This window comes from Notechis scutatus, chromosome 5 (assembly GCF_049901735.1).
Source record: "Notechis scutatus isolate UNSWTSFEM ecotype Mainland chromosome 5, rNotScu1.2, whole genome shotgun sequence".
Classification (NCBI taxonomy): Eukaryota; Metazoa; Chordata; class Lepidosauria; order Squamata; family Elapidae; genus Notechis; species Notechis scutatus.
In genome coordinates this window covers 45,632,000-45,757,286 of record NC_142013.1, presented here as the reverse complement: position 1 = coordinate 45,757,286, position 125,287 = coordinate 45,632,000, and the positions used below count along the sequence as shown (strand labels likewise).

Here is a 125,287-nt window from a genome sequence, read left to right as displayed (position 1 = left end):
TTCCATCTGTTACTTCTTGTCTTGCTCTCAGGTGCTTTGGAGAATAATTGCCTCCCTCTTCTCTCAAATATTGGCAGACTGCTACTATGTCACTCCCTAGTCCTTCTTGTTAAGGCTAGATACATCTAATTGTGCAAAAGTTCACTGTACATTTTAGCCTCCTGATCCTTAAACATATTGTGCTTTTCACTATACTTTCAAGAATCTCAACATTTTGTGTATGTTATGGTGACTAGAACTGGATGCAGTATTCCAAGTGTGGTCTCATCAGCGCAGCATATGGCAATACTAATGCTTCATGTGATCCTGATGCTATTCCTCTATTGATGCAATTTAGGATTGCATTAGCTTTTTTGGCAGCTGCAGCACACTGCTGGCTCATACTTAAGTGGTCGTTCACTAGGACTACCAGATTCTTTTAATAGTTACTGGTATTGAACCAGGTGCCGCCTATACATGTGCATTTGGTTTGCCTTGCCTAAATGTAAAGCCTTACTCTTCTCCCCACTAAATTGCATTTTGTTTTACAGGGACCAGTGTTGAAAAATATCAAGATCCTTCTGAATTTTGAGCCTATCTTCTAAAATGTTGGGTATTTCCCCTAGCTTGGGGTCATCTGCAAATCTGATGAGTTCCCCTTCTAACTCTTCATCTAAATTGTTTATGAAGATGTTGAAGAATACTGGGCCTATGACAGAATCTTTGGATACTCTTCCCCATTGAGAACTACACTTTTGAGTGTGAGTTGTCAGCCAGTTACAAATCCATCTGATGGTGATGCTGCCTATCCTACATTTTTCTATCTTACCAATAAATAGATCGTGGTCTACTTTGTCAAATGCCCTACTGATGTCCAAATATACTATGTATAATATATACATATGTATAGATGTTTTCTGAGGTTCTCGCGGGTATTTGTATGTGGATCTTTGGTTGTCTGGGTTTTCTCCCGCGTAAGATTGGAAGTATCTAGGCAACGTTTCGATGAAGTCTCATTCATACGTTGCCTAGATACTTCCAATCTTACGCGGGAGAAAACCCGAATAACCAAAGATCCATATGTATAGATATACATATATATATGTATATTATAAGTCCAATCATACTACATCTACAACATTTTGTTGGTCCACTGTAGATAAAAAAGTAGGACTAACTTGGTTTCTCAGCTCAGTCTATATATCTGGATTATGCACTAGTGAAACAAAATGGGCATGTGCAACCATATAAATCCTCTAAACAAATAAATGACTTAAATTTCATAAAGATTGGTGAAAAATGTAATTGGCCAAAAAATGACAAACTTACCTCCTGTGCAATTGGAGATGAAAAGGATCTCAGACTGTACATTGTAGACGGACATAGAATGTTTCTTTCAGACTATTAATCTAATCAATGTTTAAAAATCAGTAAGAATAATGGAAAGATTTTAGTCGAAGAAATACTAGGAGAAATTCCTTGATTTTAAGGAAAAATAAAGTACAGGGAAAGTAAAGTTCAATGTATTTCAAATTTCAAGAAAAATATTTATTAAATTATAATTTTATTAATTAAAGAAAATGAATTAAAATAAATTATTTTAAAATAATGACAGGTCGGATTGCATGGAATGACTAGCTAACAGGAAATATGATTCCAGATGAGTAGGAACTAGTATAAATAATTGCAAACAATTCCAGCAAGAAGAAAATAGATGAAGGACATTAAAGACAACAATTTGCAGGAAAGGATTAGTAAATATCTGAAAACAAAAATGGCACATGTAGAAGATGGAAGGAGGAAGAGATCAAAAGTATGTATATAAATTTGGAAATTGGAGTAAGATATGTTAAATGGTATTACAAAAATTAAGCTGAGCATGGCAAAGGATGATAAGTTTCTTCAGGTACAATAAAGCCTCAATTCCATTCAGTTTACTCATGAATACTGAAAATTTATGTTTGGAGAACTTCAAACTGACAAACCCCCATTACTTATTAAACAGTCTGGACAACTGATGTAATTTAATCATTTCTGTCTGTTTAAAATATTTAATTTATTAAATAAATTGAAACATGGGATATAAAACATCAATTATATAATTATAAATTATAACATAAATTGATACAAATGATGTAATTTATAATTAGCAGATATTTGGAGTTAACAAATATCATTTTCTCTAAATGGCTTGTTACATTGACATCTTTCTTGTTTTACTTAAAATAAAAGAGAAGGAAACCAATGAATGCATTACCTGCTCAATAAGCTATTAACTCAGAAAAGGCAGAACTGCTCATCTATCATTTGGTTTAATGTCCTGCAATAAGAGTATTTTTCCAAGAAACAATTATGAAGAGCAAATGAAGGAGCAGAACTGAAGTGTGATCTTGATAAAAAGATGTCCCAGGAAAGCTTATTTGTGTCTGTAGGAATATTCAGAGCAGAACATTTTACCCCAAGGTACTAAAATAACTTAATTGTTGATAATACTGTTATGTATTATCTTTGAAGACTTCTGGATAATGGGTGAAATTAAAAAAATGGATGGAGAATGCATGCTATCCCCGCTTTTTAAAAATGGGGGTGGGGAGAAAAAAATGCAAGGGATTAGACTAGTCAACCTGGTATAAATACCATGGAAGATTCTAAACCAAATAATGAAGAAATATGATATTTTAAACAATGTAGGGATTATCCAAAATCAGTAGTTTCTTCAAGATCAAACATATTCCTCCATTAAAGATATTACTAATCAAAAAATGAGGTAACATAAGCAGTGGTGTTATGGCTCTTCTGATGTGGAGGAGGTAAAGCTATAATTGTTTTAGAGGAGACAATTCTAGCATAGTCAAAGCCAGTAACCCCAACCTGACTGAAACCTATCGAATAAATACTTAAAACCACTCACTGCCTGCCTGCTAGATTTTGAGATTCACTCACCCTACAAGTAAGAGGGATGATTTAAAGATAAAACAAAAGCAGGTGGGCAGTAATGAGCAATAAATATATCTCAGCTGGGCATCTAGGTAGCTAGATAAGTGTGGATTACTTATTGGGCTCACACACACCCCAGGACTATTTGTCAAGCCTCAGTTGTGCCATGTTTGCCTTCTTGTGCTGTGCTTTGCATTCCATTTCCACCTCATTTTGTCTGTCATCTTTTTCTTGGATTTGTCATTTGTTTCTAAATTGCTGGTCTAAAGCCCTATCAAGCCTTAAATATGTAACAGTTGCTGTGTTTAGCTTGAGCCGTGGTGGCGCAGTGGTTAGAATGCAGTACTGAATTCAGCTGACTGCAATTTGCCTGCAATTTGGCAGTTCAAATCTCACCAGGCTCAAGGTTGACTCAACCTTCTGTGCTTCCAAGGTAGGTAAAATGAGGACCCAGATCCTTGGAGGCAATATGCTGATTCTGAAAACCACTTAGAGGGCTGTAAAGCACTGTGAAGCAGTATGTAAGTCTAAGTGCCACTGCTATAGGTAAGCAGGATTCTTCGCTTCTAAAAGTTCTGCCTGGATTTGGACTCTGGCAGGTATCCAGATTGCTAGCACCGTGACTTCCATGAATTTGTCCAACCTGTTTTTGAAGCCATGTAAGCTGGTAGTCAGCATCACATCTCCTAATAGATTGCAAAAGCTGTATTTAATTTATGAAGATATATTATTGTAGGAAAAGTATATCTTGCTTTCAGCAAAGCACGTGTTAACATCCCATGGCATTCTGATTATCATACTAAGTTTGGCCTTGATGGCAAAACAAGTGGCTTAAGAGGATATTTATCACTATTCATGCAACTAAGGCTGTTGATTAGGGAAAGACACATTTCAGTTCTGAGTCCTATATTCTTCAACATTTCTATTAGACTTATGCAATTTAATGAAGAGCAAAAGAAAATGCTTGACACACCAAACTGCGAAATTATCTCGTTTGATTAGTACTTCAATGGGACAAACAAAATACAAAATATAATTCTTTAAAAAAATATTAGCAGACATAAGATATTCACGTAACTACTTCTCACGGTTGGAACTATCTTACATCCAGATTTCCAAAGTCCAGCCCTGAACACTTTCCGGAGACGATACACATTTATGCAAACTGTTAGTGGAAACACAATGTAATTTTGATATCGCAAAGCTTTAATACGTACGCTATTGTCTAAGAAATGGATGGCTACAACCATTTATCCATTAGAAAAAACAGCAATTACAAAGATTTAACCAAATCCCGAAAACCTCAGCGCAAAGAAACAAACAGGAAAAGCATTACAAACACCTGCCCATTTCACATTACATCACCGGGAAACTTCCTTCCCGTCCCATCAGACCCTTCGTGGAGAATGGTGACGTGTCTTGGAGAGTGCCTTTCACGCAAGAAGCGCCATTGTAATCTGCGTGTTGCTGCTTGGGTATAGTAGTTTTCTTGTAATAAACTCTGTTGGAGTCTTAGGCGAATGAGACTACATTTCCCAGCATGCCTCGCAAAACGCGAGGGTTTTTCTAAGCAGTTCACGACAAACTAAGGTACAGTCAGCAAAGCGGTAAATGATTCCGGAAGCCCGGTAGCGGAGTAGCAGCCGGTCCTTGTAGGACGCGCCAGGGCAAGATTGTTAGAAATGGCCGGGGAAATGACGGTGTTGGGTAAGTATAGGGGAGCTTTTATCTAGTACGTCGTTCCTTTCGGGGAATATAATAATTTTCTCCCTTCCTTCCTAGGGAGATAGCCGAAATATGGTATTTGAATTGAAACCCACTGTTCAGGATCGTAATATGCCAAACAAACTGGTCCTGCGACCATTAGTCATGGTTGCTGATTAGATATGTCAATGATACAAATAGCTTTCAGGTGACAGCGGAATGATCATCATCATGTTCTGCTTGTGATCTCGAAGGAAATGGAAGAACAAGTTGGGAAAACGGGTACTTGCAATGTGTTCTGAGGCTTAAACTAAATGCAGGCAGAGATTGTCAAAATTGATTATTTGCGGATTTTTCTCTACATTTGTCTTAATGGGAATCAACAAAGCCACAGGAAAAAAGAACATTTGTTAATCTGGGAATAGAGGAAGCAAAACACCTTGTGGTTTCTCCCCCCCTCATGTTTAGGAATTTGTGTGTGTGTCCTGTCTTCTGATACAGACAGATCTGATTCAATAAATTACAAAAATGCTTAATTCATATGGCTTAAATATGTAAAACCGTTTCTAAAATCCCTAGCATAGTTTCAAAATGTTTGTGTTCAAATGTGTACTTTCTAATAGTAGAAATCCTATGTATACTTCAGGAAGCATATTGTGAAATGCTCATTATAAATGCAAAAGAAATGTTTCCAAACAAGAAGTGCTGTACTTTGGATAAGGGAGAAAAGATGTTAATTTAAAAAATGCAATAATACATTTACAGGACTCTGTGTTATATTGAAGAAACAGATGGTACATTTATTTACATTGGAATGAATTAGCTGATTCTCGTCATTCTCTCCTCACCCACCCCATCCTCTTTTTTTTTTTTAGGTTCTGCTATTTTGACCCTTTTACTAGCTGGATATCTAGCCCAACAGTATTTACCTATGCCCACACCAAAAGTAATAGGGATTGACCTTGGTACTACATATTGTTCAGTTGGAGTATTCCTTCCTGGTAAAGGACAGGTGAAAGTGATTCCAGATGAAAATGGACACAATAGCATTCCAAGCATAGTGTCATTTACTGAGAATGATGTGTATGTGGGATATGATGCACTGGAATTAGCAGATGCAAATCCACAGAATACTGTGTATGATGCCAAGAGATTTATAGGAAAGATCTTCACCATAAAGGAACTTTTAAGTGAAAGCAGCAGATATCCATTTAAGGTAAAGTTAACATTTTATTTACTATCCATTTCAAATAATCACTTTCTTCTTGGGGAAAAAACTGAAAATGCTTAAGATCTTGTGAAGATTTTCATGTTCAGCTACTTTACTGAAACATGTTACTATTGCTTGAAGCTTAATGTTTTTGTCAAATTTTAATTCAATTATCAATTGTATTGACTCCAGATGCACAAAGCCCTTATGCCATGTTCAACCAGATCCTTATTTGTTTTTCCTCCCCTTTCTCTACCAGTGTCAGTTAATAACTTGGGTATCTTAACAATTATAAGTGATGGTTTTATTTTTGAGTTTGTAATTATATTTTCTTTACTTATATGTTTAGGAATATTTGGGGAAGAGGTTTTATTTGTGTATGAATATTTTTCAGGGGAAAATAGATTATGTGTGACAGTTTAATTCTTTTTAATGAAATGTTCTGCTCTTCTGTGTTCTGTGGGGGTTTTCATTTTGACGTGGGGTGTTAAGATATTTTCCTGTGTAACTGTGAAATTCTTGGTTTGTGGTAGGTAGTTTATTTAGTTAATAGATTATATGTTTTTATTATGCATTTCTTACAGTATACCATTAGCTTTGCACTTATGAAATGTTCATTTTCTTATACTTCTTGGAAGGCAATTATTTGCAGTTGAATTTCTCACATATCTTCTGCTCAGAGGATCCTAGAATGTGCATGCAGAAGTCCTGCCTTTCTTAACTGCTCTTGACTTTTGCTCTGGAGAATTGTAAGAAAGAGACATTAATACAAGAAAGATACAAACAATAAATTAAATAGAATTTAGATTTGGTAGATACCATTGTATGCAAAAGTTTAGGTAATCTGGTCAGAATAATCCCTAAGAAAACAGAGATGGCTTGGTGTAGTAGTTAAGGCACTTGGCTAAAAACTGAGAGACCATGAATTCTAATCAAGCCTTAGGCACAAAGCCAGTTGGGACACCTGGGGCCAATCCTAGAAACAAGGCAATGGCAAACTGCTTCCTAAAATTTTGCCAAGAACCTCAGGAACTAGTCGGCAGACACCAATGAATCAAGACTGACTCAAAGGCACACAGATACACATAAAAAAGCTGACACAACTCTACATAGTAGTATTTCTGCAAATTTGAACATGTTTCTATTAATATGCAGTTTAAGATTTTAATAAATATTGAAAGTACAGATATTTAGAGAACCATTAAGTTAATACTTTTAACAGTAAAGGAGAATATTTGTAGTTCAGTGTTGAAATGAGGGGTCTTTTGTGTTCTCTGTTTTCTTGTAGACATTTCATTACCCAAGCTAAGTAATATTAAGAATTAAGAGGCTTTTTATTTATTTCTGCAATGATTGTAAGTGTGAAAAATGGTTGTAAGTCACTTATTTTCAGTGCTGTTACAACTTTAGTCACTAAGCAAATGGTTGTAAATTGAGTACTCACCTGTAAATTGCCTAATCATCTACACTTGTCAAAATCATTGTTTTTTTATCTTGAATCTGTAAGCAACTGGTCATAACTGGCAATCATTCAAATTTAGAAGTTGTGTTTATACCCAGACAGCAAAGGTTGTGTTAGTTTCATTTTACTTGGGAATTTGTTGAAACATGCAGTTTGATCAAGAGTAGCTGAACTTTGGAGAACAAAGATAATGTAAGCAAGTGCTGGACATTGTATTAACCTAAGTACAATTTTTGCAAGAATTAAACCATAGTTTATTTTCCACATGCAAACTGGGCCTATGTTAAATAATACGCTTTGGGTTTTTTGCTCCTTTTCCCTCTCTCAGATTCTTAACAACAAAGGAACTGCTGAATTTTCTGTTGTAACCAATGAGACCATTAGGGTAACACCAGAATATATTAGTTCTCAGCTTCTTTTGAAATTGAAGAGGATGTCCGAGGATTTTCTCGGAGTGCCGGTTTCCAAAGCAGTTATTTCAGTGCCAGCAGAGTTTGATGAAAGACAGCGCAACTACACAATTAAGGCAGCTAGCCTTGCAGGTGATGTATATACTTTTCACATTTTTCTTAAAGTCAGTTTTCAAAGGGACCTAAACTGGAGCAGCAATGGAACAACAGGTTTTATTTGCAGAATTTGAAGCCACAGTGAAATCCCTAAATGATTAAAATGAATAGCTGTAAATGCAAAATAGAATATTCTCTATTTTAAATACACATTAATTTGTTGAAAGAGTTCCAAAACTAGGCATATCAAGTTTTCACTTAAATTCTCATAGTATCATATTTGTCAGTGTGCAAATATATAGTTTATGTTTGAACATATATTTTGTTGACAATATGAAATATATTGGAAAATGAAAATACATTTTTATCTTTGTAGGTCTGGAAATTTTGCGGGTAATTAATGAGCCCACTGCTGCAGCATTGGCATATGGCCTTCACAAGGCTGATGTATCCAATGTTCTGGTAGTAGATCTGGGTGGAGGAACCTTAGATGTTTCCCTGCTAAATAAACAAGGAGGAATGTTCCTGACTCGAGCTATGGCAGGTAAAGAAATGCATTTATTATTTAATTATGCACAACAATTGTTTTAAATTAGCACTTACATCTGTCTAAATTACAGTTCAAGTATGAATAATGACTGAATTCAGAGAGCATGCTTCTTCCATCTAGCATTTCTTGTCATGTGAAAAGACATAAAACACATGGAAACATTGCATTAATTATGCTAGCTTTTTAATTTGTTTTATGTATTGTGTGAATCCAGTTTCTCTGGTGTTTTAAACCATGATTTAGCAAGATATGTGAACTTAACCACAGAAATTCTGTCAGTGGTATTACAGCTACCATAATTTATTCACACAAGGCTAACAGTGTATAGTTAAATATACATTATAGCTTATATATCATTTTGATGTAACATATTTGCACTTTGCCACTGCATTTTATTAAATATGGACTGCTAGCTATGATTGATGGCCTATTACAGGTTGAACTAAATTGTTTATTTTCACACTAGATTAGCAAGAATAATGTTATTTAACCCATGGCACATGTAACACATGCTCTACTATACTGAGACATCTTACTTATGTCCAAATGTTAAATGCTATTTAAGCTATATCTATTGTCCTATCAGTTATCTGATATATATAGATTTTGTCTTTTAGGGAACAACAAACTTGGAGGGCAAGACTTCAATCAACGATTGATGCAATACCTCTATAATGAAATCCATCACATGTATGGCTCTCTGCCCTCCAGAAAAGAAGAAATACATCGACTCAGGCAGGCTGTAGAATCTGTCAAATTAAATTTGACTGTTCACACTTCATCAACAATTCAAATTTCTCTTACTATGCCGGAGAAGAAAGACCAGCATGAAAATTTGCAAAAGGATAACAGACATGAAAATAATTATTTGGAAACTGAAATGAAAGAGCACAGGAAAGATAGCTTTTCAAAATCTCTTGATGGCACATGGAAATTAATTAGCTTTGAAACAGAAATTTCTCGAAAACTCTTTGAGACATTAAACGATGACCTTTTTGAGAAAATCCTTGTGCCCATTGCACAGGTACTGAAAGAAGGACATCTATACAAGGCAGAAGTAGATGAGATTGTATTAGTTGGAGGTTCCACTCGAATTCCAAAAATACGTAAAATTATTACAGAATTCTTTGGAAAGAAACCTAACATCTCTGTTGATCCAGACTTAGCTGTTGTAACAGGGGTGGCAATCCAAGCAGGAATTGTTGGGGGATCTTGGCCTCTTCAAGTTAGTGCTGTGGAAATCCCAAACAGGCATTTACGGAAGACAAATTTCAATTGAACTTCAGTGTTCTTGCATTATTTTTTAATACTATCTACAAAGCAGGATTCTATTTGTTCAACTAAATTCTATTTGCATGATGCTGGACTTTTAGTGTACATTAGTTCTTCCCCATCATTGAAGAGATTCAAAAATTGGATTTAAAAAATATTTAATTTCTGCTTGAGTTAGGAGAACTGTGAGCTCATTATTTAAAGAAAGCCAATGATCAGAAGCTTCATTTCTGAAACTTTATCTTATTGCCCTGCTTTAATAATGAGCAGAACCTCAAGACTTCATTACTTGAATAAGGAACAAAATAATTTGAGAGTAATGATGACAATCGTGTTGGTATTGTATCCTGATATTTCTCAGGAGTTTGTATTGATTGGGCCTGGCCTGTTATGAAGCAGTATTAATATATATCCGTGAAGTTCCTTTTAAATGGCATTTAAAAGCACTTTTCTTAACATTGTGTTCAAGCCTGACTATGTTTTAGGTACTGTCAATTCTCTGTGTTCATTAACACCATAAATATTGGGAAGCTACAAATCTTAATATCTGATTTAATAAGAGGTGATAATTGTACACGATGACTTCCCATATAGAAGTGGGCACTAGTTAACCGTTGCTGATTAAATGACAGAATGACCCTTTTTGATATAATACAAAACTATTGAGTAGTGTTATAAACATGAGCCTTGGGTTCATACACTCCCCTTTTCTCCAGCAAGGCCATAAGAAGGTTAAAGTTAATTACTTCCGTTTTCAATTTATTGCAGTTTAGTGTTACGCCTTAACCCTAAATTATGGTTAATCCTAATTATGGCATACTGAAACATGCCTTCTTCATAACCACTGTTTGAAATTGGCTTGCTCCAATAATTCACAATTCAAGTTGACCACAGTTACTGGTAGTTTGTGGTTTAGCAATGTATGAATGTCTTATGGATTCATATAAAACTTTCATACAAGTCTATGTGAAAATGTTGTGTTACATCGCAATGAAGTAAATACATGAATTTTCCCTATTAGTCAATTCAGTTTCAAGTGAGTTAAAAATATACCTGTGCAAAATACTTTAAACTGAAGCAATTTAAACTGGAGACAAATTATCTTGACTTGTCTGAGTGTTCTAATACTGTTCCAATCATACTGAAAATTTGACCTCAAAGCAGCCTATTATTAACCTTTAAAAATATGGTGGAGTTTAGAATTTAGAATAACTCCACTATGGTTAAAATGGCAATCAAAACACTTAGGGAAAATAGGAAAAGTTGTTTCAAAAAATTTAAATGGGGCATTTAAAGCTGAAGGTGTTTTGAAGTTGGAACATTTTTCATATTACTGCATAATATATATAATACACATTAACTTCTGTCCACACATTAAGGTTTTACTGCTAATCCAATTCAGGGTGAAGCTTTTTAACCATTCCGTAGAACACATTTTGAAGGACCAATGCTAATCAATGCTGTTACAGAAAATAGCAAAGACAAAAAAAAAGTTAATAACACTTCATTCTTTCCAATAAAATGCTGGTATTTTCAGGCTGTGATATTGTCATAAGTATACATCTTGTTTTGATGTCCAGGTTCATAAATTAAAAGACATGGAACTATTTTCAAATACTTAAATGTCAAAAAATAAAGAACTGTTGCATTGTAAATGTGACTGAAGCGGTCTATAAATTCATAAATAAAAAAACAAAATATTTTTGTGTACTCTATATTATTAAATAAGTGTGACTATCTGATGCATGACCCAAACAATTATTTTGATCATGATGGTCAGTAAACGTATCAATGTAACTGAGGAAGTTATTTTTTTCATTTATAATTCCCTTCAATCGAACGACTTTCGGTTGGCAGCATTTGAGTATTCTGAATAGCAAAATTTGTTACAGTTCAGAGGATTTTACTGGTGTTGATTGATTTTCTGATTATTGGGGAAAAAATATGGCATAGTCTTCAAGGATAATGGAGATCTATCCTGTCTGGATAAAGGTATTTTGGGAACTATTTCACAGTCTGTATGCAGGTATTGCCAATTATATTGATATCAAGACCAGCACATATTTTACTAGTACTGGTGGTTTAGGTAGTTGGTTTTAGAGTGCTTTAAACTCATTGATTTTTTACTTGGTAAAACATTCTTTTTCAAATGGAACAGTCCTTCAAAGGCAGTTTGTGATTTAAATCTTGAGTTCTAGCTTTATGGATATCATCAGTTTCATAAAAAAATACTCCTCTTGATTCAAAAGTATCTTCCAGAATGTGCAATATTTAGCATATTAGCTCAGTTATTTCAGAGGGAATTTAAGAACTGAGCAATAGGAAGGAAAGTCAAATTAAGCAAGCTATGTTCGACATTCTTTGAGGGTATTGGAGAAAATTGTAATTTCTTAGAGTGGAGATTTAAATATGTATCAATAGTAAAGTTCTGAATTGCTCCCCACCCCATCCCACAATGAGAAGAAAACATATACAGTACTATCCTTTCATAGTCCTGTCAACACAAGACCACATCTTGTTTCTAAACCAATAGCAATGCTTCTATATATTACTTGGTCAGGACAACACTTTTTACTAAAAAATAACAATTGCCAAGGCAGCATCCTTTTTTAAAATTTGAATGTGTGCTAAGAACAATAAGTAATGATTACATGGATTAAAATAAAAACTATAGAATAAAAGTGTATGAAATTTAGTTGTGAAAAATATATTTAAAAGAATAAATATACCTGAATTAAACTAAAACTTTTGCCTTATAATAACAATATTTCAAAGTCACATTAGGGAGGAAAAACCCCTATTTCTTCAGCAAATAGGTATAAACTCTTTCTGGTTTGCCTAAATTAGAATTGCATCTGGGCAATCTGATAGAGATAGCATTGCACAGATGCAATTATACCTACTTGTATATAATACCAAAGAATGCAAAATTTTTCTATCACTATTACATTGCTGGAGCAGGTGTTCACAATCTGAGCTATGAACTATATTGCTGTAGTAATGCATGAGCTACAAAAGAGAGAGATTCATTTAAGAGAAGAGTTTTTATGCAAAAATATAAATGTAGTTTGGGCATTGTTTGGAATATTACACAACTCATGAATTTTCTTTTTATAACAAACGCTTTATAACAGTATTAGTAATTTTCTTTTTGAAGTCATTTGGCTTTCTGTTAAAAATAATATTTATATACTGAAATCGCTCTCACTACTTTCTCTACAATTAATTAATATATGTGTTAATACAACACTGCTATTCATTTTCATGTTTCCCTTTGAAGCCTAACTCTTGTACTATATTTCCTTCTGGATTGTGACACACAAAAATGAATGGCTGGTTTGCAGACTAACGTGAGAATAATTTTTCTGCATGGCAAATTATACCTTTTTCTAAGAGAGATTGCATTTATAAAATGGTCTTTTTGTATTACCACAATAAAATATTTTAGAGTATTTATGGCATTTTGCATAACATGGCCTAACCTCTTGGAGACATGTACCTTGGGGAAAGGAACAGGATCCGATTTGGCTAATAAAGCATCATAATGTAGATTTCACAACACGTATTTTATATTTTACTTGTAATTTCCTTGGTTATTGAATAAAGGAATTATTTATCATAGTATTTCCTGAAAGAGCTTTTGGTATGTTGTTAATATTTGTTGAGGCTTGTCTTTGCTCAAGGCTATCTTAAGGGATCTGAAGTTGATTGTATCTTGGAATCTTGACTGGTCTCGAAAGCATGCCTACAATGCAGTTTGGCAAGTGTGGCTTAATGTTCAGGTGACAAAACAAAAAACAAATGAGACAGCTTGGGGAAAAATCAGAGAAATCTAACTACTTTCTCATCTTAAATAGAATAATTATGCTTTTATATTTAATTAGAACTTTACTAGTTCCAAGGTAGCTAAGAAGCCATTCAGTTATCTCTAGGTCAATTTCAGAGACGAGGATGTAAAATAATTGCCATGTAGAAAGAATAATTATCATATGAGACACCCATCCTTGTTGATAAGGTATTTCTGATGACAAACATAATTGGGTTGTTTGTAACACATAAGAAAGTCAGCAGGTCTGAGGAAATACATTGAATTTCTTGCTTAGAGTCAGATATTTTAAATGACAATAAATTTTTTTCAGTCTAGTTGAAAAGGGCTGCCTAGTAAACACCCAGATGAAGCATGATTTAGAACAGTGATGGCGAACTTTTTTGTTGTAATGTGCCGAAAGAGCGCATGCGTGCCGGCACCCACAATGCAATGCACCCCACCCACCCTGCGCATGCACACCCAACACACCCGCCCAGTGACGGGATTCAAATTATTTTACTACTGGTTCTGTGGGCGTGGCTTGGTGGGCATGTCAGGAGAAGGATACTGTAAAATCTCCAGTCAGAGGTGGTATTTTCCAGTTCTCCAAACTACTCAAAATTTCTGCTACCGGTTGTCCAGAACTGGTCAGAACCTGCTGAATACCACCTCTGCCCCTGCCCCGCCCTCTTACCTGCACTGCAGGTAATACTGGAAGTGCCCGTTTTCAGCCTTCGGAGGGCCTTAAGCACGTGGGAGGCCATTTTTGTCCTCCCAGAGGCTAGAGGGAAACCTCTGGAGCCTCAGGAGGCTGAAAACAGGCCTGTTTCGGCACTTCTGGTATTTCCGGAAGGCCTGTTTTTCAGCCTCCCGAGGTTGCAGAGGCTTCCTTCGAGCCTCCGGGAGGGCAAAAACAGCCTCAAACGGGCTGAAAATCAGCTGGGAAGTGTGCACATGCGCGGTGCAGGTAAGTTTGGCTGGGGCTTGCGTGCCGGCACCACTGGCTCTGCGTGCCACCTGTGGCACGTGTGCCATAGGTTCACCATCATGGATTTAGATGATGAAATGGATTAAGCTGCCTTTAATGAAGGAAAGGCACATATACATATACATATATGATATACAGTATTATACACACACACACACAACTTCATTGCAGTATCTATTTGACAATACTCACCTTATGGAGCACCTCAAATCTTACGATTTACTAACGAAGAAAGCAAAAGAAATTAGCAAAAAAAGAACTGTTGAAGTATTCTGTAATATTTTAGTTAGTACTGAGATATTAAAAACAGTATTTTAGTAGTTTATGTGCATATACACACCGTTATTACAATCAGCTATACATAAAAATAAATACTAAATACTGTACTTGCCATATATAAATGATTTAAATAAATGTGCATTTGTACTGCTTTCTGTACTAAGCTACACTCCAATAGAATAATCAAAAAAGATTGGAAATCATGGCCTAACCTGTGATGCATATATGCATAATCAATTTTGTTCAATGACTATTTGTTGGCAATTTGTAAACCAACCCAGTTAAAAAAACAACTCCTAAGTGATAATTTTTTTTAGCTTTGACTAATTATTACCAATTCATGAAAGCACATTTGTTTATGACTCCTACCCAAGATGGCTGATGGGACCCCTACCCAAGAAGGCTGCTGAATGGTAAGATAATTTTTCTCTCTTGCTGATAATCTGCTGATTTTGCAGCCTAAGTGAGTTTTCTGGCAGTGCTGCTCCCTAGATTTGAATGGGAACACTTAGGAATGACCCAAGATGACTTTTGGACGGCTGTGGATCCATTGGGAAGGGGACCCTGGAAGATTCCAGTTCTTTACAATCAGTCAGAAAGTCATGGGCATCCCATCTTCCTTTCAGTATTTTGTTGTTTTTAAGCATGCATGGGTCTTAACTTCACTTCTTGAACTTTTACTTTGCTTTGTATTTTTAAAAATAGACTGGCTGACTAAATGCATTTATTTCAACCTCCTGCTGGACTCCCCCCCCCCCCCTTTTCTCATTGATTTATGCTGTGGTTCTAAATAACTTTCACTTTTCTATATGGAAACAGGGCATGCTTTCGTATGGTGAAGTGCTTTTGTTTGATTTACACTAATATTGGACTCTCATGATATGGGTTTTGAATTTTTTAATTTGCAAAATACTTGGGAGTTTATTTTCTCTTTCACTCTTGGGTCAAAATATCCAGAAAATGTATTGTTTCCTTCTATTCCAGTGTTCTTTATTCCCTGGCTAAACTTCACAGAAGCAATATTTCAGATTACACACAGCTAGCTGAAATTAAAGAAGACATTTTACTAACATGAGATCTTTAGTTGAAAATTTAGTAGTAATGTCTTAATCGGTATTCAACTAGTGAGTACAATATGTGTATATGTGTTGTTTTTTTCTTTTAATGCACTTTCTTATATCTTGCTTGTGTTTTTTTCTTTGTTCTTTTCATTTTTAACTTTTTTCAAATAAAATAATAAATTGATAAAAAAAGAATTGTGTTTGTTTAGTATTAAATTTATTTGCTGCCCATCTTGCTGTTCTGTGTAACTTACAACAGTACAAATATAAAATTATTACAAATGTAAATATAACAATAATCAAACAATGAAATAATCAAAGTAGAGTAATTAAAAGATAGGCGGAGGGGTAGGGTTTACATATGAATTATCCTTTAAATTATGACCACTGATTATGTAAAATATTCAATACCTGTTGAGAACAAACAATTTGTATGAATGCAAAGAAACAAAAGGCAAACCGCTTCCCTCCTGAGTTTCCAGAGATGTTTCCATTAACTTTAGAAGAGAGCAAAATATAATTCACAAATATGTACTGTTGACATTTATATTGCTTTAAATTTGGTTTGCAACATATCTAGTCCATGCTTGACATGTTCAAAAAGAAATATAAAGCAAATCAGCAATCTTCCAGTCTTGGTTTTAGTACTTTTTTCTAGGTAAATGACTTTTCATCAATTTAGCATTGACAATGACAACATATGAATCTTATATTTTCCCACAAAAATGGACTTTTAACCACAAACTCTATGCATCACATTCTGAATAGTATAACAATTCAATATTTTAACTATGTTTGTAATTCAGAAATCTTTCTGCTTAAAGTTTGAACATAGTTGTCAGAACAAGACACAATTTCTTTCAAGAAAAATTAGATGTTTTTCAATAAACTTTAATTTTCATGACTTTTTAAAAGAACATAATTAGATTCCATTTGTGGGTAATATGTATGTGCCTGTGTGTGTGTTTGGCATTTCTTTCATAAATATTAGGATCATATAATTTTATTGAATAATATATTTATTTATAAATAAATACAATTATATATATAGTGTTTAAGAACTTATCCCTTACATTTTTACTCATTTTTTCCTGTATTTTTTCCTACTATTTTCATTGCTACTATCATTGTCCCCAACTTCCAGAGTTCTTTTTCGTTTGGGAGTATTTTTTGTAATAAGATATTGACTGTGGGTTTTTGCTTCTAAGGAGACACTTTCAGAAGAATCTTGCCCAGTATTCATGTAGGATGATACTGGAATACTTGGAAATTGTGGTGATGTCATCTGGGGGTAAAGAAATGGCTGTCCCATTGGACTGTATGGAACATACTGTTGTGTCAAACATGTCATCTAGAAAAAAAGAAGATAATTTTAAAATATTTGAAAACAAATCATCCCTACCTTCATTATTTATTGCATGAAAAAAGACCATGGGTTGTTTAAACATCATTTCAAATTATATACTTGATAACATAATGATGACATATAAAAGATTTTTAAAATGGTAACATGCAATACCATCAAAAATTAAGCATGATGAGAGACACACTCGCAAACCGTAAAGTTGCATAAGCTGTTTGTGCAACTCTGCCTTTTTGTTTACATCATTGATGTAAAATTATCAATTGGAAGTTCAATGAGGTATGACATATTATTAGTTATCTATATGATTCGCAGAGCTGTCCATTTCACAACAATGGCCATCATAACAGTGCATCTCCACAAAGCTCGTCTAACTGCCTGGTTCAAAAGTCTGGAGGAGCCTCCTAGTTTTCAGAAACACTAATGGGGTCAAGGCCACAGGGCAGGTGCAGACACAGAGAAGACATAATTCAGGGTAAGAGGTCTAGAGCAGTGGTCCCCAACCTTTTTGTGCCAGGGACCAGTTTCAAGCACAAACACTTTTTCAAGGACCGGGGGAGAATCCGAGTTTGGTGGTTTGCTTGCAGACGTTTCATTACCTGACTAGGTAACATCCGATGTTGTTACCTAGTCGGGTAATAAAACGTCTGCCAGCAAACCACCAAGTTCAGGGAGCGCCTCGGCCCTGCCTCCCTCAGCCCCATCCCTCAGGTGTCTCCCTCCCTCCCTCAGGTGTCTGCCTCGTTCCTCTCTGTCACTCTCTCGCTGCTCCACCAGCCCTGGAAGAAACTGCTTCAAAGAAGCCGGGGGGGGTGGCTTTTCCTGTCGCCGCAGCTCCTCCGAAGCGCCCGTTTACGCCCATCCCGCCCGCCTGTGGTTCAATCCACAGTGCTCCGTTCTGTCTGCCTGCCTGCCTTCTTCGTTTCGGAGCAGCTTCGGCTGATAAAAAGAGGCGAATAGTTATTATTCTCAGCCAAAGCTGCTCCGAAACGAAGAAGGTAGGCAGGCAGGCAGAACGGAGCACTGATTTGAAGCGCGCACGGGCGGGCGGGGTGGGGGTAAAAACGGGCGCTTTGGAAGAGCTGCGGCGACAGGAAAAGCCACCCCCCCCCCCGGCTTCTTTGAAGCAGTTTCTTCCTGGGCTGGTGGAGGAGCGAGAGAGCGACTGAGAGAGGAACGAGGCGGGAGGAAACCGAAGCTGCTGAGCCAGAGAGCAGGACAGGCTTCGGTTGCTTCCTCCCTCCCCTTCTTTCATTTGTGTCCTTGATCCTAGCAGCATTCACCGAAGGCGAAGAAAGCCGCCATTTTTTTTAAAAAAAAATTCTTTGCGGCCCGGTACAGAGTGCTCCACGGACCGGTCCCGGTCCGCGGCCCGGTGGTTGAGGACCCCTGGTCTAGAGCATGTCTTCTCTACTAGACCTGGTGGTATAAGCAGAAATAATGGGGAACAAGTGGTTCTGAAAATAGTCTGGTCCTATGCCATGTAGTACTCTATAGATTAGGGTTAGGGGGTAATCAGGACCTTGAATTTGATTTGGAAGCCTACTGGAAATCAGCACAACTCAGAACAGTGATATTATATGAACGTATCGAGAGATGACAAAAATTGCCTTGCACCACTGTCTTCTAGACTAGCTATAGCTTCCAAATATTCTAACACATTTCATATTATTTCATGTAATTGTGAGGTCACACGGCATCTCTCTAAAACAAGGCATGTTAGTAATAATAAAACTACACACAACAAGCACTGCTGAAGGATCCAGTCCATTTTTCCCTTTATATCTACAGTATAGATAGATAAAACGGGTAATAAGACCAACTGCTCATTTTAAAGTACATTTCACCTAAAAGATGGTAATAAAATTAGACAATACTAGGTGTAGCCGGAAGCTGAAAAACAACTACAACTTGGCTTTCTTAATACTTGTTTCTTGCATTATATAATAAAGGAATCGGCATATATGACATATTATTGGGATAGTTTTACTATCATTATGCTAAACTTACCATGCTCTGAATGGCAGAATAAATCTGGTGTGGATTATTGTTCACCTGATAAGGACTGACAGGTAATGGAATATCACAATAAGATTCTGCATACCTATTAAAAACAAGGATGGCTAAAGTCTCAAAAATCATTTATCTATTAACAATATACAAAGAATCTATTTCAATTCTTTACCAATAGATTCCTATACACTAAGCAGAAACTCTGACTCAATTTAACGTGACTGAACTCTAGACAAGTATGTATGAAATAGTAACAAACAGCTAAATGTGCACAAACTGGAATACTAATTTTGGTGGAAGTTATACAGTTAAATTAACTATAAGCCACGCAGAGTCGTTGAGATGGGTGGCTATAGAAATTAAGCAAACAAACAAACAAATACCCTAAGCCTATAAAGCTATATCTCCATAGCATTGGATAGAGTTTATGGTTTTACAAATATTTTGAAAGTGGTGTATAGTGATGTATATACAGCTTCTGAGCAATACAGTGGTCTACAAGATCTTGCTGCTTTACTCAAGATAATCAAAGTAGTATTACAGTATTGCATTACAGGGTTTCTTATGTGCAGTGTCACGACCTTGTGAGCTTGTGCTTTGGTGAGGTTTATTTTTTTTCTTTCCCAGTTTCTGTCCACACCCCTATTCCACAATAGAGACAACCATTACCTGTAGGTTGATGCCTGCATATCCTCATCCATATTCTGGGAAGGACTGCTTAACTCTAGGCAGTGAGTACTTCCTATAAATGAAACACTAAATATTTAGGACTAAAAATATCACTGCACTTGTATATGTCTAAAAATGCATAGAAACAAATCTCAGAATTATACAAAAATTGTTAGTTTCTTTTCATGCTCACTAAAAGAACATAAAAAGTCCAAAATATATATTTTTTCATAACTGGTATAATTACACTTAAATTGCAACCTTTTAATTAAGTGTGTATTAATGGGTAAGGTAGGGATATTCAAAGGTTAGTGAAAAAACATCTATTTTGGTATGCCTCTGAACATTTTTAAAAAATCACAATGCAATGAATGGAAAATCCATTTCTTAAATGATAGGAGGTTCTATATTTGTTTTTCTTAATTCAACATTCCACATCTAAGACAAGCTGTTGGACATTTATAATTTACAGTAACTTCAATGCAGCTTGTCTTTCAATGGTCATATATCCAGAATCAAAACACTGTAAATCCTAGCCAAGGTAAATTTTACTTGTATCCTGTCTTTATTGTTTTACAAATAACTGAAGCCAGCAAAAATTTCCAACACACCTTCCTCTTCCTATTTTCCCCACAACAACAATCCTGTGAGATAGGTAGGACTGAACTCACAAATTCCCAATTTCTAGCTTGGTACCTTCACCATTAAACCAAACTGGCTCATTATTGATGCATTTCAGTTTGTGTGTATAAGTGACATTGATTTATTATAGTATAAAAAACAGAAGCACAAAATATGCATGTGGGAGCATAATGCTTTTTTGTGGAAACAAAGTTATAAATAGGAAACAGTGAATATTTCAGTTTATCTTTCAGGGATTACTCAAGTGTAATTTTAGGATGATTCCTGAATACTGCTATTGTCTGATCTGCTAAAGAAAAAAACCAGTTGGGGCAGATTTGGACAAAACCTCTATGGGGTAAAAATTCTTCTTTAAGACTAGGATAAAGGCAATCTGACAAATCATTTATTAAGAATGGCCAAAAGCACTGATTTAGAAATAAGGGTTAATAATTGATCATTACAGAAATAAAAATGCATCTTATATCCAATCACTCTTTTTACTTCAGTAAAAATTAAATTTCTTGTTACTTTCTTGAAAGGGAATGACTATTAAAGACCAGAAATGTAATATATCAATTTTATTATTTTTTTTAAAAAATGTTAATTCAATAAATGGACCCCAAATTACAGAAAAATATATTTTGTCATAGCAAAATTTTGTTTGACACATTATTTCATGTGTCAGGATTTTGATATTTACATTCCAGAGATCTCTGAGTTTTGATGAAATATTATTGGCAGGTAATTAAACCTACCAAACCGATATTGAACTTTAATTGGTCTTCCATATAAACGAATCCCATTCAGCAAAGCCATAGCATAAGGCACTGACTCTGTGTGTTTAAAGCAGACAAATCCAAAACTCTTGGGGTTTCCATCTTTGTCCTTGCATATGGTGACTTTGGATAATGGTCCAGCCTGCAAGAAACTTAAAATTTATTTTCTTATCATTCTGTTATATGAAACAAAATTGTTACTTACTCATTCAAAATCTTGATGGACCCTATTCTACCAATGTATCCATTTTTCTTTTGTGCAGAGAGGGAGTGCATTGTAATTTTCCTTGTATGTTCACAGCTTACTTACATATGTCTTGTTTTATTCTGTTATGGGCATAATTTACATGGACCTGATGAAGTATCAAAGCAGTTAAATATTTTTTTAAAATGCACAACAGCAAACACTGCTATTCAAACAAAAGCAAACATATACTGTCATCAAATATAAGATATAACCAAAATAAACCTAAAGTAATTATAGATTAATATATATTTTCCATGTTGAATTGGCAATCAATAGAAAGTTTCCACATTATGACAATCTTGTAAGTTTAAATTCTGTATACAAATAGATCGTCCAATAAGAGTTACTATTTTCATAATCTAATTAATATATTACCTTCAGATACAAATGCTGTTATCTAATCCATAGAATGAGAACCATTTCTCATACTCCAGTAGAACGAGAAACGATGGCAACAAGCATTGTGGAGAATACAACTCAGACTTACAATTAGTATTGGTGCATTTAGAGCTGAGAAACATTTGATCGTTATTTTTTATTGCTAAAAATATTTCCAATGACACATTCTTATAAGCAAATATTTATGAGAGGATTTACTGCTGTGCCAGCCATGTATATTTCATAGTATTTACCAGTCTGTTCTTAGGAAATTCTTAGGAAGTTGCAGAAACAATTGAAAACATGTAAACTGGCATGATATATGAAGAAGGAAGAAGAAAACAAGAGCATTTACCTGGAATCACTTGTACTCCTATATAATATATTAATATATTGTTGTTGTTAAACTAAATTTTCCCTTTTCTTGGAAACTTAAATTTAACACTAGGTAAATCTTATGGGATAAATTAACTAAAATTTATTCAATAGTAGCTACTGAGCTGTCAAAAGCTAAATGCATACGAAGTGCCTACTTTGTGGAATTAATTCCAAATCTGATTCTTATTGATATTACAATGAAAGTAGAAATAGCTTGTGACTGGAAAAAGAGAAATATTATTTTATAGTAATTGGTGCTGACAAAATAATGTTTATGCTCAATGTTATAGCTATATTTTTATTTTTCATAATTTATATGCAGAAAGAAAAAAGTAAAACATTGCAAGAATGTTTAACTCTAATGTTCAACTGTAAATAAAGGAATAAAATTAAATTATGAACATTTCAAATTAAATGAGGCCTATCTATCCAAATATTGCATGTTATTTAATCACAGAGATAGATATTCAATTATTTTCAGCCAAAGTTAAATGATTGCCTTTAGGCACTATGAACAATTTGTTCACTTCCAGTTAAATTTATATATCTTTCAATTATATTTTTTTGAAAATCGATGTTATTTCAAAAAACTTAGTACTTGCTAAAGAGATAATTCAGATTTATATCTGACAATAGAACACCCATTATTAATCAATTAATATTATAAATTATTCAAAATTATTCACCAGAACTGAGTATTTATTAGTAAGTAGTATTGAGTGTGCATCTGGGAAATAAATATAAATAAATATCAACAAATATAAATTTCACTAGTTTAGCTAATACCACATGTGAAATAAATAGCATATGGTAAATCAATAAAGGTGAGAATAATTCTGTCTCTCTAATTTTTCCAGTAAAAAGCACTTATTCCAGTAAAAGGCTAAAATCCCATTTGTACTCATTTGAGTTTTTGGGGAAGAATAAGGAACTATAGTTCATTCTTAATTCCATTGTCTAATTGTTAAAACATTAAAAAAAGGCATTGGCTACAATGTTATTTGTTTTTATAAATAACTGAAGGTGGCGAATGTAACTACTATTCCCTCATCCTCCTATTTTTCCCACCACTCCTCTGTGAGGTAAGCTGGGCTGGGAGAGTGTGATTGGCCCAAAATCACTCAGACTGCTTTCATGATAAAGGTGGGCTAGAACTCAGTCTCCTGGTTTCTGATCTGGTATCTGAGCTACTAGACCAGGGATGTCAAACTAGCAGCCTGTGGGCCGGATGCATCATGCGCAGGCCACACCCACCCCAGCTCTGCCAAGAGAAAAACATTGCGAAATGTCATGTGATAGCAATCTGACGACGTAAGTTTGACACCTGTGTACTAGACTATCTGGCTCTCAGGATTTGTTGACTAAGATTAGATTTGAACTCACACATGCAGAATGGATTAGCAGTCTACTGCTTTAACCTCTGGGCCAGGTTGTTATTTTCTGAAAGTATGAAGTTATTACAGCAAGATTCATCTCAGTGTTATTTAGATTTATAGGTTCTACATTTGAGGTCTATTAATTTCTTAAATTTAAGATTTTTTTTTAAAAAAATAATATTTGCACACAATCAACATTTTCAAGCAAAATTCAGCTTGTTTAATTCCTACTTTTAGGAGAGAGAAATCCTTAAAGGAAAAAAAAACACATTTCCACTCTTCTACTTTGGACTGCCTACTGAAGATGATGAACTTCTTCAAAGATAGGAAGTAGACAATCAAACATTTTGAGGCTTTTTCTTTTAAACATGTAGATTCTTCCTGTTTATAAAAAAAATAAAAATAAAAATCTGCTGAAGCAAGCTACACACATTTTAAAATTATTTTGCTTCACCCAACAATAAAATATAAAAAGTGTATTGGGAAGATTAAGTCAAGAATGAAATATTTAAATTGTCAGAAAAACTACTCTATGTGGAAAAATGAATATTTTTATACTATACCTATTTAAGAAACTTTTTATCAATTTAAATTGCAGAAATAAAATTTAAATGTCCGTCTAATTAATATGCCCAATTCAATTTCAGTGTATCACTTACAAAGGAATTGAACTCACAACTCCACTGCTTAATATTTCTTATTTGCACTTTGCTACTAAAGTTCTTAATATTTCTATATTTATAAGAGAGTAGCCAAATTAAATAAGGATTACAGAGGACATTACATGCTTAAGATCTTTCTGGTAACAGCACAGAGACTAATAAGACATAGCCTTACAGGGACTCAAATAAAATTCATAAAGCTAAACACAAACAAGTATAGTTATAAAAGTAATATCCTCCCACTCCCCCAACCATTTAATTCTGAATATATTAAGGATGGCATAAATATGAGTAAATATGAGGCTTATAAATTTATATTCCTCCTAACAGGTCAGCGTATTCAATTTAAGGCTGGAGACAGTATCAGATTATCTGATAATAATAATAATAAAAAAGGTCCTTTCAGTTTCACTTGATTTTCTAAACAATTCTGTTGCTAGGAATTACCTGACATTCTGTATTTTAAGATTAACTTCTATGTCATGTGCATTAATTTCTATCCCTTATTAAATGTTATTACAAATTGTCTTTTTTTTCTATTTAAAAACACTGAAGTTGCAGGTTAGGTGCAACGTTTTCCATACTCAAAAGAAAACCAGGCTCCTTCCAAAATGTTTCACTTGTCTAATATGCTATTATTTAATAAACCAAAAACCAAAATCCTACAAATCTACCTATCAAAGTTTCTGTTGGTTTCCTAATCTAATGCCCCACCCTACATAACTTGTCTTCATTATACGTCATCATAAATGTTCAGCATAGAATGGGTAGATAAAATAAACTTTGTTTGAAGCATATGCACGAAAAAAAAATAGTTTTTTTTTCAGTACTGTTTCACAAATGGAGCTTAAAATAAATATAGATTTCACTTGCGCGGCGATCCCGTCAACTACTTCAAAAGATATGCCTCGGTATCTTCTGACAACATTCAACTGCAGTAAAAACAGAGCCCTGTGACACCTTCAAGTTTACTAACTGTACAGTGACGTACGATTTTGTAAAATTATTTATGTCGTACGTTTTTTTAAAGTATTTTGCTATTAAATTAAAGGGAGCTGGGGATCGTGAGACGGTAACTTCCCACTCCAACATCCCGTCGCACGGGCGGACCCTGAAAGCCCACCCCTTGACACCACCGCGTACAGGACTCGCAACACGAACACGTGCTTCCCGGCCTCAGCAGTATCGCCAGCCACGCCCACCTCCCACCTGACACACCCACCTCCCACAGGACCCGCCTCATCTGCTCTTGCACCTGCAAGAAAAGCTCATAGAGAATCTCCTCCTTCACGCGACTGTCTAGATTGCCCACGAAAAGGGTCCGATCGGGTTCGGCCGCCCTATTTTGGGTTGTCATGCTCGTGAAGAAGACCAGCTCCGGCAGCCGAGAGGTCTGGCTTCGGAACTGAAAGCCGGCGAAAGGGGAGGGGCCCCGGGGAGAGCGAACACGAGGCCGTAAAGCGCAGGGGTCGCGCGACTCTGGGGTAAAAAAACAAAAAACAAAACCTTTCTGGACTGCTACTGCGCTTTGCGGCGGTTGCCGGTGCGGTGCTTGTTAGTTGTGGGAAGCCGGAAGAGTATTGATTAAAATGACTTTCTCCGATTTTAAGAAGAAAATGTATGTATCTTTCTCATATGTAAAAGCCAGTTACTTACACACACACACACGCACACAGTGTATAAATGGAGAGTAGTACATTCCCAAACATGGACTGCCATCATGTGGAAGATCTTGATAACGCAGTGTCCACATTTGATTTTTATTTTACATTTATTAAATTTGTATTCCAGCATTATCTTGAAAAATTCAAAGCAGCATACATAATGTTCTCACATCATCTTTCCCCCATAAAATAACTGAAATGGAACTATCTTGTGTTATTTACTACATATTTTTTTTAAATACTTGGATAAGTACTTTAAGAGAAATTTACTTTTGTTATTTCAAGTCAGTTTCATCACTGTTTCTTGGTGTACGTTGATGCTACATTGTTATTAGATATTTATTCTGCCTTTTTATGTATAATTCAAAGTGGCAAATATATCCAAAACTCTGCTTCCTATTTTCCACACAAGTCTGCAAGATGGTTTGTGTAGAGAGGGCCTTATCATTTCCTTTTGCTATGAAACAAGTTATCTAAGGATACTGCATTCCAGAGGTGGTATTCAGCAGGTTCTGACCAGTTCTGGAGAACTGGTAGCAGAAATTTTGAGTAGTTCAGAGAACCAGGAAATACCACCTCTGACTAGAGATTTTACAGTACCCTTCCCCTGCCATGCCTACCAAGCCAGGCCCACAGAACTGGTAGTAAAAAAATATGAATCCCACCACTGCTGCATTCATATTGCATTCATATGTCATTGAAAATATAGGCAATTGTCATTGAAAATATAGACAATAAGAGGCCCCTCTTATTACTGAAATTTAAAGGCAGAGTTTTCATTTTGAAAAAAACAAAAACCAGTATTATGTGTGTGTATCCCAAACCTTGTCATCAAATCCAGGCAAATTCTTGGTTTTTCTGCCCTTGATTAAATAAATGCAACATTTATTAAGACATTTTTAGGGTGCCATTCACAAAAAAAGCACAATGGTAAGCCAGCAGAATTATCTGTTGCAGTTCCTTTGAACTTAACTGTTTAATTGGAAAAATGCTTCTCACTTCTGTTTATGACCAACTGCTGAAAAAGTTCAGGTCTTTCTAGGAACTGTCAGAACAGCAATCGACTGACAAAATACAAAGTTGTTGTGAAATTGACAACCAGTTGTGCTATCTTTATCTGTTAATTTATTTTATTGTAATATTGTACTTTCTCTGCAATTTGGAACTTGATCATTCTCAAAATAAAAGGTTGGTCTTCTCTGTTTTAAGCTCCATGTTTCTCCATTATTTGAGGGGCTGTCACCTATTTTCCAAAGCACCAGAAGTCCAGACAAGGAACAATGGATGGAAACTGATCAAAGAGATTCAACCTAGAAAGAAGGAGACATTTTCTGACAGTGAGAACAATCAACCAATATAGCAGCTTGCCTTCAGAAGTTGTGGGTGCTTCATCACTGGAGGCTTTTAAGAAGAGACTGGACAGCCACTTGTCAGAAATGGTACAGGATCTCCTACTTGAGCAGGAGGTTGGACTAGGTGATATATAAGGTCCCTTCCAACTCTGTTATTCTTTATTCTCCGTCTGTGGCAGTTTAACGTTGTGCTTCCTTTTAGTTTTCTTTCTCTCCAGATTGAACATCCCAAGACTTCAATCTGAATTCATATGGCATGGCCTCCGATCTTTGCCATTTCCTCTTTATTCCTTTCTCTGAATTTGTTCTAACCAATCAGCCTTTTGGAAATATGGTGCTTAGAACTGCACACGGTATTGAGGTATCACCGGGAGTGCTCTTGGCAGAAAAGAGACAAGAGTAAAAAAATGATAGCATCATCTGAGACCACCTTGTCATGCCAGAGCTGGAGTTGGTTATGTCAGGAGAAAAAGAAAACTAAACAAATTGGTGGAAGTGTGATATTTAAGAATTGTGTATGCTAAACAAAAATAAGTTAAAATGTATTAGGATTGAAGGGATAGATTGAAAAACAATCCCAAATCCAAGTATGTTGAGGAGGGGGTATTGGGTAATGTAGAGAGAATGAATGATTGGATTACAGAACAAAGAAGGCTGAATAATGGAAAGATTGATCTGAAGGTGTAGATTAAGAAAGTTGTGACTGAATGGAGCTGCTGAGGTTCTCAAACAGAAAGGTAAGAAGTTTAAAGAATAAAAGGCAATGTACAGATTGATGTATGATCCTGGTGGAAGGATGGTTTTTAACATTTGAATGATGTGGAAAGATATTTCCTTTTATTATATTGCTTTTGATTCCAAATGATAAAAGATAGTGTCTGTGTCAGAGGTGGTATTCAGCAGGTTCTGACCAGTTCTGGAGAACCGGTAGCGGAAATTTTGAGTAGTTCGGAGAACCGGCAAATATCACCTCTGATTGGCCCCACCCCCATCCATTCTCTACCTCCTGAGTCCCAGCTGATCGACTGGGTCTTCTTTTGTTGCCCTGCACAGGAGAATGGAGCTGGAAAGCAAGTTAGTGGGGTGGGGAGGGAATGGGATTTTGCAGTATCCTTCCTTGCCACCCCCATCAAGCCACGCCCACAGAACCGGTATTAAAAATTTTGAATCCCGCCACTGGTCTGTGTCTAAGAACGGCAAAGAATTGATGAAGTTATATCTGAAAAGCCATATGAAAAACAGCTCTTATTTTTGATATTATATAGATAGTCTTTGGCTTACAGCAGATCATTTAGGGACCGTTCAAAGTTACAATGACACTGAAAAAAATGACTTATGACCAATTTTCATACTTACTACCATTGTAGCAACCCGATAGTCAAATGCTTTTTTTTTTTGAACAAATTTTATTAATTTTTAAAGACATACAAAACATAAATACACAAAAACACAAAACATAAAAGCATAAGAAATCTCTTTTCTGAAAGTTGCTTAGTCCCGGGTTAAAACTCTTGGTACAGACACAAATTCAAATTCATATTCATTTTACATACCATTCCATATCTTATTAGCATTTTCAATTTTCTATATAACTCCATAGTCAAATGCTTGATGGTTGCAGTGTCCTGGGGTAATGTGATCCCCTTTTACAACCTACTGACAAGCAAAGTCAATGGGTAAGCCAGATTCACTTAACCATAGTTTAACAACTACAGTGATTCTCTTAACAATTGTTGCAAGAAAAGTTGTACAGTGGGTCAAATTCACTTAAGAAATGTTTAACTTAGCAACAGAAAGTTTGGGCTGAATTGTGATTGTAAGTAGAGGGCTAGCTGTATTTCAATACTTCCTACTTTTGAGCTGGTCATTGGTACAATTGTAAAGGAAATTACTTCAGTATGTAACTCTATCAAAATTAAGCTGTGAAAAAAATTAGTTTGATCCTTCAGGAGCTGGCTTTCAGATTTTATTTTTATTAAAACTTGCACTGTGGTTCAAGCAATAAAAATATCAGAGACTTAGAAACTTTTTCTTTGCAATGTGATCTTATATAATGCTTTGTAATAAGAGTTTTGCTTACCTTGCAGTTAATTAACCTGATCTTACTGTTGTCCTTTCTGTTAGCAGTATTCTAATAACTAGATCCTAAAACAAACACTTTGGCTAAAATTTAAAAGTCTGAAATTTATTAATTTTGAATAATGGAATGGATGAAAAATTAAAATTCTAGAGCCACTAAATTCAAGGAAGCCAATGAGTCATCTTCAGACATTCAAGGAAGTCAATGTGTCATCTTCACATCGGCAATATTTGAATATCAAACAGCTGGTTTAATAGAAGATGGTTTGGTTTATAAGAAGGACATTTGTATTAATTTATTTGATTTCTCAGAGTAAGCATCATTTGAGAGGTTTGCAAACCATAGCTGAAAGGAGAGTCCAGCAACTGGGTGGTTGAAGGAATACTCTATATTAATTGGTTGTTGGGTTACAGTTTCTACAGCTGCCTTAGATTTAGAACCCTTCTTAGCTAATGTCCTAGTCACCTTGCTTTTTAACAAAGGAACAATTTGGAGCCTGATGAAGCTTATCAAGCCTTTCATTAGTGCCAAATGTTTTTTTTAAGATTAAAAATGCTGTGTTTGTAAAGGAAAGTCACTAGCTTGACAGAAAATCATCCCAAAGATACTCAGATACAGATAAATTACCTAAAATTTCCTCAGTCTTGGTTGAAAAATAAATTACCTAAAATTTCCTCAGTCTTGGTTGAGACAAAATTTGCTTTCTTTTGTTACTACTTAACATAAAATTTTATTATTTGTTGGAATGTGTTAGTTGAAAGCGAATACTTCAGCTGATTTAAACATTTCCAAGGATTAATCTGTCTGGAATTTAATTTTGGTCTTTCTTTTTCATTTGCTACTATAGGATAAGATATGATAATGTTTGGCCAAAATGTACTCTTCGTTTGAAAGTAATAAAAGAACAAAAAAAGTCTTCACCCCAGATAATTACACACACACTCTCTTACACACGCATACACACACACACACACACACATATACATAAACATATTACAAAGAAGAGCTACAATCAGATCTGTAAACAGACACATTAAAAAGGCAAAAAAAAGAAGAAGATCACAGACATCTGTAAATACTTTGTCCTTTACTAAAGGTATTTTCTGAAATCAGTAGATACTTGTCAGTTGTCTTGATAGCCTTAGAACCGAGTTCCCCAACGTTTCTGGCTTTGCAGATCAGCGGGGAGGGAGAGGAGATGGTTCTGCGTGAGTGGCTCACGCAAATGGAACATACTTGCACGCGCTTGCCTGCTGCTCACACAAGTGAGGATGCATGTATGCACACTCTAGCTGGCCATCTCCATGGTCTAACTGCAAACCTCTCACAGCTACAGGTTGGGGGCCCCTGCCTTGGAAGACATCTGATCGACATTGATATAACAATTCTCTAGCAAGGAAACCTCTGTTTCCTGCCATATCAGGGTAATGTCTGGAAAAATGATATACAATAGCACATATTCAACGTATGTAATGTGTTTGTGTGATTAAATACTTACGTTCATCTACTGTATAACAGTTTTTCCTTGTTTAAATAGCCTGTTACCGAATGTTTGACACTAATCAGACTGATCTCATAACAGATGACTCGTCGTTTTACAGCAGAAAGGATGACTTTTGACACACTGATCTCAGCCAGGCCTAGCCATGCAACTTTTCTGGAATGAGCAAAACTGCACTCCTCCCTCCTGTCATATCAACAAAAACATTACATGTATTAGCAACTGCTATAACTGAAATTATCAAACTGTTTCCTCTGAAGTTAGTGTCTATATTGCTGTTTTCTCCCAAGAGGAAGATTGATACCAACATCTGTCTTTCCCCATTCCTTATAGTTCAGAAAAAGTAACACTCCGCTGCCTGGTTTTGCTGATAAATGCTTCTCTTCTGACAGGATAGCATTGCCTCTTTGATGATGTACATTGATGATAGTCTAATTTGCTAACACATTTTCTGAGTCCTTTGTGTATTAACACATATTCTGAATCCTTTGCTTTGTGTATTAAGCAATTTTCTTTTGACTAGTTTTCTATAAGCTATTAAGCATACTGTAGCTGGCCTTCCAAGTATAATTATTCTGAAAATCACACATTTAAATTTAGAAACATATCTTTTGATTTTTCTCTATTCTTTTCTGGAAGTACATTGCTACTTTCTTTTGACAAGTTCTAGGGATTTTCCAAAAGAATGTCTTCCAGTCATCATAACTGACAAATATATGGTCAAGAATCATCACAAATAGATTAGTGAGACAATATAAAAATAAATACATTTAATAAACTCAATATATTTAAATGAAATAGCATAAAGAGAATACAAAATAAAACAATGATACTCATATCAAAACAAGAAGATTAAAAAAATAAAGCATCAAGACTTGCTATAATTACTGTGAGTTGTAAGGAGGAAAGCTACATAATTATCTGTTCTATCATTTTTGGTTTTAATACTTATGTCATGTTAATTGGAATACTTAAATTCTTTAGTAAGCTTATATTATTCATTGTCAGACTTAAATAATATTAAAAGAGAAAACCACAAGCTTTTTTGAAAATACAGAACCATTGTATTATTCAAGGAAAAAAAGCTATATTGCCAAATTGCTAATGTTACAAATATCTATATTTTTTATTTTTTGAGTTTTAAAATGTGTAGATGTTCAAAAAACATTCAAATAAATGAAATCAATTATTTTTGTAAATGGAAATTATTGTATCTTCCTATACTCTTTATATGCCACAAAATATTGCCTGTTCATAGCAGATCAAGTACTGTAAAAAGGCTGTATAAAATCTGGTTTTGAGAATCTGGAGGAAAGAACTTTTAGTGATTTAAAAGATATACAACTCCTCAGGAAAAGAAACTGCCTCGCCTATTTAAATTGGGAGGAGGAACTAGGTTGTAAAAACTGGACTTTAATCTGCCAAGTACTTCCTTCAATGTACCACGCCTATGGTGACGTTTAATTTAAACAAAAATCAACATGTTTCAAGGAAATAGCAGTATCATCCTTCTGTTACATGCTGCTTTCCGAATACTTCCAATGTTGAGGTTGTGTTTTTTCATTTGTTTTGTGACACACTCTGCAAGAGCAGGTAAGAAAGCCATTAGAATATTATCTCTGAACATTTTATCATAAACATAAGATACTCATATTTTAAAAAGGAATAATCATCTTAAATACTAGTATGAAACTTGAATTGAAAACATTTCTGAATAGAGTTAAAAGATATTTAATGTAAAACAATTCAATACATGTGAATTTCTATATAAAGATTTGTGGTTAGATTAATTCTATGTGGTTTCATGAATTCATTATTTCAGTTTAATGCAATAGGTTTTACAGCATTAGATCAGAAGTATGGAGAAGGTGTTACATTTTCTAATATCTTGAGTTAAAGGGACATACTGTAAGCTTGAAAAATTATTCACTAGATTCACAATGTACTAAACCATATCATTGGTTTGGACTTAACATGTTGAGCATTGTGTTATATACTTGTGAGTACTGCTGTCACTATTCATTAATTTGAACTGACATCCTACCACAAGGTAAGGACAGTTATGTGAACTTAACTATCCTTTTGATTTGTTAACTCATAATTTACTGCTTATTTTTCTGAATCTAAACATGGTTTATTCATTAAACTATGTTACATGTGACTGAAGACACTATTAGAGAAGGTGTAACATGTTCATTTGTTTATATTATTTAAAAGACTTAGGAATTTAGTCAAAACTAGATTACACTGAATATATTGGCACTTGTTTTTAGGGTAGGTATGCATTATTATGAAGGGATTGGAGCATAAACAGTGCATATACAGTGTGTGTCTGACCCAATCTTTGGTTTCCTTGCTGAACTCCACTGAAACTTGTACTGAGGTGGGAGATGAGCCAACTGCAGAGATAAAAATTTCTAGGCGAACTGCCAACCTTATCCTAGCAAAGTAACTACTTGAGATCTGCTTGCTGTAACTAACTTAGAATGTGTTCTTCCCAGTAACTTAAAATGTGAGAAACGAAGCTTTGAGCTAAACTGTATTTCTTTCCAATCCATCTAAGTAAGATTCCTTTGTTTGTAGAAGCGCTGAGAAAATTTCATGAGCTTTGCTTGATATGAAATAATGTTTCCATAGCAATGACTGTCTTTGCTAGCTATATAATCTATAAAAGTTCAAGAAAAAGTTTTTGTGCACCCCTGCTTTTCTCTCTCTGCCTTGCTGTTTAAGGTGAGAGACTGAAAAGTTGCCCAGTTTTTGCTTTCTGATCAGAAAATAAAGCTGATTATCAGTAGCCTCATGTTCAAGAGTTTCATTGGATTTATTAGATTCTGAGCTGCACTCGAAAAACCTTACAATTATAATACATTAGAAATAAAATAAAATATCCCCTTTTACGAACCTGTAATCCCTATTCAGGGTAGAGTCAGGCTTGATTCACAGAATTAACTGAAAAGTATTGTGAAATTTTATATTGATATTGATTTATATTAGCATAATAGCATAGGTTAAGCTAGGAGAATAATTTATGTCCAAATGCAGCCTTTAACTGTCAAGTTGTCTTGTATTCATTTAGCCTCAAGGTATTATTTGAACAGAAATGGCAAAGGGAAAGGCTGAAGTAAAAGTAAAAATGACCTTTGACTTTAAACACCTACTCCTCCTATAAACACTAGCACAGTTTAAGTTTATAAAAGTTAGGTTTCCACAATGGTACTGTGTTATAGAGTTAACTTGTCTAAATGGCAGTGTAACAAACCAGTGGTCAGCCATGCTTTGATGTTAACTGCACATGGATCTCTGAAGCTATGTGAATTTTGGAGCGGGTGTTGGGAAGAATAAAAATAACCCATATTGAACATTAAGCACGGGAAATGTTTTATATCATTTTGCATTATGTTGCATTATTGTTTTATGATAATTTTTAAATCATTAAATGTTTTATAAAATTTGAGGTACCCATTTGAAGTACCTTGATTCAAAATTATTGCCCTATGATGCACTGTTTTGTCCAATTGAAGGTTACAGGAACAAAAGTTGTAGTAGTATATAGAGAAGATTGGTTGGTTAAATTGTCTGAGCAATTATGCTAACTAAAATTTTAAAAATACTGGTGATAATGGGTCAAAGCTCACCAAATGTTCAAAGGCATCCTGAGTAGAAGAGTGCTAAAGAAAAGCTGCATTATAGTATGCTTCACGAGATGATCTGGGACTAGAGTTGAAAATGATGGAAGATGTTTGCCTGTTAAAGGGCTAGCAGATTGTCAATGAATTGTTGATCCTGAGAATTCTGAGTATCAGCCAATAGCAAAAGCTCTTTTTTCTTAAACCTATAGTATTAAATAAGAGTAATTCTAGTAATTAGGCCCTGCAGGCCAAACACGCTAGGCATACATCTTACCACATTTTTCAAAAAACTTGCTTAGTACTTTTACATTAGTTGAGAAATGGGAAACTGCTTAAAGAATGCCAAAAAATTGACAAAGTTGTAGCTGGTGAAACATATCTGCTTTGACAAACTATATTTTTTGTTGTTTTTGAATGAACTATGAAAAAATCTGGAAACTGGTTTTTAATCTGTTCCCATGTTTTAGTTAACTCATATTTGTATATCCTCAATAACAGGCAATAAGTATAAACCTAATTATAGCCATAGAAGAGAAAAAGAAAAAAAAGCTTTTAAAATATTTTGTAAAATATAACCAGTGTTTAGTAAAGTTCTGCCTAAGATTCAGATGTTCTTCAAATCTCAAGAGAGCACATCACCTTTCTATTGCCTTAATAAATTAAGACAACCATGGTTTTCCCAAGAGAAGTTAAACCATCTGTTAAAGCAGCTACATCATTTTTCAAGTTTGCATAGTTACCTGAAAAAGATGTTTTAGGTAACAAGAAAGAGGTACTCCGCTTGTGATAGTCTTGGTTGTCTTGGAACTTGTTCAATGGTGCTTGTAAAGTTATTGTATTGTTGTTATTCTATAGTATTTTATAAGTTTTTGAAATTATTAATTTTTTTAAAAAGGATAAACAAAGAATAACTGGATGAAATCAGTCCAATTATGTCAGATGTATCTCTTTTCAGCATAAAATTTATACTTCTTAGACTTGGTATTTTATAAACCAGGAATTCTGATCTGAATGTATTGTGTTTGGGAAGTTAAATAAAATATTCTTGACATTCCATAGATATATTGCAGAAAAATGCAATGCAATGTACTCTTTAAAAATCATATTGATCAAATGTTTCTTTTATTTATATTTTACAAATTTAGGTCAAGAATGTCCTAAATTCACAGATCTTAATTTTGGCAATGCTGTGATTGGCACAGATCTGAAGGTGCAACTGCTTTTGTACACACGGAAAAATAAAGACTGTGCTGAACTTCTTGATGAGCATAATATAACAACTTCTACACATTTTAATGTAACCAAGAATATTGTTGTTATCATCCATGGGTACAGATTTACAGGTTCACCCCCAATATGGATTGATACAATTAAAAATCTTCTGCTTGAAAAACAAGACTTCAACATCATTATAGTAGATTGGAATCGGGGTGCAACAACAGTGAATTATTTTAGTGCTGTTTCTAGTGCGAAGAAAGTGGTACCCATCTTAACACATCTTATTGATCAAATGTTGGTAAGAGGCTCAACTGTATCAAGTTGATTATACATTGTTGTTTCTTGTAAAAATAGAGAGCTCTGGGCTACAATAGGGGATCATTATCTACTTTATATACAATGCTTTTGTATTCTTGTGGGAAATGCATGAGCATATATTCAGATTATTATGAGCAATGCTTATACAACTACAGTATAAAGTATATTTGGTCTAGTGGTTAAAGTACTAGACTAGAACCCAGAAGGTTGTGAGTTCTAGTCCCACATTAGCCATGAAAGCCAGCTGGGTGATCTTAGGCCAATCAGTCCAATTCACCTCACAAGGGCATTGTTGTGGGGACGATAGGAGGAGAAAGGTGTGTTGGATATGTGCACCAACTTGGGTTATTTGTAAAAATATTAAAAGTGGGGTATAAATAAATAAATCTGTTCTGTTACATGCTATTTCTAAACGGTTGTCCAAACTGTAGATGTGTGATGTGATCATTGCAAGAGTAACGTGGACATTCATTATTTTCACTTATTTGTAAATAAAATGTCTTTTAAAATAAAACACATAAAATAAAAAATTGTCTCAATAGCTTATTCACCCAAACTGCAAACATTATTGTGGCTGCTTTATGTTTGTGAAATTCTGAAATGACTATCATAGAATTTACTATGATAGCAAAATAATGTGAATAGACAGAGCACAGCTAAGTGGAATTGGGTGTTAAAAAGTCCTAGCTTTAGCCCCTTTTATGGCTGGGAAACTGGAAAACTCCAGCCATGAAAAAAAATTATAAATGATGTGTCTGTATATATAGCACTTACTACCATACTGTAGTTGTTCCTAGGAATAATTTAATTTCAGATGGCAGCCTTGTTGGCAATGCCATACAAGGCTAACTCCACATTGTCGTATCAGAATTACTTTACTGAAATACATAGATACAAATTTCTTTGTGTATACTGCTTCATTTCACTGCATTAGAAATCAAGCTCTACTTTTCTGAAAACATTTTTTCCACTGTACAATACAAAATAACTTATTGTACATACACAATCATTAATCATGGAATTAGATTACAACAGTAGCATTTAATTTTTATTTTTCCACAAAACAATTCATTTGTGTTTAACTACGTAAAGTGAAATATGCAGCATCCTTATGTCACTTACAAACGTATTAGTTGTTCTCTGTGAGCTGACGATGATTTTGGAGTGCTTCTGGATAGGATGTGATCTATGTGGCACTATCACAAAATTTATCCCATATCCATTGTAGTATATAAAGGGGAAAAATGAGGTCATACTGATGTGTTATAATTTTATTTATAAACTAACACAGCACATTTTTAGATGAAATAGGCAATAGCCTTGGCCTTACTGCTGCAATTTGATATTTTTATTCTGAAGTTATTTAATTATTCTTGAAAATCTTTGGATATATGGTATAACATATTGGCAGATGTCAATGTGATGAACTAGAATAAATTATGTTTGAATTTCCTAATTATATCAAATATCTACGATTTACACTTCTATAACCCTCTTCCCATAACTTTTCCCCCATAGGAGAATGATGTTGCTGTTGATTCTATTTATATGATTGGTGTAAGCCTTGGAGCTCATATAGCTGGATTTGTTGGGAAGACATATAATGGCAAAATTGGAAGAATTACCGGTGAGGCTTACAAGCTGAATAAACTTCAAATAATCCTGCCAGTTTGAATTTTAGAAGCTGGTTAGTTTTAGCAGATTTGAAGCATATTTTATAGCACAATTCCGTCATATAAAGTATTGCAATTGGAATCTATTTTCACACTTTTTTACAAATGAAAAACAAAAACAAAGATTCTGCAACTCAGCAGTGTGTCACCATACATTTCTATAAACAAGAAAAGCACAGGAACATAGATTGAGAAATGTATGATCTGCTCTAGACATTGCTATGCCTGCTTGCCAGTTTAGGGATTTTCATAATGGTGATATATATCACAAGTTCGCAAGCTGAACTTGACCAATGGTTCAGAGAAATGGCCAAGAAAATCCTCCAAGTATCTGGTATCTAATACATTACTATAGTTTGATATAGAGACATCAGTGCATTGGTTTAAATGAAAATATTCTTCAAATCAGGCTGCATCTCAGGTGAAAGTAGTGTAACGTGAAACCAATGGAGGTAACTTCGACCTAAGTTCTTGATCACTGAACAAACTTTTAATCTCTTTATAAAATGATGTTACGTCATGTTTTCTAACATGTTTCTATCAGTTGTGCACATTGTAGAAATTTTCCACGTAGAATTGCAACTTGTCTTTTTCTTTAGTGTTTCCGTAGTAATATCTCCATACATATACATTAATTAGATTGCTGCCATTACATTTAAGATTTAGAATGTTAGGAAGGGGATTGCTAATGAGAAGTTTATTTGTTCTCTAAATGACTCTGTTTTGTTGTTAATTTTGTGTTACTTATAGTAATTACATTTAAACAATGCTTGCATATTTTTCTTATGAGCTCTGCTTTGAGTCTACTCTTCAGGTCTTGACCCAGCAGGTCCATTGTTTACCAAAAAGCTGGCTAATGAGAGACTAGATCATACTGATGCCCAGTTTGTGGATGTCATTCATAGTGATACTGATGGTAATTATTACACATTTGAATTTTGAACATTCTGTGTTTGAATGATTCCCTCACCCCACTTCCACTTCTTTGTATGATTCCCCTAGAATACGTACATATCTATGAGAGAATAAGTTCCATCTCAAAAGACATACTTTTGGCCAGGATGTATGCAATTATTATGACTGGAATCCAAATAGGTACTTAGGATATGCTGAAAGACTTGTGCTTAAAAAATTGGCAAAAACGTAGCCAGAACTTTTTCATTTGTGTCTGAATTGCAGACTTTCCTTTAAAATATTTTTTTTAATTTTTTATGTAATAACCTATAAAAATTTCAATGTCAATTGAACAGAGTGTTGTCTGGGTATATGTTATTTTAGAAAATAATAATCAAAATATTTACAGCAATAGTCATTATATTGATATTAATTCTATAGTAATAATAATGTCTGTTTATCCATTTTAACATATCTCTCTTATGACATTAGTTCTTTTCTTACATTTCCATATTTTCAACTTTTGTTTTTATTAGACAACCATTGATAAAACAAGTCCCATGTCAATTGCAGACTTTCCTGATACAGAAAAAGTTATTTTTTAAACTACAGTACCATATTGGAGCAGCTATTTTTTAAAATAACAATTCAAAATATGTTTCTTACAGCAGGTATAAATTGTTTAAGTTCATTAGAAACTTTAACCCAGCTAATACCAGTGGGTTTAGTAATAATCCTAATTATGAACAGAGGAAAAACCCCAACATTTTAATATTTGTTTAAAAATCCTGTTTTTCAGTTCAAAAGTATTAACTGTTTAAATTCATGATGATATTGTCTACAGTACGGTATTAAATTTCTTTTAGAAATACTAACAACAAAGGAACAAATCAATTTAGCATTGGCATTTTGCACATATCTCTACAAAGGAAATTCCCTTTTATATAAGATTTCAGCTAAGATATAAAATTATGAATTTGAAAGCAAATTCATAATTTGAGCAAATATTAGAGCAAATATTAAGACATAACTTAAAGGTTGTTTGTTGTTATTATTATTACTTTGATGCTTGTAAATTCCATTTCATCTCCTGATGTAGCTCCTTGAAGAGATCAGTCCCTTATTTTATAACTAATTTCAATGAAACATTTAGAATTCCTGTGATGTAGATTAGTGATATTTATAAATTTCAGTATTTTGGTAATACACATCCCTAGCTCTTTGATATCTTAATGCTATTATTTTTCTTTTTCGTACTTTTAATGCTTTCATAAATATGCGAGAGATTAAGCTCTAATTTTTTTGTGGGCAGGAGTATTGTGGTTAAGATGGTTTATTTATTTTTTCTTCACGGTGTATTTCATTGTTAGGTTTTGGTCTTAAGGAGTCTTTGGGAAACATTGATTTCTATCCAAATGGAGGAATAGATCAGCCTGGATGTCCAAAGACAATACTTAGTGGTAAATATAGATAAATTAATTACTATAGGAATTTGTTGAGTGGTTTAATTGTAGTAAAGTTATTCATTCATTCATGATGGCAACTATGTTAGTGTACTTTAAAAAATTATTACAATTTTGTATAGAATAAGATTTACTCATTCAGTAATTTTTAGTATGTTTAAACTGTTCATTGAATCTTGCTCCTGAGTGCTATATATTAACAAGCCTCAATCTAGATTGTTCAGGCTTATACTAGGGTTTAAATTTTAAAATATGAGTATGCTTCAGATTTTAAGGAGGAATAGGGGACTGAACTGCAGAAGATAGCTTTCCTGTTTTGAAGTAAAAGGCAGAGTCACTCTCTACTCTTGTGCTTTAAGGGAAGATCTCTCCTGGATTTTTTGGTAGCTGTATAGACATGGTTTTTCCAGAATGTAATTTAATTTATACCCTTTTATCCTTCTTGGTGATTTCAATCTACCTCATATTAACTGGACCCTAAATGATTGTACAACTGAAATCATACACACAACCTTCTACAATGCTATTACAAATCTGGGACTGGAACAACTAGTAACCAACAACACTAGACTAAACAACTGCCTCGATCTCATCTTCTGCAACAGTTTGAACCTAATCTACGGAATACAATCTAAAGAACCCTTTTCCAGTAGTGACCACAATATGATCGACTTTTGTCTCAACATACATCCACACAAAAATCACCACAATGATGTAATCCCTATTGTAACTTCAAAAAGGCAACTATGATCTTATAGACAACGATCTCTCATCCCTTGATTGGCAATCTCTATTCACTGGATGCAATACCGTTGAAGACCATTATAACATATTTTTACTTGAAGTCAAAAGAGTCACCAAACTATATGTACCAACAACAACTCCCAAAACAAAACAAAAAGCAGATTACCCATATCAATAAGGAAACTTCAATCCAAAAAGAGATCACTCTGGCGGAAAAACAAATCTGGTCACGTTGCCAATTTCAAAAACCGATACAAAAATCTATGCCACCAGATAAAGACCGAATGCACCAATTATCACATTAAACAAGAGGAAAACCTTCTAAGCACCAATTCCACCGCGCTTTTTACAATTTTGTAAACAACAAACTAAAAGACTCAAGGTCCATCCCTCCTTGATAGGACCTGATGGTAAAGACTGCAACGACGACACCATTAAAGCCAACATCTTTAACACATTCTTGGCTCAGTATTTGTAAACAGCAATGGATCATGCCCAATATTTCCTAGCCATACCACAGATAACAACAATGATCTAATACATATCGATTTCACAGAAGACAATGTTGAAAAAGCAATACGCAACCTAAAACCATCTCTATCTATTGGACCGGATGGAATATGTGCCTACTTCTTAAGAAAGCTATCCACTGCCATAGCCAAACCTCTAAGCATAATCTTTGAAAAATCTTTCAGAACCAGCTCCTTGCCTAACCTATGGTCACAAGCCACAGTCATCCCCATCTTCAAAAGGGAGACCCAAGCCTAGTTGAAAACTACAGGCCAATCTCCTTATGCTGCGTCACCTGTAAAGTCATGGAATCAATTATTAACCAATCCATCATCCTTCACTTAGAGACAAATAACCTACTCTCCAATAAACAATTTGGTTTCAGGAAAAACTATCCTGTAATCTGCAACTCTTACACTGCAAAAACATATGGACGACACAACTCGACCAGGGCAAAACAATAGACGCAATCTACATAGACTTCTGTAAAGCCTTTGATTCAGTGGTACACGACAAACTACTCCTAAAAATAAAATCCTATGGTATCTCTGGACAACTGAATAACTGGATAGAAGCATTCCTGTCAAACAGACAACAAATGGTCAAAATCGGGAGCGTCCTATCAAATCCAGTACCTGTCAATAGTGGTGTTCCCCAAGGCAGTGTTCTAGGACCAACTCTCTTCATACTCTACATAAACGACCTCTGTGATCATATTAAGAGCAATTGCGTTCTCTTCGCTGATGATGTAAAGTTGTTCAATACCACAGACAATACTGCTACCCTACAAAAAGATCTTGACTATGTATCCGAATGGTCAAACAAATGGCAACTTCAAATCTCAACAAATAAATGCTCTGTCTTACATATTGGCAAAAAAATCAGAAAATAAAATACAAGCTGAATAGTCAAGATCTTGTTGATGACCCAAGCTCTGTAAAGGACCTTGGAATACTCACCTCTAATGATCTAAGTGCTAGAGCACACTGCAACTACATAGCCAAAAAGGCATTAAGAGTTGTTAACCTAATCCTACGTAGCTTTTTCTCTGGTAATATCACACTACTAACCAGAGAATACAAAACATTTGCTAGACCAATACTCGAATACAGTTCATCAGTCTGGAACCCACACTACGTATCTGATATTAGCACAATTGAGAAAGTCCAGAAATATTTCACAAGAAGAGTTCTCCACTCCTCTACTCGCTGTAGAATACCTTATGCCACCAGACTTGAAATTCTAGAACTAGAAAACCTTGAATTACACCGTCTTCGGTCTGACTTAAGCATGGTATACAAAATCATACATTGCAATGTCCTACCTGTCAATGAATACTTCAGCTTCAACCATAACAACACAAGAGCACACAATAGATACAAACTCAAAGTAAACCGCACCAAACTTGATTGCAGGAAATACGACTTCAGCAATAGAGTGGTCAATGTCTGGAATACTCTACCCGACTCTGTAGTTTCTTCCCCAAACCCCAAAAACTTTAACCTTAGACTGTCTACTATTGACCTCACCCCTTTCCTAAGAGGTCTGTAGGGGGCGTGCATAAGCGCACCAATGTGCCTACCGTCCCTGTCCTATTGTTTCTCTTATTCTTTTATTTTTCTTATATGTAACCATTTCATGTATTCACAACTATGTATACATTTATACTTATTATCTTGTAAACAATTGGCAAATCAAATAAATAAAATAAATAAATTTAATGTAATTCCAGTTTAAACTATAGTTAGGAGTTTCTGGGCAGTCTCCCATTCAAGTATTAACTAGCAACTACTGCTAATTTTGAAATGCTGTTGCTATTCTATTTTGTGAAAAACAGAACATAGTTACATAGTCTTGATTTTACTTTTTGATTCTTCTAGGATCATCTTATTTCAAATGTGATCATCAGAGATCTGTTTTTTTGTATATATCATCTTTACAACATGATTGTGATATAACTGCATATCCTTGTGAATCGTATAAGGATTACAGGAATGGAAAATGTGTGAGCTGTAATTTTAAATCACTTCCATGCCCAATAGTAGGTAAGAGTATTCTGTTTTAGATAATATGTTTTGGAGAATTTCTTAGCTGGCATTCTACAGTATACAGAACATTCTGTTGTGTAAAGCTTTTTAAATCTGATACAGTGAAAAATTCTAGGAGTAAAACTATCCAGTTTATTTGGCAGAAAGAAAACTGGAGTCATGTAAGTTTTTGTCTGTTTTAAACTATAGAACAAATATTATACACTGCTCAAAAAAATAAAGGGAACACAAAATAAGACATCCTAGATCTGAATGAATGAAATATTTTTATTAAATACTTTGTTCATTACATAGTTGAATGTGCTGACAACAAAATCACACAAAAATTATCAATGGAAATTAAATTTAGCAACCCATGGAGGTCTGGATTTGGAGTTACACTCAAAATTAAAGTGGAAAAAAGCACTACAGGCTGATCCAACTTTGATGTAATGTCCTTAAAACAAGTCAGAATGAGGCTCAGTAGTGTGTGTGGCCTCCACGTGCCTGTATGACCTCCCTACAACGCCTGGGCATGCTCCTGATGAGGTGGTGGGTGTCTCCTGAGGGATCTCCTCCCACACCTGGACTAAAGCATTCCCCAACTCCTGGACAGTCTGTGGTGCAACGTGGCATTGGTGGATGGAGCAAGACATGATATCCCAGATGTGCTCAATAGGATTCAGGTCTGGGGAACGGGCGGGCCAGTCCATAGCATCAATGCCTTCATCTTGTGGGAACTGCTGACACATTCCAGCCACATGAGGTCTAGCATTGTCGTGCATTAGGAGGAACCCAGGGCCAACCGCACCAGCATATGGTCTCACAAGTGGTCTGAGGATCTCATCTCGGTACCAAATGGCAGTCAGGCTACCTCTGGTGAGCACACGGAGGGCTGTGCAGCCCCCTAAAGAAATGCCACCCCACACCATTACTGACCCACTGCCAAACCAGTCATGCTGGAGGATGTTGCAGGCAGCAGAACGTTCTCCACGGTGTCTCCAGCCCCTGTCACATCTGTCACGTGTGCTCAGTGTGAACCTGCTTTCATCTGTGAAGAGCACAGGGCACCAGTGGCGAATTTGCCAATCTTGGTGTTCTCTGGCGAATGCCAAATGTCCTACACGGTGCTGGGCTGTAAGCACAACCCCCACCTGTGGACGTCGGGCCCTCATACCACCCTCATGGAGTCTGTTTCTGACTGTTTGAGCAGCCACATGCACATTTGTGGCCCGCTGGAAGTCATTTTGCAGAATATTCTGACAGTATTCCTCCTGTTCCTCCTTGCACAAAGGCAGAGGTAGTAGTCCTGATGCTGGGTTGTTGCCCTCCTACGGCCTCCTCCACGTCTCCTGATGTACTGGCCTGTCTCCTGGTGGCACCTCCATGCACTGGACACTACGCTGACAGACACAGCTTCTTGCCACAGCTCGCATTGATGTGCCATCCTGGATGAGCTGCACTACCTGAGCCACTTGTGTGGGTTGTAGACTCCGTCTCATGCTACCACTAGAGTGAAAGCACCGCCAGCATTCAAAAGTGACCAATCCATCAGCCAGAAAGCATAGGAACAGAGAAGTGGTATGTGGTCACCACCTGCAGAACCACTCCTTTATTGGGGATGTCTTGCTAACTGCCTATGCTTTCCACCTGTTGTCTATTCCATTTGCACAACAGCATGTGAAATTAATTGTCAATCAGTGTTGCTACCTAAGTGGACAGTTTGATTTCACAGAAGTGTGATTGACTTGGAGTTACATTGTGTTGTTTAAGTGTTCCCTTTATTATTTTGAGCAGTGTATTAAAGATGAATATAGTACCAAAGTCACTGCATTGCACAAGATATCTTCACTTAACTCTCATCTCTAGTTTGTAGTAGAGCCAGTTTGGTCTAATGGTTAAAGCATCAGGCTATAGAAACCAGGAGATTGTGAGTTCATGCCACCTTAGCTGGGTCAGTCATCCTCTCTCAGCATAAATCACCTCACAGTTGTTGTTCCTGGGGGGGGGGGGGAATAGAAGGAGAAAGGAATATTGGATATGTTTGCTACCTTGAGTTATTTGTAAAAATAAAGACAGGATACAAATAAAGAAATAAAATAAAATATTTCCCAATAAATCATTAGGCTGTCTGGGTCTTAAACTGTATTAGCCCTTCTTAGATGGGAGTAAAAGATAAGCAGATATCTTAATTTTCAAACTCAACTTTCTGAATCATTTATCAAATGTTCCCAACTATTTTTTAGCTGTTAACTTCATTTTAAAAATAGTCATTTAAGAGCAATTACCAAGGAAGTTTTTCCATTAACTACAATTATTTTCAGGGTTCTATACATTTATTTTTAAGTTAGTATTTGAATGTATTGTAGGTGATACCTGGTGCATGTGATGAGGGAATAACAATGATACAGAGAATGGAGATTCCAAAACATCAAGTTATCATTACTAACTGTTGTGAAACTTGACATTATCTTTCCAAATTATATAAGATTTTAGGCAAAAATTGTTAGGAATCTGTCCACCAATTAGTTGGGTTGGCAATATATAAACCAACAATGTATGTTTGTAGCTTTAAGACAAAGTTACTGTATTGATTTGTACTATGTTCCGATTTGTTGATTGTATTGTGAAGAGGGAGCTAGAGATCATGGCTTGCTCTCTCTGACATGCTCTGTCTCTGACATTCTGTATCTCTGACATTCTGTTGCTATCTAAAGTTCTCTGCTGTGCTTATACTTCGATAGCTTTATTTACTGTAAATGACAAAGGCAACCGGTAAGAAGATTTTGTAATTGGATATTCTTTGGACTGTTAAACGTATATGACCTGGACCGTTTATTGGACTGTGCAATTTCTTAAAGTAAACTTTAACTCAATTTAGTGTAGCTTTGTGTGGCTGAATTATTCATAACTACTCTCATAAATGTTTCCATGTGTATATCCTTGCTACTCAAGGGTTATTCTGTACATATCATAACAAAAATGTTGTAATATCTCACAATAGCAATAACATTTAGACTTACATACTGCTTCACAGTAAAAGTACTGAGTTATTTTGGTGTCTTATAGATGCCATCATATTCTGTTGTTCCTACAGGTAACATGATGTAGGAATTACCTGAGGAAAAAGTTGAGAATTATTTTCTTCGTTGAAGAAAATGTATATGTTCTGTATTTCCTCCATTTCAACTAATGTACAATAAGGTTTCAACCATATATTGCTGATACTGCATAGAATCAATTTGGTTATTGTGGAAACTGAATTTTTCATGGTTAATTTTATTAACTATATTTATTAAATTTTATTAACTATAATTATTAACTCTCCAAAGGAAGAGTCAGAAATTTTATTTTTTTAGCTGAAAGACTTGATGAAATCTTAAAATTTATTTCCAAAACTGGAAATCTCCATATTACACCACCATAAGAGTGAAGGATAGCTTAAGAGAACTGGATATCTCTAAAGTTTCCTGTTGTGAATGAATTTTAAAAAATATATGTAGGGGCCTGAAATATATCCTAAAAGAAATTAAAATGAAACAGGTGCACTATTTTTAAATCATTGTGCAAAGAAATATGTTTTTCTTTTAAAAAAACTCTATCATTCTGCTTTAAAATAAGTAAGTATTAATTATTAAATATACAAATAAACACATTGATTTTGTGTGTTGGTCATATTTTACTTGCAGCATGTATGAGTACTTGAAGTCCTACCAATACATGACCAAGTTACATCCAACATTGTCTTCAGCTATAATAGGCAGATTCCCCTCCTGAAGACATTCTGCATCATGTGAATAGAAGCTAGTATCCATTAAATAAATTTACACTATTTACATATTCTAGATATATTTTATATAAGGAATGGCTGATAAAACTTATATTATTAAATATTCTGTCATCCTGATCAAAGGCTGTTTTGGCTCTCTGTTGGTTATAGAAACCCATAGGGACTTGCTGCACGTTGGTCATATTTTACTATATATTAAACCAGAAATCCTAATATAATAAATCACAGTTGAATGAACGGTTTACTAACACAGATTACTTCTGATTTTCTGAAAAGGAAATTAGAAAAACAGATTAGGTATAATAATACTTTAAACTGGCCTAGGACCATACCTTGTTTGAATGCTGTTGTTTTTGTACATTTGTTTAGATGCTCAAATGAAGAGACAAATAATAAAACATGTTAATTATCTATGTGCACTGACAGTATGCTTGATCTACTTGTCATTTCATTACCACTATCTCTGATATTGTAATATGAACTTGATCAGTCAGTTTGCTTGCTGAATGAGTCATTAAAAAAGCACCCACACTTCCAGATGAATTGCTATACTTTCTTTTCCTTATTCAAACTTCCAATTCTTCATAGCTTCATAGTATTATGTGCGATCTTTCTAAAACAAGATAAGTGAGATTGTGAGCAGGTTTGTTAGAATCAAACTGACAAAACAGAGCAAACAATCCAATACATTTATTTACTTTATTTATTTGTAACATTTCTAAAATGGAAAAGGTTTAGCTTCTCTTTCAGCCATGCAGTACTAATCAATCACTTGCCCTCCCACCATCTTCTAACATATGAAAAGAGTAGAATGTGGCAAATTGATTTATGGTCTAATTGCTTTACCAATCAAAAATCAATTGCCTGCCTGTCTGCCTGCAATAGCAGTGCTTTTGCTGCTATGTCAGTGTGCTGTCTGAAGCCATTGCTTAATATAACATTATTACAAAATTTGCAAAAGAGTTAATCAAGAGCTTCACTTAAAATCTAGCTGATAACTTCTCATCGCTAACAGAACTTCTGACTTCTGGGTTTTTTGGACCCACTTCCTTCTATCAGCATCTGTGCTCAGCATTGCAATTTTACATCTTACTGTTCTGTCACGGTATAGTGATCTCAGGTCTGATTTGTCTTCATTGAATCTGAAACATCCAGGAATTTTCATTTCTTTAGCAGATTTCTTTAGCAGATACACAGTGCTATTTTCTTTACTAGGCATTTTTTCTTCCCATTTCTATCCCACCTCTTTTGAGATACTTTCTCTGATTGAAGAAACCCTATATTATTTATTCCAGATTTTTCCTGTCCTCAGCTTATCAACTACAAGTACAGTTGTGTCTGCAAGATCGCATGTGTGGATGACAGAAAGTATTTTAACTTTTTCATTGTACCACCGAGTTGACTGATAATGGTTTTTTAAAAAGAAAATAATATGCATTTTAGCCTCAGCAGTAGAAATTGTTGCATTCCACCTTGAATCATTTGTTTTGTGAGATGGGTGGCTATATATATATACATATATAATATGTATTAGTATTTTTTGCATATTTATTTATTTATATTGAATATATTTCCCTTTCAGGATATTATGCTGATAAATGGAAGGATCATTTACTTGAAAAGAATCCTCCCATGACAACAGCTTATTTTGATACTTCAGACAAAGACCCATTTTGCAGTAAGTCATTAACTATTTTCTATGCATCTACTTCAGTTTTTTTTCTTCCTTTTTCCCCCTGTTATGGAGAAAAATAGGAGGAAAAAACCAAGATAAAAGTTAAAAACAGGAAATTGTTGGGCAACCTAGAAAAGGATGACAAATGAGCTGATAAAAAATGAGAAAGAGATGGATTTATATTAGAGAATAGCAAAATGAATTTCAAGAAAAGACGTATAATGAAACAGAGATGTGAGTAAATATTTACTACCATGAATTGAAAAGGTCCATATGAGATCTGTACAATCTCTTACAAATACGACTGTGTGTGTTTCTGTATGTGTCTGTATTGATGTTTTCAACTGATAATTAGATAGGGGGGGGGGGGGGGGGGTTTTTTTTTTTTTTTTTTTGTTGTTGGTGGGGGGGGGGGGGTTTGGGGGGGGGGGGGGGGGGGTTTTTGGTTTTTATACTGCATTTAAGGTCTTTGCAAGCTAAACAGAACTTGAAACAGAAATAATAGTTCACTATTAGGAAAATCATTAATTTTGGCTGGCTGAATCTGCTTTAGAATGATTTATGTATGGTAACTTATTAGAGCTTCATGTTTAAGTTAAATACAATAACATTATATTCATAGCAATATTTCATACTGCAAACCAGACTTCCATATTCAGTGGTGGGATTCAAATTTTTTTTTCTACTGGTTCTGTGGTTGCGGCTTGTTTGGTGGGTGTTGAGGTAATTCCCCATTAGGAGAATGAGCGCATACAGGGTGACGTAGTGAGAGAAGTGTTTGAATAATACACAGCACACAGATACACTGTACAGTAAATGTAGGTTTTTACTGTCGATAAAGGTTTTAGCAAAGTTCAAAATAGGCAGTCCAAAGTCATTTACAGGTAAGTCAGTCAGGTTTCAATCCAGGGATAATCCAATAACAAAGTCCAGTGTCAAAAACAGTTCAGTATCAGACTTACATCAAATCCAAGAATATCAGTCAATACAGGAAAGAATGGAGGAACGGCAAAACTCTCCAACAGAAGGAAACAGAGACTCACTCAGACACATTCTCTTCTGAGACAAAGACTAAACAACCCAGGTTTCTGGCTCCATCTTATGGCCATTTGATAAACCACACCCAATTACACTTTTAGGATTCTCTTAAAGAGACAGTATTAAAATGTCTATCCTGGTTTATATATTTCCAACCCAAATAGCTGTTAGGTGACTCATATTCCTAAAAGTGGGTGTGGCTTGGTGGTCATGTGACTTGGTGGGCATGGCCAACTGGGAAGGTGGTGCAGCACCCTGCTGTGAGTGACGTTGAGTCGGCCATGCCCACTCAGTCAAATGATTGATGCTGCAGAGACAGGGTGATTTCCTACGTACCCCCCCCCCTCCTCTGCCCTTGGGCTGACGAAAAAAAAGCCCAACTAAAGATCACGACTGACTTCCAAATCTGACTGCCGAATGGGTTTTGTTTTGGGGTGGTTTTTGTTTTGTTTTTTTGCCAGAAGCCCCTTGGAGATAAATTTGCACCGCCAAATCTTGCTATACCTCATTGTTGCAGAACTGCCTGTTGCTGCTGCAGGCACTGCTGTGGCCATCTGTCTGCCCAAGTCAAGAAATGCACCAGCTCAGGGCAACTGTGAGGAGCAAGAGGGGAAGCCAAGGCACTCACCTCATAGCAGTCAACTTTGCTCTCTCTCGCTCCAGTTAGGGGCTCCCAGTGTGCACAAGGAGCATGAAGGAAGACTTCTCATTAATTCAGGGGCTACACCTCACCCAATGATGAGTTGGTGGCAATCTAACAAAAGGTCTTCCAGCTCTTAAAGATCAACTTTAAAAGCACCCCCATGGAAGAAGCCGAGAATGAGAGCAAAAGTAGCGGTGGCGGTGGCGACGGGCGTGTGATAGATCCCTCTGCGGTCCCCTCCTGGGTGACAGCCAGGGCTTTGGCACCTCTTTTCCTCAGAGGAGCAGTGTCTGCCTCCCTTTATACTCCTTGTGGATGGACATACACATCCATCACCCCCACCCCCACTACTTTTGCAGTCGGTTCTTGGCTTCTTCAATGGGGTCACTTAAAGTTGACCTTTAAGTTGTACTGGGACATCTGCCCACCTGGCCGGTGCCCGCCCTCCTGGAGCAGGCTTTCTTCTCCTGGCGGATGCACCTCTTCCAGCTCGGCCCGGTCAGCCAGCAAGTGACCACATGTCCCAGGGCTTCTCACCTCCCTTGTCGCAAGATGCCTGCAGCTGCAGCATGCCCTGTGGGTCCAGCAAGTCCGAGCAGCCGGCGCATAGAACAGGGTTGCGCTGGACCATTGGAGAAGTGGAGCAAAGCTGGAGATCAGTAGCCGCCTCTTTCGCAATGCAGAAATCCTCCCCAAATTGGCCAGTTGGTCTTCTCTTTCTCCACCTGTTTGTTTTGTATGGCCAAGGGGGAGGAGATCAGCCAGCCAAAGGGGAGGCTGCTGGAGGTGACTCTCTTTTGGTCTCAGCCATCACTTTCGGGCTGAAATCCTCCCCGAATCAGCCGGCTGGTCTTCTCTTTCTCCACTTGTTTGTTTTGTATAGCCAAGGGCGAGAAGATCAGCCATACAAAGGGGTGGCTGCTGGAGGCAACTCTTTTTTGGTCTCCAGCCATCTCTTTCAGGCAGAAATCCTCCCCGAATTGACTAGCTGGTCTCCTCCCCCTCAGCCATACAGAACAAACAGGCAGAGAAGGAGGAGACCACCTGGCCGATTTGGGGAGGATTCTTGCACTGCGATAGAGGCAGCTACTGATCTCCGGCTCCGCTCCGCTTCTCCAATGGTCCTGCGCCACCCTGTTCTATGCACTGGACTTGCCGGGCCCAGCACATAGAACAGGGCGTGCTTTTTTCGGTGTAGCTGCTGGACTGCAGCCGTACTGAAAAAAGCACACAGCAGCTGCAGGCATCTTGCGACAAGGGGGGCGAGAAGTCCCAGGACATCTGCCCACCCACCTGCTGGCTGGCCAGGCTGGGCCAGGCTGAAAGAAGTGCATCCGCCAGGAGAAGGAAGAAATCGTGCTCCAGGAGGGTGGGCAGGCGGGCAAATATCCCAGGGTTGATGCACATGCGCACTGCATGTGTAGCAGCTGCACACATAGTGCACATGTGCAACAGCCCTGGGACATCCGAGCTGCGCCATGGCCGCCACATGGTAGGGGAAGCTAGGAGAGCGACTGAGGCAAGTGCAACCGGGTGACCAGGTCAGGGGCGTGGCCAGCCAGGGGTTGCTCCCAGTTCAGCGACAATAAAATGTTTTCCAGGATTCTTTTCCATTCTGAAAAAGAGGAAAATAAATCAAAATAAAATTACAATTTTTTTCTATCTCCCACAGTGTACCATTATTCTTTGGATATTATTACCTGGAATAAAAGCACTAGGAGAGGTTTCATAAATATCAAAATAACAGATAATTCAGGAAATACAATAGAATCCAGAATTAATAGGTGAGATATATTTATTCATTTTTGGTACCTTATTTATGCAAAATAGTGTCAGCTATAATTAGAACTAGTTTGAACAAAGATTAATAAAATGAGTAATTGATAAATGACTTTTGAATTAGAGTGGAAGTTTGAAAGTTAATATGCAAAGGAAAAACACAATAGAGGTAGTCCTTGGTTAGCAACCATAGTTGGAACCAGCAGGTCCATCATTAAGTGAAGCGGATGCAAAATGGGAAATTACATGAGTGCAACTATTTATTCTTTATCCCTACTCTCCCAACCTTTGAAATTCCCTACCTTTTCAAATGTGGTTATTAATCACGAAATTATTTTTGGAGCACAGTTGTAACTTCAAATGACGCTAAATGAGGCAGTCAGTAAGCAAGGACTATCTATTGAAAAATGTTATTTATTAGTTATATATATATACATACATACATATATATCTTTATATACACATACATACATATACACACACACACACATACATATACATACACACACACACACACACACACACATATATAGATATAGATATATATAGATATATAGATATATAGATATATAGATACATACATACATACACATATATATTTGTTTTCTTAAGTTTTCGCAGGTATTTATATGTATGGTATTCAGCTTTGTTCGGGTATTTTCCCATGTCATTATAGTTGTGCTTTTAAAGCTGTAGCAACGTTTCGGCAGAATCTCATCTGCCATCATCAGGCTTCTGTATTGTGTTCGTCTGTGAGTCAGACTTTCACAGCCGTTTCTATTTTAAATTTGGTACTAGCCTATGCTGTGCCAGAATGGTTTTTTCTTCATCCTGATTGGTTGGGAGTCTTGGTCTGTGTTTATTGGTCTTGGAGTTTGCTGTGTTCTGCTTGATTGGTGTTTCTAATATCTTCTGTCTGTTTTGTAGCTTTTTTTGTCTTGATTGGCTGGCAACATTGTGTTTCCTGTATTGGAGGCTTTTAGTGCGGCTTGGCTCCGAGTATATAGATGGCTATCATTTATTAGGAAGCTAGGTTTCATCTGGGTGCCTGGTTGGGGTGTGTTTGAGCTGGAGGTATCAGGGGGAGTCTGTTTGTGCCCAGGTGTTTGGCTGGCTTGTGGTGTGGATATTTTGTTTGAGATTGCAGGCTTCCAGATAATTGACAGTGTGGTGGAGTTATCTCTTCTATTCATGCTTTCAGGTCTTTTTTCAATCTCTATGGCTTCTCTGATAATTCTGTGGCTGGGGTTTTCTATAGTGGCTAGGGTTTGGGTGCCATTGAAGTCGATGCTATGACCTGTGGCTTTCATGTGTTGGACTAGTGAGGAAGTGTGTTCCAGCTTTTTTACTGCATTTTTGTGTTCATCTAGGCAGGTACTTATTCTTCTATTGGTCTGCCCAATGTATGTGGCAGGGCATGATGCACAGGGGACTTCATATATGCCTTGGTTTTCCAGGTCAGTTTTATCTTTGGGGTTTCTTAGGATGGCTGCTATTTTTCTGTCTATTTTGAAGGCAGTCTTGATGTGATGCCTGTGTAGTATCTTACTGATTTTGTCTGTAGTACCTCTTATGTAGGGGAGGACAGCTGATCCATAGGTCTGTTCATCTTCTAGGTCTCCATTCTGTCTCAGTGTGTTTTTGTGGATCAAGCCAGTGATTTTGCTTTTGTGGAAGCTGTTGGCTGTCAGTACTTTAGTCAGGGTGCATAGTTCAGTCTTTATGTGTGTCTTGTCTGCCAGGTGTTTGGTTCTGGCAATTAGTGTTTTGGCCACGGAGTTTATCTGTGCTGGGTGGTGGTGGGATTGGGCATTGAGGTAGCAGTTGGTGTGTGTTTTTTTCTGGTATATGGTATGTCCTGGTGTGCCATCTGTTTTTTGTTTTTTGTAGATTAGTACATCTAGGAATGGTAGTTCTTTGTTTGTTTCCATTTCAATGGTGAATTTGATTTTGGGGTGTGTGCTGTTTAGGTGTGTTAGGAAATTGTTTAGGTTTTCTTTTCCATGGGGCCAAATCACAAATGTGTCATCGATGTATCTTAGCCATAGTTTGAGTTTGTGGGTGGCATTGGCTAGGGCTCTGGATTCAAATTCTTCCATGAACAGGTTTGCAATCACGGGAGACAGTGGTGATCCCATAGGGGCTCCTTCAATTTGCTTGTATCTTTGTCCTTTGTATATGAAATATGTGTTGGTTAAGCAGTGTTCTGTTAGTTCCATGAGGTGTTTGGGTGGTTGGTATTTATTTTTTATGATTTTGAGAGTTTCTTTTATCGGGACTTGAGTGAATAGTGAAACCACGTTGAAACTTACAAGCAGATCTTCTTGTTCCACGTGTAGATCTTTGATCATTTCCAAGAGGTGGTATGAGTTTTGTACATGTGAAGCTGCTGCTTCAGCATGGGGCTGTAGCTGTTTTGCTAGGTATTTGGCTAGGTTTTGTAGCGGTGCTCCTCTGGAGCCGACTGTGGGTCTGAGAGGTATGCCTTTTTTGTGTATTTTTGGGAGGCCGTATAGTTTGGGACATCTGGAAGATTTTTCTCTTGGAATGATCATCTGTTGGATCTCTTTGCTTATGTGGCTGGTTATAATTTTCTTCTTGGTTATTTTTTCCAGATATGTGGTTGGGTCCATGTTTATGGGTTTGTATGTGGAGTCTTGGAGTAGGTCTGTCAATTTTGTTTCGTAGTCTTTTCTATCCATTACTACTGTGGCATTACCTTTATCTGCTGGAAGTATGATTATGCTGCTGTCGTTCCTTAAGGCTTGCAGGGCTTTTAGTTCCTCTTTGTGCAAGTTGCTTTTGGGTGGTTTGCTTGTGGATAGGATGTTAGTGGCGGTGTCTTATTCTATCAGCTTCATCTGTATTTAATTTAGTTAGGCTGGATTCCACTCCACATATGATGGATTCTGTGGGGATTTTTTGGGGTGCTATAGCATAATTGAATTCTTTGGTTAGGACATCTGTTTCTGTTTTGGTGAGTTCTCTGTTGGAATTGTTGTATACTAATTGTTTCAGGTGTTGTTGTGAGTTGTTGGGGGCTTTCTTGTCATGTTCTAATTTCTTTAGTTTCTTCAGGAGTTTTTCATTTTTGTAAGTGGTTTCAGTTTCAGCTCTCCAAGTTGTCAGTTGTTTTATCTTGTCCCAAAGTAGAGGGTGGATTTTGTTGCTCAATTCCAGGTGTAGAATTAGGAAATCTTTGTTTAACTGATCGAGTTGGAATCTCTTTCTGTGGAGCTCGTTCCTGAGTAGAGCCATTTCAGTTCTTTTCAGGATACGTTTAGTAGCTGCTGTGCTGTGATGAAATGTTAATTTGAAGCAGGTCGGTGTTGCATCGTTGTCTCTGCAGCTGCGTAGGAATTTAAGGTCACATAGTATTCCTGCTCTTTTAACTTCCAGCTTCTCGTAAAGCTACAACTTTAAAAGCACAACTATAATGACGTGGGAAAATACCTGAACAAAGCTGAATACCATACATACATACATACATACACACACACACACATACCTATCTCACAATCAAGTGACTCTGGGTGGGATACAAAATTATACAACAAAGTTGGGATAGATAGATGAAATCTGAGAAAGGCAGTCCATCAAATAATCCAGTCTTATACCATGTAGAGCTTTAAAATTTCCACCTTGTACTAGACTTAAAAACAGACTGGTTAACAATGCTGCTTGCCAACAAAGGTATAAACTTGTGTTTGTACAGAAGCACATAACTACCTGCTCTGTTGCATTCTGCAGTAGCTGACACTTCCAGATGCTCTTCATGGACAGCCTCATGTAGAGCACATTGCAATAGTCCAGCCATGAGGGCATGAGGGACTGCGAGTAGAGCCCCCTGATCTTGGAATACAAAATGCAGAATAGGAAGTTGAGCAAATACTATTTCAGTCAGATTTTCTTTCTCTTTTCTAATTATGCTGTTTATTTTTGCTACCTGCCTAAGATATATCAGGAGAGGGAGGAGGAGAAGGGAAGGGGGGGAAGATGAGAGGAGGGAGAAAAAGAGGCAATTTACATTCGATTACATAAGTTAGTTTATATCAGTACATGCAAATTCAGAAATTGCTATTGTGTAAATAGAAGGTATTTATAGTAATTGTAAAACTCTTTATAAAGGTGGGTGCATCCAAAGACTGAATTAAATTTAAAAAACCACTTATTTCAGTGCTCAATGGAAATATAAATGTAGCAGTACCAAAGGACGAATAAGAAAGTAGGTGGTGTAGGAGGCTGGAAGTGGCAATTGCAAGTGACTTCCTTCACTTCATGATTGTTTTTCAACAGACAATCTCAGGTGCACTGATACCAAAAGCCAGTGCCGATAGCCATAACTGTCTGCCTACCTTACAGTATATGTACTAAATAATTCAAAAGGAGGAGGAGTTTTCAATAGGCACAATCCTGCTGCAGCAAAGATGGTGGTGCATGTCTTTTCTTGTCTTCTGAACATTCATGGACAAATACCATAGCTGGCTAATTTTGCTTATTCAGCCTTCAGCTGAGCAGGCTTAAGGTATAATAAGACCTTTCGTAGGTACATCCACACAGTGCTGTTACAATCTGTACTGGATATATTTGAGAATCCAGTTGTCAAAATATATTTTCTGCTGTTTCTGTCTGGACCAAGGTTTGTAATTGGTTCTATATTCTATTCTGGTTGTTTTTTTTAAAGATGTTTAGAACCCGTTGCAGGACACCATGAGTCTTATTTTATAAAGGGGCATACATTGTATAATTCTTTTTTTCCCCTTTCTTTAGTGATGTAGCTGTATTTCAACAATATAGGCAAACAAAGATACTTGCTGGATTTTATCTGGATTTTGGAAACATTTCAACAATTGCTTTGACATTTTCTACAAGGAGTACAGTGGGCCCCAAGTACAAGCTTAGGGTTCTTGAAATGAGGTTAAAACCTCTTTCACATCCAGAAAGGTAACAGAGATTGTCATTTTATAGTAGCTTCATGATCTGGAAAAAGAATTTAGGAAAAGATAGCTGAACCATAAATCCTGTTGCTTAATTATAGCACTTACAGATAACATAAAAGTTTTGATTGAAGACATTGCTTCTTAAACTAAGGCAGCAAATAAGTACAGAATTTACTAAAACTGCATCTAAGGCAGTGGTGGGATTCAATTTTTTTTTTTTACTACCGGTTCTGTGGGTGTGGCTTGGTGGGCATGGCAGGGAAAGGATACTGTAAAATCTATAGTCAGTTTTTTATTTTTATTTGCCAGTTCTCTGAACTACTCAATTTCCACTACCGGTTCTCCAGAACTGGTCAGAACCTACTGAATACCACTTCTGAATATTACTTATGTACAACAAAAATAAAACATACTTTTTCTTGATTGTATATCTTCTTCTCTCCGTACAGGATCCAGCTATGTAGATATGATTTAATACTTGTGGAAAATATTGAAACATCTTTTATACCTATTCCATGCTATGAGATAAATATGCAAGACAATTGAATATTTCAGGATATTGTATGCAAGAAATTAAAGAGAACAATGTGAACTGGTAATGCTTAATTGGCTTCCTTCAAGAAAGCTAATTTGTCAATTTTATGACTACCTCTGAAGATCACAGAATGAACTTTTAAAAGAAATTCAGATATTTTTCATGTGCCTAGTTGGATATGCTAACAATCCATTTCTAGTTAATGAGCATTCAGAGCTGTGAATTATTTTTTTAGATGATTTCAATTTCACTTATGCACAATCATGCTCACATACCATTGAAATTAACAGTAATAACTTAATCACCAAATGCAGGATCATACTACATTAAAATATATGTGTCAATACATTTATATTCAGTAGATCTACTATTTTATTACATGAATATGAAATGCTACAGTTTAGAGAAATAGGCTCAAACCAGCATTTGAGCACATGAACAAAGATTCTCATTAATGGAGCATCTCTGTTCATAATGACATCCACAGATTGGTAATAACTTGTTAAATAGAAACTGAAATTGAATCAATATAATAATATGCTTTATGAAACAGATACAGCATAATGCAGATATAATTTGTAAATATCCAGAATACAGAAGCTACAGTTTAGCTCATCTTATTGATCCTAAAACACAAACAAACCATTTATTACAGCCAGTCTCTTGGTAGCATCAATGAAGCCTCTAAGCAACAGAATTATTAAATATCTTCTGAAAACCACCTTTGCATGTTCAATAGTTGTAGCTGCTAACTATTTGCAAAATTTTTGCATATTGTTCATATGGATAAGAAAGTACCTCTTAACTGGTGAATAACTTGGTTGTATAATGATCAATATTGTTTAGCTTGTGAACATTATTGTTAATTTAAATAAAATATTTATTAAATCATAGAGCAAATAATTACAAATACCTTTATAAGTAACAAGAATGTTATATATATATTATGGATGTTTCTTTCAAAGATCTCCATAGCAGTTTTAAGAGATAAATCCATTGGTTTGGGACAATCACTCACTGATAATACAAAGCAAAAAATTGAACCATTTTTTATTTTTGTTTTCTCTCCATTATTGTATGTATTATATGGCCCTATATATTGCACTATTCTCTAAAACTTTTATTTGGTGGTGTACTTGTTGTGCTGTGCAAATCTTACCACTGTTATTTGTTTTTTGTTTAGTGTTTGTAAATCCGACCATTGTCAGTGTTATTGCCTGATAAATATAGATATTTATTTATTTATTATTTTATTTGTCAATTGCTTACAAGATAATAGGTCTAAGTAAAAACATAGTTATGAATACATGGATACATATAAGAAAAATAAAAAAAATAAAAGAAACAATAGGACAGGGACAGTAGGCATGTTGGTGCACTTATGCATGCCCCCTACATATGATATACTCATATGAACATATAGATAATACACACACAAACACACACACACAGAGAAATTTGGATATATATTTTTGATACATGCCTAGATAGATATGGTGCACTAATATCTATTGTTGAAATTAGCTTTGGGTTTTGAGGATAGATGAAGCAACTTTTCCATTAGAGTTAATAGCAAAAAAACTAAATACAACAATAAATAGATGCTATTATGATGAAACTGAACAATGTCCTCACAGATTTACATTTGTGTGAAAGGACATGTACAGACTTGTGAAGATGAAAAACAAGGATGTAATAATTTTCTTAATGAATGTACTAGAGACAAAAGTAATCAAGAATAAATGTATTCAAGCCTCTAACATAATTGTTGATAAAGATGGGAATTCATGGGGCTTTCCATTTAAACATAATTTTAAAATTGTAAGCAATGTCTACTACTCAGGATATTGATAAAATTCTAGGAAATTTGAAAAAGACTCCCCTGTTGCTAGCATAAGGAATAACCTTTGAGATTAGAGCAAGCAGACACAGCTACAAAAAGAAAATTATGGATGGAAGATTTTACCAGAAGCAAGAGCAAACAGAGAATATATTTATTTATTTTTTATTTATTTATTTATTTATTTTGTCAAATGCTTACAATATAATAGAAATAAGAATAAACATAAATTTCAATATAAGAAATAGGAACTAATAATTGGGGACAATAGGACAGGGACTGTAGGCACAATTGTACACTTATGCACATACCTTACAGACCTTTTAGGAACGGGGTGAGGTCAATAGAAGTTAGCTTAAGGGTAAAGGAGTGGGGGTTTGAGCAGGTGACAAAAGAATCAGATAGTGAGTTCCAGACATTGACCACTTTGTTGCTGAAACCGTACTTCCTGCAATCAACTTTGGAGTGGTTTACATTAAGTTTATATCTGTTGTGTGCTCTTGTGTTGTTATGGTTAAAGCTGAAATATTCATTAACTGGTAAGACATTGTAACATATGATTTTATGTACTATGCTTAAGTTCAATCTTAGCCGGCGTAGTTCAAGGTTGTCTAAGCCTAGAATCTCAAGTCTGGTGGTGTAGGGTATTCTGTTGCAAACAGAGGAATGTAGTACTCTTCTGGTAAAATACTTCTGGACTCCCTCAATTGTATTTATGTCTGATATACAGTGCGGATTCCAGACAGCAGAGCTGTGTTCAAATATTGGTCTAGCAAAGGTTTTGAATGCCCTAGTTTACAAATCAGTATTACCTGAGGAGAAGCTTTGTAAAATTAGATTTACAACTCTTAAAGCCTTTTTCTCAATACCGTTGCAGTGAGCTTTGGCACTTAGGTCATTCGATATGAGAACTCCAAGGTCCTTGACAGAGTGAGGGTCATCAACAAGGTCATATCCACCTAGCTTGTATTTGGTGTATTGATTTATAAGTGAAATCTTTAAGCTGTCCAGTTGAAGATCTGGAACAGTTTGAAAATATATATGAGTACATGAGAAAAGTAACTGTAATGGGAAATGGGCAGTGAAGATTCACAATGGATCACTCTGGATCATTTCTTGGGGAACATAGGCCTAACGGGAAAAATGCAAATCAAACAGCTGCTTCTCATGGTAGATATTAAGAATTGCAGTCTGCTTATGAGTAGGGTGGTTGAGAGTCCCCCTTGATTGCTGTTGACCCTTATCTAACTTTTACCAGGTGCTGACCATTAATTGAGAAAATTCCTCTTCACAGGCTTTCAGTCAATTTGAATTATTTCATTGGACCTAGTTTTTCCACACTGGACATATAGCTTTTTAAGGACAAAAAGCTTAATGATCCTAATTTCTTAATCACTTTTTGGATTATTTTCCTTCATTACTTTGGATAGATTATACTCTTCACACTGGCAAATTTTTACTGTATTTGCAGGCAAGTGACCTTCTTGAAGAAAGAATTTGTTGAATATTATTTTAAAATTTCTGGATACATATTGTTTATTTGTATTTAACAGCAAAAGGATGCTTAGAATATGAATTTTTGAAAGTTAACAGAGAATTAAGGATCAGACTTTGAAGTATGATTTTTATTAATTAGAATAATTCTTCTCATGGGAAAATGGTGATTGGGGATTTTTTAAAAAAAGGAAACATGACAGTGGTACCTTGAATGTTTGACACTTGTGGGAGCTACAAGATAATAAATTTTTCTTGTTAATTAGCAATGTGTTAGCAAAATGTTTTGATGGGTATTTTTTAATATTGGTCTTCAAAATGGCTTGATATGATACGGAGTGTATTAATGAAGTTACAGAAGAAGTAGTACACCAGATAATTTGTATGTAGATTTAAATGTGTCAAATGTGGGGGTGCCGCCTGAGTCAGGAAGGGTGCACAGAGATATGCAAGTGGTGCTGCACTGACTGGGAGGCATATGGGGATGCAACATGGGTCAGAAAGATGCAAGGTAAATGTGCAGGTGAGGTTGTGTGGAGGTGAAAGACTCACCCAAGCAACTTGTAATCTTTGCTGCCAACTTTCCCACTTCTGATGCTCCCTGTTATCTTGCTTGTGAGAAGCTGTCAGGAAGCATCAGCAATCACAACTGAGTTTCCACTTTCTCCAGCATCTTATTGACTTCTGGAAAGCCAGCATGGAGCATTAAAAATGTGGCTCACCACTGTGGTGCAGCAATGCTGAAATAGCAGCAGTATGGCAGTCCTGAAGTGGTTATAACTTTCCCAAATTTCATTCCCATGGGAATCATGGATCCTGGCATTCTATAAGTTAGCCTATTTGAAGCACATTGGTTCAAAACATGCACCCCTATGATGCACTGTTTTGGCCAGTTGAAGGTTAGAAGCAGAAGAGGTTTAATAATATATAGATAGTAACTTAAAATTTAGAGTATGTTGAATAACAATTAGAACAAAAATTGCTATAATTTTGTTGTACCAGGTTAATTCAATATTGCAAAACTTAAAAAAATGATAAAGATTGCAAATAAAAATCTTTTTCTGAAATATATAAATATAATTAAAAAATGCACTATGTTTTATGTGAAATACATTATGGTGTATCAACCATAAGGCTAAAAGCAGCTTGGGACTATAAAAATAGATCAGAATAATTGGCAGTATTTATGGTAGCAGGAGGATTTCTTACCAACATCTACACAGAAAATATGCTTTTAAATTGGTGGCATCAAACTTCAGTAAGAATCTCACACATATCTTTAAAATGTTGTGTGTTCTTGTGATGCTTTAAACTGAATGAAATATTCTTTTACCTCTGATAGGAATATAATATTTTAGATTTTTAGAAGAAAATGTTTAATGAAATGTCATGTATAACTAAAAGGAAAGTTTTTAATTTTATTTACTTAGTTACTTACTTTTTTCAACTTGTGTGGTTGCTCATTTGACTCTGGGTGGCAAACAACAGTAAAAGGAATAGCACTATAATAATATATAAACAGCAGCTGAAACAAACCACAAGCATCTATTAGCATAACCTGACATAACCATTTCAAAGTATTTCCAGTATGTTTCAAGCTCCATGCCAATTGAGAAATTTTGAAGGCTTTACACTAGACCAACGGGGTCCAGGCAGTCTCTTGAGGATGATGGATGATATTCCAAAGAACAGGTACCACAACATAAAGAGTTTGCTGTTTAGGTCCTGCCAAGTGACACACTTTGATAGGACTCATAGCATGCCCCTTATGTTAGATCTGACACAACCGATAAACACAATTGGAGAAGTAGTTCCACAAATAACCCAGTCCACCCTATGAAGGACCATATAGATATTGTAACTACCATACTAACATTAGCAAGCAGTGCAGCTTATGGAACAGATGTGTAACATATGCAAATTGATAAATGTGCATACCTGCCAACACTACAGCATTTGAAATCATTTGCAGGATCCAGAGGTTTAACCATCATCAGCTCCAAATAAAATGCATTGCAATAGTAAATTTGAGAAATGACCAAGGCAGGAACATTGATCTAGTACAAGGATCTTCCAACTTGGCAAGTTTAAGACTTGTGGACTTCAACTCTCAGAATTCCTGAGCTGACATGACTGGAGGAAGAATTCTGGGAGTTGAAATCCACAAAGCTGTCAAGTTTGAAGACCCCTGATCTAATATATTGTGACTGAGCTGATATTCCTAAGGACCTTGTCTATTTCATCAGGACTCAGACTGAAACATCTAGATAATCAAAGTAAAGTAAGTTTCAGTTACCTCTACAGTATCTGCTTTCATTATCTTCAAAGTTAGGCTTTTTATGCATTTTACAAAGTAAAAAAAAGTTTCTACTTCTGACAGTCAAGTTAATTATTGCTAAATAATGGAAATAATTAGATAATATATCAGTGAATGGATGTTTCTATAAAGTCTGAACTATACTTTTGCCTGAGAGAATCTCTGAAAAGTTCCATTGTATGACAAAAAAAGTAAGTGGTATACAAGACTATAAATATAAAATAAGCATCCTGCCAACAACTTGTATCAAAAATTATGGGCAAGTTAAAATGTGCCAGCACTATATAAATTTTAGGATTTAAAAATAAAAATAATAATGAAAACAATATTGCTCTGGCATTAGGCTTTTCAGCAATAATTTCTTGGATGAAACTTGCATTTATCTTTCAACTTACCAATTGTCAAGATGTTCATTTTACTTTTGTTGAAGGTTTGGCTTTAGTAGCTCTTTAGAGGCTGGAACATTAGATGGGATTATTAGTGCAGAACTCATGAGCAAAACCAAATTGAAGCATGACAAAATCTGGAAAGCATTCTCATCTACATCCCAATGAATTTAGAACAAATTAGAATTTGGCAGCAGTCCTTAGATTTAATTAATTTTTTGTTTGTTTATATTAGTCTGATTTTAACAGTATTAGAAGGTGCCTGTTCATCCAACAAAAATTTATCCCAGGAGTAAATTAAGAATATGCAGCTAGTTTATTGCAGCAATGACAAAGAGAGCTCATTAACACATACTTGTAATGAGAAGTGTAAGCTGATTTGCATTTTTATGATAGAAGGCTTAGAAAGATTTGGAAACATTTATTTTTGTCATTTATGAAATTTGCAGAGTGATATAGAGATTGACAGCATTATGACAAATAAATTTATGATGTCAATATCCTTAGTGAATACAAATATAGTTTTAAATCTATTTGGATATAAAATGTTTCATAAGAGAGGTAGGAAGAAATATTGTATTATATTAGCTAGTTTAGAAGGAAACTATAATTGTATTGTGTTCTTCATGTGAAGAACATTTATATAGGCTAAGGCAATTTCTCAAGTTTAGCAATTTTGTGATGAATGAACTTCACCTCCTGGAATTAGAAAGTTGCATGGGTAGTACTGTTACCACTATCTTAATCCAGTTGCACAATGCAGTTTTATTCAAAAGCCTGCATTTTCATATAAGTTGCATACATTTTAAGGTAAGCTCACTTTCTGTATTAGAAAATAGGAGCTGGGTATTCACTTAGATCAGCTGAAACTGAATATTCTTACTTACTGCAGCTCAATTCAGTCCTATTGATTTATGTAAATGTGATGAAGTTTGGATCTAAAGCAAGGTAAACATTTGGTTTTGAGTAAATATAAACTAACTTTTGGTGGGTAGTTTTCATTTCATTTGATATTTTTCCTGTTAAGGTAGCACTTTTCTCCAGATGAAACTCCATTGCAATATCTTGACTATATATATGGACAGTTTTCAGCAATGATTCTATTTCAGATGGTAATTGTCCAGATGATCCATGTAAAGGCGGTGGGATAACCTCTTATTTTCTTCTATAACAACAACCTTGTGAAGTAGGTTGGGCTTAGAGAGAATGACTGCCCTAAAGTCACCCAATTGGTTTTCATGCTGAAAACAGACCTAGAATTCATGATTTTATAATTTCTAGACAGCACCTTCAGCACTACACCAAACTGGCTCTTATACCATGCTTTCCAAGAATGTTATTAGAATGCGTTTTAAGTATTTTCCTTCATATAAAACCTATTTAGAATATTAAACGTATAAACTTTAAGAATTAAAATTTATCAGAAGAGGGCAGCCTTTACTCATGTATTATAAATTAATTGGAAAATTCTAAAGTTGGAGTTGGATATTCATGTAGCAAAATGTGTGAATTTTAAAACTCTGGCAAGCCATTACTATTATCAACATTTATTGTTTATGTATTACATTGCTCTTTATTTAATATAATGGTGAAATATTTTAATACATTGATTTTCATTAACATTTTAGATTAGATTCCAAGCTATTTATTTATTGTAATTACATATTCCCTTAGTACACTGAGTTTGTTCTTCTTTATTGACTTTATCGACACAAGATAGTACCGACAGACAAAAGGGAAAATTAGGCTTGATATAACCCCAAAATTTGCAAATTATTATAAGGGCAAAAATTATAAGAAATATTAAAAAACAAAGTAGGCAAGTAAGCAATGAAAGCTGAACATGATCAGTAGCTACAAAACAGTAAGCTTCTTAACTATAGTCAACCAGTGAGTAATGTTCTGGTTTGGAGATGTCTTTGCTCCCACTCAATGGCCATCTCAATTTTTACAGTACAGATCTGAGTCTGTGGCTGCACTATGTTTTGGTGGCCTGTTTAAAGGATGGACGGTGATGTGATATTACTGCAGTGGCAGGCTTTAAATTTCCAGACCTGTTTGTCTTTGTGTGTGTGCCTTTGGGTATGAAGATTTTTAGGGATAAAATTGTTGCCCTAAGATTGCAGAAAGTGTGACTTTTCTCTCAGTTCCTTCTGCAAGCTACCTAGTTCCAGAAACACACAAGGTCCATTTCAGTTCTGCCTTTTAGGAACTACTAGTAGGATGATTTCATCCATGAGGTACAGAATATCAACTTGTGCAAAAATCATGGTTTTAAAGCTGCAAGTCACAGTTGAGATTGCCCACATCATTCTAAACCAAGAGTAAACCCCAGGGCATCAAAGATTATAGCTTCTCAAATGCTCAGACGGCTTTTAATAATTGTTGTTATCCCTGGATTTGCAAGCTTAGCATGGATATTTTACTCAGTATACCCTGTGAGATATGCAGAGACAAGAGAAGGAAGGATGTGAATTCAGAGTATCCCACTTAATGAAGTCACTTCATAACCATGAGAACAGAAACATACAGATGCTGAAGCATACACAGCTTCAGAATAGAGATAAGAAAGAAATATTGTGATAATAAGGGATGGAGGTAAGAAAGATGGTACTTAGAATGGGTGTTGATTACATTGAACCTCTGGCACTAAATACACTTTCATAACATTTTGTGCTAGCATAAAAATATGGAATAATTTGACCCTGACCAGCAGGTGTAATTCAGAGATGAGACATTTGTAAAATATTCCTAATTAAAAAAACATTTATTCTTTGATTTTTTCCAATATTACAATATTCTGGAAATCCCATATGTATAATGAGAAGGCATTAAAAGATTAGTTTATTTAAAATTTGGCAGTTGGAGTGGAGCCTGCTAATTTACCAAATGTCAGGTGCAAGTTTTTGAATAAGTACCCTGTATCTGAATATAATAATAATATATTGTGAATGATCATATAATTAGTCTATCTTGGAAAATGAAAAACAGCTTTGTGATAGGAATTACTATTATGATTGTCTGAAATGAGACCATGATGGTATTCAAGTTGCATTATTCAGCCAATAGGCAGCTACTAGAGTTCACAGGGAGATTATGTTAACATCAAATTCAAATCTGAAACCAAAGAAGGGAAAAATCCATAATCACTTCCAAGTCTATACTACTATACATGTAGAACTTAGAAAACTCAATTTATTCCAATATATAAATAAATTATTGAAATAAAGTTCCATCAGTAGCTGTTCTCATTATCTACTAAGCCAGGGATGTCAAACTCAATTTCATTGAGAGCTGCATCAGGGTTGTGTTTGACCTTGGGGTGCTGGGGTGGGTATGGGCAACATGAAGTCGCTTGTGTCGGGGGGCACCTTTGGTGGCCCAAGTGTTCTGCCAGAGAAAACGGAGCTCAGGAGGGCTGCGCGCAGCTTTCTCAAGCTCCTTTTTCACTGACAGAGGCACCACAGGCCAGATCTAAGCACCCCTCGGGCCGGATCTGGCCCCCGGGCCTTGAATTTGACATCCCTGTACTAAGCCATAAACATTACATAGATTCAAAGATTTTTTTAAATAAGTTGGTTATTTCAAAAAGGGACATAAGACTGAAAACAAAAAGCTCAGAGTATCTCTCTAAATGAAGCCTACAATTCTAAAATGTTTCACTTCAACTTAAATATAGCTGTGAAGAATCTTACAAATTCATTAATTAGGTCTTTTACATATGACATTTCATTAATGTTCATTTTCTGACTTGCATGTCTGATTCATCATATTCTATAATTAAATGCTGTAATTCATGATTTTTTTTACAGCAAGAACCTATCCTATGTAGGCATTTAAAATGCATATTCATAGTGTACACTGGTGCAATTGTTTAGTTGATAAAATTCATATTATTTGTGCTGTGAATTATACTGTAATACACCAACAAAGACAAACGCCTCAGGGAAATTAAATCATCCAGGATAAAAAAATAGTTAGAAATGAATAGATTGATAAATTGTTGCATGATTTTTCATAAATAAAATATTTCTAATTTGAGCAATAAGCCTTTTCTCCCTCTTAATTTAGGCTGTCAGAATTTTGTGATTTATATGCTGATTTGTACTTGCACATACAAATTACAATATTATTTCACAGACTTCACAGATTACAGATTTCACAACCTTAAGATGTTTTCTATATTGCATGACAAACTCATGATGACCTGAGAAGCATACAAATGTATGTAGCCAAGATTAGCACGCATGCATGCGTACACACACACACACAGAGAGAGTCCTACTCCTATTTTTCTCACAACAACCATGTAAGATAAGTTGGGCTGAGAGTGAGTGACTGGCTCAAAGTCACCTAGCTGATTTTTCATGCCTAAGGTAGGACTAGAACTCACAAATCTCTGAGTTCTAGTCTGGTTGCATATGAGTGTGGTTTGTTATTGGTCTATTTTTGTTTTTATCCATAACTGAGCTTCTGAATCTTATCTGCAATAGTATTGCATGATTCTAGGTTAATAGGGCTAGAAAATTTCAATTTCATACTGCTGTAAGAGTGGAATCTGTCATGAAGATGATAGGGGTTGTCATTACTGATATCTGGTGCAGTCCATGAAGGTAACCATATACTGTACCTACTTTCATGTTAGAACTGTGATCTGAAGATGATAGGAGGTTGTGATCAATTATAAGATATGATCTTCTGATCTGCATGAATACCATTGGTCTCTGAAGATGGATGACTGATTAATCTAGTTTATCTCGGACATCATATGGAATTGTAGGTTTTGTTTGAGCAATCAAGGATTTTCCCAACAATATTGTGGGCAATAATTTAAGCTTTCACCAATTAAATGATTCCATCATTGTCTTCAAAATATACTCCATTATGCTTGCCTGCAGTGCCCCCTTGCCCCTACATTACAACATCCATGTATCCACTGGCCTCTTTGCCTCTTTCCATTTGATGGCCCACAAAGTTCTTGGGTTACAATTGTAACTGGATCTGCCAGGATTGCTGTTGCTAAGCAATGTGGTCATGTGATGCCATACTTTATGACTGCATCACTTAGCGATGTAAATTTCAGTCCCAATTGCTGTTATAACTGGAGAACTATTTGTAAGCATTAATTGTAATTGAAATTATATAGGAAATTTATAAAATTAGATAGGAAAAGACAATCATCTACACTTAGAAAGTTTCATGAATTCTGATCTGTGTAAGTTCAAACTTTAAGATAAAGCAGAAAGAAATAAAGGTTTGATGATGCTAAACAATCATTGTGAAAGTAATTCTTCAGGTGAAATCAGTAAACTGTCTTAACACATTAAAATAAACCATACTTTTATTATAGTTTGTTAAATAAACTATAATTGGTTTAGCACATCACATTAAATCATAATTCATGGCTATAAAGGTTCCATGTCAACTCAAAGCTGAAACCAACTTCTTAGTCATTAAAATAAATTTTAAAAAGCCAAAACAATTTGAACACTTTATATCATACTATGGTGCTTCCATCAATATTCTAAATAATGTTTTTCCTGCCATATATGCAAACATGTACACTAATTGCCAATTGACCAGATTGGTCAACATTATAAATTAGTGACAGAATCAAGAACTCTGTAACAGAAGATTTCTGGGTTTAGTTACTTTTGCATTTTCCACAAAGCAATATATTTATTGGGGAAAAAATACATCAATCTATCTTTTAAGTAAATTGCATTCTGCTTATAATATTTCACAGCAGTTCTAGTTATGAGTCAGCATATTTCTCAGCACTATTATATATATTTTAGAAATCATCTCTGAAATTTGCCTCTTTGTAGCACTGAAGTGTCATTTTCTATTACAACTTCCTAAACTCAGTGGCGGGAATAGTGGTAGAAAGTTGGGGAGGTGATTATGGAGTTTCAGTAACTATTGATACAGTACCCAATACTGGACAAGAAATCATAGAAAGTCGCAAATAATGAGGTTATTACTGGCATTATCTGTTGTGGACATTGCTATGGTGACATTTCTGAGTCCCTGCTATCTGCATCTTGCCACAGACCAGAGAAGCCTTTATCTGTAGCTACAACTGGTTATTGCTAATACACTGCATCTACTCCTTTTCTTTTTGCTTTAAGGTAACATCTTTGCTCCTGTGATTTCTGTTTCATCCAGTCACATGAGTCTCTCCTCATATAACATTATAATTTTTTTCTTTTAAAATATAGTAATTCCATAACATTTATATTTATTTATTTACCTACTTACTTACTTACTTATCACATTTATGCACAACCATCTTCATCAAAGATGGTAGTGGGCAGTAAAACATTAAAACATAAAAAGGTATATAAAAATGTTAGAATTAAATTTTGGATTACAATTTTTAAAGGGGGCAAAAATAATTAAACTGCTAAACATTAATTAAGGCAAGGGAGATCTCAGAGGACACCAACCAGCCCATGATTGCCAGTTCCTTTGGGTTTCCCGGATAAGCCTAAGAACCACACTTTAACTCCTTTTTGGAAGGCCAGGAAACTGTGGGCCTGCCTCATCTCTGGGGAGGGGGAGAATATTTCAAAGGATATGGAGCAATGGCAAAGAGGTGTTTCTTCCTAGATCCTGCTAATTGAATTTTTTTTATCTGATGCATAAAACCATAGCATGCCCTCTTCAAGCAGTATGCACTCAGGTGATGCTGAACATCCCCTCCCCAGCCCATATAACACACAAAACAGCAACAACCCATTTTACTCTATAGTACTTACCTGACCTCTAGCCTGTTTGTGAGTTGTCTGGAAAGTGTAGTTTCCTGGTAGCTTCTCCATTGGATTTGTTTGTGGGAAGCCAACAGGAAGTTGCAAGTTGTGGTTGAACCAATATCTTCAATTATATCAACAATGGGCACTACCAAGATTGCCATCACTAAGCAATGTGGTCATGTGATGTCATGCTTTATGACCTCATCATTTAGCAATAAAATTGCAGTCTCAATTACAAGCAAGAAGTACTGTACAACAAAGGGAAGGGGAGGAAAGAAAAATAGATTTAATAAGTCATAAGATTAATCAAGGTGACATTAAATCTGAATGACATTAAATCGCCTTCTGGTTGGGTTAACTCTGTGAAGGAAGCAGGACTCCTAGATCTTCACAAATATTTTGAACTAATGCACAAATATAAATAGACAGTTTATGAGATATAATGCAATAATATGTAGCATATGAAAAGTCTGGGATGAATATAGAGTTAGATTTATGGCCTCTCGCTTTGCTATTAAACATTTATTTTCAAGAAGAGGAAAGCAGAAAGAAATTAGTTCAGTGGAGAAATAGCAAATTTTATAGCCTGCAAAATTTAATTATTAAAATGAAGATGAAATCTTTCTATCTGTTTTGAATGGCCAGAATCTCTCAACTACTTTAAATATCTAAATAAAAACCCAGCATGTTAAACCTTTGCAGTTTAAGGAAACTGCAAAAAAAAGGGAGATTTGGGTAAATTCAGAGAATTTGCTGAGCCTTATTTATGAACTATTGGTGAAATATGAGTCCGAAACCAAATGTTAAAGATTAAATAAATTCACAATTCAGATAGAATAATTGATATACTATAATGCATTGCAGCAAGGAATTGCAGTGGAAGAATAACCTTAAATTCACTTTGAATATTAGAATACTATATTAGGGAAAACTGGAATAAGTTGGTTTGCTATTGGAATATTATTTAGCAATAAAGATTGTTAAAATAGATAGGTTGTTCCCTAAAAATTATTAGAAATATAATGACCAGTTGGAATATTTTTCCATTTTGAGGCCATTGTTGCAAAGTTCAACAACTTTGGAAAATAATGTATAATCGAATGAAACAAAATTAAATACCTTGCTTTGTTGTAATTCATGCTTGTCCAGTTGGTCTGGACAAGAAAATGGATGAACAAATGGGCTGAACTTTAGTGGTTCTCTAGAGATATGAAAAGCTGGGCAGGAGAACATTTTATAACATTCCAGTATTTTTCTATACATTAAGAATACATTAACAATATGCTACAATTGATTTGCCAGGATGTGTGTCAAGTGGTTGGCTATTTCTGACATGAGTGACTTTGCCTGGAAAATACTATTTCTATTTGTGAGAATGTACAATTGGTTGTAAGCAGAACACTATTTATAAAAAATAATGTGTATTTTTTATTTAGCTTGAATGTCACTGACTTAACAAATCTGAGCATTTTGACTGCATAGGATTCTTTTTTTTACACAGCAATGAGATTCATTCACACGCCCAAATTTTCTATGAAAACTGCTCACATTTCTGGTAAATAAAATATGACTGGAATAATCATATAGCAGGCTTGGAATAGTAAACCATAAAGGAATGGTTTGATCATGCATATTTTAATGGTATTTCCTTAGGCTTTACAAATGGATTTAGGCAATTACAAGCATCATTGTGAAATAATATTATAAACCTCAGGAACTGCACTGTATCCATAAATTATGAAAAACTGTTAACATAATGAATTAACAAGTGCTGTCCAAGCAGTTTCCTATATGTTTAACTGCTAAAAAGCAGCACCCTGCCATTGAGAGTTGACAAATATATAAATTATCTGGTTGAATTTAGGCCAGGGAGAATGCTATTTGTACTATCTTTTTTTGAAGTAATCCTTGTCACTTGGAGTGTTCTTAATCAAAATGTATTCCCTTGCTGGTCCTCTAATTGTGGAATCAAACATGATGTCTTTCCCCCCGACAAGAATATGAAAATTAATAATAAAGACTGCTGATGGCCATTTTGAATTAACCTCATATTTCCATTTATTTGGCAAAACTATCTGCCATGATGGCAGGTGGGGAGGGTTGGCAAATGCGTAGGACTTTTCCTGTTATATAATTTGGGACAAATAAATAATGGTTGGGTATGAATTGAAACATAATTTCTTGCTATGTGTGTAAACAAATCCACACATGAGTGATGCAATGGGAAAGAAAAGAAAGCAGAATATGATGCTTTGAACTTTGCTATTAGAGAAGACATGCAGAGGACACCATGGCTTACAAAGAAAACAAATGCATGATATAACAAATCCACTCAGAGTTTGATCATTGAAAGACAGACAATTTTTATGTTCCTTAGATATATTCAGTAGATCAGAGCTTAAATACTATGTGTGTCTAGTTTCTTTAATGGAACAAGATAGCTAGAAAATACCAGATAAGATCAAAGACAGATAGAGGTAAAGAGAAATTGTCAAATAATAATAATTACTGAGTAGTAAGGCAGCAGGAGAGTTGGTACTACTGGTAGGTAGGTAACAAGGTAGTTGTAGACATAATCATCTGCAAATCCAAGCTGCATATTAGTGATCTGCCCCTTACATACTGGAATTTTACAGTTGCAAACACTGTACAAATTGGCTGTAAAAGTTGTTCTGATCAAACTGATTATATTCTACAGGATTAAACAAATGCAAGCTTGCTAGTTTCCCAGTTTAAATTTGTAGATGAAGACTTTCTTGTTTTAATAACTAAAAAGCCGTTGGGGTTTTAGGGAAATCATATTAACTTTCTTGCAGTTGCACAACTCCTAAATTATTTATAGCAAGTCTTTGAAGTGTAAATTGTATATTTCCCTCTAAACAATTAGACCAAAAGATAAAAAAAAAACACAATTTGCACTATAGGCAAAGAAACAGAGAAAAGACAGCTATTTGTCACGAGAAGGAAGATTTAATTTGCATGTTTCATCTACATGGTGAGGTGTAAATGAATTTTATTTTTATCTAGATTAATATGTAAATAAATTCCCTGAAGCTCTGCTACAATACAACTGTTCTATGGTATTAAATAATAACAACTAAATCCAGTGTATTTGAAGGTTAAATGTCTATAGAGATTCTCAATCATCCAGGTCAGTGGTGTCAAACTCGTGTCATAGCAGTGTCACGTGATGTATCATGGTTTTTCCCCCCTTCACTAAACCGGGCATGGGCAGCGCATGATGCATCTGGCCTGCAGACTGCTAGTTTGACAGCCCTGATCCAGGTCATGGTTTTTCCAAAGGTGCTTTTCAAAGGCAACTGAACTTTTTTTTTCTGGAGAAGTTTCTTGGATGAGAAGCGAATTGTTTTCAAGGAAAAAAAACCTAAAATCCAATTGCCTTTGAAAAGCACCTTTGGGACATTTGGGACATTTGAAAGTTATTTTATGATCTTATTTGAGTGTTTAAATTATTTCAATTTAATGATCATAATTCCTAGAATTTCGAGAAACTATGTCTCAATCCTACCTTTATACTTCTAAAACACTCACGTTGTTTGATCCAGAATATCATTCAATTGGGCAAAATATTGCATCATAGAGCAATTTGGGGAATAATTATGCAATGTGTTGCTTAGTGAGTCGAGGATCCAGTTTGGGACTACTTATGTAAAATAAGTCATGTTTGGTGGGAGGGGATACATGTCATTGTTTTAAGATAGAAAAAGGGTAATTGGGTCAAACAAACTGCCATAACTGTTGGATTGACAGTAATACATATTTTAAAATGATCTGCTGGTATATATGCAACATGGGATTTTCTTCAATCCAATTATCATCTGGTCTTCAAGTCATTAATATTATCAGATAAGGATATTTCATTATTTTTATTTATTTAATTTATTAATCAAATTTATTAAAGCTGCCCATCTCATGATCAGTGACTCTGCAGAAGTGATTATATAATCAAATAAAAACTATACATATAAAACAAGCATTTAAAATATATTTTAAAATTCAACATTAAAAACTAGAAGTTAATTAAAATTAAAATATATACAAGCCACAGGCAGAGAGTGAATGAGTATATCAACCTCAATGGTGGAACATTCTCAAAATTCTGTCTCATTTTGGGGGGGCTCCAGGTCTGGTTGACATAATTGCTCTGACAGGAAGACCAGATCTGCAGTGTGACCACTGTCCTATCTCAGGCTCTAGATGACTTGTAGGCTTATGGCTGTCATAGTAGCTATGAACTTCAGAACCCATTTGTAAGAAGGCAGATTGAAGTCCCCAAGTACACCAGTATATTATAACATCTTAAGTTCTTGTGAAGAATTTTATGCAAATGAAAACCAATAGTAAATAACTGACAGCTGCTATATCATGTTGCTGTATATATGACATAATAAAACAGTGAGAAAAGAAGTCCAAGAAATCAGGCATGAAGTCTGAAAATTAAAAACTGAACTACTAGAATATAAACACAAAACACAAGGATAGTGCTGGTTTGTTTGTATAAAATTATTTATAAATATTAGCTGATTCATTAACTAAAAGAACTCTAGATGGCATTCAATGATAGCATTTTAAAATTAGTATAAACATAGCCAATTATAATGACAAAATATAATTCATCCATCAATGGGAAACAACTGCATAAAGCAACAATAACCAAATAAGGTCACAAATGACCCCATTTAAAAGCCTGCTGAACAGTCAGATCTTCAGGGTTTTTCTGGAGGACAACAGGATTGGGCCCATGTAGATTTCCAAAGTTATTGAAGTAGCATTGTTTCTTGGGAATAACTCAGTGTGTATGAAGACCAACATCAGCCAAAGAAATGGCAGCTGTGATTTCTCATTTTTTTAGTATATAACAACAGTAATCCTCCAGTGAGGCTCTACCTTGACATGGATGTGGGGCTTGCATGCATAAAGAAGATGATGAGGTTCCACCATACTGGATGGATCTCATTAGATGACTAAGACAGAGAGTACATCTCCCGTAAATAATATGGCGAGAAGCAATTTACAGAAGCCTACACTGGAACAGTCAATCATCATTCAGTTGAAAACAAGCTGTTTCCACCTGTAAAGAAAGCAAACTGCCCAAACAGTAAATGAACAATTGATCGACTTGATTGACAAGATGATTTTGTAAAATCTCATGAGAAGGAAGACCGACTTGAATATAGTTTGGATTGATTACAAGGCATTTGATTTCCTGCCACATGATTGGATAATCAAGTTCCTAGAAAGAGCAAGAGTCAGTACAAACATTAGAAGCTTTGTGTAAAGATCATTGGTGCAACGGAAGAAACACTTGCTGATCAATTGGAAGAGGTTAATATCAAGAGAGAAATCTTTCAAGAAGACAATAGAGGTAATATAAAGTGTAATAATATAAATTTCATAATATAAACTTCATTAAATTCTCTGAGAATTTAACATTCAAACTGACAAGCACGTGCCATAACACTCCAGTCTTAACAATTATTGACAAGAAAGACCAAAAAAAATCAGGGTAGTAGAAATTGCAGTACTGAGAAAGCACCAAAGAAGAGAAAGAACTAGAAAACATCACAAAATTCAAAGGCCTAACAATTGAAATAGAATAACTATGGCAAAAAAAGCAAGGATAGTACCAGTAGTAGGCACTTTGGGTACAATCCCAAAACTATTGGAACACTGTTTGAATACCTTTGGCACTGAAAAAATCACCATCAGATTTTGCTAAAGGTAATTTTTCTTGGAACAGCTTATTTCCTGTGATAATCCATTTAGCACATCAAACAACATCTTCCTTTCCCAAGTCCTTGGGAAGGATTTGATAGGTAGATAAAAATGCCAAATCCAGTCTTAACATTTGGCTGACTGTGTGATCAACTAAAATATACCATAATAGTTAATCTAACAGACAACATTACATACATTGAGTTACATCAATTCTTAAAATGCTATATTCTTACTGTATTGAGGTTGCCCTAGCCTAATATGAATTATGCTTCATCTTAAATATTAGCTACCAAGCCAAGATATTTGAAACTGCAACATTCTATAAGGAAAAACTTTGAAAATTAGAAAGCAACCTTTGTTTCAGATTATAGGAGTACATGTTCTATTCTCTAACAAATCTTCCTTTTGCATGATGATATGGATAGACATAGACTGAATGCACAAAGGACATAATTAAGGCAATTAAAGTAGATCTTATTCCCAATTGTCTTCAGGTGTTAAGTGCACAGTCTATACACTGTATATATAAAAGCCTATAGAGAAATCTTTGCCCATCTGATGCACAGCATAAACATTGCATAATAATCTCAGTGAACTATAAAGCTTTATATTTGAAGGATATTGAGTTGGGGAAGGCTGGCATAAAGTGGCATAAGAGCTTTGGCTGGGTTCTATTGTTCTTGTCCAGTTTGCTGAATAATTCATAGTAGCCTATTCTCACAAAATTGAATCATAAATCATGGTTTTCAAAACATAATTGTTGACTTAAGATATTTATTAGGTTAATTTCCCATGAAAATGTTATGATTTAATATGATGAATGAATTCAGTCAAAATCTGTAGATAGACTACTTACTACCAAGATTTTGATGCATGCTATTTTATGTTATTGGTCTACAAATATTGATAGCGTAAAAGGCCTATAGTATTGGCTCAAATAAACAAAAACAAACACAATAAAACCAAGTCTAGCTTTTAATGCAGTATAAACTTGGAGCCAAGTATATCAAATTCACTCTTAACTAGTGAACTATAATAATATGTTATACTAGAAATTGGTGAAATTGATGAGCTTTCCTTTAATTGTTCATATGCTGACTTTCAGAGAAAAATGAAATCGTGGTTTTGGATATATTTTTTCTTTGTATGTGTTCCAAATAAGATTATATAATTACATTAGACAATTAAAATTACTTCAACATCAAAAATAAAATAAATGCATGCATGCTTTTTACTCAAGTATTTTAAACCATACTGCAAACTTACTTAGCTAAGAGTCATATGGTCATGTCTAATCTAATTGAAACACTTCAGCAATACAGAAAGGTCAAGGAGGAAAAAGTAGGATCAGGAAAGAGAAAGAAAGCATCCATTAACTAATTGCAAAAGAAAGGTACCCATCTTATGGTTGAAAGAAATTCAGTCTTAACTGTCAATTGTAAGAAGCTGATGAAAGCTTGAAAGAAAATCTGTTTTAATTATTGGGAATATCCTGCACTAATTCTCTATATTTCTTGACAATTATCCAATGAATGCATATTACCTAAATGAAAATAACATTAACATAGATTAAAACTTTTTTTCCTATAGGCTATAATCTAAGCAATGTAGATGTCACAGAAGTAGTAAGCATAAATCCAGTCTAAACGATCAACCAAAAAGTCACATAAATTGAAGGAAGAAAGCTTTGCTATTCATTCAACCATATGAGACAACCTCCCTGTTCAGAAAAGATAGCTCTCTCTCAGCATTGTAAAATACTTGGGCCATCAGAGAACAGCTATGTTTGTCATAGTTACTTATGCCTTCATGTGATACAGCATATAAGGTACAGGGTCCAAACATTAAAGTTAAATATTGAATAAAGTGCACTGTATCTCATAGTGCTCAATCATAAAAGAAAATAAACTTTACTTTTTAAATTTGACTATATAAAAATGTGATGTTCTTAACAAAGTGTTCACATTCAGGGTCTTGCCTTGGCTTTTTAAAAAAAGTCAGATGATTGTTTTTGACATCTGGATTATGTTTGTAGAAAGATGATTACCTCTATGTTTTTCTATGTCTCTGATAAATTAAGTTGCCCCAAATTCTTCGTGGCTTAATCTTACATAGTATGAAATAGAAATGTAATGTTGGTATTAGTTCCATTTCATAATATGATTATCAAAATACAAAACTGTTTAAATTAACAGACAATGACTCATCAGTCAGTATAACTAAATACCATTCCTGGTTCTTTAATTTAAAAATAAATGTCTAATATGAATAATTTTATGGTTTGTACATGTTTAGAAGATACATTTATTGATCTAGAAGGTATGAGGCCTCTCACCTTGGCTGATGGTCAAGGCAGGGTGATAAAGAGTTTTGTAGATGTTCAAAATCTGAAGTTGTAGTACATTTTATATATGTATATCACTTGTTTGCGTCAATGTGATTTTAATAATTTTCTTTAGCTGTTCTAGCAAAATTTTATATAATAATCAAGACTGATATAAAACCATGAATACCTGGTTCAAACAGCACAAACATTGCTTATATACCTGAACCTTACCAAATAAAATGCACTGGAATTAAATCGATTGTGTCCTACGCAACCAACAATTGACCAGTGTAGTCCTCAATGTCAAAACATATTTAGATACTGAAGCACTTCAGATCATGCATGAATTGTTGGTAGTTAATAAGAGTTAAATTATGAAAGATCAAATGACAGCATTACCAAAAATGTTTGTCATTACCAAAATCCCTTCCATATATGCAATTCAGGTGAAAAATAGGTTTGTGCACACAACCATCCCATCCCCACCCCCAAAAGAGGAATAGTATTTTCTTGATGGCTTACGTTTTGGACATTTACAAAAGTTACATTTGTTATATCTATTATTTTTAATTATAGAACACTAAAGAGGAGCTATAAATGTTTGCTTCTTTTATTAAGTTCATCAAGCTGATTACACTAACCATTTGGGTAAATACTGATTTAACTGTTTGCCATTCAAATTATTTTAAAGGCCATATGTTTTCTTGCAATATGAGAAATAGTATCATGTTATTGTAAAACAAAATCTTCCTTTTGATCTTTAGTCATATTGTAGTAAGTTCAGGGATCAAAATAAGAAGCTACAAGACAACTCATGATCTCCTGGGTCATTGTTTCAGCAATACCAGATTCCTCAATGCTTTCAACAATTTTCTTGAAAATTTAAAGAGATTATTCAGCAAGTATCTTCACTGAATGTAACCTATGTTGAACTATAAAGCACAGTTAAACTTCAGGAGTTATTACAAAAAATGTTTTGTGACATTTTGTATTTTGTCACAAAATGCTTTATAATAATTTAATGTCATAAAAAATTTGCTAAATTTCAGTTCCGTGGGAGCGATGGGTCCCAGATTTCGTGTACATTCTGTTAGTCCATTTGAAGCACCTTGGTTGAAAAAAAACCATTTGGCACCCATGGTTAAATATTACAAACATGAGTTTTAGTAACACAAAAAAGCGTGAATATCATAGCTTATGTTTATTTTTAACTTTTCCATTATGAAGAGTGATTTTACATACCTGCCCAATTCAAATGGCACCTATTTCTATTGTATCTGTTTATTATCATAATGGTGGCATTGACTCAATAAACTCTATACAATATAAGTGTCAAAAAGATCTATGTTCAAATGTCTAGGCTATCTAACTATTGAAGCACAACATTGTTTCTATTAAAAATACCAGATACTGGACTGGGATATGCTTTCAACTGTTTGCAATGTGATCCACAGTTGATGAGGACACTATGCCCCATTTATTCAGAGAGTCCCAACAGACACCATGTGAGGTGCAAATCCTATTCAGGATTGTCCATTGCTGACATGGTAGTTTAAAGCCTGGCACCATTTTTGTGGGGGTCATTTATATATCTGCTAAGCCATATAGGGGCACAGTATTCTGCTGCAGACTAGACAAACCCCAGGGTAAATTATCTGAGGGTGGCAGTTGATACTCCCCATTTAATTCTACGTAATATCTGGAGTACGTTATTCCTAGTATTGATTTTTGCCTCCATGTTCTCTAGGTGTTTCTTGTAGGAGAGGGTATTATGCATATATAATGGCTACATGCATAATAGTGGTGCAAATGTTTCAACTGTTTTAAAATTATATATAAAAAATAAGAAAAAAGATACACAAATATATTTAAAATAATGTAAGCCAACCAATTTTTTTTGGAGTTGGGCAACTTTAAAAATCCAATCAATCAATCAGCTTAAAATACATATCTTAGTCTTTTGCTTTCAAATACAGGGGGAAGAAACCCACAGATTTGTTTGCTATATAAATAAATGTAGATATAAGTTATGATTCATATTAAGGTACTATACAGTGTATTAATATTTGGAATGCTATAGAAGAACCAGAGAGATCTGGATTCAGAGCTCTTGAGTAATCAATAATTTGCTCTTTCTCCAATTATTTTACTATATATGTTTGTTGTGAAGATAAAATGGTATAAAGGGAAGAAAACCATGGGTGTTGTGTTGGTGGTAGGGGCAATAAAAATAAAATAAAATGACTGTTTTGTGGTAAATGGAGTCTACTTCTAGTCAAATATATTTATAGCTGTTGCTTGTATGTGGAAAATGAACTTTGATATCTCAAGTCCAGATGCACAATTTTATAGCTTCTGTTAACAACAAACAATTCTTCTGTTTTGATGCATCCACATATGATTATATTTCAAGAACTGAAATGCTTTGTTTCTCACTGCTCTGATGATTTACCTTGCCTTTCCTTCCCAACTGAATTATTGCTGTCCATGGTACTGAAATGTTTTCAACTTTTCCTATATGATTAAAAACAAAAACAACTCATATTGTTAATGGTATTTGCATATATTGAATATACATTGAAAGATATCACCAAAGAACATTTGTTGCAGTTTTTGAAATTCATATGCATTGGAAAGGGCAACTTTCTATTAAATATACAACCATCACCTTCATTTAATGACTCCATTATCTCTTATGGGGTGGAGTCTAGGCAACTGAATGGAGCAAGCAGACTGTTGTAATGGCCGGATGCCCTTTCTGTTGCCACTATTAAATATACAATATCTAAAACTAAAATAAATGGATATATTAAAATATTGTACATTGTTCTAAGTAGATGCATATTTTCTCTATCAGTTGCTAAAGAAAGCAACACATTTTGACAATAAACTACTATAGATATACTTCTCTGTTGAAATAACTTCCTTCAAATTTCTTTCTGTTACTTCTTAGTAAGTCCCAATTAGTGTCTTAAGTCTCTTAATATGGAATAAAGTTGATTGAAACATTCCATTAAGATTTCTTAAGAAATGATCTTGCTTTAATGAGTTTTGCAGAGGTTTTTTCCCTGTAGATTATTAGAATTTTGTTACTGTGTATTCTTTCTTTGTATTATATTTACAAAGTACAATGGTGTTGTTAGCTGAAAAGGTGTCATGCTTCAGGCCTGAACAAACATTGACAATTCAATAAAATCTAACCCATAAACACTGTAGCTCCCATGCTCAACTCTTTCAGAAGGTTTTGCAAGGCCACCTTATTCCAGTTGTGTCTAGAGATAGCAAATTCCAGTTTTTCCTGAGTCAATTATCCAAAGATGAAACATTTCTTTAAATTATGTATTTAACAGACAAATCACTTATCAAGAGAATCTTCAAGACATTAGTTGAATCAGTTTTCATAGTTCTTAGCTCTGATTCTTTCTCAAAAGCAGCTGCATATGAATTTTTCAAAGCTCATGAAATTAACTGATCTCTTGCTTATTCCAAAGCACTGGAATAAAATTTAGAAAAAGAAAGAAAACATCTAAGAACAAAAAAAATCCTTAGGTTTGCAGAAATTATAATCAATTCCATGCAATTACAGTGATTGAAACATAGATGACACAGCTCACAAATAGTATAATTCGTAAACATTGCTGCATCCACCCACCACCTGTTACTATTCTACTGTTCAGCTCTATGGTGAGCAATGTTGTAGTTCTGTGAATTGAAATAACATGACCTGATTGGCATCTTATTGGCTATCAAGGAAGTTGAGAAGTATTCAGATCCTGCTACCCAAAAAAGTTCAGGAAGGATGATTCCAGAAAATTAGGTGAAGGGGTAGAAAAGTCCATTGTGAGGATGCTGAGACAATATAATAGTGCATTTTAACATAACATACCCAGTTTAACTTACCCTCCAGATATTTTGGACATTTCCCATAATTTAAGATGGTTATTGATTATACTGTATATTGATCAATATCCAACATACCTGAGAACAACAGTTTGAGGAAAGCTATAGTCCAAAAGACCAGGAAGGAGGAGAAATGGCTATCAGGAAATAAATCAGGGGAGAAGTGCTTGGACTTCCCTCCCCACCTCTTAAAAAATACAATAACTCCAAAAAATTATGAAGTCTCCATGTATTGCAAGATTCAAAGAGGCGCAAGCTCCAAATGCCATGATAGCAGCTTGGAATAAACTCTCCCACTGTTTTATTAGTATTATAGGTAAACATGATCAGACTCAGTCTTTTCTGGGGAGGAGGGTTTTTTTTTGGGGGGGGGGGATTACATAGGGATCCCTATACTTGGAGAAGCTGAACAGTCAAACTTCTGCCCTGCCCTCTTTCTCTGAAAAGCTACCTCTTATGCCAGTAAGTTCTCCTTGGAGTTTTTGGAAAAAGCCTTTGAGAGACACTGACCAATTTCAGTCTTCGTCGGAGGTGACGGAAAGGTGGAAAGGAAACTTCAATTCAAAGCATTCTGGTGGGTCGGATAGGCTGCGTGAGTGAAGTCAGGCTGGGCTTGGTGCGGCTGCGACGGCAGCTTCTCTGCAGCTCCTCCCCGCAGGTGGAGGCTGAGTTAGACAACCAGAGACGGCTGCTGCTGTTTTTTCGCCGACTGCTGGACTGCACTTTTCTCAGCAACCGTGGCCAATTCTGATCGGGAAGGGAACTGGCAGGCGAGAAACAACTGAAGTAAACTCCAGAACTGAGAACTTGGGATGGAAGGTCAGTTTGTCGGAAGGAGGTAGGGCTGACTGGCATCTGGCTCCCCTTTGCAGCGTGAAAGAAAAGTGTGGGGCTGCGGGAAAGTATTTTAATGCAGGGATACGTTCAAGCAGTCCAAGGCACGATTTAAAGGAAAGATAGTAAAATGGCATTTAGAATAACTTAACTCTACCAGCTAGGAAGATGAAAGAAAAGTCTTTTGTTCGTTTGTTAATCCGTTGCTTTTCCTTTCTTGGTGAAGGCAAAGAACTTTTTCCTGTGGGTAGAAGTGGGGGGAAGACTTTCTTGCCTTATCAGTTTTTGAATTAATTTCTTTCCGCAGGCACTGATAATAAAGCCCTACAGGGTTGTTGTGGTACGAGAAAGCAGAAGAGGCATGGCTGTGCTTAAAAACACAGAGAGGACAGCTGGCATTATTAATGGGGGAATGAGTCACTGGAAAGTGAATTACCAATTGGTGGTGCAATGAGATACATTTTATGCTTTTATATGTGTTTCCTAGCTTTCTAAAACTTTCACATGACAGTCCTTCCCAAAGATAAGAGTGAACATATAAAAGTATAATTCAATGCAGAAAGCAAAAGGGAAGGTTTTGTTTGTATTGGATTTGTTTAACTTCAAAAAGCTTACAAAATGGTTATGCTGAAGGTTTGTAGCCTAACACATTTGAAGGAGTCAGTAGTGAAGAAAACTGGCTTAGATGTTTTTTCATAACTGATTTAAGAATTCAAGTTACTGTGTTAATAAGTAAAAATGTATAATAAAATTAAAACATTCAATATGTTTTAAGTCCTTGCTGCAAAAATGAACTGTATTGCTCAGTTAAAAAACATTTTTTGAGCATGAATGGCATAAAATTTTTGGAACAAGCTTTTGTGATAAGTACTGTTAATAGGTTTATTTCATATATTGGACTACAGTCCAGTATCTTTTACCTCACTGAAACTAATAGGCTTAAGTCTCTGTTGAGCTGTGTTTTTCATGGTTGTAGATAAAGCCAAGCAATGTTATTGCACAGATTTACTACAAATAGAAGGAGGGGAAAAATACCAATTACAACAGTAGATTGTCTCTGTTAAATATATGCCAACTGTATATTCAGAGGAGGTTATAAATATTTTCTCCATGAACATAATTCTTTAAAGCTTATTGTACTCATAACACATACTCTTTTGTTTGATGGGGTTGTTTTGTAATGACGAGGCAGTCGAGTTGTTTGATCATGAACAACTGAATCATGATGATCTTTATTGGAGTGTAGTCTTGCATTTATATACATTTTTAATTATCCTCCATCATTGGTTAACTTTGGTTACTGCTTAACTTTCGTTACTGTTTAGTACAGTAACATATGTCTACTTCCCCTCTCTAATCCTCCTTTATCCATAGATTGGTGACTTTGTTTGCCTGAGTTGTATTTGCTTGGAAACATTCTTTATCTGAGGTTTGCCATCTGAGATTGGAACATTCCTGCAATTACAACTCTATAGGGTTGCAATGGCTCTTTAGCTCCAATCTTAGCTGACTTCTTCATGCATAAGATCAAATTACAGTCATCTGATCATATATCCAGGTTGTCATATTATAGGCACTATGTAGATGATACACTGATTTTTTGCCCACCAAGACAGACTATTGATGACTTTGTGCATCATCTGAATAGCTGTCATCCCAACCTGAAAGTCACCATCAAGTATGAAGTAGATCAGCAGTTACCCTTTCTGGATATACCAATCATCCAAAGGAATGGAAGGGCTCCATGAAAAGAATAGTATATAGGAAATCAACATTGTCTGGTCAATATCTGGATTTCTCAAGCTTTACACCAATTAAGTATAAATGTGCACCTGTACAGACACTATATGAGCACACTGAAATTGCACTGAGGACTGTTTAAAAGAAGAACTTAATTTTTTAACCCAAACACTCTGCTCAAATGGTCCCAGGTGCTTTATTGACAGGCATAGTAAAATAAGAGAACTGAGAGTTCCAACTGCCAGTAAAAAGAAGGTATTTATTGAGCTGCCCTTTAAGGAGGATCAATTAGCACACCTGAAGAATCCATCCTTGAACACCTTAATTGAAGAAACATTCAGTATGGCTGAGCTTCACATATTACATCAAATCCAGAGGCTACAGCTGCCCCTAATTAAGAAAGCACGAACTATCAGCACCAAAACTCATTGTGTTTACTGATTTGTTTGTAATTGTGGAGATAATTACATCAGCATAACTGATAGGTGTTTGCCTTTCAGAATAAGGAGCATCTTCCAAAATGGGTGCAAACAGCCTTGAGTAATCCAACAAAAGCAGCAAATCATGGCCAGAAAATTTTGACTTTGAATAATCAAGATTCATTATGGTTTTGGGCAAATGGCTAGACTCTGGTAATGGAAGAGTAGATTTTGGGCCTTCTCTCTGTTACTGCCGCAATTAATCTATAGCACTGATTTTATCATGGATATATTTATACAATTGCATGAATGAAGTATCTGTTCCCTATATAAAATATGTTGATTCTGAAGATTCTCCTAATCACCTGGTTTGGTTATAATTCTAATCAGAAATGCTAATTTGGTTATAATTCTAATCAGAAATGCTAATTAAAGAATAATTGACCAAATTGCAATTAATTAGTGACATTTTGGTTTTCACTTTGGAATATATACCTTCCTTTAGATATTTAGTTATTCAATTTAGTACCAACAGGCTAAATATTTTATTTCTGTAGAGTCTACTTGGGATTTTATTGCTGAAAAGTAGAATGAACAAAAGAAGTACAAAAGCCTTAGCCATACTGAAAAGAAAAGAGAAATTACAAAATGAGCAATGATATAAAGTAGGGCAAATAGTTAAGGTAGTAGAAATCAAGTGACCCCGAGTTCTACTTCTTAGGCACAAAGTCACCCTTGGCCCCAGGCTGTTACTCTATCTCAGCTCTGGGAAGAAGGCAATGGTAAACTATTTCTGAAAGTCCTTGCAAGAAAACTGCTAGAACTATTTTAAGCAGTTTCCAAGAGTCAAAAACTGAGTTGAAATCAAATTAAAGAATGTTTATTTTATTTTATTTTATTTATTTGATTTGTCAATCGCTTACAAGATACAGGTATAAGAATAAACATAGTTTTGAATACATGAGATGGATACTTATAAGAAAAATAAAAGAAACAATAGGACAGGGACAGTAGGCACGATTGGTGTGATTATGCATGCCCCCTATGTTTGCTATGTTTGCTTGATACAGAGGAAATTATGACATGTATGTGAAAGATGTGAATCCTCAGTATACCACACAAGTGTATAAAGTACTGTGGGTGAGTTAAAGATCTGTAAATTCCTTTAATATAGTGTGAAAAGATCACTGATTACATCAATATCCAATAAAAATTGCTTAAGTCAGTCCTTATCAATCATGAAACATGCTGTATTTTATGTAATGTTATTCTATGACATTCTTTATATATTTCTGTACTGTCAAGTCACAAAAATTCCTGTCACTTTACAAAGAGTCAATATGAAATCTATAAAGCCATAAAATAACTCCCACATCAAAACCCTAGTGTTGAATAAACAACTTCATTCTTCAACAAGTATAAGCTTTGTTCAAATGTTCTCTAAGATAATATAAGGGAGATTCCATCTGGTCTTTCAAGATAATTCTGTAATGCAGAGGTATATCCCTTTAAAAATGTACTCTGTTTTCCATCCTCTGATCTCACATAATGGATTTGAAACAAAGCAGACAGGTCAGTTCTACCTGAAATGAATGCATTCTGCGTCTTGAGTGCCAAGACAAAAAGTAATTGTGATTTTAATTTTTTCAGAAAATTTCTAGCAAGCATTCTTATCACAGATTTACATGTCTGTATTTAAATTTTGCTTTTGTATACAGAAAACAGAGGAATAAAAGAAAAGTGCATTATTTTTCATACAAAAATATACGCCTATTCTTAAACCATTACATGTAAACCAATATAAAACAATACACATCAGTTCTTCATTTACAATAATAAAGATGCAGTTCCGTAACCAAATCTAAGCATATATCTTTGATATATTTTCATCTAGAATAAGTCTGCCTGTCCAATAGTGAAGAGTAACATTTACTGCTGTTCCATACTTCTAATTTAGATATATTTTCCGCACAGGTTTCCTTATTTATACATAGATCCATCCATGCACACCTATAAACACAAGCCAACTATTAGGAACCAAATATGTATATATACTTTTTTTCTTAGAATATGTATGAAAGTGTGGCAAGGCATAAGGGATTGTTTGCATTATAGTCTCAGCACAACTTATATAACAAAACTTCAAGCATTTGCGTCTTTTGGGTATAGTTCTTTGGGTATAGACTCACATCTTTTATGTATGTTATTGCTATCCTTATTGATCCACCTATATCACTGCTGACCATTTAATTCTTGTCAGATTGTGTAAATTAGCAGACACAGAAAATTACCAAGGACAGAAAGCAATAAATAAGGCCAGTTTCAGGAGCTGACAATGGAGCTTAATGACACCACAATGGGGCCAACTTTTGGGAATGACTCTTGTTTTTCCCACATCTATATCCAAACTCTGTGAGGAAGTTAGATTATTAATAGGACTTGGTCTGTAATTAAACAATGAACCTTTGTTTGCTTGATTGGAGCAGGTAGATTAGCTAAAAATCAGGTTGGATAATGGATGAAAAATCCATAGATAGGTTGTTTGGAAAACTGAAGCTGGAAGTCTTCTTTCTTTATTGCATTATTTTTTTTAGCAAGCATTGCAATTTATATGACTTGTGTTTCTGTTGCTGCTGAGTGGTAATTTTAGATGAGCCTGTGTCATTTGTCACTGTCATTGTTTGAGGACAGTGGACGTTGAATGGAAAGATGCAAAAGATGCTGTCATGAATAGGATTCATGGAAGAAGTTTGCTGCTCTATGCACTAATGAGATGATGATGATGATGATGATGATGATGATGATGATGATGATGATTGATGATGATGATGGAGGATAGTTTGTTTGAAACAAGTTACTGTGGGAAAGAAGAGTTGGGAGGCTTTTTCCATATGTCAATTTATATTATGTTGATTTTATTCTTTGATTTTATTGATTGCAACTATTTGTATGCAATCTACTATGGCAATTCTAGATGGCACCCAATAATTTATTAAAGCTAAAAATGTTACAAATCTCCTAAAATCATAAACAAAATGCTGTTGTCTTCCAAACTTACTCCCCAAGGCTTCATAGAAAAGGAATGTCTTCAACTGATTCCAAAAGAATAAAAGTCTAGGAATTGTTTTAACCAAAGTGTAAGCGATTCCATGGTTAGAGGATTGCCACATAAAATAGCACTTCCATCCTCAGGATCACTCTAGGATAAGTATTGATGGTATCCTCTCCTGACCAAATTATGTAGGGTGGGGAAATTCCATTAGAAGGAAACAGTCCTTGAACTAAACACCTTGAACTCAGCCTGGAAGCTCACTGGCAATCAATATAACTCTTATTAGTTCTTCTAGGTCTGATAAAAGCCAGATGGTACAGGCAAGCAGGATATGGTTACAGAATACAAGATCCCTGGGATCTCATACACTGTATTCTGGCTACAGGTGAAAAAGCAGCGGGAGAAACTTATGAGAAATGTGGCCTTTGCTGCTGACTTCCCTACTGCTTGTGAGAAGTTAGCAAAGGAAAGTTGCAAATGGCTATCATGTCACTGTGCTTACTATGACATTATCAAGAGTCAGGTTGTGATTGTGATTTCAGGAATATTGCAATGGCTGAAACATTGCAGATCTTTTTATTAAGGAGAAAATCTTAATTTGAATAAGATTTACCTCTGAACAGAAATATGTACCATTGCATTATACAGCAGTGTATCTGGGCTTGGATCACTCTAAATGAATACTGAAGCAGATGGATACTGGCAACAGTGGTAGCTTTCCTGGGAATTGTGGTAATTAACATTTTATGAAGAAAGGACTAGATTTTGGTGAAAAGATTGCAGTGATTGCTTAGAGTTTTGTTGTGACCTGATGAGTTACCAAGTTACAAGGTTTTTAAGCCTCTGTAGGATTGGATACTAATATTTTCTAGGGACAAATTTATCTGAATAATTTTATAACTGTTCTTGATTATTTCCAGTCACTCTAATAGGCAATTTTGATAAAGTCTGAGTCGATTTGTGGAATAATTCAAGGCAATATTGATATAATTAGTCCTGGATGTCCTTATTCTATTCAGTGAGTAAAATTATATCCTTGGCTTTTCAAGAAAGCCAGATGCAATGAAGTGAGTGACATGTTGGCTAGAGTGATGAAAAATGAGTTCCAATGAATGTAGGCAGAAATGCATCTGAAGACATACTGTAGTGATGCAGCAAGGAAAATATTTTTATACTACTTTTTTTTGGCACAGACTTCCCAGTAATTTGTGCAGGTGATAAAATACTGTTAGAGTTGGAGCAATTGGAAATAAATATAAAGAATTTTATTCATAACCCAGTTATAAGAATTTGTTTGATTTTCCAAACATTTTGTCTCAGTGAAAGAGGTATATAAAATGTAAGAGAGAAACAATACAATTCCTATATTTTTTAAAATAGAATGGATTGACATATGTGTAGCCATTTTAGTTAGGCTTACTATATATTCTTTTTCTTACCTTCTCTTTGGCAGTCATGGGGGAAAGGTTTCGGGCTTGCCACATTCCTAAGGGGGAAGGAGTGGAGATAGAGAGAGTTGTTTAGGCTAGGTGATTCTTCTTCCCATGGGAAAACGAGCTGTCCATGCTTAGGCCCCTTGAGGTGGAGATTTATGACAACAAGCAACGTTAAATTACTTCTATTGGAGAATGTGACTTTTAGGGGTTGTTTCTAACTTCTAATATTGTGGGGTAATTCGGGGTTATGTCAGATCTGGAACTACCATGGACTTTGCCAATTTGATGCTTTCCTAAATAAAAGAAATTGTCTTGGAAGATGGACTTTGTTCTTTTCTTTTTAAATGGATTTCATCACTTGGAAACCTGACAATGAATTGAACACAACACATGCAAAATAAGCTAGATGTATCTATATACCCTAATTAAAACTGATGCTGCAGACTTCTCTGTTTGTTGAAAATGGTTGAGAGGGTGATCAGTCTACATCTCCAAAAGATTCTGGAGCAAGTGGATTATATAGACACTTTTCAGAAAAAAAATTGAAACTGGGTTTATAAAATTAAGACAGTATTGATTCTATTATTTCCTCTCCTGTCTTTAACATCTACATAAAATTGTTGGGCGAGATAGTCCATAGGCACAGGTTGCAATATTATCAATATGTTGATGGTTCTTAATCATACATCTCTGGTCCTGCTGTCAAACCAATGCTATTGAGACTCTAAACCAAGGGTCGCCAACCTTTTGGACCTCAGGGACCACCAAACTCATGATATTAAATCTCACAGACCACTAATATGAATTTTGACTGATGGTGGCTTGCTGACATTTTCCCAGGGTCTCTGCAGAAAATAGCAGATACCCTGGGAAAATCCCCCCAAAAGTCTGCAGGAATATTCCCCTCCCTGTTTTCCTACCAATTGAACATTTTTTAGTTGGGATGGCAGGATACCATCTCCAGCTCCATTCTCAGGGAGGGAGGGAGGGAGGGAGGGAGGGAGGGAGAGAGAGAGAGAGAGAGAGAGAGAGAGAGAGAGAGAAGACAGACAGACAGACAGACAGACAGACAGACAGACAGACAGACAGACACTTTTGGCTTTATGCAAGGAAAGCAGCAGAAGTCTTTCTTTTTCTCACCCAAACTCCGCCAGAAATGAGTCTTTGCTGGTGCAGCCTCTTGGAACAGGATGCCTTGCAGGGTCCCAAAGACTCATTTCTGGCAGAGTTTGGGGGAGAGAAAGAAAGACTTTTTCTGCTTTCTTTGCATGCAGCCAAAAGCAGAAGAAGAAAGAAGCAGAAAGAAGCAGTCCGGTGGCCAGGTGAGGCGTGTGGGGAGAGTGGGGCAAGTTCCTCCCTCTGCCCTTTCCCCCTCCTCTCACTACCTCATGTTGTTCACAATGCAAGCGACGCAAGCCTTGTGTTCCCGTGGGCCATGTGGGCGGCACATCCTTGTGTTCCTGCACAGCCTGGATTAATTGCTTTGGGGGGTGCTTTGAGGTTGACATTTCTCTGCGGACCACCACAATTTTCTCACGGCCCACCAGTGGTCCCTGGCCCACCGGTTGGTGACCACTGCTCTGAACCAATGTCTCAAGGTGTAAAGGTCTGGACAAGGAAGCATCAACATTACCAAGAATGAGTGCATATGGATTTGGGAAACCATCTGTCCCAAACTGGAAAAACATCATTTTCAAGTCTGAGTGGTGCTGTATTGCCTTGCTCAGTTCAGTGAACTCATGACTCATGGCAGCAGCTCTGGCAAATGAGCCCTTGCCTAACTTTGTTTCATGTACCGATTGCACCTATTTGTGAATCGTGCCCCCTGGTCATGATTACTCACATGATTATGATTATGGTCCAGTGATTGCTTTAGTCATGTCTTCCACAGCGAAGAATTTATGCTTTTGAGTAGAGCAAGTAAACAAAGATTGCTTTTGTTTTGTTTTGTTTGTTTTATTGCCTGATTGAAAGATAACTTTGCAACAATATTTTATAGTATTTTAAATTTTTCTTAGTTGGCGAGGGATGCAGTGCTGAGGGATTCTCATTAAACCCTGTATAGATATATTGGAAAGCATTTCAAAACACCAAGGAAATCAGGAAAGCTGTTCAAATTCTAGATCTGTTTAAATTTGTTTTTTTTTAAAAAAAGACTGTAAAAGGATGGATAAGAACAAATTTAAGATAAGAATAAGCCTATCTTTAATCAGAGAAAAAATGAATTTTTCTGAAAAATTAAAGATAGATCTCAGTATGAAGATTCAGTATAGGAAAGATGCCTTGTGAAATTTCAGGTTTGCCTTTTCATTGTTCTGGATTCAAACTTGAAAGTAGCTCTGTTCAAAGATTATGTTTACCCAAATTGTCCAATGGATGAGCACTCCAGTAGTTCCTCTCCGAATACCCTCACCACTCCCATTGAAATAGCTGTATGAATCAATCATTCCGTAGAAAATATTTTGGATATATAGTCTCATGTTTGGTGTCCACTAGTCATCTCTAGTGCAATTTTAGCAGAAGAAAGCAAATCAATCCTATACTATACATGGACTCATGGTATATTGGTATATTATTATTGGTCTATTATATATTGGTGTATTGTATTAAATTATGATACTATTTACTAGCATGTGAATGAAATTGTCTATTCGCATTATTGAAAAATGGCTGATCTTTGTAAAATGCCACAAGCAAGTTTATTTTTAAAAGTATTCAAAATTAAGTATAAAAATATACCTTCAGGTACATATTAAAATGTGAATGCTTATATAGATATTTTTTATTTTGCTACACCAGCAAGCAAATGAATCCATAAAAAGCTATGTCAGCTCATTTAGATTCCCAAATGAAAAATATGTTTAACAAAAATGAAACAGTGAATATGATATAGTTTAATAATTAATTTTAATGAGTTTGTGGTTTTGATATTTATAGAAAACTTGCAATGATATAGGGATAGCAATTTGGCAATTATAAAATAACAGCTTTCAGTGGGTAAGAAAAAATGGAAAATTATCCATACTTGCATTCATTAAAATTTCAACGTAGGTAAATAACTAATTGAACACCATCTGTCTGTTTATATTCCTACTAATAAAAATTTCTAACAAATTAATGAATTTATGCTTTTTCTGGTATCACATTAAAAAAACTTATCAGCCTAATTCAATGTCATTGTTAGAAATAATATATATTAAAACAGTGCAATCTGTGATATATAAAATTTACTATTTTTTTCAATTGAATTTTGAAACTGCTTATAAAAAACTAGATGCATGTTGCATGCTGGAATATGGGATATTTTTATTTCCTGATCTTGAATATTGTTAGAAATTTTAGTCTAACTGGTGGTTCTTCAAACTATGATCCCAAAGATTTTGAAGCTTCTCTCTGTATGACCAAATCAGATCAACATATTTCTTTTTTTACTGGTCACCCATTTTTGTATTCAGACCAGATTAATTCTTCATCCTATTTTCTCTTGTATATGCAACCTATCCTCATTGTATTCAATTACATTTGTTTAGTGTTATACAAAACTCTCATTTCTGTAGAACTAGCTGGAAATTTCTACATAATAATCATTCAATAGATATTCTTTCATTGCAACAAACCAGGTGTTACAGTATATTATTCTACCAGGCTTTCTAATTCTTGAAGTTTCTTCATTCTTTCTTCAGTTTTTAATGAATATTCATCTAGGGTCTACATTCTGTGGCATAGACATTTTCTATGGTATTCTTTACTTTTGGCTATTTTTGATGTTTTAATCTTTGTTTGCATATGGGATTGTTAGCCATTTAGTAAATTCCATTTGAAGTGGCATATAGGCTGAGTAAAATAAATAAGCTTACAGCATCCAATCTCTAAAATATTATTCCAGCAATCTCTCATTTTGATTTCAATATTTCATCCATTTTCTTTCATGTCATTTCCTCCCCAGGCTTAAACAGTCTTGATACTAATAAAAAAGTGGTCTTTCCATTTTTGGAATTTGTCATTATCCTTTATTCTTCACTGATTTTCCCTGCTTTTTGTCTAAATAAAAACATCAGCAATATTTTTAGATTTATTATAATTCCATAGATGTATATTTAACAATAATAATTCTTTCTCCCTTTCTTTATATAGTCTGATAATGCAATGGGTGAAGAACAGTTGCTATTCAGAGTAGCTGGTTGGATGCTTTGGATTTTAATGGTAGCTCTAATGCTGTGGAGTGACTATGGCAATGGACAAGCTCAAGGTAAGGTAATGAATATAATGAAACTAATATAGTTACAATATTCAGCAGATTTCAATTTGAAACCGTTAATTTATTTTCTTCATAACTCTTTTATCATATATGTACTACATTAAGATTTTCCAAATGTTGAACTTTTGATGGGATAATTTTTGGTTAGATTTGCCATATAAATTGTTATTTCATTTTTCTGGCTGATAAATCTATGTCTGATCCTTATGCCTTTGTTGATTATTACTGTTGTTAATGACTAAGAATTTCAGGGTCAGTTTGATTTCTAAAAGTTAGTTTTATTTATGCTGTGCATATATTCTCTGGTAGCTTTTAGTGTTGCAATGAACAGAAGGATTAAATGGTATGGTTTTGATATTTATGAATAGGGAAGTGATGTGAAGAAGTACTGTAGCTCCCTGAGTATTTTGTAACAACTGGAGATGTCATTTTGTTAGCCTAAGTTTTGTAGAAAAAATTAACAGCACTGTAGAGTTGTACTTTTAAAATTAAATATTTTTTTGAGTTTTGCTTTCTATGTGGATCATGGTATGAAACTTTTAATTTGTCTTATTGAATAAGAGAACATTAACAAACTCACAACACTTAGCCAACATGGCAAATGATAAAATAGACTGGAAGCTATTATTCAGTATTTGGAGGAGTCTCCCACACCACTGTGTGCACTGAAGTTCTCTAAAACTGCATCTTGACTCTGAAAGAAGCAGCGTGAATTCTTGAAATCTGATTTTCAAATTGTATAATGTAATTGTGGCTTCCATTAGAGTCATCGCATGTTCACATGCATAAAGAAGAAAAAGCAGAAGAAAGGGCAAAGTAAATAAGCATTATAGTTAAATTTAATGTACTTATAAGGCATTTTTCAAAGCAAATCATGTTGGAATTATAATGACAGTTCTAACACTAACTCAGTAGTTTTTGAAAACATAGAATACTTTCTGGGCCAATTAACATTGGCCCAACATAATTAACCCTCTGATTTTGGATGCTTCTCTACAGCCACCATTTCCACTTCCCAAATTTTGCTGGAAATGCTCAGAATTCCATAAAAGCTGATTAGTGCATTTTTAACTACTCAGTTTTATCCAATATATGAAGACAACATAGTTCTTTGAGCAACCATGACCGGAGACATAAAACAATGGCAATTCTTTTCATGAGAACACTTGTCACAAAACTTCAGTGATTCAGTTGCAAAATTATTTTCATGGTAATTATTTTGCATTGTAAGAGAACCAGAAGTTAATTAGATGTGTTGCCTGAAGATCATAGTGTATGGTTAGAAAAAGTGGTGGGTTTTTTTTTACAGTTTTAACTAAGAATCAGCTAAAATAGAAATGAACTGCAGAAATAGTTCATAATGTGATATACCCTTATGAGGTAAGAAGAAGAAAAATAGGGGGCTACTGCCAAATTTTCCTGCATCTAGTATTAATATTAATGTGGCATTGCAACATATTCTCTTTCCTTGGGACAAAATAGGGCTAAGCTTAAGCATGATACATGTATTTAACTTGCTGCTGGTATCTTATTTAAACTTAATCATCTTTTCTATTACTTGTGTTGGGGGTGAGACTCTATTTTGAACAAATTTCAAAGAACAAATAGTCACATAGACTATTGAGTCACATGGAACGCTGGTTAATCCTCCTCTTCCTCCTCCTCCTCCTGTAATTTTTATATTTGTAATTGAAGGTTTTTTAATTTTTGAAAATGTATAACTATTGGTTTTGTCAGTTTACTCAGAGCTATGTAAATTCTCAACATCTATAATTATGCAAGCAATATTATTTGCAAAATGTATGCAATTCATGAGGACTCTATAGAGGACTCTTATTCATAGTTTTGGAGAAGAAGTACTGGACTGAAAAGAAAATATTAAAAAATAAGAAGTAGGTCTTAGCAAGTCCACTACAGATGCATACTAAAGTCACACAATTTTTGATGTTCCAGTTCCCTCAAAATTAGATGCTAGTTGCTGCAAAATAGAAAAACAGTAATAAAGAATTGGTATCTATATCTAAACTAAACATTTTCTTAAGGAACAAAGTTATATAGAATTTAGATTTTGTACCATATGAATTTGTTTAGCTTCGATAAAAATGACAATTTATTGAAAAGGGACACTTTTAAAAGGTGAATTGTTGGCTGTAATAACCTAATAGTTGAAGTACATTTGTGAATGCATTTGTGAAATATACTATGTTCTTGCTATTCAATTTCTTGAATATAATAGATTATTTAACCGCACCATTTACCATTTTCATTATTTGTCTTCCTGAGAGGCAAATGTTCTTGAAGAACTTAAATTGAAAGTGCTGTGGCAATTGCAGTTCCATTGTCCATTTTCTTTTTTTATTATTACTGCTATTCAAACTCACATGCATTGCATGATGCAGAATTTTACTAAACTCACAAAAGGATTTGAATCTACTCTGCAGCATATTATTTCACTGGAGAGAATTCATAAACATTTTAATGGATCAGCTCAGATCAGAGAAGCAAAACCTTTAACACATTTTTATGCATGACTACTGGGATTTACCCATTGAATGCAATGATCTTACTTTGTATAAGTGTGTATCAGAGGTGGGATCCAACAGGGTTAACTACCAGTTCGGTCATTTATGAGGTTCAGTGATTTATGATGTGCTTCCCTGCCTGCTGCCGGCAGGCGCCTGTAAATCGTCATCAGCATGCTGCGTGCAGAGAAGCAGCCTTTCAAAAAGCCCTTTTTTCCTGCAGCTTTTCCAGCAGCGGAAGTTGAAAAAAATCAGGAAATAAAGGTCAGGTAAGAGCCCGGGTGGGCATGTGGGCAAAAACATCAGCAGACACAGAACCAGTTCTATGTCTGCTGCTCTTCAGAACTACCAGTTCTACAGAGGTGCACAGAACCGGTAGAAACCCACCCCTGGTGTGTATTATATTGAGACTATTTAAACAATGAATTTACCAAGATTTTTTAATATCTAAGTTTTGGGAAATATAAAAACTTATTCCAAATGACTATAATATGAATTCTATAAATGTTTGTAGAGAAGTGGCATTTTTCAAAATATCAGTCGCAGAATGTTACATAGAACATTTTAGTTTTATGAAAAATGGCATTTAAATATAAACTGACTTGACTTGATAGTAGTGTGTTCTTTAAAAAATAATGATTAATTTCACTAAATTTACACAAAGTTTTCTACTCAAAAAGTTCCAGTCCTATGTAGATTTATGGGAAAGTGATTTATGATAATTATGTGCAACCAAGTTGATTCTTAGCACCTCATAGAGGTGGAATTGAGTTCATCTACTTGCTGTAAATGTTCTCTTGTTTTTCTTTTCTACAAACTTTTCCAGCATAACAGACCTATAAAAAGAGGTAAGTTTTCATGTAGTAGACAAAGTATAAGAGTAGCTTGAAAGAGAACTCTGTTGATTTGTTCAATAATCAATAAGTTAGTTTTCTTGGCTCTTCATTATATATTCAGGATTCTTCTTTAACATAAAAATTCAAAAGCATCAATATTCTTTCTATCTATTCTTTCTATCTAGCATCACATGGGGAAACTATCCATCACATGGATGATTCTGATGTATTCTGAGGGTATCTGAATACATTTTCCAAAATCTAGTCTGTCACATTTTTGTCTGCTGTTGCCCCATCACCACCTCTGGAAGTCGGTCTTAAAAACAGAAGCTAACTTGTATATTCTATTTAATTAATCTACTTTATTCTACTTAGCTTCTTTAAAAATGCACACATTTTAACAATATTAAATATTTTTCTTGTACTTTTCAGAGACTGACATCCAAATATGCTGCACAAATTCCACCTATTTATTTCATATTTGTAAATGTGAATCATGTAATACATACATTTACCATATGAGTTACAAGTAAAAACAAGATGATGAAATTAATATTAGTAAGATATAATCATATAATTATTAAGTAAAAGAATTTGTTTTACTATGTTACATATTTCAAGGTCTAAAAAAAGGCAAACATTATTAAACACATTTTAAAATAAGATTTCTCAGAAGAATGAATAACTCCTTTTAAAATATAACACATTTAGAACATAACAGACAAGCCTTTTCAGAAATATTTTTGGCAGTCTTACTGGCATTAAGAGGGAAAACTACATGGAAATAAAATGAATTGGCAGTGAGAACTATGATACAATGATGCATAAAATATAACAACCTCTAATCTTGGAGTGTATACAAGATCTAACTGCACTAAATATAAATTTGTTGACTATCCAATGGAATTTTTTATGGACTATAAAGCAGTTCAATTTAGAATTTAATGAGTGTTTTGTTTAAGTAGTCACAATTAACTTTATTTTTAGATTTTTTTCAATTTTCTCTCTCTCTCTATATATATATATATATATATATATGTGTGTGTGTGTGTGTGTGTGTGTGTGTGTGTGTTATATAGGGACAAATACATATATATTTATTTATAAATATATTTGACCCCCTTTTAACTCGATATATTCCTTTAGTTTAAGTATATTTAAATCTGATGGATTTAAAATTATTAACTGAAAATGTGTGTTTTAATAATGTATGAAAAGGAATGGAAATAACCACATTTAGACAATGAATTCATGTTGCTTTTTATAAAATTATTAATATTGTATGTGGTAAAAATTATAATTTTTAGAATAATGTTTTCAGAATTCTGTTTACTGAATGTTTTTTTTTTACAAATTTTTATTAACTTTTAAAGACATACAAAACATACAAAAATTCAAGACATAAAAACATAAAAAATCTCTTTTCTGAAAGTTGCTTAATCCCGGGTCAAAACTCTTGGTACAGACACACATTCAAATTCATATTCATTTTACATACCATTCCATATCTTATTACATTTTCATTTTTCTATATAGCTTCTCCTTTCTTTTAAATTTTCTCAATTTTATTTTATTTATCTCCTCTCAATTCAAATCATAATATTTATTCTTTGTCTGTTCTATTTCCAACTATCCGTTTATCTTTCTTCTTAAAAGAAAAAAAAAGAAAAACCTTCTCCTGTACACTGTTTGGAGTGTGACGCCTATGTCTCTTTCCCCTATATTTTAATACTTGATTTAAAGTACACAACTTACGTTGGGATTCTGTCTGGTACATTCTAACATTATACAATATCATCAAAACTAATACAAATCTATTCATTAATATTAATATTTATTCATATCTTAAGCATCTAGCACATTTCTTATCAATTAGATCACATATTTCTATGGGAGCACCTATTTGCCATATTAATTCCATCCCCACATCACATATTATAAATCATTATTACATTACATGTTCCCCTCTCCTTCTTCAAACCTCTCATTTCACGAATAGTTTCACTATTATAACATAGCCTAATCATTGGTATTAACAATCATTTATATCTTTAGACATTTTACACATTTCAATTAATTATCATACCTTTATGGGAACACTTCTTATACTTTCCAAAATTATTCCCCCCCACATCACCGATCTTAAATCATTATTTCATTAAAGTACTCCCTCTCTTAACAAAAATTTCACTAAATTATACTAAATATTTATCACATTTTAAATTACATATTATTTCCAATCTTCTATAATTATTTCTAAATACAAATATAAAAATGCAATCTTATGTACCCTTCTAGAATCCCTTTTCCAATAAAATCTATCCATTATCTCTAAAAACTTTTGTTTTTTTGCATTTTGCTCCCCACCATTAAAGCTTCTCATTCCTTCCTTTCTCCCTTGCTTCTTCTTCTCCTTATCCTCTTTACTCCCTTTGTCTCTCCACCCCTTTTATCCTGTTTTCCCTCTTTCTGTTGTTTCCTAACACGATATCCTCTTTTCACCTTATTCTTCTCTTTTTGGATTGTTTTCCCAGGTCTTAAAGTCTTCTTCTCCTTTTTCTCCTCCTTCTTTTCTTCTCCAACCAAAGTCACATGTTCTTCAAAAATGGCTTCTTCTTTATCCTGCTCATACGATTTTACATAAGCACAGACCGCCATTTCTATAAACTGAAAAAGAGTGCCAAAAACATCTTTCCCTTCTTGCTTTTCTCTTTCATATTTTTGACGTATAAGTTCTAATTCATCCACAACTGATGCCATTGTACAGAGAAAATTTTTTCAAAACAACCACCCAAGTGCTTTTAGTCTGAGATAATTCTCATAAAATCCAAAGTCATCAAACAGTCCAATCAGCTGATTCTTTTAATACTTTCTTTTTCCACTTTCTCTTTTTGGGATAAAGTTTGATCACAAAGTTCTCTTTAAAATATATCTTTAGGAAATCTTATTGCTGTTTAATAGCTCTTTAAAATTAGCTCTTTAAAGTTTTAGGCAGTCTTCTCCTTATTTTCAGGTTGCTCCAATTTTTTTCCCCTCCCTTCCCACTCACAGCCAAAAATCTTCTTTTTTTTTTTTTCTCCTTGAATATTCAGAAATCCTTGCTCCTTCAATATTCATTTACCTCCAGAACAGATTCCCAGATTTCTCTTTATAGTTCCACTGCTGTCACGTTAGGGAGGAGAGTGAAAGGCAAGAAAAAAAAACTTACTCTTTTGAAATGTTCGCCACTTGTATCTCTTTCTAGAAACAGAGTATCCTTAGCAGCCTTCGAGGTTACAGGAACTCTCTCTCTTACCTTTATCCCAGTCAGAAGCAACTTCCACAGCTCTTCCTCTTCCTCCAGCACAAATCTTACCCGGCTGCTGGCTTCTTTGAGGCGGCCATTGCTGACCACCGCTCATCCACCTCAGGAAAAAGGGGTTATTCCGGCTGGAAAGGGGGTCTGCGTTACCCCAAACCTCTGTCCGGATCCCTCTTTCTTCGACTGCCTCTACAAGGCAGCCATAGCCCCCAGACCTATTTAGATCAGGGGCACCTTGGCAGCGAACGCGGCAGGGATCGCAGAGGCGCGAATTTCTGCTGCTACCGAGCGCCGCAAAACCGGAAGAACCGAATTCTGTTTACCGAATGTTAAAATAGTTTATACCATTCTCTATAAGCAATAAATAATTTTGATCTGTATTATAGAGTAGTATCATAATATGGAGCTAAATTTGCTGAGAATCCTGGGACTAAAAGTTTGGAAGGTTAGAAAACAAATTTTTCTTTCCATTTCTTCAACTTAAGTTATAACATTCTTGATTGCTATTGTACTTAGAATCAATGTTGCATCATTCTTTTGTGACCAGCTAAATAGGTTGTTTCAAACATGTTCAACTTTTATTATTGGCAGTGGCTTCAATTGTATCTGTAAATTCAATGAACAATACCAACAGTTCTGAATTCATATTGCTGAAACTGAACAAGGAGAGATTTAACCTGGAAATAAGGAGACATTTTCTGACAGTGAGAACAGTCAACCAATGGAACAGTTTGCCTTCGGAAGTTGTGGAAGCTTTATCACTTGAGACTTTCAAGAAGAGATTGGACTGTCATTTATCAGGAACAGTGTAGGATCTCTTGCTTGGGTGGAGGAGTTGGACTAGATGACCTACAAGGTCCCTTCCAACTCTGTTAATCTAATCTAATGTGCTGTTTGAATTAAGTCACTGTTTAATTTTAATGTTAAATAACTGAAAGTTTCCAAGCCCAAGAATGGAGGAAAAGACTGCAGAAGAGACTAAGAAATGGAAATTGGAAGTCCACTGAATGAAATGTAATTGAAAGAAATGAATTATTAGTACCATAATGGTATAATTTGAATGGCAAACTCATCACAAAGAAGATAAAACTAATATTAATGTCATGAATTTTCATGTTATCCTTATTTAGAGGCAAAATAATATTCCCAATGTTATTTCACCTTTTACTAATATTTAGTTTCACTAGCTATTATTTGCTCTTTATATCTGCCATAGCTTATTCTCATTAATAAGAGTAAATATACAGGTAGTCCTCAACTTACAACCACAATTGAGCCCAAGGTTTATGTTGTTAAGTGAGAAATTTGTTAAATGAATTTTGTCCCATTTTATGATTTTAATTGCCACATTTGTTAAGTGGATCACTAAAGATGTTAAATTAGTAACACGGTTGTTAGGTGAACCTGCCTTCCCCATTGTCTTTGCTTGTCAGAAGGTTGCAAAAGGTGACCAATGACTCCAGAACACTGCAACTATCATAAATATGAACCAGCTGTATAGCATCCAAATGTAAATCACATGACTATGGAGATGTTGCAATGGTCATAAGTGTGAAAAATGGTCATAGGTCAATTTTTCCAGTGCTATTGTAACTTTGAATGGTCACTAAATGAACTATTGTGAGTCGAAAATTACTTGTACTGTATCTTCTGTATTACTTAGGTTTTGCTGATACTGATTTTCAGTGAGAGCTAAAAAATGATGCCTGGGATCTTAGAACATAAGATTTTACCTAAGTACTTACCCAAATTTTATGTGGTAAATAGTTTTATAGTACATTTTGTTCTATTTACTTTCAATTGGAGAACATGGAATTTGAAATAATGCTTTCTCAACACATTAGGTGGGCTTGCACAGATAAATCTGGTACACACTAATTAAGATAAATGTTGGTAATTCTGTAAATGATTTATGCAAAGTCATCTTGGTAGCAAGCCATTAAGAATGTTTATTGTTCTGCACTTTTGTTTATTTCTACACAGTCAGAATGGTCATTAATTTATATTCAGCACTAATTTCTAATAAACTTCAATGAACTTTCATCATTTAATTTAATCTTGTCTCATAACTGTTATATTTTTGCAAACAGACTTCTAGATACTTTTCCCATGTGGCAAAATATCTTACTTATTTAATAAGAAACAAGTTCCCATAATGGACTTAATTTAGAAATTAGATTTTTTAGAACACATATGCTGTGTATACAGCATAGGAGCCTAGTGGATAAGTTAGTCAGAAAGTGAGACAAAATTTGAACTTTGTCCTGAAAACAAGAACAGTACAGAAATTCTGATATTAGTTTCTACACAGATGATTAGTTTCTAACTTCAGGTGTCCTCTAGTAACCAAACTATACAATGACACTGTCCATAAACTTATCATTTTGAGCATTTTAGTTTAATTTATAGTTTATCTTAGGAAAATATTTAATCTTTTTCTTCTGTCATAACTTAAAGATAAGCTAAAACAAAAAAATCAGCTTGCAGAAGGAAGAAAAGATTTATATAAAGAAAATAATTTATCAGTGCACATAAATACATTTTATTGTTTTATTTTTTAACATTTATAGGCTACTCAACTGCAGTGGGCTTTAGGTGTTGTGTAAACTGGGAAAAACATAAAAACAGTTAAAACATCAAATTAAACAAGCAGCACAGACTAAAAAGAAATCTAATAGCAAAAAATAAAAAATAACCATTGAACAAATAAGAAACATCAGGCCAATGCCAGATTTCTGGGGGAGGGGGGGGCAGAAGAAGTGTATCCATTCACTTTGATGCAAAAACATTTTTTTTTCTAATATAAGCATTTTATATGAAAAACAAAACAAGTCCTTAGGAAATTTGACTTAAGAAGTTTTACAGTATACATATGAATGCAATGAATTTAACATTTATTGGATACTCTACCCAATATTGTTTGAATTTTGAGGTCTCTTTAAGGTTTCTTACAGGTTTCTGCAATAATTTTTTTAACCATCATGACATGGACACTTTCTTAATATAATCTACAAAGTATATTTTTCTTCTGACATATGGTAGCATTAAATTTTGGTAAGTATATCATGTTAGGACAACTGCTGTCAAAAGCAAAACTAAGAATGCCACAATATTAATGAGAAACCTTATTAATAATTGGTGGATTGCTACCTACATCCTGTAAATTATATATTTTAGGCTTCATGCTGGACTAATATTAGTAAATATATCATTCATTTTGCAAGGTTTTCTTTCAAGATTTGTTGAGACTAGATTTGCTATTAATTCTATCAAGGCCTAGTTTGTAACCTATCTGAGTAATACACTTGCTAAAGTATATATAATTTTCCACATAAATCAAGATGCCTCATTTTTCTGATTTTAAAATATATTCCCATGAAGCATAAATTGAAACAATTTATTTAATTAATATAAATTGCCCGCATCAGATTTGTCAATTGATTTTCATTGCACAGATTAAAAATGTGAAATATTTAAAATATGTGACTGGCTATTTTAAGAGGACAACAGAAGATTTATGTGGATTAAATAGTTAGGAATAATAATCAATTTGTGAATGGGAGAATGGGATCCTATACTAACCCTTGCTCTTTTCCCCCAGTAGTTCTGTGCTTGTTATTTTATTCAGTTTCCCAGACCATAAGTCTTTAGTGAGGTTAGATGCATCTTTTTGCTATCCAAACCTTGCAGTGATTCACAGTGTTTCTCCTTCAGTTTTTTAATAATGCCCTGGTACATGACTGCATAGTTATCCTTCTCTCTGGACTATTCATTTGTTTACTAATGAGATTTGGACCCTGCTCAACTGTAAAAATGACTCCGGGTGACTCTTCCATTTCCTTATAACAAATCCAAAAGTATTTTGCATTCTTATGAAACCATAACTAGTTAACTGGATTGCCTTCCTCAATCATTTGAAGAGTGTGCTGCTGTCCGACTTTGAGATTATGCTGCATTAATAGAAATGCAGACTGGTTTTTTTTAAAATCCTCAACAAAATTCCTTACTATGCTTTCTCTTTATCATACTGTTTTTTATTTTTGTTTTAATCTCAGTAAATATCATGAATAATTCAGTTCAGAGCATCACAAATTGGAATATATTTATCTACTTACATATCTTTTAGCCTTTTCAAAAAATTCAATCAGGTTAAGAGCACTTTAATGCACCTACAATATGTCCATTGTCCCAGCTTTTAGATTAAAGGAATAAAAACTTTTTGTAATGCTTATTAGACAAGTTTTGCTGGCTTATTCCAATAATAGAAAAATGATTAGTTTTATTTGATTTACCCTTGATTTTGAAATGCTTAAGCTGGATATCATCCAGAATGTTTTATATATTGAAAAAGGAAATATAAAACTACCTTTTAGGTAGCTGTGCTAAATTTATTGCCATACCATAATAAATTATTTTACCACCAACGATCCTGCAATTTCCTTCTCCTTTTCCTATACATATGTATAAGAACATAACAAAAATGGCCGGGAATTGCACTGTAATTAATTTTCAAATACATTATTGTGTAACAATTTTAAACTATCATGGTGGGTTTTTTCCAAATAACTACACAGATTGCATATCTTCACAAAATCATTACAGGGTATGACTAGACAGAGTGATGCTTTTGATAGTAACTTTGACTTGGAATTGAAAAATGTTTCCTAAATTACTTTGCCAACTTTTTTTGAGAATTTAAGTAGCCAGACTATGGATGTGTGTATCCTTACTGACCGTGTTGTTCCTCTTAATCACCCCTTTCCATCTCTTCATACCTGATCTCTACCACACCTCTTATATATCCCCTTGCATCCCCCACACCCTCCCTGACCCTTCGCATTCCTCCATGTACTTCTTTGCTCCTCTCTCAACTAGTAGCAGCCATTTATCTGCTGCCAGCCTGGGATTTACAATTTCCTACAGTCTTCCCCACTGATTTTGGTTGTGGGAAACTGTCAGGAAGTTGCCTTGCTTAACAAGTAGTTATTTCAGTTAATGCAACCAGTGCATCAGGGATTCCTATTGCTAAGTGATACAATCACGCTTTATGATTTAATTGCATAGCAACAAAATTTCTGGTCTCAATTACCTTTATAAATCAAGAACTATATGAATTTAGTGAATCCTTATTCACTATAACAGACAGACATGATTGAAATTTCATCAGTAGCAGATGGGATAAAAATCAGATCTGTTTGTAGTTTAGTTCTAACTTCAGTGCCATAGTTACTATTTTCTTATCCCTAATAGTTAACAATTCACAGTCATGACACTACACAGGTAATGTTGGATATTAGGGATTATAAATCATATCTGTAACAGGAAAATGATGCTGTCTGTCATTTTGTCTTAATAGGTATCAAAGATGTTCAGAAATGCAATCTGATTTTCAGAAGTTGAATAAGATTTAGAAAAAAATGAGTTATTTCTCACAACCTTTTGTTAAAATTTCTTACCTTAAATCTAATCCCAGAACTAAGAAGGGAAGTAAGCGGTAAGAAAGGGATTTTTGTCTGATTTTTCATTCTTTAATTCAGAGTTCATTATACTAAAGGTTCTCATCCCCAAAGTTCTGCAGGTTATTTTAAAAAAACTCCTTATATTACTGACAGAAAAAAAATGTTTTGCTCCTTTTTGTTTCTTACACTTTGATTTTTTGCTGTCAAGAACCTCATTTACAGATACTTCCAAGGACAAAAAAAGTCTGAAAATAATGTATGAAGTAGAATAATCATTATATGATAATCAACATACTAAACACTATTAATTGGAGATAAATTGAGATTAAATGAGTTCTTCACCAAAAAGTCACTTTTCAGCAAGAGGCATGTAGTATGTACTCTTGGAAGAAATTAACTGAATTTTGTTTATACACTTACCATCTAAGTGCTTATCAGGGCTGCCTGACTTAGGAAGGCTTGGCTGCATTTCAGCACTATTGTAAAAAGGAAAAACAGGAATCTTTTCAGTTATTTAAGTAGAAGTGTGAAAGGCCCATGTACAGACTACAGTGCTAAGAGCTATGAGATGATAGAAACCAATGGTAGAGTTTGTTCTGATATTCTGTGGTTTCTCACTGTTTTGGTAGAGATGTTTTCAGATGTTTTCCGGAGCTACGACAAATAAGAAAAAAATGGTTTGGGGAAGTGAAGTCTTTCTGCCTTTGTTTCTGAAATGAAATAACATTGTTGCTCATAAAGTGACCAGATAATGAGAACAGTTCTGCAGGATTGTCAAATATTGGCTAGATGAAATCTGCACATACTGTAGTTCTTCCTGGCCGGACCATATCTTTATGTAATCATTAAACCTTCTCCATGAGCATGATTTTTGATGTATAAATTCTCCACATCAGCATTATCTCTTCATTCACAGGTACAAAGCTGGTAGAAGAAATCACCACAGCAAATGGTTAAAATTCCCCTAGATGAATAATTGTTGCCACATATAGTATAATATAAAGATACTAGACTATAGCTTCAAACTCTCCCTCGTAATCATGGAACTTTTGTCCCAAACAATAAGATTTGAATGTTGAAGCAAATTTTGCAGTACGGGATGTTTTTTTCCCCAATGTTACAAAGAACATTTTCATTTACTGAGATGGGTATCTTGAATCTTGAATGTGCTGGCCTACCACCAGGCATCATTGTTGCTGGAATACCAGGTTACAGCAATAGCAACATCTCCATCTCCCCTAAATTTAGTGAGGACCAAGTTGATAACAAGTGTCTTTTCTATTCCTCCTGGTGTGTTAATTAAAATTGCTGATGCAAGATTGCTTTGCAAGCACTTATAGAGTCATAGTCATATGCAGGCTTTGCTCATTATTGAAAAATGGCTGCACAACTCTTTGCTGTTTGTTTCAGTTGCATTGCAATTCATGCAATAATTCATGATTGGCACCATTTTGATTAATTGTACTGTTTGTTGGTTTTAGCAAGTTGTATTCTTCAAATGTTTTTTCTGAATTTCTCAAGTTTTCTTGGAAATACAAAAGAACTTTTCTATGATGACTCTTATTCCTCATATAAGGATCATTGATATTTTCCCTCTTAATTTAAAGGAAAATTTCAGTCATTGCATTCTTTAACTATTCCACAATTGTCATGGATTGTTAATATGAGTGTTTGTTAGTAAGACACATCTCTCATTGCTCTGGGGATCTTTGTTCTATCGGTACTTTATTGCCAATGATCATCAGTTTGCAACAATCCTCTCTTTCTGCACACATATTCGAATGATGGAAGGCTTTTATGTGTCTTTATGATTTGAAAGATACTAGCTCCTTTAAGTAATGAACAAACAGCTGATATCACCACTTTGTGGAGAAATAGCATACACTTGACCAAGAAAAATGGCTTAAAAAGTTCTGGAAAATGCCTCTGCTCTTTTCTCAATCCTCCTTGTTTCTCATCTTTTTTTAGTCCAATTGTAGAATCTTGGAATATTCATACAGTACAGTGTTTTTGCAAATGAATCATATTTGCAAAGATCCATAGGTTTTATTAAAGTAGCCATTATAAAGTAGTCATTAAAGTAGTCATATCATTATTAAGTTGCAAAGCAGCATTCTCTTGAAAAAATATTTGATACTGTTGTGGTAGGTGCACTTGAAGAACAGTGGCTGGTTTCCTGTCATGAATTTGAAAAACAAGTATTGATGCAACAGGTTCAGAGGGCCCTATAGACCCTCTGTGTTATTTTATCTTCTCAATGCAAAAATTACCTACTTGCTCCTTTTTGATAGAATACGATGACATATTTGATGGATTTGATAGATGAGCATATTTCTACATTGAGATGGCAATTGAACACCAATTGTGTATTATAGGGTACAACTCATTCAGAAGTTATAGATCAAATCTGTTGTCCTGCTTGATGTTCTTCAAATCCTCCCATTTCTGAAGACCATTTCCTGTAGTTAGGCTATGAATGATCACCACACCTTGCATGCTTATTGAATGGCTTTGGGTACTTCTTACTACATGTATAATTTTTCCAACATGTTGAGTTTCTGCTACAATATGGACTATGTACCATGTGCTTCAATGCCAATTTATGCAATTCTGGATCTTCATTTGAGTCTGATATTTCAGGTTGCACAAAGTAGCATAAACTTATGATCTTAGCTTAGATTGTTCATCAGGCCAAGGCAGATAGTACAAATGAGGCACAACCCACTGTTGATATTCTACACTTAGCACGTAATCAATACACCTACCAAAAAGACCATTTGTTCCAATGAGATATTTCAGGAACATTTTTTTCTTCAAGTTGAATACTCTTGCAATTAAATCTATCTGATCATTTGACTGCTGATTAAAAAAGAAAAGATGCAGCCATAGCATGGAAGCAGCTGTAACTTTCCCAAATTTTATTTAATTGGGAGTCATGGGGACACCTTCTGTAAAAGTTCCCCCATTTGTCATACTTTTGTTCAAAAATATTATCCTACAATGCATCGGTTCACCATCTAAAGCTCATGGTGAGAGCTTTGATAGTACATATACAGTAGGCTTCTGATGGTTCAGCAGTGCAACTGAAAAAGAGATTGTTGAGTAGCTGTAGTGCCTACTTCTGTTTCTTCTAGCTGACCAATATGAATGAACAAAATATACAATTTCTGTTCACTGAGTTACAGCAATTGTAGATAGACAAGAGGAGGAATTAAAGCGCTAGGCTCCTTCCAAGTTTTCAGTACATTCAGTATATGTTTAAGTGTTTTGCAAAAAACAAAAACAATCAACAGTACCCTGAGCTGTGTTGTTGTGGCTATTAGGATGTCATTCTTATATGATATAAATTCACATAGAAAACTGTGATGATGGCTTGACATTGTAATTTTGCAACTCAAAGCTCTTTCCAACAATTGCAACCATAATTGTAGGTTGCAGTATAAAGGTTTTCTTTCTACACTCTGTGAGTGTATTTATGTGAGATAGCGAAGGAGAAATGGCTTGTTTGATAACAAAGGGTAAAAGATTAGATGAAGAAAGGATTGGCATGTATCACTAGGTTGATGAGCAATGATTGGTATTAACGGTTGAGATATATGGAAAGATGTAAGAATACATTAATACAAACTATTTATTGCTATTTATGATTCAATGAGATAATTTGTTGATACCAGTTGCACAGGGAATAGCCAAATGCAGATGGAAGGCAATTGCCTGATTTATCTTTTTTATAATCATAAAGTTGTTTTTGACTTTTATTGGCTGCAAAATTACTCTGTTTCCCATAAGAGGAAGGTAACCCTTCCAATGATAAAATCAGCTTCAAATAAACATGCCTAGATGAAGTAGCCTAGAGGTAAAACAAGGTTAGAAATACATTATGAAAATAAAAGTGTGAAACTGTTGAAAGTTATTGATTCCATCTATTTGGGATTTGAGATGCTAGCTGTGAAGTTTTAAAATACAAGAGGGAATTTTTTTTGTATCGAAGGTCACATTTCTTTAGGGCAAGTAGTGAGAAATGCTGGACACTGATTTGTAAAGACATGGCCATTATTGATAAGGAAAATCTTCTCTCTCTTCTTCATTTATTCATTTGTTGAATCTGTTGGATTTCACTTGTTTGTTAAGTTCTGCAATTTATATTCACGTGGTTCATATAAATACATACACACACACACACATACAGTATATAAACTATAGTCATAAAGAATAGTAAATTAGAAACATTTAATACATTAAGATATAAGAAACTATGGCAAGGATTGATGCCCTAAATTTTTTTTGCAGTATCTGCCTGGGATTTCCAAGACTTTTTTTTTATTACCCAATAAGCTACATTGATTCTTTTGTGAAAAGAAACACAGAATAGAGAGTTTTAAAATGATTTGACCTTCAGTATCTCCTGCGTATATTCATTCATGTGTATATCAATCATTCATATACTTTTGAGAGATAAGAGTCCCAGTGGGCTACTGCAATACATTCTATCTGGAATGTCCTTGAAGAATTTTCAAAAGGTGCAATTGGCTTGGGATGCAACAGCATGGCCAATTTTAGGTTCACATTCTTGTATTTATGGAACATTTCTCCTTCAAAAGCTCCCTTAGTTTCTAAGAAACCACTGGGTATAATATAATGCTGTTAAATACCTATGAAGCTATCTATACAGGGACAGAAACAACTGCCGTTGGCCTTATCAGGGCTAATTAAAGCACATGGAATACTAGAGGAACAAACAACAATATAGACCAGCCACAAAAAGAAGGTTTGGCACCCTAATTAGTTTTGTTTAGAAATATTGGTCTTAATTTTATTACTTAAACTCAGGTAGTATTTTGGGTTAGAGCAAAATCAGTGCATTAAAAAAATGAAGAAAATAGTCATAAGAAATTCTGATAGTGATAGTAAGAATAATCAGACCAGCATATGAAGGCATGTACTAAATCTGGGAAACAAGAGAGAAAAGAGATTCTACTTCTCCCAAATGTGTGCTGGATCTCCACAATCAATCATCCTATTCTGCATTACAAAGTGCCTCAGTTGTGGTTTTCAACTCATTCAGAGAAAAGACTGATGACTTATCTTCTAAAATGGAGGCCACCAGAAAAGCTAATGAAGCTTTTAATCTGTCTGGGTTTAACAAAGAATTTTTTTCCCCAGTTAAGATAGATGGAGAGATCTTCAGCTATTTCTGGAAACATCAGGGAATCCAGATGAAATAACTGAACACAGTTTTACTGAATATCAGTTTTACTTTCTGACAGTGAGACCAATCAACCAATGGAACAGCTTGCCCTTGGAAGTTGTGGTAGAGCCATCGCTTGAGACTTTCAAGAAGAGATTGGACTGCCATTTGTCAGAAATGGTGTAGGGTCTCCCGCTTGGGCAGGGGATTGGACTAAATGACCTATAAGGTGCCTTCCAACTCTGTTTATCTGTATATCTGTACTAATATCTCCAACCACTAAGTGATCCATTGTGTTGAATTTGAGTTTGGAAACAAAGAAATGCTTGACAAAAGACCTTTCTGAAGAACTAATCACCAGTTTACATATTTTCAAATAAAAAAGAAGGAAAATTAAGAGTATGCTGGCAAGAAGGTGAGCCATGTCAAATTATTTGCTAACCACACTTCAGGACACAGTATTTTGGAAGCATAATACAGCTTCTTGAACTTCTAGACAGGGGTGGGTTTCTATCGGTTCTGTCCACCTCTGTAGAACCATTAGCTCTGAAGAGCAACAGACATATGTTTTTGCCCACACGCCCACCCGGGCTTTTACCTGACCTTTATTTCCTGATTTTTTTCAACTTCAGCTGCTGGAAAAGCTGCAGGAAAAAAGGGCTTTTTGAAAGGCTGCTTCTCTCATGCAGCATGCTGATGACGATTTACAGGCACCCGCTGGCAGCTTGCAGGGAAGCACATCATAAATCACCGAACCTCGGAAATGACCAAACTGGTAGTTAACCCTGTCAGATCCGACCCCTGCTTCTAGAGGGATGCTGGATACTTTTTCATGATGTGCTGAAAGCGAAACTTCATTTTACACCAAACTTCAATGTTTTTCACCATGGTGTCAAGCGAAATTAAAACAAAACAAAACAAAAAACAAAAATACATAAACTCATCCAACCAGTATATAGAAACATGGATAAATTAAAAACCATATGTTTATTAACCCAGAGATTATTTCACAGGGAAAATGTTTCACAGTTGTATTTAAAATTAGATTTGAGTTTGGGTTAATTTATTGGCTTTTTGCAAGCTTTGTAAAAATACAAATCTTAAGAAAATATGATATAAGAGTTATGTAATGATCTGGAAATAATTTTTCCTTACATGTATGAACAAGAGAAACTAAAAGCAAGAGATGTCTGTATTGCAATTATTTTGAAAAGTTAGATACATTCATTTTGCTTCATTTCAACACAGCATACATTGACTTTCCCCCATAAATTGATTTATCAAAAATGAGAGTTAAATTTTCATGGATGTGATATGTATGAGTAAGATATCATATATATCCACACCATATAGTATTTATTTTTATTTATTTGTTTGTTTGTCATTTATTTATTTTTTTATTTTGTATGAAGTATTTTAGCACTGTTTTGGGTCAAACCTAAAGTATCTGTGTTGTAAGATGTTTCAGCAGGAATCATATACAGTATTGTTAGTGAATATACCCATTAGTAAAACAGTAAAAAGATTAGAAATAAACGAGTCTTTGTTTGGAATATTTCCTTCTGTTTAAGAATTCAGGTGAGCCACTAGGTGGCACCATTTCATTTTATTTTCTGCTATATTATATATGCATATACAAGTATTTGCTGCATTTTACTGCATCTTCATATAGTTCAATGCAAGGTCATCCTAAGCATTGTAGGTGTACATTCCAATGAAATCAGATATTTGTAGGATAGCATGTTACATTTAGTGTGATCTTTCATTTGTAGTTACGGTTTAAATAATACTGGCATTTCAGGCAGAAACCTATAAACTCCATTGAAAGACATCTGTCCGATGAGTTAAATTTATAATCAAATATATTTAAATTTGCTTTCAATGTTTTTGAAATATTTATGTATGAGGACAAAAGGAAAGGAAAGAGAAACATTTATTACTTAAGAACCTAGAACATGTTTATTCTTGCCCATTGCTAACTTCTAACTATAATCATTAATTAAAATAATAAATGATATTATGCATAGAACCACTTCACACAGACAGACCCATCTCTTTCTTACAGTGTTCGCCAGGGATAAACTACAGCATAAAATGTCACAAAATAAATAAAAATATTTTCCCAACTCACTGAATTCTTACGGAATACAATTAAGAGCAGCTTTAGTTTTCATTGAAATAACTAGAACTTGATATGAAATCTTTGATCCATTATTTTCCAACCCAGTGCTACTTGAATGGTGAGTAGGCAGTTCATATTGATTCTAGTGGACCACTAATATTCAGCAAAGTTTGTGGAGGGACAAATTAAAAATGAAGTGTGAAAAAAACATGAATAAAAAAAAGTTCTCACAACCATTGATAGACTCAACCACAGTTTCAACTGAGAAACTGGGAGTAACCTGGACCAAGCCAAATCCCAAAATGCTAGGAAATTCATGAGAGCTTGGCATACAGACAAAAATTAGCTATCAATAAACACATAGAAATCTACACACCATTCAAAATAAACAACAGAAAACTATAAAGGAAACAAAAAGGACCAGACCACATTCCCTCCAGCAGCCTACACCCAGAGAAGCAGGGATTAATCAGCAGAAAACAAAATTCTAATCAAAGAACTACTTTTAGCCCTCCTAGATAAACCAAACAGGAAATAAGACCAAATGAGCTAATTCAACTTCATTGTAAGGCTACATTAAGATAATCTTACAAATCTGAAGGTACAACAACCTCCCACCAACACTTTTAACCATCTATTTATTTAGGGCAGGTCCTTTTTAAGTTTCTTTCTCTGAACATCAAGCCCTTGGGGGCTCCCTGTGTCTTGTCTGATTGTTTCCTAGGCAGCATCTCCTTCTCTCATCCCACAAGGTCATCCACACATTCCATTACATCTACCAAGATGAACACAGGGCCCAACACAAGTTGCAGGCAAGTTGCTGTAGATAACATGGAGTAAACCTCACACTCACTAGCACTGATATTATTAGTTGGATAATGAAACGTCTGTTAGTATACAACCAAGCTCCCAGAGCACTAAGGATTAAAAAAAAAAAAGATCCTTGGCACCTCTGAATAATGGAGTAGATCTCTGTTCTCATCCTGAAGGCAGTTCTCAATATGAAAGACAAAGAACTAGTCTTGTTTTTAATATTCTTCAAATAACAATGTGCACCTTTCAGGTATAATGTTTCAACACACTAGTGAGACACAGTTGATACTGCTTTAGATGACTATATTTGCTGCAGAAAAAGAAAGCTTACTGCTACCAATTGCTATTTTGTCAGACTTGCAGAAAACTGCCATCACTTGAATAAATGCATGTATATGCAAATGCAAAAACCAGGTGTGTGCAGCAGAGGACAATGAATCTGGCTGGAGCTTTGTGTTGTGGCACTAAGATGTCTAGCAATAGCAATAGCACTTAGACTTATATAGTGCTTCACAGTGCTTTACAGCCCTCTCTAAGCGGTTTACAGAGTCAGCATATTGCCCCAACAATTTGGGTCCTCATTTTACCTTAGCCTGCAATGGGGGCTTAGGGAAGAACTCCAAGGCAGCAGTGAAGATGCTGACAGTGCTGGAGCTAAGGCTGAAGTAGCAGGATCAGCAGCAGCCAACTAAGATTGCTGAAGATCATGGGCCAATGGAACTGCCATTGCGAATGAGTAACACTATGCAAGGCAGCCAAAAGGACAGAGATAGGGAGGGAGATTGGTGGATGGGGAGGGTTCCAGAGTCGCCTTTTTGATATCTTACTGAGACTCAGGCTGGGAGAAACGAAGACAGGAACTGCTTGGATTGAGGTAGGCTCTCCCCTAAAACCAGTGGAATTTGGTTAATGAAGGCAATGGGGACTGGCAGGATTTTGTTGCTAACTGATGAATTTCCCTTTATAATTGCATCACTTATAGGTGGAAATTCCATTCCCAAATGTTGTTGCTAACTGAGGATTACCTGTAGGCTCTCAATGCTGGCTAATTATTGGGATGTGTGCTCAACTAATTAAACAGGTGCTTGCCTCATAGGGTTCTCATGTTTTAACTTAGTTACTAATAAAAACAAAAAAAATCTTAAAGATTAATTTAAGGATGAGACATTTAATAAGGAAAGTTCACCAAACACCAACATTCCAAATCTATAATTTATTCTTAGAAATTCATTTTAGGAATATATGATGTAGGCTAATCCTAAATTAAGTCATAGGTCACTCTGAGACTGGTGTGACATTTAGAATAGCTCTCACCATGGTAAGCTTACAGGGTGACATTTAGCTGGAACTTTTTAGAAATATATCACGTTCTCCAGAAAGTACTGTGGACTGAAGATTTATAGAGCTGCAAGCCTATTATGCAGAACTGTAGATCTTTGCTGTCTACCAATGATGAGTTTTTCTGCTAATATTCACTGAGTGCCTTTTTGTCTTGCTTCTTTCTTGTTAAGTAACAATTCAACATAAGAGTTTAAAACAAAACAAAAGTAGTTTGAGGGAACATTAACATTCCAATTCCAATCATGTTTTGTAGCTAGTTTTTATTAGAATATTTTATTTTGCTGAAAGAAGGAGGTTTGTGTTGAAATACAGTAAGGTACATATGAACTAAATAAGACACTTGAATATATGTTTTCCATATTCTTGCATACTTGTATTTATATATGACAAAGGACAAAATAAATCATAAAAAAGTAATTCCACAAGTGTGGGATGATTCCTTGGAGTGCATAGTTATCCTGAAATGAATCTACTGTTTGGAAGTAGAAAATGTAAAAAGAAATATATCAAGTGCCTGTATTTAACTTATGTGTATGTGTGCTAGATTCTTTGAAAGGACTGTTATAAAACATTTACATGGTGCTGTAAATTTTCATGCAGCATATACAGCAAAGCTTTCAAGATAAAAGGACTGAGTACGAGAGAAGTCTCATATAAATGTATGCCTCCTTGAATTAAATTTATGGAAGAAGCATTTTGCTGTACTCATTCAGAATATTTTATTTTATTAATAAATATTATTAAGTTTCCAAATTTTAAAAACATAAAATAAAACTTTATACATTGTTATCAACATCAAGACATCTTTTGTATCTCCTCACGTTTCTCAGTATATGTATTTACTTATTCCTTTACCATTACATCTTACTCTTCCTATAAATCAATACCTTTTATCCCTTACATCTCAATCTTCTCCATGGTATATTTACATATTTACCTATTTCCTCATTCTTTTCCTAATTGTCATTTTATTTTCTTTTTATTTCTAAACCACTAATACCAGGCATCCCAGGCCCTATAATAAATTTAATCTTCTCTGTCTTTTATTTTCGTTAGCCTGTCCATCTCTATACAATCTATTATTATTTTTATAACCAGTGGAACCCTTTTTTCCTTCCAGAGTTGTGCGTACGAAATCCTTGCAGCTTTTAATATATGTAACATAATATATCTATCTGTTTTATTGCATTTTTGTGTTATTATACCTAATAAAAATATTTCCAGATTAAATTCAATTTTCTGATTCGTGATTTCTTCTATCCATTTTCTAATTGTATTCCAATATTTTTTCACTTCCTGGCATGTCCACTAGGTATGAAAATAAGTGCCTTTTTCTTTTCCACATTTCCAACAATTTGGGTCTGAGTTAAACATTTTTGCCAATCTAGCTCGAGGGAGGAGCCATCTGTAGAACATTTTGTATTGATTTTCTTTGTATGCTGTGGATGTAATTAGTTTGTAATTTGATCCCCACATTCTCTCCCAATTTTCCAGGTCTATATTGTAGCCAACATTTTTCGCCCATACCACCACCGTCTCTTTGACCACCTCCTCTTCCATTTTAAAATCTAATATAAAGTTATATATTCTTGAAATCATTTTGTTTTCCATTTCTTGTAGAATTTTATCTAATTGATGCTTTTCCATGCAAAAACCAAATTGTCCTTCTGATATCTCACCTGAATTTGCATGTATGGCCACCAATCTATCTTTATATTTTGTTGCTGTAATTCTTGTTTCATTTTTAATCTTCCTTGTGTGTCTAATAGGTCTTTGTAATTCCTCTTTTTTCCCAGATCCATTGCATTTGGGTAGATTTGTGCTTCCATAGTTGACAACCAGTTTGGTATTTTAGTATAATGATTCTTTTTAATCTTGTTCCATGTCCAAATTAATGAATCTCTAATCATGTGTCTCTGAAAATATGCATGCTGTTTACATTCAGAATATTTTAAATAATTGCCACATATAGCTCTGTTCATGTTGTTGATCTTGCTGTAAAAAGTTGACTTCCAAATGTATAAAATTATTTTTTCAAATGTATTCATATTATCAGTTCTATCTATGACGAGACCTTTTTGTTTCAATTGTTTTCCACTAACCTGTTCAGCCATTTTCGATCTCCTAAATTTAATGTAACATTTTGAAATTATAGATCTATTTATAGATTATATAGTGAAATATATATACTAGTTTAATCAACTTGACATCTTTTTGGGAAAATTTACCATTTACTTTCTGAAGTGGATTTTAGGTGTTTTATTCTCTTTGGCCTTAAAAAACCCCAAATACAGGCTTTGATATTTTCAAATTATAAATAAGTATTAACCAGACTTAAATTTATTTTCTGTATAATAAGGGCAAAAGTGATTTTGCTAGCATATTACCTATAGCACCAGAGAACAGAACAGAACAGAACAGAACAGAACAGAACAGAATAGAATAGAATAGAATAGAATAGAATAGAATAGAATAGAATAGAATAGAATAGAATACTTTATTGGCCAAGTGTGATTGGACACACAAGGAATTTGTCTTGGTGTAAATATTCTCAATATACATAATAGGTTTCCATATGTCATACATTATCTAAAAATATAATATATTATCTATCTGGATAAAGTGCTGTTGTTAAATAATCCCTGCATTGTAAAAGAATATAGAACTAAAAATAATTTCTAGTAACTATTAACTTAATTTCCATTGTACTCTGAAAATTCCACCAGTATCTTAATTGTTAATATTTTTCTTATCAAAATACGATACTTAGAAAATTACAATTACTCTCATTATAATTATGCAAGCTTGAAAGGAATTATTCTATAACTAAAGTTTAACCTCATCTATATAAATCTAACTCATCCTCTAAAATTGTTGACTATGCTGATTAGTCTCTGTGCTTCGTTATATGTGCTTGCCCATTTCTCTATAGGAGATGTAGTTGAACACATGGGGAGAATATCAGGTCAGGTACAGTGTTCCATGTTGATAAGACAAAGTAACTCTTCAATTTTTAAAAGTTCATGACCCTGTCTTCTTCATCCATAGATTATGCCAAATATACTGTGTAGTGGGCCACTTTTGTCACAATAACTGTAGCAAACACATTATGTTTATGTAACCAGTGTTGTTGTTTCTTTGAAGATTACCGTGTTGTACAACCAATAATAAAAATAAGAAATAATTTTGCACCAATTTCTTCTGAAACAAATACCATAGTTCACTTGCAAAGTTGTACTGATGATTTGCTTCTCTACATTCAACATTTAATATGTCCAATAGATTTTATAGAGCTAAATTTGTTAGGATATGTACAGAATAACCCTTGAGTAACAAGGATATGCACATGGAAACGTTTATGAGAGTAGTTATGAATAATTATTCAGTCACACACAGCTACACTAAATTGAGTTAAAGTTTACTTTAAGAAATAGCACAGTCCAATAAACAGTCCAGGTCATATACGTTTTACAGTCCAAAGAATATTCAATTACAAAGTCTTCTTACCAGTTGCCTTTGTCATTTACAGTTAACAAAGATATCAAAGTATAAGCACAGCATAAATACAACAGAGTCTCAGAGTCAAACTGAGATAGCAACAGAATGTCAGAGATACAGAATGTCAGAGAGAGCAGGCCATGATCTCTAGCTCCCTCTTATGGCAATTCACAATACAACCAACCAATCAGTATATAGTATAAATCAATACAGTGATTTTGTCTAAAAGCTACAAACATACATTGTTGGTTTATATATTGTCAACCCAACTAATTGTTGGACAGATTCCTAACATTGGTCAATATATAATACATTACATCTTTAAACCATAATTCTCACAACACTCTTTATGCTTAATTGCATCTTGAGCTTTCGTGAAATGATCTGCAATATTATGTTCAGTCATGCAGTATTCTAACTGAATTAATTTATTTTGAACACACTGTCTAATGTTCAAATATCTCAAATCAGTATGTTTAGACCTTGTTTTAACAGCTAAATTAGTAGCAATACTAATTGCAGATTGATTGTTTTCATAAACAATAAATGAATCACGTACAGTAATTCCAATATCCTTCAACAATTGTTTATAATATATCAATTCTGTACACATCAATGATAAACATGAGAATTCCACTTCCATAGTGGATAAACTAATATGTTGTTGCCTAATAGACTTCCATCCTATTAAAGCATTACCCAATATTACCACTATACCTGATGTTGACTTACAAGTCATTATATCAGTAGCAAAACTTGCATCAGCATATGCAGTTAACACTAACTCATTACTTGGTTCTTAATATAATGAATAATGGATTGTGTGTTTTAAAAACCTAATTATTCACTTAGCTGCTTGCCAATGCCTTTCATTTGGTTCAGCGTTATACCTAGCCAATTGGTTTACACTGTAAGATATATCTGGTTTAGACCAATTACTCAGATATGATAGACTACCGATTAAGGATTGATATATTTCCTTATCAAACATAGGACTTTTAATATCACCATGTGTAAATTCCTTACCCATTGGTGTCTTAGCAGATTTACAATGCTCCATGTTATAGAGTTTTAATAATTGGCTAATCTTGGCTTGTGAAATTTTAAAACCTTTATTCATTTTCACTATACCAAGACCCAAATAATGCTTAATCTCCCCTAAATTTCTAATCCTGAACTTTTTCTGTAATCTATAAACAATATCATTTGCTTCTTGTTCAATTTTAGTTATAATTTCTATGTCATCAGTAAATAACAGTAATAGAGAAATTAAACCATCTTTTTCTCTTCGGAACAAACAAGGATCAGCTATACCAGCTTCAAAACCTATTGAAGCTAATTCCTTTACAATACATTTATTCCATTCATAACTGGATTGCTTTAGACCATAAATACTTTTCCAATAATCAGTTTTTCCATTATCCTTTAAACCTAATGGCTTTTTCAGAACATAAACCTAATGGCTTTTTCAGAACATACCATACAGATGGTATGTTGTAAAGGTGCATGTAGATATGCAGTTTCAACATCTACATGGTTTATTTTACATTTATTCTTAGCTGCCCAAACTAATGCTGCTCTCAACGTATTTGCTTTCAGACTAGGTGCAAATACTTCATCATAGTCCTTATCTGACTGAGCAAATCCTTGAGCAACTAATCTTGCTTTATGGGTAATAGTCCCATCCACACCAGTCTTTATCTTATACACCCATTTGCAACCTATTGCATGCTCACCTGGTGGTAACTTTACATCCTCATACACCTCTAAATCCTTTAATGATTTTAACTCCCTATTCATAGCTTCCTGCTAAGCTACCTGATCCTTTGTAGGATACAGTTTTATTTCATTGAAGTTAGAAGGTTCTGTATTAACCTGACATACAATGCTTGCTTGAAATCTGTCAGGTGGACGTCTCTCCCTAGTTGACTTCCTAGGCAACTCAGTACATGTTGTTGGCATTTACCTCTCCTATCAAATCCTCATTTTCTACAGTCATAGAGGTTCTTCTATTGATGATTCTTCCATTGAGGATTCCTCCACTATCTTATCATCAATATTATTATCATTAGGATTATCGGTAAACAATGGAGTCTCAACAACAATACTATCCTGTACCTTATTATATTCCTGTTCAAGCTTTTTCTAGTCAGCATGCTCCAGAAATTTAGCACTTGCACTGCAATATACATTAGTAATACCTGGCTCCCAAAATCTAAATGATTTATAATTAGCTTCATAACCTACAAAATATAATTGTCTCGCTCTATGTTGTCCATTTTGCCTTACTTGCATGGGAATATGAACCCATGCTGGGGTTCCAAACGTATGTAAATAACTGAGATCTGGCTTTTTCCCATTCCAATGAGTAAATGGTAATTCACCAGTCGTTGAATTCACTATGTTATTCAAAACATGATTAGCACACATTATTGCTTCACCCCAAAGTTTTTCTGATAAACCAGAATCTGAAATCATAGTCCTAGCCATAGCCTGTAATGTTTGTCCTCTACGTTCAATATATGAGTTATGTTGTGGTCTATAAGGAGCAGAACGCTTATGTTCAATGCCAACTTTCTGTAACATGGCTTCAAATTTTCTCTTGGTAAATTCAGTACCATTATCTGTTACTAAGGTAATAACTTTCTGTTTCTTTTTCCTTTCAGCAAATTTTAGCCAGTGTACCAAATGCTGATATGTTTCTGTCTTCATATGCATTAAATAACAGAAACCATATCTGGAAAAATGATCAATTATACTTAATATGTAACAGGCTCCACCTAAACTAGGTTTCTTAGGTCCAATAATAGCAGCAAAAACAACCTCTAATGGTTCACTGGTTTTGAATCCATTTACCCTATTTGCAGGAGTTACCTTGCTTTTTTCTTGATTGCAAACATTGCAATTTAAATACTTTGTACAAGGTTTTAATTTTATACCATCAGATAATTCAACAGTTTTCTTTAGTATTTTGAAAATTATATATCCCATACATCTATGGAGCAGATGAATACATTCATCATGAGGCTTTTTGTTCTCATAAACTGAGTTAGCATTAATTAATGGATTATCATGTATAATAAACAAACCATTATCCAATCTTACTGTAACGCTTTTACCCTGTTTTTCAATTAAACATTTATCTCTGTGAAAAGTTACAATAAATCCTGCTTTTATCATTTCACTTACAGATAGCAAGTTAAATATCATTCTAGGGACATATAACATCAGTAAATGTTCATTAATACATGAACAATATGCAGTACCTTCTCCAGATGCTCTCAATTTCCATCCATTAGCTAACGATACATGCTGTTTACTCTTTGTCATGTTAACAAACCTCTCTTTACTTTTAGTTATACACTGCAATGCTCCACTGTCAACTACCCATATATCATAGTTTACAGTTGTAATTGTACTTGATATGGCTAAACTAATATCTTTATAAGCTCTCTGTATATTAATAACATTCTGTTTCTTACCCTTTTTACAGTATCTGGCTATATGACCTTTAGCCCCACAAGAAAAACATTTCCTAACAATATAGGCAGTTGAAGACAGTTTTTCTTCCTGTGGTTGTCTTTCTCTCAGTTGATTTCTATCTTGCCTTCTTCTTGACTCTTCTAACAGTCTTCCAGTTATGCCAGTCAATGTAAGTTCATCTCTGTTTAAAACTTCCAGTGAAGACACATAATCATCATAAGTTTCATCCAAAGAAGAAAGAATGATGTAAACTTGATGCTACTCTGAGAAAATCAGCTCCTGTTCTTGTAGCTCTTGTAAAGTCCTTTTCATAAACTCCAAATGAGTTAACATATCACCACCTTCTATAAGACGGGCTCTAAATGGTTTACGTGTAAGGTGTATGTGTGCACCCACCCTATCTCAAACATAAATCCTCTTCAAAATGTCCCAACACCTAGCAGCAGATTCTTCACCACGAATATGGACTATCACTCAGTGTCAGTCCAATTATACTAAGAGCCTTTTCATTATCCCGATTAAAGTCAGCTAATTTCTTTTTATCTTCATCATTCAATGAGTCCCAAGCTGTTACATCCGGTAGACTATTAACTACAGTCCATAATCCGTCTTTATGCAGAAGTAGGCTGCACTTCATAGACCAGGAAACATAGTTTTTTTCCATCCAACTGGGTTATCTGGGATATACTGGTTGACTGTTCTTGTGCCATTGGTAGTTTAACAATAAACCGCAATCAGCTGGCTGAATATGAAACTGTATATTCACACTGATTCTCAATATCTCTCTGGGCCCATAATCAATGTCAGGATATGTACAAAATAACCCTTGAGTAACAAGGATATGCACATGGAATCATTTATGAGAGTAGTTATGAATAATTATTCAGTCACACTCAGCTACACTAAATTGAGTTAAAGTTTACTTTAAGAAATAGCACAGTCCAATAAACAGTCCAGGTCATATATGTTTTACAGTCCAAAGAATATCCAATTACAAAGTCTTCTTATCAATTGCCTTTGTCATTTACAGTAAACACAGTAAACACAAAGTATAAGCACAGCATAAATACAACAGAGTCTCAGAGTCAAACTGAGATAGCAACAGGATGTCAGAGATACAGAATGTCAGAGATACAGAATGTCAGAGAGAGCAAGCCATGATCTCTATTCCCTCTTATGGCAATTTGCAACACAACCAACCAATCAGTATATAGTATAAATCAATACAGTGATTTTGTCTTAAAGCTACAAACATACATTGTTGGTTTATATATTGCCAACCCAACTGATTGTTGGACAGATTCCTAACAAAATTTATAAGTTTAAAATAGAAAAACAATAGCAATATCACTTAAACAATGCCCAATAGTGCCTTACAGCACTCTCTGGGTGGTTTACAAATGTCTCCGTATTGCCCTTAGCAATCTGGAACCTCATTTTTAGAAGGACGGAAGGCTGACTGAACCTTAACGTAGTCAGGATCAAACTCCTGACTGTATGCAGAATTAGCCTGCAATACAGCATTTTAACCACTGTACTACCATGCAGTGGTGCTTTTATTACATTTGGCTTAATTATGCAATAATTGCAGATTTGTTTTATAATACATATAACTATTAAACATAAAAGCATTATATCCTTTTCAATATTTCAATTAAATCCTATGACCCCCATGATGGATGGATGGGAGGGAGGGAGGGAGGAAAGGAAGGAAGGAAGGAAGGAAGGAAGATAATTCTCTTTTCGCCCTTTTGAGTGGTATGTGTATTTCTCAATCTTGGGTCCTCTACCAGAGGGTTGGGAGTTTGAGGGTTCTACACAGTCTTAGCTGTTCCTAGCATTGCACTCTTCTGGACAGAAAGTTCTGATGTCATTCCCGGGATCCATTTTCCAAGCTTAAGAGTTACAGCCCCAAGTGTTCCTACCAGCACTAGAACCACTTTGGAATTTACTTTCCACATCCACTCTTTTCAGGTCCTGGTTCTTCTCCAGAGTCTCTGGGTGTTGGAATAGAAACCCCCATACATTGTGAGGATCTTCTGGGTTTTCACTTTGGCACCTTCCATGTCCTGCTTTGGCTAGTTCACTATACCAGCAGTGTATTTATGACTGGCAGGGTGTTCATGTTGATGTCATGGATCTTGTTCTTTCCATTGACAGGAACTGTCTTATCCTTCAATGGTACTTGTATGTTGCTGTCTTTCTTACCTCCTCCTCCTCATGTAGCTATGGAATACTAAGGTACTTATAGTGTGTAGCACACCCACACATACACAAAACATTTGAAGTATATAACCTACCTCTAGCTGAGTAATAGTGAAAGAAAACAAGTTACTTTAATTTTTTATATCTGCCTAATGAAGCTAACCATGGTTTCACAGAATTGAAAAATGAGTGCTTTCTTGCTGGTTAAAGAGTAAAAACTGGTATATGAAAATCAGATTAATGCAAATACATGGTGATTATAAGCAGTTATTGACTTTTGCAGGATTTCCCTATAATATGTCCTCCTT

At 34.8% G+C, this 125,287-nt stretch overlaps 3 protein-coding genes across 3 annotated transcripts; 2 read left to right on the top strand and 1 right to left on the bottom strand.

Annotated features, from left to right (window-relative positions):
* The first annotated feature begins 4,508 nt into the window (after positions 1–4,508).
* On the top strand, positions 4,509–11,322 carry HSPA13 (heat shock protein family A (Hsp70) member 13). The gene is made up of 5 exons (XM_026664103.2): positions 4,509–4,623; positions 5,496–5,836; positions 7,621–7,834; positions 8,175–8,342; positions 8,966–11,322. Exons 1-5 carry the CDS (start codon positions 4,599–4,601, stop codon positions 9,625–9,627), a joined length of 1,410 nt encoding a protein of 469 aa, XP_026519888.1. The 5' UTR covers positions 4,509–4,598; the 3' UTR covers positions 9,628–11,322.
* A 3,351-nt stretch (positions 11,323–14,673) lies between these two features.
* RBM11 (RNA binding motif protein 11) lies at positions 14,674–25,695 on the bottom strand. The gene is made up of 6 exons (XM_026664104.2): positions 25,498–25,695; positions 21,181–21,343; positions 19,802–19,874; positions 19,130–19,223; positions 15,733–17,107; positions 14,674–15,683 (listed from the first exon to the last, which is right to left on the bottom strand). The coding sequence occupies exons 1-5, from the start codon at positions 25,597–25,599 to the stop codon at positions 16,838–16,840; spliced, it is 702 nt and encodes a 233-aa protein (XP_026519889.1). The 5' UTR covers positions 25,600–25,695; the 3' UTR covers positions 14,674–15,683; positions 15,733–16,837.
* A 6,613-nt stretch (positions 25,696–32,308) lies between these two features.
* Positions 32,309–58,604, top strand: LIPI (lipase I). The gene is made up of 10 exons (XM_026664102.2): positions 32,309–32,432; positions 35,614–35,984; positions 37,523–37,631; positions 38,492–38,593; positions 39,942–40,031; positions 43,169–43,333; positions 48,688–48,783; positions 52,134–52,245; positions 57,011–57,184; positions 57,630–58,604. The coding sequence occupies exons 1-10, from the start codon at positions 32,321–32,323 to the stop codon at positions 57,724–57,726; spliced, it is 1,428 nt and encodes a 475-aa protein (XP_026519887.1). The 5' UTR covers positions 32,309–32,320; the 3' UTR covers positions 57,727–58,604.
* The last annotated feature ends 66,683 nt before the right edge of the window (positions 58,605–125,287 follow it).

Excerpts from the sequence above, each read along its gene's own strand:
- HSPA13 (XM_026664103.2), top strand. The coding sequence starts at position 4,599 with ATGGCCGGGGAAATGACGGTGTTGG. Across the intron at positions 4,624-5,495 it reads CGGGGAAATGACGGTGTTGG|GTTCTGCTATTTTGACCCTT; the intron begins GTAAGTATAGGG and ends TTTTTTTTTTAG. Across the intron at positions 7,835-8,174 it reads TAAGGCAGCTAGCCTTGCAG|GTCTGGAAATTTTGCGGGTA; the intron begins GTGATGTATATA and ends TTATCTTTGTAG.
- RBM11 (XM_026664104.2), bottom strand. The coding sequence starts at position 25,599 with ATGACAACCCAAAATAGGGCGGCCGAACCCGATCGGACCCTTTTCGTG. Across the intron at positions 19,224-19,801 it reads ATGCAGGCATCAACCTACAG|GTATGCAGAATCTTATTGTG; the intron begins GTAATGGTTGTC and ends TGTTTTTAATAG. Across the intron at positions 17,108-19,129 it reads ATTCTGCCATTCAGAGCATG|ATGACATGTTTGACACAACA; the intron begins GTAAGTTTAGCA and ends CTTTTTTTCTAG.
- LIPI (XM_026664102.2), top strand. The coding sequence starts at position 32,321 with ATGTTTCAAGGAAATAGCAGTATCATCCTTCTGTTACATGCTGCTTTC. Across the intron at positions 43,334-48,687 it reads ACTTCCATGCCCAATAGTAG|GATATTATGCTGATAAATGG; the intron begins GTAAGAGTATTC and ends TTTCCCTTTCAG. Across the intron at positions 48,784-52,133 it reads AGACAAAGACCCATTTTGCA|TGTACCATTATTCTTTGGAT; the intron begins GTAAGTCATTAA and ends TATCTCCCACAG.